The sequence below is a fragment of the Leuciscus leuciscus genome (genome assembly GCF_965113295.1).
Source record: "Leuciscus leuciscus genome assembly, chromosome: 1".
Lineage (NCBI taxonomy): Eukaryota > Metazoa > Chordata > Actinopteri > Cypriniformes > Leuciscidae > Leuciscus > Leuciscus leuciscus.
This window is the reverse complement of record NC_138725.1, coordinates 29729945-29874123: the sequence shown is the minus strand read 5'-3', so window position 1 is coordinate 29874123 and position 144179 is coordinate 29729945. Positions and strand designations below refer to the sequence as shown.

General features: G+C 36.7%; 5 protein-coding genes and 3 long non-coding RNA genes across 10 annotated transcripts in view; 6 read left to right on the top strand and 2 right to left on the bottom strand.

The window, feature by feature from the left end:
* Positions 1-14486, top strand: part of LOC309474569 (uncharacterized protein) — a gene marked incomplete at its 3' end in the record, with an annotated part of 17790 nt that extends 3304 nt beyond the window's left edge. Inside the window, exons 4-8 of the mRNA XM_082137087.1 lie at positions 249-284; positions 2476-2511; positions 6215-6901; positions 11967-13748; positions 14425-14486. Coding sequence (XP_081993213.1) covers positions 249-284; positions 2476-2511; positions 6215-6901; positions 11967-13748; positions 14425-14486 — 2603 coding nt within the window. The remainder of the gene's footprint in view (positions 1-248; positions 285-2475; positions 2512-6214; positions 6902-11966; positions 13749-14424) is intronic.
* A 1011-nt stretch (positions 14487-15497) lies between these two features.
* Positions 15498-19568, bottom strand: LOC309502027 (endonuclease G, mitochondrial-like). The gene has a single exon (XM_082174351.1). The coding sequence runs from the start codon at positions 19355-19357 to the stop codon at positions 18428-18430; it is 930 nt and encodes a 309-aa protein (XP_082030477.1). The 5' UTR covers positions 19358-19568; the 3' UTR covers positions 15498-18427.
* A 29401-nt stretch (positions 19569-48969) lies between these two features.
* On the bottom strand, positions 48970-54628 carry LOC309502211 (uncharacterized protein). 2 transcript variants are annotated; one of them, XM_082174477.1, is made up of 5 exons: positions 54102-54628; positions 53387-53589; positions 52866-52976; positions 52345-52539; positions 48970-51230 (listed from the first exon to the last, which is right to left on the bottom strand). In XM_082174477.1, the coding sequence occupies exons 2-5, from the start codon at positions 53580-53582 to the stop codon at positions 50917-50919; spliced, it is 816 nt and encodes a 271-aa protein (XP_082030603.1). In that variant the 5' UTR covers positions 53583-53589; positions 54102-54628; the 3' UTR covers positions 48970-50916. The 2 variants fall into 2 exon arrangements, with proteins under 2 accessions (XP_082030603.1, XP_082030604.1); XM_082174478.1 differs by lacking the exon at positions 54102-54628 and having other exon boundaries at positions 53387-53597.
* A 1171-nt stretch (positions 54629-55799) lies between these two features.
* Positions 55800-57356, top strand: LOC309503795. The gene is made up of 3 exons (XR_014207864.1): positions 55800-56168; positions 56619-56732; positions 56869-57356. It is a non-coding gene; the product is annotated as an uncharacterized lncRNA (long non-coding RNA).
* Positions 57357-65784: 8428 nt separating this feature from the next.
* On the top strand, positions 65785-66311 carry LOC309503527. Its single transcript, XR_014207693.1, has 3 exons — positions 65785-65871; positions 65977-66136; positions 66240-66311. It is a non-coding gene; the product is annotated as an uncharacterized lncRNA (long non-coding RNA).
* Positions 66312-70193: 3882 nt separating this feature from the next.
* On the top strand, positions 70194-70993 carry LOC309503339. The gene is made up of 3 exons (XR_014207617.1): positions 70194-70327; positions 70435-70528; positions 70687-70993. It is a non-coding gene; the product is annotated as an uncharacterized lncRNA (long non-coding RNA).
* A 12102-nt stretch (positions 70994-83095) lies between these two features.
* LOC309501995 (GTPase IMAP family member 9-like) lies at positions 83096-88979 on the top strand. Of its 2 annotated transcripts, XM_082174308.1 has the most exons (3): positions 83096-83144; positions 84984-85016; positions 85151-88979. In XM_082174308.1, exons 1-3 carry the CDS (start codon positions 83111-83113, stop codon positions 86014-86016), a joined length of 933 nt encoding a protein of 310 aa, XP_082030434.1. In that variant the 5' UTR covers positions 83096-83110; the 3' UTR covers positions 86017-88979. The 2 variants fall into 2 exon arrangements, with proteins under 2 accessions (XP_082030434.1, XP_082030435.1); XM_082174309.1 differs by lacking the exon at positions 84984-85016 and having other exon boundaries at positions 83098-83144.
* Positions 88980-95465: 6486 nt separating this feature from the next.
* On the top strand, positions 95466-143260 carry LOC309498386 (uncharacterized protein). The gene is made up of 5 exons (XM_082169092.1): positions 95466-95481; positions 104752-104800; positions 104855-105409; positions 134277-134405; positions 136516-143260. Exons 2-5 carry the CDS (start codon positions 104782-104784, stop codon positions 138447-138449), a joined length of 2637 nt encoding a protein of 878 aa, XP_082025218.1. The 5' UTR covers positions 95466-95481; positions 104752-104781; the 3' UTR covers positions 138450-143260.
* Positions 143261-144179: the final 919 nt, after the last annotated feature.

The window sequence follows — 144179 nt, the reverse complement described above, 5'->3', positions numbered from 1 at the left end:
CTGTTTATCATCAATAACACTTCTATATTGTTGTGTCGTGTATTTTCCCAGAAGAAATCCTTTTCTCCCTGCTCCTCCCCCAACTATCCCTTGATTCAAAGTCTTTTCCATGCACTAAAATGTTGTCCAAAGTTCCCACTATCAGAGATACTTTCATTAAATTAAATCAAATCAGACATATTGATGTCAATTAGGACATTTGATACAATAACAATACCTGTGTTTTTTTTGTTTTGTTTTTTTCTCAGAGAAAGAGCGAAGTACAAGTGCTGAACGTCCTAACAGTAAGTTTTTTTTTTTTTTTTTTTTTTTCAGATATAATTGTTTTTATACAGTTTCTGGTGAAAGGTTTTTGATGATGTTTTCTCATTACTATTATATATAATGATTTAATATGAAATCAAATTGTGAATTAATTAAATTACATATGAATCACAAATCAAGTCTTTTCTCAGTTAATATTAGGGATGCAGTGATCATGATTTTTAAGTTTCAATTTTTTATTTTTTTTTACAAGCAAACCGGAAGATTTTGATACCAGTTGCTGATACATTTTCTTTAAGCAATTAAGCATTTTTGTTTTGTTTATTGAGTGGCTTTGAACAAAAAAACATCTGTAGCCATTTGAAATTAGAGGCAACCACTGCAGATGGGCTGAATGAAAATAGTAATTCACTCTCTGACAGTAGGTGGTGCTTATGTAACGACCCGGGCTAGCCACAGGGAGCTGTACCGTAGAATAATACACACATGGGGTCGCTGTAGGGATCACATCATCTGGGACCCAGCCTAGTGCAGGTTCCATCAATTTATATGAGTGCTAGGCCTGGCGGGGGGGGTGGAGGAATTGGACAGGGTTCGGAACTCATCTGGCGCAGAACGGCGCATGTATCCGGTCCATGGGGGGGGGAATGGTGCAGCAAGCCGACACTTTGAGCAGGGCCTACAGTGTTGACTGGCTTCTATGAGAAGAGAGCACATGGGAGGACACTGGCTCGACATCGAGGCTATAAAACCTAGCGAACGTGTTTGGTGTCGCCCAGCCCGTAGCTCTACAAATATCTTTATTGCCCAAGAAGCAACACTCCGAGTGGAGTGGGCTCACAACCCGGGGGGGCATGGTGCGTCTTGGGACTGGTACGCCAGGACGATGGCATCGATAATCCAATGGGCCAACCTCTGCTTGGAGACAGCCTTTCCCTTCTGCTGGCCTTCTGACTCCATAGAAGGAGATGGCTGGGTGAGTTGTGACATGATGGTTGATGTATGTGTTGTCTGTACAGACCCGTAATTGCTTGCCTAGTAGCGGCTTTTTGAGGCGGCCCAGCGCAAAAGCGTACTGCTAACAACTCGAGGCAGTTGATGTGCCTTTGCAGTTGGGGGCCCATCCAGATCCCTACAACAGCATTCCAGTTGTATGTGGTGCCCCAACTGGTGGTGGAGGCATCCATGGTAACCACAGCATGCCTGGACACTTGTTGTAGGGGCACTCCTGTCCAGAGAAATGAAGGGTCTGACCACGGTCTGTGGGTTTGGTGGCAGGTTGGAGTGATTGTCACACAGAGTGTGCCTCTCTGCCACACCCATCTCGGGACTCTGTCATGAAGCCAGTGCTGAAGGGGCCTCATGTGAAGCAACCTGAGCAGCGTTACTGCGGCTGCTGATGCCATATGCTCTAGGAGCCTCTGAAAGTGTTTCAGGGGGACCACTGTACTGCTCTTAAATGTATTCAAGCAGTTCAATAATGACCAAACACGTTCCCCTGTGAGGCGTGCCATCTGGTTGACGAATCTAACCAAGAAAAGAGATCTTCTGCAGAGGTGACTAAGCACCAGGTCCCTGTGTTTGCACAACTGATCCCGAGACTGAGCTAGTATCAGCCAGTTGTCGAGATGGTTAAGAATGCGAACACCACACTCTCTCATGGGAGCATGGGACCTTCATAAAGACGCGAGGGGACAGGGACAGCCCGAAGAGTAGGACTTTGTACTGATATGCTCCACCCTCAAAGGCAAAGCACAGAAACGGCCTGTGTCGCGGGAGGATCGAGACATGAAAGTATGCGTCCTTCAGGTCGATCTCTGCAAACCAATCTTGGGGACGGATGCATCGGAAGATGCATTTCTGTGTCAACATCTTGAACGGAAGTCTGTACAAGGCGCGGTTCAAGACTCACAGGGTCAAGATCGGCCTTATGATGTATGATAAATAATAATGATAAAGTGTATTCATTATTTAATTATAATAATTAAATTGAATGTATACTGTAAAGTTATTTTACATTAAATTATTCAATTTCTGTACCTGAATACATTTACATTTACCTAAAAAACATAAAGCACCTCTTAATTATTTGTATTTTTGTTCTATTTTATTTATCTGTGCTTGTAATTTGTTTATTTCTTATGCAGATGCTCTAAATTCTAAAATGTTAATCTGGACATTTGATAAAATTTGTGTTTTTTTCCCCCCCAGAGAGACAGCGCAGTACAAGTCCTGAACGTCCTAACAGTAAGTTAATTCTACCAATTTAGCAGGTGTTACATAATTGTTTTTATACAATATCTGGTAAAAGTTTTTCTCTCACATGCTTCTCTCACATGCTGGGGAGCGATCATGGATGGTCGCTCAGTGTCTCACTCTAGAACTCCCAGCACAAGGAAACTGGTGGGACTCATCACTTAGACTACATAACTGCCCGGTTGGTACATTGCTGGAACTTCTGCAGGATCAGTTCTCTGTAGGGCTATCCCCCACCACTCTAAAGGTTAAGGTGGTAGCGTAGCTGCTTACCATACATCTTTGGGTGGAGTCTTTGGGGAGAAACCGTTGGTGTATCCTCAGTGGTGCGTAGATCAGGTGGAGTATGGCGGCTTTGTTAGCCTTATAACAGGGGTATCCCTACAGACTGGTCCCTTCTGCACACATTTGTCAGGTTTACAACCTAGATTTGGGCTTTACCCCTGGGTCCCAGGTGATTTCTGTTGTTGTTGTGCTCGCCTTATTTCATACAAGACAGGCACTGGTCACTAGGCAGCATTGGTATAAACATTCCCATTGTGTCAATCTCGACGCAGTACGGGAAAGTTACGACTGTAACCTCGGTTCCCTGAAGAGGGAATGAGACGCTGCATCGCCCTGCCATACTTCCAGTTTGCCTGTGATGGACTTGCTTTGGCCTATCAGAAGCTGACAATGTTTGGTCTGGGTGTGCTTTTTAGCTTACTGTCATGACATCATCTGCCTATACGACATTGAATTGATTTCAAAAGTGCTTCAATCACACAGAGTGTTCCCATAGCGCCAATCTCGACGCAGTCATAACCGAAGCGTTTTGTGTCCTTAAAGAGTGTGATGGATTATATGGCGATAGAAGATTAGTTAAATTTAACACCGCTCTGTGTTTATATGGGAACCACCAACAGGGTGCTAAAAGTAACACTGAAGCAGTGTTAGAGTTAATGAGATAATTAAGAGATTAATTGAGTGATGATTGAGCATTGAAGACACCTAATGATAACAAGCAGAATCACTGAAGAAAAGAGAAACACAAGAACTACAACTGACTTCCGGAGATGAAATCAACTGAAGATAAAAGACAACATTAAATCTCTGAAGATCTCAGCAGAGGAGGATTTAACAACTCCACAAACAGCATTACCAGCTTCACTTATTGTCAACTAGTTATAGAGAATGAACAGAGTTTTAGATGTTTATGTTTTATTGGAAATAATAGGTTTTATGAAGTAACCATAATGGTGATCAGTGTTTCATATAGTTGGGCAGTTTGACTCTTGGCTTTTTAATCAAGTTTGTGGTCTTTGTAACAGTGTTTACCAAAACACATCATTTGTTACAAAGGAAGCCAGAATGAAAGATGATCAAGTGATGTAGGCTAATTTTAACCATCATGAAGTAGAATGATTCACTAATCTCATCACTGAGCAAAAATTGTTATTTGTTATTAATAGATTAGTTTTCACCAATGATAATTTCTTGCCACAGGTCAGACATTCTGAATCGTGATTTTTAAAATACCTTGTGGATCAAATTATTTTAGACACAAAAAGACATAGAGAATTAGCATATGAATCTCAACAATGGTGACATGCTTCATGCAGCAATCCATGCTGGGAGCCACCATATTATAAAACTAATGGCTCCCAGCATGCATTGCAGCATGAAGCATGTCACCATTGTTGTGATTCATAAGCTGATTCTTGATGTTAGTGTGTGTATATCTCTACGGTTTATTTTCTCGCAATGTATTTAGAAAATTAAAATTCAGAATGTTTGATCTTTGGCAAAAAAGTGTTGATAAAAATACTATAGGTAAAAAATCTGTTAATAACAAGTAACCTCTTTTGGTCAGTGATGACATTTGTCAAACATTTTTATTTATGATGATAAAATATGTATCACCCGATCATCTTTGTTTATTGTATCCTTTGCAACAAATTATGTGTTTTGGTAAACACTGTTACAAAGACAACTAATATATAAATAAATAAAGTGTCAAACCACCCAACTAAAGGAAACACTAATCACCATAATGGTAACCAAACATTTTTAATAAAACATCAACATCTAAAACTCTGTTCATTCTCAAAAATAACTTCTGTAGATGAATGACAGAAACAGGGCTCTCAAGTGTCGCGCATTGAGCATGACAGTCACTCATTTCGGTCTTTTGTCACGCACTCCCACCATACATTGTATTTATCACGCGGAAAAACTATTTATAATATATTCAATATGCCGCAGTGCCCCAAATTCTCTGGCCACGTCGCTCTCACTCACTATGGAACCGGCAGGAATCAAGCACGTCTCCCCTGGAATTCTTAGTCGAGCCTGCCACTTATCAGCCAATAAAAAAAAAAAAAAAAGAAAGGGGGTACACAATAGCCAATCAGAAAATAGCACTATTGTATCTGGGTAAAATTTAACGCAACAACCAATGGAAAAAAGCATATTCTGGAATTGTTCACGTTATTCTCAAAGTGCGTCAAACGTCAAAGTTTCGTTCACCCACAGAGGAAACCACTGGAGCTCCGAGCATCACTTTGAGCACAAGTCATGATCTCCTGTTTTAATGTTACAAAAAATTCGCAACTTGTTTGACACAAACAGTGACAACTTGACTGGTGTTTGAGAATGTTTCCCAGATAATTAGCATCAGTTTTTCATGAGTGTCTGTAACTTAGCCAACAGTTTTACAGCCTGTTCACTGACAACACCTGCTCAGAACAAGTAGTCTAGGCCTAGTCATATTTTCAATATCACACGATGACTGACATATTGTCACAGTATAACATATTGCCACTCTTGCCTGTCTTCAAAACTTGAGAGCCCTGCAGAAATAAGGTCAAGCTGGTTTGTAATAAGAGAGATTTCATACATTTTCAGTTGATTTCATCTAAGGCTGTGTCTGGAAGTCAGTTTTAGTTATTTAGTTTCTCTTTTCTTCAGTGATTCTGCTGGTTATCATCAGCTGTCTTCAATAATCGAACAATCATCACTCAATTAATCACTTAATTATCTAATTAACTCTAACACTGCATCAGTGTTACTGTAACACCCTGCTTGTGGTTCCCATATAAACACAGAGCGGTGTTAATTTAACATTGGGAAATTTACTGTGTAGCAACTGCATTTTGGACTAATTGTATCTTGTTTATTGAGGATGCAGGTCAACAAGCTAGTAATGCATTACAGTAATCTAGTCTAGAGGTCATGAATGCATGAACTAACCTTTCTGCATCAGAAACAAATAGCATGTTCCGGAGCTTAGCAATGTTTCTGAGGTGGAAGAAGACTGTTTTTGTAACATATGCAATAAATGCAATATGATTTTCAAAAGACAAGTTGTTGTCTAATATATCTCCCATGTCTTTAACTGTAGAGGATGAAGTTACAGTACATCCTTCCAAATGCAAATTGTGTTCTAAGAGATTTTGTGTTCAGGTTTTTTGGTTTTTGGTACATTTACAGGTTTTTGGTACAACCATTTTTGGTTTAATGTAATTTTCACATTTTACTTAAATTGGGACAGCTGTAATCGATTAAGTTTAATTGCACATTTAATTGCCATTTTTTGCCCCTTTAACTTGGGGGCATTTTCATTTATATTGGTGGCATGTTTGCCCCAAAATCCCATTCATTTCCTACCCTGGTGTACAATACTAAAGTATGAGTTTTTTAATATGTTTTTCAGTGTCGGTGATTTTCTCTGGAAAAAAGAAGCTGAATCTGGTGCTGTGTGGAAAAGATACAACACTTAAGGTCTCTTTGTCAAAACTTTTACGAGGGAAACTGATAAAACCTTCATATCAGAGAGAGAGCAGTGAAGAGTGTGTGAAGAGAGAGGAGACAATACATGGACGTGTGATCAGTCTGGTGGAGCTTCCAGCTGTCAATCACCTCTCAGAAGAGGAAGTGATGCGTCAGACTCTCCGCTGTGTGTCTCTCTGTGATCCTGGAGTTCATGTTTTCCTCCTCATTGTTCCTGCTGGCCCTATGACTGATGAAGACAAAGCAGAAATAGAGAAGATCCAGAGCATATTCAGCTCCAGAGAACACTTCATACTGCTATTCACCTCAGATCTCCCCGTTGAAGAACCAGTGACAGATTTGTTCAAATCCAACCCAGAATTTCAGAGGTTAATCAGTCTCTGTGGAGGTCAGTACAGAGTGATGGGGTTAAATGGACCTGAACACCCAAGCCAGATCCCAGAACTACTGGATTATATAGAGAACATGAAGATTGAACCCTATTCACTTCAGATGTATGTGAAAGCTCAAAAAAACAGAGTCAGACGTGAAACAGAGCAGAAATATATAGAAGAACTGAAGAGAATGGAGAATGAAAATAAAGAGTTAAAGCAGAATACTCAGTTAGAAGGTTAGTGTTTTTTTTATTTTTTTTATTTTTATTTTTTATGTAGGCCTATCTTTATAAGAATGTAGCCTACACACTTTTCCTTTACAATATTCCAGCAATCATGTTGTTAGCCCTGTAATACTGTTGTTAATGTAGAATCAGAACTAGATTCACTTCATGATTCATGAATGAATCACTCTTTTGAGTCATTTCCAGGAATTGGTCAAATCTGTAAGCAAAACACATGTAAAGTTATAGGATACTTTAACTTTATTGAAAAAAATATATATATTTGCCTAGAATTAATTACAATAAACCTGAAGAAGCATCCCATTGATCGCCAATGATAAAGAAAGTCTTTGAGTTCATGCTTTTTAAGTTTAAGTTCCAAAACCTGTGAATCTTGTGACTGCAGACAAATACATTTTTCATTTTCTCTGAAAATAATTCTCTCATGTAGGTTATAATTGGAACATTAAAAATGGAGCAGACCATCGTTCTATCGATGCAAACAAAGTATTTGAATAGATATATAATATCTGAATAGACTGAACAGAATTCTGCTATTCAACCATGAAATAAATTTTAATCATGTTTGGAGGTTCTTATGTTACATCACTGCTGAGGAAACTCCAGAACATGTGATGCAATTTATTGATTAATTTTGTTATTATTCATGCTTGACTATTATAAATATGACAGGTCATAAAACCAAGTTTGGACTTGTTCACAATGTCAACTGCATCTGAACCAAATTTTGTGTTGATATCTCAAAGAAATCAAAAGTAACAGCACTTGCCCAGCTAACAGATTTTTGTTATAAGAACATTCTCCAAATATTCAGTGTTGGTTCTGGGAACGTAAAAAATGTCCAGTTTTCTTGACGTTAGAGGAACATGTTTTAAAAGATATAATGTTCCTCAAACGTTCTTTCAACTTAATTTTTATTTAAAATTCAACATTCTTGGTACGTTGATTTGTAACATTCCAAGAACATAAAAATGTCCAGGTTCCTGAATGTTACTATAAATGTTATTTAATGGTTAGTGTGATGTTCCTGAAAAATTCTTTCAATCATCTTTCGAAAGAGTAATAAGAACACAAACTACAACTTTATTCAGACACAGCCTTAGATGAACTGAAGATAAAAGACATTAACTCTCTCAAGATCTGATTAAACAACTGATTAAAAATTACCAATGCAGAAATGTTCTCCAAAAAACCTGAAATTGCTGATAAAGCCCCAACTGAATGAAAGTCAAAGGTCAAGAGCCCAACTAAAGCAAACACTGATCTCCATGATGGTGACCTCAAACAAAACATTTTCAATAAGACATCAACATCTAAACCTCTGTTCTTTCTCAATAAGAACTTCTGTAGATGTATGACAGAAATAAAGTCAGTCTGGTTAGTAATAAGTGAAGCTGGTAATGCTGTTTGTGGAGTTGTTTGATCAGATCTTGAGAGAGTTAATGTCTTTTATGTTCAGTTCATCTAAGGCTGTGTCTGAATAAAGTTGTAGTTTGTGTTCTTATTTCTCTTTCTTTCAGTGCTTGTTCACAGCAGGTGTTTGAATGATTGAAAGAATGTTTCAGGAACATCACACTAACCTATCAATAACATTCTATTAATATTCAGGAATATGGACATTTTCATGCTAATGTGACGACCTGTGCTTTGAACGGCGTCGAGAGCACCTTGGGCACATAGCCGTGTCTCGGTCTGAGGGTGACTCTGGAATCACCGACCCCAAACTCCATGCAGGAAGGGCTCATGGAGAGCACCTGCAAATCACCCACTCGCTTAACTGATGCCAATGCCAGCAGAAGAGCAGTCTTTAGCGATAGTGGCTTTAGTTCAGCAGACTGAAGCGGCTAAAATGGTGGGCCTTTCAGGGCTCCGAGAACCGTGGAAAGGTCCCATGCCGGTATAGAAGGAGGCCGAGGAGGGTTCATCCTCCTGGCCCCTATAAGAAAACGAAAAAGTCGTTTCTGCCTAGTGATTGATCAGCCACAGGAGTGTGGTAGGCTGCAATGGCTGCCACATGTACATTGAGCGTGGAGGGCGTGCGTCCCACGTCCAAAAGCTCTTGAAGAAACGAAAGAACCACTGACACCTCACATGAAAAGGCACCAGCTGGCGAAGACCACCCTCTTAAGAGTATATAATTGTCTAGTAGACGGTGCTTTAGCTTCAGTGATAGTGTTTAGGACTCTCTCTGTGAGGTCCCCGGATACCCGTTGAGGGGCCACACATGAAGGGCCCACAAGTCTGGGCAGGGGTGTCAAACCGTCCCGTTCGCCTGTGTGAGGAGGTCTTTCCTCAGAGATTTCGGCCAGGGGGCCTCTGCGCCAGCTCTGGGAACCATACCTGGGTCTTCCAGAGGGGAGCTATTAGAAGGACATTGCTCCTGCTGTTCCTGATCCGCTCGATGACCTGAGGGATCATCGAGACAGGAGGGAATGCATAGAGGGGGCAACTGGGACAGGCATGGGTCAGCGCGTCCTTGTTCTTCGAAAAGAATGCTGAGTAAGGGACGTGCCATGACTTCATGAGCTCTTTGTGTACCTCAGGGAAGAAAGGCGCTGGTTTGTGACGGGGGGGCCTGCTGGCGCCCGGCGAGACCATCCATCCAATCGGCTCTTCACAGGCTCTTACGCAATACGAAGTGACCGTTCTCGAAAGGGAACTGGACATTTTTATGTTCTTGGAATGTTAGAAATCAACGTTCCTAGAATGTTGAATTTTAAATCAAAATTAAGTTGAAAGAAAATTTGAGGAACATTATATCTTTTAAAACATGTTCCTCTAAGGTCAAGAAAACTGGACATTTTTTACGTTCCCAGAACCAACACTGGAGAATGTTCTTATACACTGTCAGAAATAGGGGTACAGCAGGAGTCCATTTCTGTCCCCCAAGGTACATATATGTACCTTTGTGAGGGTCAAAAAGGTACATATATGTCCCCAAGCATTAAAAGGTACAAATATATACCGTTTCTTTTAAAGGTTACGGTACAATATCAAAAGACAGCCTCTGCTAAGTTTTTTTTTTTTTTTTTTTTTTAAGGTTTTAATGATACCTTAATCATTTAAGGTATATTTTAACTTATCACACTATATGTGAGTAGCCTTGAAATAAAGGAAATAAAAATTTTGTAAGTCAATTTACTGATATTAAATACTGATAAATATTAAACACAGCAAAAACTCCAGTGTTAAATGAACTCTCCTGGGAGTTTATTTGGCTCCAGACTCAAGAGTGTTAAAGTGTTAAAATATGAATGTTAAATTAACAATCAAGATTGTTAAAGTTAATGATCTAATTAAGTGATTAATTGAGTGATGATTGACCATTATTGAAGACATCTGATGTTAACAAGCAGAATCACTGAAGGAGAAAATATCATTTTTTAAGACACCGTTATGGTGATCAGTGTTTGCTTGAGTTGGGCTCTTGACCCGTAAACTGTTAACAATAGATTTTGCTTGGTTGTTGTATCTGAGTTATAACTCTCAGATGAACAAAGAGAAAAGTTGATCAGGTGGTGTTGGTTATGTTTTGACATAATCATAAATTGTCTGAATCACTGAACTCATTTAAAGTCTAATCTCTGACTTAAATGTTTATTGTTGATCACAGCATCACTGTGATACTATAGCATAAGATCCAGAAGTTTTGAAATAATCTAAAGGATTTCTTAAAAGTTGTTCTGATAAAACAAATCTTTCTTTTAGGCACACACAGACATCAAGATTCAGTCTATGAATCTCAACAATGGTGACAAAAAGAATATTCAATTAGGGAAAGGAAATAACATAGACAATTTAGATCATAATTTATTCATACCGCAATGCATGATGGGAGCCATGAATGAGTTGTGATTGGTGGCAGCCACTGCAACATGCTTTATTATTGTCACCATTGTTGAGATTCACAGGCTGATTATTGATGTCAGTGTGTCTACATAAAGGACTTTTCAAAGTCTTTTGATCAGATCAACTTTTACAAATATTTAGATTAAATTGAAAATGATGAAAATCTTTTGCTGTAGAATCACAGTGATGCCGTAATCAACAATAAACATTTAAGTCTGAGATTAGACTTTAAATGAGTTCAGTGATTCAGGTCAATTTATGATTATGTCAAAACAACCAGCACCACCTGATCAACTTTTCTCTTTGTTCATCTAGCCGTTATAACTCAGATACAACAGCCAAACAAAATCTAAAGTTAATGATTTAAGGGCCAAGAGCACAACTAAAGCAAACAATGATCACCATAACGGTGTCTTAAAAATATATATTTTCTCCTTCAGTGATTCTGGAGTCATATAAACTCCCAGGAGAGTTCAATTAACACTGGAGTGTTTGCTGTTGGACCTCAAGGTATGTATCTCCTTGATCATATGTAACTTTTTGAGGATCAAAAAGCATTAAAAGTTACATATATGTACCGTTTCCTTTAAAGGTTAAGGTACAATATTGTACCCTTGAGGGTACAGCCCCAGTGACAAGCCATTGTACCCCTAAAGGTACAATTAATAATAATAATAATTATAGATAATAATTTATATGTCACAGCTAGACATTAAGTTTAAAATGAAATGTTGGAAAATGTGAAAATGAAAAGTATTTAATACATTTTTATTTTACTTCTGCGTGTGTGTAATATATATCTCATTATAGTCAACGATTGTACCCTGTCAAAGCCAATTTTGTACCATTTTTGAAGGGTCCATTTTTGTACTGTTAAATAAAGGTACGCTATTGTCACCACAGGTACAAGACTGGTCTCTTAAGGTACAAATCACAAGGGTACAAATATGTACCCTATGCCAAGGGTACAATATTGTACCCTTGAGGGTACAGCCCCAGTGACAAGCCATTGTACCCCTAAAGGTACAATTATGTACTTTATTTTCTGAGAGTGTAACAAAAGTCTGTTAGCTGGGGAGATCTCAAATATTCTCCCAGGAGAGTTAATTTAACACTATGACACATATTTTGTGTTGGTTAAACAAGAATGAATGTGTGAATTAATGATAACTTTTAATGATATTAATACACACATACATTATTTCAGGTGCTGAATGTTTGGATTATCTGAAGTTTTTGAGGATTGTGCTGATCGGGAGGACAGGAAATGGAAAGAGTGCAACTGGAAACACTATTCTGAGAAGAAATGAGTTTGTAAGTCAACCAAGCATGGATTCAGTGACGACCGTTTGTACGAAGGGAGTTGGTGAAGTTGATGGTCGATCAGTGGCTGTTGTTGATACTCCAGGACTCTTTGACACTGAACTTTCAAATGATCAAGCGGTGGAAGAAATAATGAAATGTGTTTCACTGTCGTCACCTGGACCTCATGTGTTTGTCATTGTGTTGAGTTTGGGGAGATTCACCAAGGAGGAAAATGATACTATGCAACTGATAAAGAATATCTTTGGTTCAAAAGCTGCTCAGTTCAGCATCGTTCTGTTCACTAGAGGAGACGAACTTGAGAATGTGTCCATAGAAGATTATGTGGAAAGAGGAAACAATACAGAACTGAAGAAACTGATCAGAGATTGTGGAAACAGATTCCTGGTTTTCAATAACAGAGAAAAACAAGACAAAACTCAAGTGATTCAACTGTTAAACATGATAGAAGAAGTGAAAAATAGTAATGAGGGACGATACTTCACTAACAGCATGTTTGAGGAGGCAGAGATGTCCATTAAAAAGAAAATGGAGGAAATACTGAAAGAAAGAGAAAGAGAAATTCAGAGTCAACATGAGACATTAAAAGCCAAATATGAGATGGAAATGGAAAATATGATAAAGAGACTTGAGGAAGAAAAAAAAAGAGCAGACGAAGAGAGAATGGAAATGCAGAATCAGCTGAGAGAAAAAGAGGAAAATCTCAGAAAAGAGTTTGAGAAAGAAAAAGAAGAACAGGAGAAACGAGAGACTGAAAATCAGAAACGATTAGAAGATGAAGTACAACTAAGAGCTGAATATCATCAAAAAATAGAAGAAATGAAAAAAGAGACTGAACATCAGAGATTACAGTATGAAAAACAGCAAAAGGACAGAGAAGATGAAGATAGAAAGAGAGAAGAAAAATACAGACAAGATCAAGAAAAGATGAAAAATAAACAAGAACGTATTATAGAAGAATTACGAATAAAACAGGAAAAAGAAATAAAAAAGAAAGATTTGGAGGAAGGAAAGAGGATCAAACAAGAAGAAAAAGAAAGACAAAAATGGGAAAAACAAATAAAGGCAGCTGAAAATGACAGAAAAGAGATTCAAGAGGAAATTAAACAACAACAGAAAGAATGGGAGAATGAAAAGAAACAACAGATGAGAGAACGAAAGGAAGAAGAAAGAAAGAGAAAAGAGAAACACAAGGATCAACTGAGAGAAAAACAAGAAGAACTGGAGAAAATGGAAAAGAGATTTGAAAAAGAGAGAGAAGAAAAAAGACAGAAGATAGAGGAGGAGAGAGAGAAACAGAGAAGAGAAAGAGAAGAAAATGAGAGAGAATATGAAGAAAAGAAAACTGAAATGGGAAGATATTATGAAAGACTGGAGCGAGAGAGAAAAGAGGAGTGGGAGAGAAGAAAACAAGCAGATGATGAGAGACGAGAAGCAGAGAAAAAGAAATGGAAGAAAATAACAGAAGATCTGAAACGAGAGCGAGAAAAGGAGATCAAGAGAAGAGAAACAGAAGAGATGAAGAGAAAAGAAAGAGAAGAGAAAGAGAGAAATGAAATGAAAAAGGAATATGAAGAGAAAATAAAAGTCATAAACAAGGCCGCCTTAATGCACGGGCTTACCTGGGCTGAAGCCCAGGGGCCTCCCAAGTTCAGGGGCCTCCCATGTTCAGGTTCATGATGAGCTGAAAAGGTCATATTGTTTTAACTTGTCAGATTTTGTCGCTGTATGTCGCTAGTCGCTTGTGGGTGTTGGTAGTGCTGTCGCTCTAATGTTATTGTTATGGTGCGTTCACACCAAACGCGAATAGAGCGTATGGCGCGAGTGATTTCAGTGTTGTAAAGACGCGTTTACGCGCGTCTAGAGGTCCCGCGGCGCGAATGAGGCGAGACTGCTCGTCTGGCCTCATCTATACAAAACACCACCACAAGTGATATTATACAACTATATCATTTTAATTTGACTAGGAATTAGGCTCAAAAGAAACAGTATGCTGTTGGGAGAGTGTTTTTATATCTACCACACAGCAGTGTTCAGGGATTAAATCATTTACTAGATTAACGATCGATCAATCTACAAATTAAACTCACTCATACTGTCATCAATTACTAAAACGTCATCCGAATTTGACAAATAGGCTAATACATTTTCTTGTCCCTAATAGTCAACATAATGCACTGTAAAATGAACTGCAGCAGTGCTAAACTTGCATCATAAAACTACAACACTCGAACTATAAATGTATGAATTAAACTCACTGAGACTGTCGACAGTTTCTTTTCCATGCATCATTTTATTATATCCATGTTTGTGGTTAGTTACAGTCAAATCATATAAAACAGTGAAATCGCCCTTGAACTCTTCGGTCTTGCCGATTCACATGCAATTTCACTCGAGACGGTGACGGGAGCTGAGCTTCTTATACTGTCTATGGAGCTGAGCTCCACTGAAAGGCTTCTTTCCTATTGGTCATCGCTCGCGAAAATCGCTTCTCATTTGCATAAAGTTGAAATTTAGTTGCTGTGTGTGGTTGTTAAATAAAGTGTCTTGTGTTTATGTGCTCAGTGATATGTTAATAACAATATTAAAATGAAAAACAATATTTAAAAAAATCACTGTTGTAGGTCTCGAAAGAAACTAATGCATTTTGTGATGTAGATTACCTATAGATAGGCTATTACACTTTTTTTAAATGAGACTCTTTAAATTGAGGGGATGGGGGGCCTACAAAACCTCTCAGCCCCGGGGCCTAACATTAGGTTAAGGCGGCTCTGGTCATAAAGAAGAAACATGAAGATGAAGCCAGAAAAAAAGCAGAAGAAATGAATGATTTCAGGCAGAGAAATGAGCAGCACGTTCAGGAGCTCAAACTGATGCTGGAAGAACGTCAGAAACAACATGAACTACTGGAAAAACTCTATCAACACCTGCAGGTCCAGAAAGGAGAGGAAATAAAAGAGCTACTACAAGAAGTTGAAAAACTGAAAAATAAACCAGACAGATGTGTCATGATGTAATAATTCTGAGAGAAAAAAACAAAAACAAAAAACATGAATGCTTCTTTTTATTATTATAGTTACTTATGGAAGAAAAATAATGGCAAATGTCTTTAAAAAAAAAAAAAAAAACACGTAAAAAAATATACGCATTGCATTACCCGGGATTGCATTTTAATGAATTGTATTTTAAGGGTTTGCATTTTTTTGGGCTGAAATTCAACATGGTTGTATATTTGTGAATATTTGGTAATGCTGTAGATAACAGCCCGCAATACTGCGTAATTAAAAGGAATTTACAGCAAACTTTTGGTAATTATAGTGTACCTATAAAGTACTTATGTGTAAGTATAAGGGAACCATATGTAAAGTTTGCGAGAACATACTGTGCACTGTTAACCCTTGCTGTAAAAAAAGGCCAAATTCTGACAGTATCATACCATTTTCATTAAAACAGTAATATACCGTAGAAAACAATGCATTCTGGGTTATATTTGTTGTTTTCGAGAAAATAGCCTACAGGAATATTCTGTGAATTATCAGCGCTCAAAGTCGACACTCAGAGGCTGTGTTCAAAATCACACCCTATACCCTCATTCACTGTTTAGTTTACATTAGAACATTAGTTCACTAATATAGTCGACTCGAATGAAAAGAAGTGAGTGAATTGAGAAACTGATGAACACCTGATAAGCAGAATCAATGAAGGACAGAGAAACAAGAACAGAAAAAAGAGAATCACCAGAACTGACTTCCAGCCACACTGAGTGTGATTCTCTTACGTAATTTTCCTCACACCCAAAAAGGGACAAATTTGACAAGCTATAATAAATTATTTGAGGGTATTTTTAGTTGAAATTTCACAGACACAACTTGGGGACACCATAGATTTATATTACAACTTGTGATAAGGGGCATAATATGTCACCTTTAGGATACATTTTGAGGATGTGTTTTTTAATCTTGCAGAAGATTCTTTTTAATTTCTTGTGTTTCTCTTTTTTCTGTTCTTCTTGTTTCTCTTTCCTTCAATGATTCTGCTTATTAACATTAGGTGTCACCACTAATCATCACTTAATTAATCAATTATCTCATTATCTTCAACACTGCTTCAGTGTTAATTTTAACACCCTGTAGTTGGGCCTATATGTACACCGAGGAGTGTTAATTTAACACTGGGGACAAAATATTGTATATAAATAACTTTTTGTTAAAATAGTCCACGTGACTACAGTGGTTCAACCTTATTGCTATGATGCGACGATTTTTTTTTTTTTTGCACTATTACATATTTTTGCATCGCTTCATAACATTAGGTTGAACCACTGTAGTCACATGGACTATTTTACTTTCCGGGCCTTGAAACTGGTAATAAAATTGCTGTCCATGGAGGAGTCAGAAAATATCTTAATTTGTGTTCCAAAGATGAAAGAAGGGCAGACGTGTTTGGAATAAGGGTGGGGTTTTGGGTAAACTATCCCTTTAATCTCTTCTACGAGTTTATACAGACTGCAAAATGTGTAAAATTCATTGTTCTTATGTGTATTTTAATTAAACATGCCTTTTCAATGTTATTGATGGGTTAGAATAAAAACGTCAAATGTACAGTACTTTACAATAGTTTTAAGTGTAACTTTACATCACAAATTTACTGGCTATTTAATTGCATTACTATGTAATTTTTGCTTAACCTCAATCATGTTACTTTCAGTCCTATTACTCATGGACAGCAGAAGTGTGTTGATAACGTTTACACACTAATGTGTTATAGTTACACAACTTGTGTCAGATATGTGTCACATGTGACTGTAGTCGGTGTGTATTTGCCAGTGTTACTTCCTGTGTTTTTACAACTGAGTGTTTGGATGAAAACTGAAACGTGTTGTTTACTTGTGTTTATGTAGTCCAGTGACGTTTAATAAAGAGTTTGTTTGAACATTTTATTACCTGGATGTTTTAGACATCATGAATCTACATAGACGAGCTCAAATTGAGAATTAACTGAGGTTTGATGTTTCATTGAATGTTTTATTTGAAGTCACCAGAATCGTGATTAATGGCTCCTTTATTACAATACAAAACCAGTGCAAACACCTCAAAGGAAGAGTACAGAAATAATTATATAATTATGAGTGAATATCTAACTGCTTATTAAAACACATAAATGTGTTATTTCACTCAGATACACATTTAAAAAACACTCATTATGTTTTGATAATAAAATAGAATAATAGAAAAAGGACATCCAAACTATAAAAACAATATGAACAATGGGAATTGTGTATTACATAAAGAATGTCAAATAAATCTTCTTCAAAGAAAACACCCTTAATTTGCAGAACTGCACATTTCACAATATTTAGTTTTGTAAATAAATAAATAAATAAGCATAATCATATGTTTGTCTACAATAAAAATAATAATTCAAGCAATTAAGCTCAATCTCTCAGATCAAAAGGTGCACTGTAAACAATTGCCAGAAATGTACATGTTTAAAGAGTATTATTTTACAATAACGCTGCTGAGAATCGACTTTGAAAGATGTGACATCATCAAGAAACTCTACAGCATAATCTATTCATGCCGCACTGCATGCTGGGTAATACAAATGCACTGTAGAAACACAGTATGATATTTTAAGCGTGCAGTTAGATACAAGAGAAGTCCTACTGTGGAATTACTGAGAAAGTCATGCAATTTGTTAACCTGGAATATATACTGTAATTTCACACAAAAAATTATACCAGTGTGTTTAAGATCATGAGAAACATTTTTGAATGGTGTGCATCTATATACAGTATAGGATTATTACCTAGTAAAAAGCTAACTGCTAAACTTTCCTTCAGATGGTCAGTTCATCCAAACACACTAATAAGGGAATTTACTAATTTACTGCACACGTCACTTATAAGCGGATTTCCCAATTCAGAGGCTGCATCCTTCCAAGTCCACAAAGTTTGAATCGAGCGTTGTTGAATGGGGCAGTCTGGCCTACGGAGGAAAGCTGTTGTCGCCTAGCTACTGTGACAGCTGCCGTTGATGAGCGGCAGTAACGTTTGTACTGGACTTTATTGAAAGTTATACTCAACTGAAAACAAAACAGGTTTCACAAACTAAATATGTTCTAAACATGTTCACTGGTCCATTTATGTACAAAATAAATAAAAATCTATAAGATCGCTTCTTGATAAGATATAAGTAACATTTAAACAGCTTAAATTTGTTTTTTAAACATTCGCATTGTTAAATATTTGAGTAAGTTGAAACCCAATAGTTACATTTAAAATACTAATTCAGCATTTTCTCTTAAGTCTGGTTGCATTCCGGGATCCTCGCTCCTGTGACACAATCACGCCTGAAACAGGCATTTGACATCTATTGTAGCGCTGCACAACTCTCCATTTTTGTGTTCTCCTGACAATGTAATCGTCTGTAATGTTATAGATTTCACCAGATCCACATTGGGACAGTGTTTTTTGAATTTCAGCCCAGACTGATCCTCAATATCGTCAATGTGCTTCCAATAGTGGGATAGTAAATCAATTATTTTTTCTTTGTTGTCTTTTATGTCTGCCATATCGATTTTATACATTTTTGAGGTTGTCTCATATTCTGAATTCGTATTGGGCATCCGATAGCATTCTGGCTCTTTTACTGTCCCATCCATGTTTTCAACAATTACCACCTTAAAGAAGTGAGTTGGCTTTACTTTTCCTCCCAAACGCTCCATTTCACTTGGGTCAGACAGATGTAAATTCTCAGACCCAGATTCAGTATCAGTTTCTTCTGTTGACTCACTCAGGTAAAGTGGTCCAGTGTACACATGCACATTACGGACGTTGTCTTCCAGAACTAGGCCTCGACAATAATTCTCAAGGGTTATCCAGAGTCTCTTGTTTAAGTCCCTAAGCTGTGGTGCCATGTTGCTCATCAAGTAAGTGTCATGATATGCTTCCATACACCACGTGTGATTGGCAGCCGCAGCAAGATGACCTTGATGATAGTGTTCGTCATTAAATGTGTTCGGTCCAAAGCTCATTTGCTTCGGACACTTTGGATCCCTTTCAGCTATCATATTTTCAGGTAAAGTACTCTTGTTCAGTATCTCATACACCCATTCAGCATTCTTGGTTCTATTGTCGAATGACATGACATAAGATTTTCGTATCCTTATGTCAGTGTCTGAAGGAACTCCGTCAATTAATTTATAGGTTCTGCTGCCATTTTGTTTATCTTCACTAGATGTACATTTATCAATGATTTGTTCATTATTAAGCATGCCTGAGAATGGGATCCGTATGAAGAAAATCTCTGAAGCCTGATTTGAATGTTTGGATTCCGATTGATCTTTTGCTGAACATCTGCGTTTAGAACCTCCGTACTGAAAAAAAAAAAAAAAAATGCGTGTTGGATTTACATGATTTGATCATGTCCATCGGTTCCACATGAATCAATTAAGTTAATGTTCATATAATTTCAACATATTCTAAAGTCTTTTTGTAAACAACCCAATTAAGTTAATTGAACTGAATTTCTTTTATTTTTTGTCACGTCTAAATAATAAGATTGCATTAGCTAGCTATCAAACTATTAGTTCTAATTAGTATTGTCGAGTTCACGCGCGTGATCATAGGTATAACTAACTGTGTGAACTCAACAATCGATAACAATCATTTAATATCTAACGTTACAGATACACGTGGACACAAAAGTATGTTCAGGCCACTTCACAGAAGAGTCTGAAGTGTATTTACATCCTGTTTTCGGTCTAAGTCCACAGTAGTCGATTGTCGAGTTCACGCGCGTGATCATAGGTAACTAAGCAACAGTGGAGAACTCGACAATCGACTACTGTGGACTTCGATCGAAAACAGGATGTAAAGACAGGTATGTGCGCTGGCTGAAATAACATCACTTTTATTCATATCTTTCACATCTACTGCAGTCAGATTCACTCGTGTTCACTCTGAAGGAATCACTCACATGGCTGTGCACTTGTAATGACACATCAAGGATGTTAAGAGGCTTAAAGCAGGTTTAAAACTTGCCCCATTTAAGTCAACAGGGTGCACATTTTAAAAAGAGGATAACACGGTGTAGGCAACACCGATTTTTGTCGTTGTTCTCTGTACTGACAGCACTCCAAATTTAAAAAAAAAAAAAAAATGAGCTCAATGTTAAAATTGATCGGAGTTCTCCTTTAAGTGATTAATTGAGTGATGATTATTTGATTATTGAAAACACCTGATGATAACAAGCAGAATCACTGAAGAAAAGAGAAACACAAGAACTACATCTGACTTCCAGACACAGCCTTACTGCTGTTTCACACCACAAGATTCATCGACGCATATTTTTATTCCGGCGTGCATGTTAATCAATGAGTGCATTCACACTGGGAGCAGGAGCAGCGGGTGAGCAGCAGTGAAGCGGGGGTTTCGGAGCTGAGTCTATTTTTTGCTGCTCATAGTGATGTAGGAGACCGGTCTCGAGACTGATTTCTGCTTTCTCTGACTCATCTCGGACTTGTTCCTTCAAAGACTCGGTCTCGACTCGGTCTCGACCCTGCAAAGACTCGGTCTTGACTCGGACTTGGCATAGGCGGTCTCGTCCCCATCACTAGAATACATACAACTAGAAAACTTTAATTTGCTCTGCATGTCCTAACTATGATTAAAAAAGTCAGGGTGGGCTTAACATGTTGATGACAGAGCAGCACTGTTGAAGCAGTTCAGAAAAATAGGCAGAAGATGATGCATGTGGTAGGGATTTTTTTAATGATAGTAAAAGCATAGTCCATATTAAGACGTTAAGACTGCTCCTCTAAACAATTCCCAATATAGCTTAGTCTGTAGGCCTAACTGTTGATTTTTAACTGGGGTGATATTAAATCATGAATATGAAAACTGACATGTTTTTATAGTCTTGGTCTCGACTCCTAAAGACTCGGTCTCGACTCAGACTTGCTTCCTCAAAGACTCGGTCTTGACTCGGACTCGACTGTAGCTATTTGAAAACCAACGGACTCGGTCTCGACCCTTCAAAGACTCGGTCTTGACTCGGACTCGGCATAGGCGGTCTCGTCCCCATCACTAGCTGCACGTGCTCAATTAAAGTGAAAGCACACTTTGATGGACAAAATAAATATGATTTCACACAAAAAGTGCTCAAAATGCACAGAATTTGCATGTTTTAACAAGAACTGGAGTTTGTCAGAAAAGAAAATGGAGACTCAAAAATATTTATAGAAAATGTACCAATTTTAACTTTTAAAAATTTTCAGTTTGGGTGAAAGTATGGTTTATATATAAATAAAAAAATAAAAAACTATAAACTAGCCAGAAAATATGATAATTTAAATTAATTTTCCCCACAATGTATTTTAATAATCACAATTTAGAATGTCTGTTCTGTGGCAAGAAATAATCGTTGGTGAAAAGTATATTTTTTAATAACAAGTAACCATTTATGGTAAGTGATGAGATTAGTGAATCATTCTAATTCATGATGGTTAAAACTACATCACCTGATCATATTTGTTTCTGGCCTCCTTTGTAACAATTACGTGTTTTGGTAAACACTGTTACAAAGACCACAAACTTGCATAAGAAAGCCAAGAGTCAGACTGCCCAACATCAACATCTACACCTCTAATAATTCTCAAAAACTAGTTAGTAATAAGTGAAGCTGGTAATGCTGTTTGTGGAGTTGTTTAATCCTCCTCTGCTGAGATCTTCACAGATTTAATGTCTTCTTTTCTCTTCAGTTGATTTGATCTAAGGCTGTGTCTGAAGTCAGTTGTAGTTCTTGTGTTTCTGCTCGTCTCTTTTTCTGTTCTCTTCTTTCCTTCAGTGATTCTGCTTGTTAACAGGCTTATTAAGGCTGAGATGACTCCATATTTAATATACACAGACTTTGTGGCTCAGATAAGGTCCAGTTCTGGTTTATTTATTTGCTCTTGGCTGACATGTGGCATTGCTATGGCCTGCTTATGGCCCAGATCTGGCAAACAGGAGCGGTCCCCATACACAAAAGAAATATATTTGAAATATATTTTCAAAATATATTTTTGGAATATATGCAAATATTTGAAATTGGCCCAAGAAATATATTTTAGTTAAATATATGTAAGTATATTTTCATATATGTTTACATATACCTGTATGTTCATATATGTTTTAACTTTTGCAAATTGTTTCATTTGAAATATATTTTGAAATTTAAAAAGTTAACATTTTCACAAACAAACAACACATTTTCAGTTTATTTTTTTAGATAGACCACTTCAGCTGTGGATGTGGGCATGGGAGAGCAGTGCTGTACCACTTCCCCCACCCACATTTTTCCTTACTGGTCGGAGATTGAACCGGCGATGACAGATGACCCTTCAGTTACAAGCCCGAAGCCCTAACCAGTAGGCCACAGCTGCCCCTTTACTGACTTTATTGGCAGAATGCAGAGTTTTTTCCCCTATTTTTACAGAATTGAATACAGTTATTTAATAATGTGTGTAAGCAGTGATAGACACTGAGTTCTATCTATTGTTTAAGTGCACTTCACTGTTAGAGTGTCACTTTTATACTTGCATCATAAATATTGTGCATATTTTCAATATTTAAATGACTTCAGGAAAGATGTCAATAAAACAACAATAAATCTAATAATTGCACTTAGTGTTAGGTACGTGCCACCTAAATGGCCTAATAGTCCTCGGAAAGACAACTATCTGTCATTTTACATTGCAGTCATTTAAATGTAAGTATAGTATTTATTATAGCTGTGTGTCATAATACAGTAGTGAAATATGGTAGCCTACTGTTGTGTATAGGGAAAAAGGTAGAGGAATTACTATGATCAAAATACATTTTCGACCCTTCTTTAGCAAACTAAACATTTTATGACCATATGTGACCCTGGACCACAAAGTCTTGTGTGTATTTTTTTTTAAACTAAGATTTAAATATCATCTGAAAGCTGAATACATCATCTTTCCATTGATGTATGGTTTGTTAGGATAGGACAATATTTGGTCGAGGGTCAGGGGATCTCTGGATAATCCGTAATTCGTTTGTAATTATTACGAAAATACCGTTTTTCTGTTTTTTGTTTCAAAACGAAAAACCAAATAACCGTTTTTGGTGTCAGAATCAAAAAACGAAAAACCAATTAAAAACGGCCCGTTTTTCGTTTTTGGCGATAATTTTATCGTTATTCCTTTTTGAACAAAGAATGAAGAGAGTCTTTGAACTTCAGTCAATTCGGTTTTCGTTTATAAACCAAAAACGGAAGTCACCCCTTTATTCGTTTTTACGTTTTTTCAAAAAAACGAAAAAACGAGATTTCGACTTGATTTTTCGTTTTTTAGTTCACAGGCAAAAAACGAATAAATGACTTTAAAATTCGTTTTCCACATGTGGGCGGCCTGACACGCCCCTTCCGCCGATTGGTCAAGCAAGTCTGATCATGTGACGTCATCAGTTGTCGCTCAGGTCTGTTCAACAAAATAATAGTCCTCTACTAGCTACAGATTCTTAAACTGTACAGGGCAGGTCCTATTGGGCTTTCTTCTGTGCAACTTTACACGTTTCACAGAAATATTTATATCAGAAATATTAATTATTAGTCTGCCACCAGCCTGTTTTATTTAGCTGTGTGTGGTGAAGCTGCGGTGGGAGAGGCTCACTGACCAATGTTCAGTCAGCAGTCAGAACTTTTCTTTTAGACGCTCCGTTTTGACACGGGATGGTGATTGCAAATACTGTAATGCCAATCGGCTGAGGGTGGGTACCGATGATGGTGAAATACATTTTTACAGAAACTGTAATCATATCCGCGACCCGCGAGAATGAGATGATTGACAGGACGATAGCGGAGGCAATTAAAGGCTCAAGATAACTTCTGTTAACAAAACATAAATAAAAAAGTGTTTAATGTAAGTGACTTTGTCTTTGTTTTATTGTTTTTGTTGTTTTTAATCAAATAATTGTGAACCACAAACTGAGCCTTCCAAATATATTTTATTTATTTGTTATGGGTATTTTATAATACAGCATAAATAAAAACAAACACACGTAATATGTATGCCTATAGGCAAAACACCACAGTTTCTTGGTTTTGTTTGTGTGAACTTTTATCCCCAACCATATTTCTTCATGGGCTCCACGCCAGGGGTCACGCTCAGCACCCCTACTTCCCACTAACTGTAATTAACTGAGTGTATTTATGTCTAACTGTGTAATTATGCTGACCCAGTTTATATGTAAAATCTTTGGTATATGTAATCTATATGTAATATCTAAAAACACTTTACAGTGTGATGGAAATAAACTTTTCTTAAAGCATGTTGTATATCACCACAGATTTATTGACATCCTTCTATCTGTGTTGTATACTGTAATAGACAATTGTCCTGCAGAATGATGAGGTTTTTTGTAAGAAAAACATTGCGAGCAAATGTCGAATTGTTGTTTAAAATATAAATCAACAACGTAAGAGGCTTTAGGCTGTCTGATGAACTCTGTATGAACAAACACCCAGCTTTGCAGTATAGGTGGCACAGAAGCAGCATCTGACCCTGCATTTAGATGTACATTACACACTGTCTAATGCAGCTCAAAGGAGGCACTGTGAATTTGCATAGCAATTTCATTCTGAGAGGCTATTAAATGTGAAGTGACAACATGAAACACTACTTTCAATATATAAAAAAGGCAGGATCTTGAAATTGACAGCACGTTCAAAAAGAGATGAAATGTCAGGACACTGCATAGAAAACTGCCTCTCCACAGCATCCTGCACTGTTAGCCCTTGCTGTAAAAAAAGTCCAAATTCTGACAATATCATACCATTTTCCATTAAAACAGTAATATACCGTAGAAAACAAAACTAGCCTACAGGAATATACTGTGAATTAACAGTGCTCAAAGTCGACACTCAGAGGCTGTTTTCCCAATCACACCCTATACCCTCATTCACTATTCCCTACATTAGTTCACTAATATAGTCCACTTGAATGAAAAGAAGTGAGTGAATTGAGACACTGATGAACACCTGATAAGCAGAATCACTAAACGACAGAGAATCAAGAACAGAAAAAAGGGAAACACAGAAACTACAACTGACTTCCAGCTACACTGAGTGTGAAACCAGTTTACAAACCAGTTTACGATTATTTCTTTCATACATGTATAAAAGTTCTTGTTGAGAATTAACAGAGATTGAGTTAATAATAAAGTTTGTTGTCACCATGATGGAGATCAGTATTTGCTTTAGTTGGTCTCTTGTCCCTGGACTTCTTACCATTCATCTCTCTCTGACTGCTTTAACTGTGTGTTTATAAAGCACATTTGTTATAGCAAGAAAAAGTCAAGAGGAAGATGATAGTTGTTTTTGGCTTTTGTGATGATTTAACATTCATCCTGGACATGTCTGATTTTCAGATCTTTCCTGTATATATTCTTTGAATTTATGGGTATTTCATATTTATCTGTGAATCTATAACATGAAATCAATATCTCTGTAATCATGTCTTCTGACCAATATTGTAATCATATAGAGCATTAAAACATTTTTAACTACTACACAGACACCAACAATCAGCATATGAATCTCAACAATGGTGACAATCAAAAGTTTCATGTCGCAATGCATGCTGGGTTCCAGGATAATATAAAACTCCCAGCATGCACTGCTGCATGAATAATAAAAAAATATTGCCACCATTGTTGAGATTAATGTGCTAAATTGTGATATCTCTGTGTTTCTAACAGTATAGCTCTGTTTTTTTTTTTTGGTTTATGCATGATGTGTTAAAAAAAAAAAAGTCATTGTAATTTATTGCTGTGGTTTCACAGTGGTGCTAATGTAACACTTTTGATTGAGGATTAAACTCTGAATGAGTAGGAATGAATTCCTTAGTGAATGAACAGGCTATATGATGATTTTATCACCATAATCAACATAACCACAATCATTCATAAACTGTGTGTGTGCACAAGTGTGGCTTACAAAAACACAGCTCAAGCAGTAAAAGAAACACTAATGTTTTTGCATCAGCATCCCAACTAAAGCAAACACTGATCTCTATAATGGTAACTTCAAACCAAACATTTTCAATTAAACATCTCAACAACAACTTCTGTAGATGTATGACAGAAATAAAGTCATAATAATAAGTGTAATAATGTGTAATGGCTGGAAGTCAGTTGAAGTTCTTGTGTTTCTCTATTTTCTGTTCTAACAGCAGGTGTTCATCACTAATGCTCAACAATCACTTACATGTGCAATGAGCAGAAACTGCTCTTTGTAAATAATTGGAATCTGTTTTGGGAGCGTCCTAGGCTTTTCCGTGCTGATGGCTTACACCCAAGCAGATTCGGAGCGGATCTTCTGTCAGATAACATCTCCAAAATGTTAAATACCCTTTGACTAGTAACCAAAAGTCCAAATCATAGTCTCTGCTGCACCAATTCAACTGATATAAATACTAGTGTAGAACATTGCATAGAAACCGTGTCTATTCCTCGTTTAGTGAGATCAAATAATAAATCTAATGCAGGATCTAGGAAAAATCTAATTGTTATTAAAACAGAAAATGTTGCTATTAGTAAACAAAAACTATTTCTAAAGCTAGGTCTTCTAAACATTAGATCACTCACACCTAAGGCAGTTATTGTAAATGAAATAGTCACAGATAATAGCTTCGATGTACTTTGCCTTACTGAAACCTGGCTTAAACCAAATGATTATTTCGGTATTAATGAGTCTACTCCTCCTGGATACTGTTATAAGCATGAGCCCCGTCTGATTGGCCGTGGCGGAGGTGTTGCAACCATTTATAAAGATATTCTAAATGTTACTCAGAAAACGGGTTATAAGTTTATTTCATTTGAAGTACTTGCACTAAATGTTACGCTCTTAGATGTTAGAAAAACATCCCTATTATCTCTAGCCTTGGCTACCGTATATAGACCGCCAGGGCCTTACGCTGATTTCCTAAAAGAGTTTGCAGATTTTCTCTCAGACCTATTAGTCAATGTCGATAAAGCATTAATTGTTGGAGATTTTAACATACACGTAGATAATCCAAATGATGCGTTAGGAGCTGCGTTTACAGATTTATTAAATTCATTTGGGGTCAAGCAAAACGTCACCGGACCAACTCATCGTCTTAATCATACACTCGATTTAATTATATCACACGGAACCGATCCAACCGATATAGATATCATTCCACAAAGTGATGAAGTCACTGATCACTACATGGTAACTTGCATATTACGTACTGCTGTAATATGTCATGCGGCGTCGCGTTATCAACCAGGCAGAACAATCCTCCCATCCACCATAGATAATTTCTCAAATTGCTTATCTAATCTGTCTCAGCTGCTGCCTGAACCCAAACAAACAGATGAACTAGAAGAACTAACTAGCACTATGAGCACCATTCTCTCTAGAACATTGGATGTGGTTGCACCTATTAAATTAAAAAAGGTCAGAGAGAAAAATAAAGCACCATGGTATAACAATACTACGCATGTTTTAAAGAGAGAAACCCGTATTTTAGAGCGTAAATGGAAACAAACTAATTTAGAGGTCTTTAGAATCGCGTGGAAAGACAGTATGTCACGTTATAAAAAGGCCCTAAAAGCTGCCAGGGCTGAGCACCTCCGCAAACTAATAGAAAACAACCAAAACAATCCAAGGTTTCTATTTAACACCGTGGCTAGACTAACAAATAAACAGACGTCACCCGAACAAAATATCCCGTTACAGTTCAGTAGTAATGATTTCATGAACTTCTTCACTGAGAAAATAGAAAGCATCAGAACCACAATTATAAACGTTCAATCTTCAATCGCGCCTTACAATTCAGCTTCAATTATCACCCCGAAAGAACAATTACAGTGCTTTACAACTATAGAACAAAAAGAGTTAAATAAACTTATCACTTCATCTAAAACAACAACATGTTTATTAGATCCTATACCAACTAAACTACTGAAAGAAGTGTTATCTGTAGTGGAAGAGCCTCTCCTCAATATTATTAACTCGTCTTTATCTTTAGGTCATGTTCCAAGAACATTTAAACTGGCAGTTATAAAACCTCTCATTAAGAAACCACAATTAGATCATAATAATCTAGCAAATTATAGACCCATTTCAAATCTTCCATTTATGTCTAAAATATTAGAAAAAGTGGTGTCCGCTCAACTGGGCTCTTTCTTGCAACAAAATGATATCTATGAAAAGTTTCAGTCTGGATTCAGACCGCATCATAGCACTGAAACTGCGCTCGTTAAAATCACAAATGATTTACTTTTAGCTTCTGACCAAGGCTGTATCTCAATACTAGTTTTACTTGATCTTAGTGCTGCGTTCGATACTATAGATCACACAATACTCTTAGATCGACTACAAAATTATACTGGTGTTCAAGGACAAGCACTAAGCTGGTTCAAATCATACCTATCTGACCGCTACCATTTTGTCTATTTAAATGGAGAAAAATCGATCATAACTCCAGTAAACTATGGAGTGCCGCAGGGATCTGTATTAGGCCCTCTGTTATTTTCAATATATATGATGCCACTTGGAAATATTATAAGGAAACATGGAATTAGTTTCCATTGTTATGCTGATGACACTCAAATATATATTTCATCACGGCCGGATGAAAACGCTACATTTTCCAAATTGACAGAGTGTGTTAAAGATATAAAAGATTGGATGACGCGTAATTTTCTTTTATTAAATCCAGACAAGACAGAGGTAATACTTATCGGTTCAAAAAACCGCCCACAAAACCTCGCACAATACAACTTTAACATCATAGGATGTCCTGTTACTTTATCCTCTACAGTAAAAGACCTGGGTGTTATACTCGATTGCAACCTGTCTTTTGAAAATCATATTTCTTATGTTACAAAAACAGCCTTTTTCCACCTTAGAAACATTGCTAAGCTACGTAATATGCTATCAGTTTCTGATGCAGAAAAGTTAGTTCATGCATTCATGACCTCGAGACTGGATTACTGTAATGCTTTATTAGCTGGTTGTCCTGCATCCTCAATAAACAAGCTACAGTTAGTCCAAAATGCCGCCGCTAGAGTTCTTACGAGATCAAGAAAATATGATCATATAACACCGATTTTATCATCACTGCATTGGTTACCTATAAAGTTCCGTATTAATTACAAGGTATTGCTACTGACTTATAAAGCCCTAAACGGCTTAGCTCCAGTCTATTTAACGGATCTTCTATCGCCCTATAATCCATCGCGCTCTTTGAGATCACTAAATTCAAGGCTTTTGGTCATACCTAGGATATCCAGAACCACCAAAGGAGGGAGAGCATTTTCACATTTGGCTCCAAAACTCTGGAATAGTCTTCCTGATACTGTTCGTTGCTCAGACTCGCTCTCCCAGTTTAAAACTAGATTAAAGTCGCATCTCTTCAGCCAGGCATTCATATAATCCTACAGTTCAAACTACAATCCGGCCTCTATCCAATGCCAGAGGAGAACTGGCCCCCGACTGAGCCTGGGTTCTCCCAAGGTTTTTTTTCTCCATTAAGGCACCTGATGGAGTTTTAGGACACCATTAGGTCACTTGATGGAGTTTTTCGGTTCCTTGCCACTGTTGCCTTTGGCTTGCTCAGTTGGGGATATTTTGGGGATATTTTGGGGATATTTAATTTAATTTTATCAATCAATAAATTCCTCTTGAAACAAACTTTGTTGTATTATTTTAATTTAATACTGTGAAGCTGCTTTGATGCAATCTGTATTGTGAAAAGCGCTATACAAATAAACTTGACTTGACTTGACTTGACATGTTCCCTTAATTATCTCACTGCAACACTGCGTCAATGTAACTTTTACTCTTTGTAGTGTGGATTTCCCTGTGGGGTTTAAAGGGTTAACAGTGTAAGATAAAAAGACACACCCACAACATGTATTTTAACAGTAATAAACTGTAAGTTATAAAACAGGTATATACTGGCAACACTGTTGCCAGTAGTTTACTGTAAAATCTTATTTTTTGGGTCACCATTGTGCAGAAGAGTAGAGCCTGAGCTTCAGTCCAGGAGAAGATCTAAAGACATCGATGACACGCTGCATGTTGCTTTATTTAAAAGGCAGTGATTGTGTATTTGCTGGTCCAGTGGAAATCTCTTTATTTACCCAATTTTTTTTGTGGTTTCAAATGAAATAAGTTCACAATAATCCTTTGCTCACTTTATTAATGCATTATACATTTTAGTTAATACTTTTAAATGACAGTTGGTTAATTTAAGACAGTCGGTTTCTGCAAGTGAAATTAGTTAACTCGAGTTTTAGTGCATTTTTACAGTAACATACTGTAGATTACAGTAAAGAACTGCACAATTAACAGTAAATTACTGGCAACAGTGTTGCCAGCATTTTATTGTAAAAAACCCCGGTAAGGTCTAACAGTGTGGTCCTCTGGTGACTGAAATGGAATCTCCCCAAAAGTTGAAACTCATTGAAACACTGAATTGAAAATTAAACAATATTTTTAGTTGCGTCCAGATAGGGCACTGGAGAGACCCGCAGCCTCAGTGATGTTGTACTCTTCGGTGTGGCATTTAGGACACTGTGTAGATGTTGCCTCCCATTGGTTGACATGATGCATTATCTCTTTTTGAACGTGCTGTCAATTTCCACCAAGAAGAGTTCCAAAATGCTTTGAAAATCTTAATTGATCTTGTTCGAGTTCATGCTTAATAGTTTGCTTTACTGTCCTCTGAATTAACACAAAGTAGTTATTAGTAAAAATGGGGGAAATTGGATCAAGTTCCTGTGGAATCAATAAATGTTATTGATGGCATGCATTGTTTCTCATTTTTATTGTTTGATTATACAGCCAGGACTGGACTTCTGTTTGGGTTCCACCAGTAAGTGATCCTGCCTTTATATATATATATATATATATATATATATATATATAGGCTATATATATATATATATATATTTTTTTTTTTTTTTTTTTTTTTTTTTATGGTATAATTATATAATCTGCTTATTGTGAGCCTAAATGAGTAAATTGGTATTCAATCATTATCAGGCTGACTTGCCACCAACTACTGGTGCTATAGTAAAGTTTATTTCCATCACACTGTAAAGTGTTTTTAGATATTACATATAGATTACATATACCAAAGATTTTACATATAAACTGGGTCAGCATACTGTTAATTACAGTTAGTACCATGGGAAGTAGGGGTGCTGAGCGTGATCCCTGGCGTGGAGCCCATGAAGAAATATGGTTGGGGATAAAAGTTCACACAAACAAAACCAAGAAACTGTGGTGTTTTGCCTATAGGCATACATATTACGTGTGTTTGTTTTTATTTATGCTGTATTATAAAATACCCATAACAAATAAATAAAATATATTTGGAAGGCTCAGTTTGTGGTTCACAATTATTTGATTAAAAACAACAAAAACAATAAAACAAAGACAAAATCACTTATATTAAACACTTTTTTATTTATGTTTTGTTAACAGAAGTTATCTTGCGCCTTTAATTGCCTCCGCTATCGTCCTGTCAATCATCTGTCTCATTCTCGCGGGTCGCGGATATGATTACAGTTTCAGTAAAAATGTATTTCACCATCATCGGTACCCACCCTCAGCTGATTGGCATTACAGTATTTGCAATCACCATCCCGTGTCAAAACGGAGCGTCTAAAAGAAAAGTTCTGACTGCTGACTGAACATTGGTCAGTGAGCCTCTCCCACCGCAGCTTCACCACACACAGCTAAATAAAACAGGCTGGTGGCAGACTAATATTAATATTTCTGATGTAAATATTTCTGTGAAACGTGTAAAGTTGCACAGAAGAAAGTCCAATAGGACATGCCCTGTACAGTTTAAAGTCCGCGTGAACCGGAAGTTGCAAACGACTTTTCTCCAGTGCTGTGACGTATTTCCCAGTGAAAAGGAATATTGAACAGAGGGCAGGGTTTTACTCTAGCGCTCCTCCTCTCCATCTCTCGCTCATTACAGACTACGATTTGAGGGGAGTGGTTAAGCGTTTCTCAACCCAAGCCGTCAAGCATACGTCATCAGGGAAGGTCCTCCAATGCAGAGAGGAGGGGCATTTTCAGATTTTGATTAAAGATTACGAAGCCAAAACATTTTTTCCCGTGTTTTAACTTGCACAGATTAATTGTTCACCACAAGACTAGTAATATGCGCTAACAAAGTAAATAGGGTCCATTTTGATTTCAGTTGGACTTTAAGAATCTGTAGCTAGTAGAGGACTCCCTTACAAAAATAACCTACAGGAATCCTGCAGGATTTTAATTTTTTCTGCAGGTATCCTGCAGGAATTATAAAATCCTGCAGGATTTTTCACTTGTACTGCACATCAGTCCTGCAGGAATTATAAAATCCTGCAGGAATTACAAAATCCTGCAGGATTTTTCACTTGTACTGCACAGCAGTCCTGCAGGAATTATAAAATCCTGCAGGAATTATAAAGTCCTGCAGGATTTTTCACTTGTACACAGTAAAAAACCCAGTGTTAAATCAACACTGCTCAGAGTACATATGGTCCCACTCTACAGAGTGTTAAAATTAACACTGAAGCAGTGTTGAAGTTAATGAGATAATTAAGTTAACACTGAAGCAGTGTTGAAGTTAATGAGATAATTAAGAGATTAATTAAGTGATGATTGGCCATTAGTGGTGACACCTGATGATAACAAGCAGACTCACAGAAGGAAAGAGAAACAAGAACAGAAAAAAGAGAAATACAAGAACTACTGACTTCGAGCCATTATTGCACTTATTATTTTACCAGTTTGACTTTATTTCTGTCATACATCTACACACGGTCTTATTCAGATTTAACAGAAGTTTAGATGGTAATGTTTTATGGAATGTTTTGTTTCATGTCACCATTATGGTGGTCAGTGGTTGCTTTAGTTGGGCTGCTCTTGACCCTTTACTTTTAAACATTAATATTTCTCTGGCTGCTCCAACTCTGTGTTTATAAAGCATATGTGTTGTGGCAAGAGAAACTGTGACTTTGGCTGTGTTTCCTGAAAGCATCGCAAGCCTAATTTGATTGTACAGACCATTTGTTGCAGTTGGTCTGCAATTAAGTAAGGCTTAAGATGCTTTTGGAAATGCAGCCCTGGTTATGGTTTGATGATGAAATTACTAGTGACCTGATTCAATGATGGCACCCATCATTATAATCTAATTATCCACATGTTTTATTAATTTTTCACTACAGTAGTTATTTCCAGCAATATTTTAATGATCTGAAAGTTTTAAAATCACACACAGACATCAAGAATCTACAGATGAATCTCAACAATGATGACAATCAAACAAATGCTTAATGTTGCAGTGCATGATGGGAGCCACCAATCAGAACGCATCCATGGCTCCCATCATGCATTGCAGCATGAATAAATTATGCAGCTGAATTGTCCTGTAATTTTCATTGTTTTTTTCTGTTTGCTTTTATTTTGCTATTGTTTTGTTCTGACTTTAGTAGCTTGTTTTGTGATGTTCAGAGTTTATCTGTTCGTCACTAGTTTGTTTATTGTCACCATTGTTGAGATTCATATGCTGATTCTTGATGTCTGTGTGTTTAAACACAATAAGTTCTTTGCGCAAAGTATTTTCAAAATTTTTCATATTGCTGTTGGATCTCAAACTGTAGAATCTCAGAGCTACAATCACCAATACTAAAATGAGGCATCAAGCATATAGTCAAAGATTTAGACTCTGAATGACATCAGTGAATCAGGACACTACATGATGATAATGTCATTATCATCAAAACATATTGTGAGCAGGTCATGTCTTCTCTTGCAGAAACAAATATGCTTTATAAACACAATGATGGAACAGTCAGAGGAAAAACTAATATTAACAAAATGAAAAGAGTCAAGAGCCCAACTAAAGCAAACACTGACCACCATAATGGTAACTTGAAAAGAAAACTTCCATAAAACATTACCGTCTAAACTTCTGTTGAATCTCAAGAACTTTTGTCGATGTATGACAGAAATAAAGTCAAACTAGTAATAATAAGTGCAACAATGTGTAATGACTCGAAGTCAGTTGTAGTTCTTGTGTTTCTCTTTTTTCTGTTATTGTTTTTTCTCTTTCCGTCAATGATTCTGCTTATTGACATCAGGTGTCACCACTAATGGCCAATCACTTAATTAATCACTTAATTATCTCATTAACTTCAACACTGCTTCAGTGTTAACTTAATTATCTCATTGACTTCAACACTGCTTCAGTGTTCATTTTAACACTCTGTAGAGTGGGACCATATGTACTCTGAGCAGTGTTGATTTAACACTGGGTTTTTTGCTGTGTACTGCACAGCAGTCCTGCAGGAATTATAAAATCCTGCAGGAATTATAAAGTCCTGCAGGATTTTTCACTTGTACTGCACAGCAGTCCTGCAGGAATTATACAGTCCTACAAAATGTTTGCTTACAGGAGTTTTCCCTGTAAATGAAAAATAAATAAGTCAAAAAATATATATAAAAAAAACCTACAGGTTTTGGATTCAGGATAGGCTATGTCTAGACTAGAGAATAAAACTCGATAGTTGCTGTAGTTTTATTCATACAATTTTTATTTAATTAGATTCAAGTACATTTCATGGAACTATTTTTGATATATTATGCTCTGGCTGCTGGCAGCAATGAGACAAAACAATGAGTTTTTAATAAAAAAAAACTAAATAAAAAAATTAAGAGTAAGAATAAATAGGCAATTATAAAAAAATAAAAAAAAACGAAATCATTTAAAAATTATACATTTATGCAAACATCCACTACATGTCAACATTCAAGAGATATGAGTCTGTATACTGTACATTTTTACCTTTTATAACATGAAGATGCAGCTATTTTGTTTTTAATCCAACTCCCATCTATTTGGTTGGATGCAAAAAAATTATTTGCAAGACCTGGTAGGTCCTTGAGTAGACACAGGTTGAATGTATGTCTGTGCATTTGATAAGTTCAACTGAGTCAATCCCTCTTTCTTTTAAAATGCTTGTTGCTGTTATCCCTGATTCTCTGTCTTTGCTGATGTCATTACTTGTTGTTTTCATAACATCAATGAAGGCATGACCCTCTCCTTGCGCATTGCCTATGTCTATAAATGATCGTACTAATGCTATAGACCCATGTTTGGTTTGAACTGCATGGTTGATTCTTTTAGATAAAGATTTTGCTCCTTTTGAATGAATTCGCTTGCCATTAACCACAGCCCTAGAATAAAAACTGAAAGCTTTATTTGCACTAAAACCTGACTCTTGAAGGATATGAGACTCTCTTGGGGTTGGCTGTCGTACATGTGGGCATCCAAGAAACATCACGCTAGAACTACCAATACACTTTGTCACAATATTGGTGCCTCCCAAAATTTTTTCAACAAAGCTTTTGCTTTGCTGTGTTTGTTCATCATTGAATACAGCAGCAATGAGTCGTGGAACATGTTGGTAAAGGTTAAACATGTTAACAATTTGTTCTGCTACAGCTTGTGTGCCATGAAAGAGTTTCTGAAGGTGTCCATTCTGGGACTCATATAAGAATGCACTGTGACTCCATAAAGGACCCCAATTTTTCACAGATGCTGCTGCATGTACAAGAATGTGGACATTATAAGACACATGACACTTTCCATACTGAGACTCAAAACGGCCCACAAATGCTTTTAAAAGGCCATCAGCTTTGTCAATGTCGTGGGGGGAAATTGAATCTTGAAGGAGAATGTATGTAGCCTGTACTAGAAGTAGTAAATGGTCAAGATATTGTCTGGGTAAAATGCCGAACAAACAGGGAAGGCTGTAAAATAAGAGAAAGTGTCTGTATTCCGAAGCTTTCCAATATTTACGCAAAGAAATTGAACGGGGTGTGTGAGGTACCGAGTGTCACCCCCAAGTATTGGGATGTGTAGGCTCACTGGCTTGCGATGGTGGAGGTGGAAAAGACAGCTACCAGATCTCAATTGTTCCAAAAATAAAATAAAGTTTATTTATATTTTAACTCAGAAGTCAAGAAAACAAAATAATCAAAAATAAATCGAAATAGCACAATGCTTTTAGCTTCCAACAATAGTATAGCAAACACTTTGTACATAGCCTCACAGCAAGCTAGTACTCACCCTCACTCCCTAATGCAGAATGAGGCCCTCTTAAATAGGCCAAAGCATTAAGCCAAATTGGCCCATTCAGGGCCAATTGGACCATACCAACATTCAGGGTATTATCTTTAGCCTAAGGCCATAAATAAGCTATAAGCTAAGTAGAAAATAAACATTACATGAAAACAAAATATTATCATCATATCACTACCATTTTATACAACATTTACACCACCTATTCACACCACACATATACATACAAAACATTATTACAAACAAACACCCCTGTAAACCAAGCTCTGCACCCTCTGCCCTGTGACAGAGATAAATACCGCCCCTACAGCGGCGCGCGCATCCGCATAGGAGCAGTTGAACCGGACCGGGATGCAGGAAATGCGTGAGTCGTAATATGTATGAATTAACTAGGATTTTAGACAGAAACAGGGAGTAAATGGGACATGAACTAGTGGGTACCGCACTACATGTCATGGAGGTGGTAAAGTAGGAAGTTATAAGCAGTGACAAATGAGTTTTGAGTGTTGTGAATGAAATCGCGGACTAACCGCGCTACAAACAAATCAACGCGAATGCGTTAATGGCGCATAGCCCCGCGCCAGCCTTCTCTTTAAACACAACCCCCCCCTGTGTTCATTAGCCATCCATACACCTTCACAAAATAACACCATTAACCTAAGCAAGGAATCATTTTTATAAAGGAGCGTGCGGGTGTATGTGTGTGCGTGTGTGTGCAACTGTCCAGAGTCTCTCCCGCTCTCGCGTATAACGTCATTCACAGTCAATGCGGGAGTGTGTAACAGTGAGAAGTGAGGTTCACTTTCTCACATTTCCCTCCCCCTTTGGAGTCTCGCCAACAGGGTGGCGAGACAGAAAGTCTGCAACAGTATTCTGCTTGCCCGCTCTGTACTGCACTGTGAACCTGTAGGGCTGCAGTGCTAAAAACCAGCGGGTGACTCTAGCATTGGAGTCCTTCATGCGCCCAAGCCACTGCAAGGCGCGGTGGTCAGTCTCTAGGGTGAAGTCTCGACCAAGCAGGTAATATTTCAAAGTGTCCAGCGCCCACTTCACGGCCAGGCACTCAAGTTCTATGGCCGCATATCTGGTCTCTCTCGGGAACAGTTTCCGGCTAATATAAGCCACAGGTTTCTTGTCGTCACCCTCTCCTTGGAGCAGCACCGCCCCAAGACCAACACCAGATGCGTCCGTCTGGACAGTGAAGTGCTTTTCAAAGTCAGGGCTCTGGAGAACTGGATCTTTGCAGAGGGTCTCTTTTAAATCCAAAAAGGCTTTGTCTTGCTCCTCCCCCCATTGAAGCTGGGTGGAGCTTGACTTCCGAGTCAAATCCGACAAGGGAGCTGCTCGTCGGGCAAAGTCCGGCACAAATCGGCGATACCAGCCCACCAGCCCCAGAAATGACCTAACCTCCTTCTTTGTCTGGGGCCTTGGACAGTCCTGCACTGCCTCGACTTTGTCCTTTTGCGGCCGGATCACACCACGACCCAGAACATGGCCAAGGTATTTGACCTCCTCTTGAGCTATGGTACACTTTTTTGGGTGGATGGTCAGGCCCGCTCGATGAATGCGCTGCAATATCTCACCTAGATGACGCTGATGCTCCCCCCAGGTGGCGCTGTACACCACTATGTCATCCAGGTATGCAGCAGCAAAAGAGTCTGTACCTGCCAACACGATATCCATAAGTCTTTGAAAAGTGGCTGGCGCCCCCTGCAGGCCAAATGGCATTACCACAAACTGGAACAGACCCTGCGGGGTCCGGAATGCAGTGTACGGCCTGTCTGTCCTGGCCAAAGGCACCTGCCAGTATCCCTTGCATAAATCCAAGGTAGTGATGAAGGATGCTTTGCCGAGGCGCTCGATCAAGTCCTCGAGCCTAGGCATGGGGTAAGCGTCAAAGTGGGACTGGGCATTCACCCGCCGAAAGTCAATACAAAAGCGCATAGTGCCATCTTTTTTGGGCACTAGCACCACAGGATTACTCCACTCGCTGGAAGAGCGCTCAATCACCCCCAAGGCCAGCATCTCCTCCACCTCGGCTTTGAGAGACGGCAGAAGACGCTCAGGAACCCGGTACATTCTTTGGCGTATTGGGGTAGTGTCTTTGAGTGGAATGGAGTGTTCCACCACAGAAGTAAATCCCGGCTTTTCCTGAAATAGGTCAGGAGGGATGATTCCTTCTAGCTCCCTCTGCTGATGGGAGGTCAAGTGGGATACCTCTAGGGTAGATGCTGGCTGACTGGTGGGGAAGAATTGCTCAGGACTCTCCTCTTCCTCCATCACCGCCTGCACCCGGAGTTGTATTCCTGGCTGTACGGCCCTCTCATGCCATTCTTTCAGGAGGTTGACATGAAAGGTCTGTCTGGGTTTTCTTCTCCCAGGAAGGTCAATTTCATAGGTGGCCGGACCCATTTTCCGCACCACCTCGTACGGACCCTGCCACCTAGCAAGCAGTTTGTTTTCCGAGGTGGGCAGAAGGAGCAAAACTTTCTGCCCTGGGTTGAGGTGCCTCTGCCTGGCAGCCTTGTCATACCAGACCTTCTGGTGCGTTTGGGCCTGCTCCAGGTTAGCCCGCACCAGCTCGGTCATTTCCTCCATCTTGTCCCTCATTTTGAGGATATGCATGACGACGCTGTGGGACTTGGGGGTCTGAGGTCCCTCCCAGGCCTCTCTCAGGACATCCAAAGGCCCCCTCACCTGTCTCCCATACAGAAGTTCAAACGGCGAGAAGCCGGTGGAGGCCTGGGGGACCTCCCGGTAGGCAAAGAGCAAGTAAGGCAACCAGCGGTCCCAGTCTTTACCATTGGCAGCTACAAACTTCCTCAACATGCCCTTTAAAGTCTGGTTATAGCGTTCAACCAGCCCGTCTGTCTGAGGGTGGTATGGGGTGGTCCGGATGCCTTTGATGCCTAGCAAGCTATACACCTGTTTTAATGTCTTTGACAGGAAGGCGGTGCCCTGATCGGTTAGAACTTCCTGGGGAATGCCTACCCTAGAAAATAGCTGCAACAGGGCCTGCGCAATTGGACCAGCCGTAACCTTGCGCAAAGGAAACGCCTCAGGGTAGCGGGTGGCGTAGTCACAAATGACCAAAATGTATTTGAACCCTGTTTGGGTTCTTTCCAGGGGCCCTACAATGTCCATGGCTATGCGAGAGAAGGGAACTTCTATGATCGGCAGTGGCTGAAGGGGGTAAGGGCTAGTTTTCCTCTTGCTGGTGAACTGGCACTCAGGACAGGATTTACAGTATTGCTGCACCTCACTATAAAGCCCTGGCCAATATAACCTGGCTGCAATACGCTCATAGCTTTTGGTGTTGCTCAAGTGACCTGCCCAAGGGATGGTATGCCCCATGGCTAAAACCCTTTCCCTCAGCTGCCTAGGAACCACCAGCTGCTCTGCCCTGCCCTCTCCTGGCTCATGGTAAAGCAATCCTTCCTTCACTACGTAGCCTTCTCCAGACAGTGAAGTAGGCATCTCAGTGGACATACCATCTACTTGTGTGACCCTGTCATACGCTTTCTGCAAAGTGGGGTCCTCTCTCTGCAGCTGCTCAAAATTATCTGTGACCTCACCCCAATCATCCACTGGCTGGGTAAGTTGTAGCTCTTCATTTCTCTCCATGGCGCCCACTAGCCTAGCCTGCCTCCGCTGTCTTCTGGTCTTTCGGCACCTTGTTTTGGCTGGAGGGGTATTCTCCTCCTCTGAAAAAGGCAACTCTGACAGGCTATTTGGCTCAGTCGACTCATCTGTCTCCTCTTTCTCAGGGTCCTGCGCTTGGCTCTGGGATCGAGTAATGACCATATTCACTGGCCTGCTGGACTGCACTAATTCTGGTAGCACAATAATGTCCTGGCCTATTACAACAGGATGGCTCAGCCTCTCCACCACACCAACCATCATCTGGTATGTCTGGCCTCTAATATATAGGTATACTTCGGCTGTCGGATACTCATGTTCATCCCCATTGACACACAGAACCTTCAGCTTCCTACCCTGCACAAAGTCCCTCTTCTCCACTAGGTGGGGCTGCACAAGTGTTTGGGTACTTCCTGTGTCTAGCAGGGCAGTAGCATCTTTCCCATTAACTAGGACCGGCATTGTCTGTAGCCTTCCCTTAAAACCTATATCGCCCTCTTCTGGACGCGGAATACAGCTATGGCTGGAGTGCTTGGGCTTCCTGTTCGGGCATTCAGGCTTTATATGTCCTTCCTGACCACAAAAATAGCATACCACCGGACCTCCGGTTCTTGGCTCTAGGCTATCTCTGGGCTTGGTTGGGACAAAATAGTTACGGGCAGGCATTCTACTGGGCTCACTAGCCTTTGCACCACTCCCCTGACCAAAGCCCTCAGACCTACCCCGGGCTGCTGGTCTTGGCTGTGACTCCAAACGGAAATGTTTGTGGCCCCGTCGGGCCGCCATGAAGTTCTCCACCAGCTCCGCCGCCCTCTGACCATTCTGGGGATTGTGCTCCTTCACCCAGACTCGAATGTCCGGTGCCAGAGTGCGGAGGTACTGTTCCATTATGAGCATCTCGGCGATCTCTTCAACCGACTTATTTGCCGGCCTAATCCACTTCTGAAATAAATCCCGGAGGCGGGTGTACAGCTCACGGGGGGTCTCTCCTGGCCTGACATCCGGTTCACGGAACCTCCTCCGGTACACCTCCTCGTTAATTTCATACTTGTGCAGTATTGCCTCCTTCACACTGTCGTACTCCATCGACCGGTCCATACCCATGGCCACATAGGCGCTGCGGGCCTTCCCAGTGAGGTATGGCACCAGAAACACTGCCCAGTCCTCTCTTGGCCAGCGGTAAGCTGTGGCCAGCCGCTCGAACGTGGTGAGGTACTGTTCGATGTCGTCCCCTTCCTCGAACCTTGGAATGGCCGATCTGGCCCAGGCCGCAGGAGCTGCAGGTACTGCTGGTGCCACCGGCGCCACTGGAGCTTGAATCGGAGCCGGAACTGGAGCTGCTGGTGCCGGTGCTGGTGCCACCGGCGCCGCTGGTGCTTGTGCTGCCGGCTGAACTGGCCCTTCTGGTTGAGGCCCTGGTGGAGCTGTAGGCGGATGCCTCCTCTCTGCCTCCACATCATCCCTTAACTGGTTCAGCTGTATCTGCACACTCCTCCAGCGCTGCTCCTGCTTATACGCCTCCCTCTCATGTGTCTGCAGAGTCTTCTCAAGGAGATGACGCAGGGTTGCTAGATCAGTCCCCTCTGTCTGGTCTCCGCCCAATGCTTGGGCCCCAGCATCGCCATCTGGGAGTTCATCTGTCTCCTTCTCAACCTCCTTCGGGTCACCTTTGGCTAGCCGCCGATATGCCATTCTCCCCCGGGACTGGCGCCGTTTTCCTCCTCTATTAGCCAGTGTCGGTCAGCGTACCATCCCACCGCTGCCACCAAATGTGAGGTACCGAGTGTCACCCCCAAGTATTGGGATGTGTAGGCTCACTGGCTTGCGATGGTGGAGGTGGAAAAGACAGCTACCAGATCTCAATTGTTCCAAAAATAAAATAAAGTTTATTTATATTTTAACTCAGAAGTCAAGAAAACAAAATAATCAAAAATAAATCGAAATAGCACAATGCTTTTAGCTTCCAACAATAGTATAGCAAACACTTTGTACATAGCCTCACAGCAAGCTAGTACTCACCCTCACTCCCTAATGCAGAATGAGGCCCTCTTAAATAGGCCAAAGCATTAAGCCAAATTGGCCCATTCAGGGCCAATTGGACCATACCAACATTCAGGGTATTATCTTTAGCCTAAGGCCATAAATAAGCTATAAGCTAAGTAGAAAATAAACATTACATGAAAACAAAATATTATCATCATATCACTACCATTTTATACAACATTTACACCACCTATTCACACCACACATATACATACAAAACATTATTACAAACAAACACCCCTGTAAACCAAGCTCTGCACCCTCTGCCCTGTGACAGAGATAAATACCGCCCCTACAGCGGCGCGCGCATCCGCATAGGAGCAGTTGAACCGGACCGGGATGCAGGAAATGCGTGAGTCGTAATATGTATGAATTAACTAGGATTTTAGACAGAAACAGGGAGTAAATGGGACATGAACTAGTGGGTACCGCACTACATGTCATGGAGGTGGTAAAGTAGGAAGTTATAAGCAGTGACAAATGAGTTTTGAGTGTTGTGAATGAAATCGCGGACTAACCGCGCTACAAACAAATCAACGCGAATGCGTTAATGGCGCATAGCCCCGCGCCAGCCTTCTCTTTAAACACAACCCCCCCCTGTGTTCATTAGCCATCCATACACCTTCACAAAATAACACCATTAACCTAAGCAAGGAATCATTTTTATAAAGGAGCGTGCGGGTGTATGTGTGTGCGTGTGTGTGCAACTGTCCAGAGTCTCTCCCGCTCTCGCGTATAACGTCATTCACAGTCAATGCGGGAGTGTGTAACAGTGAGAAGTGAGGTTCACTTTCTCACAGGGTGGTCTTGTTATACTTGTAGGTGGTTTAATGGCAAGTAACCTTTTTTCAATTTGCTCGATTTCTCTTCCAATGTACCAAGGCTCTGTATGGTATTTGGAGTCAAACCATAGGGTAGTCAGCTGGCGACAAACACCAAGTAATATGCCATGCATGTAATCATATGCAAATCCAGAAACCATATTAAAAAACATCAGCAGCATTAGAGGAGATGGACCTTTTACACCATTTATGCATGTTCCAGAATCAACAGCTTGCTGAGCATCTTTAGTGTGTTTTTTGTGCGATCTCAGCTCTGGCTCTGGTGACTGCAAAGGATACACCCTTGTAAACCCATTACCCTTTTCTACAACTTCACCCTTTTGATAACACCAGTTACAACCATGCTCTCCATTAAATTGCTTGACATTCTGTACTGCACAACGAGCCACTGAATCACAAATGCAAAGCAAACTGTATACATGGACTACTGATTTTTCACCTTTCCACTGACAAGGTAACCCTTGGTTTTCAAGACTTCACAATTCATTAACAAATGATTGCAGAAACGAGTTCATTTCTGGCTTTTTTGGCCCAAACCACAAACCACCAAGAATGACATGCTTTGCCCTCAGATTAGGGGGGAGCTCGTTGATTGTGACTTGAAGAGGCCCAGGGCTCGCAAAATTTCAAAATCGCTGGTAGCCCTTCGGGCAGGCACTCTTCAGATTTTGGTAGCCCGAAATGAATTTCACTAGCCCAAATTAAAAGAGAATTTTTATTGTAGAAAATTGGTCAATTGAGTCCAAACATCAATCAAAAACTTTTTCAAAACACAAATATCAACAATCAGATATAAAATAATCAAATTAGAATCATCAATACAAATGTCTGGTTCTAACTGAACTGAAATTTATGAGAACAGTATGGAACATGATTCAGTCTGTGTCAGATTCTGAATCGGAGATCTCCACTGAAGTAACAGAGAAAATGCCACTCGATGTTGAGGGCATAGCGTCTTCATCAGCTTTCTCCTCCTGTGCATCAATCTCCACTTCTCTGCTCTTTTTTGCTGGGGTTTTATGTTTCAGGTGTCTTGAACCAATTCCAGAAACCATCCAGGAACTAACTGCCTTGTCGGGGCAAAAAGATTCAACCTCTTTCCCGTTTATGGAGAGTTGCATGAGATCATTCAGTGTTTCAGACTGTAGAGAAGTACGATATGATGTTTTCACTCGGTTCATGCAGGAAAATCCTCTCTCACAGATGGCTGTCGATGGACTTAGTGTCAGCATTAATTTCACCAACAACAAGATATGAGAGAGGTGTTCTGGATTCTCAGTGAGGAGATCTTTGTACAAGCAATCTTGCTTGATACCCCGGTGCTCTGAAAGCCACATTTTTAGATCCATCCATTCCTGTGGAATTTTCTCCTTCTCTTCCTCATTTAGCAAACTGGCAAAATGTTTGACTAGATAATCCACCTTTTCGTCCCCATAATTTGCCAGCTCTTCTCTGGAGTGGGGGAGAGTAGAAGGGTCAAAAACTTTGAAACAAGACAGAGGTTCTTCAGACAGATTTTTAAATCTGCTGTCCATGTACTTTACTGTGTTGTCAATAATCCTCTGAAACTCAGCACCAATGGTTTGTCTGAGCCCTCACCTCTTCTAGCAGGTCGCTGGCTTTTTGTGAGGTCAGTTCCACAGTAGCACATGCTACCATCATCTTTCACTGTGATCTTTGTGTCCAAGGCTTTCTGGTATTCTCCTGGTTTTGTTTTCAGGCTGAGTAAACGTGATGTGGTGCTCTCAACCAACTGACTGGTTCGGGTGATGTATAAGTTGTCATGTTGGAAACCAGTACTGCACATGGATAATATGTTGCTGTAGTCCAACATGAAATGTAGGAAACGAACAAATTTCTCAGTCTTCATCTCCTGCACCACCCCCTTTGCTTTGGCAGCATCCTCTGACTTAATATCACTTCCTCCTGCCATATTCTCCATATGTACAACAGTGGGAGTGTAATTTTTTTCAACAGCCTTCAGACATCTTAGCCTGCTTGGGAGCCACCTTGTGCTTTTCAGCCCACTGAAATGTGCCACTTTCTCATTAAGCAGTTCACTTATTTCAGCCAGGTCTCTTCGCTTCTTTGGGGAATAGTAGTACATCTTAAAGATGGTTTTCAGTGTATCCTCAAACTTTACCAGGTACTCACAGCCTTTCACACTATCCAGCACGGCTAGCTCTAATTTGTGTGCCACACAGTGGATTGTTATGATGTGGGGTATCCTCTGTTTCAGTCTCCCAGCTACACCTGTTTTCGCACCCATCATCACTGCAGCTCCATCAAAGTTTGCACACACTACTTTCTCCTTCCATGTGTTTTCCCTGATACCCATGGTGTTCACTGCCTCATCAATAGCTTCTAAAACACCTGCAGCATTTGATCTCTTGACTGGCTGACATTTAATCATGTATGTGGATATGTCACCATTGTCTTTCACATACCTGACTTGAACCAACTCCTGTTCTATGATACCAGTGTCTGTACTGCCATCTGCAAGAATTGTTAAGAACTTGCTATCTTGAATTTCCTTTTCAATCTGGTCTCTTGAGGTTTGTGCTATTGCTCCAATAAACTCTCTGCAAGCATGGTCATTGTGGTAAGTGGAACCAAGGTCTAGGCCATTTGCCGTTTGAAGTTTGCAAAGAGTGCTAAATTTGGCCAACGGTAGTTTTTTCAGGACTTCTTGTTGTGCTTGGCTCATTTTTAGTATGTTTTTTGCAATTGGCGTTCTTTCTGGGAAAGACACTGCAGACTGGGCACCAATGCACTTTTTGTGATGCAGGGATTTGTCATGGGTTCTGATGGGGTCTTTCCTAAAATGACTGGTTCCAGTGACAAACACACTCGTTGAGTCAGAAATAGTGGGGAATTGACGACAAACTCGACAGAACATTGTCTCGTTTACCTTGTCATGTTCAAGCCACAGAAATTCTTTTGTCCATGACATCAAAAAGCTGCGCTTTCTTTTGGTCTCATAGTCAGATTTTTCTGAACTCTTCCGCTTTGTCGCTGTCTGTTTTTCTTTGTATGTCTCTTCATCCTGGACTTTTTTTGGGGGCCGAGTAGAACTGAAATACTGCCGTAAATCCATGCTCCTCTTAACATCGTCACGCGCGCACACGCGATGTTCGAAATGTTCGCACGCACGCAATCGCTTAGCAACAATAAATTGACAACAATAAAGGGGTGGAAGCACCAGTTGTCTTTCCCAAACGCTCAGAACTTGCAGTTGGATGCCGGATGGGATGGAGAAATAATTACTCTTTGAAGCTTTGATATGTTTCTCTGACTGTTTCGGTACAAGATTCTAAGCATCGGGAGTTTTGAAAACAGTGTCACCTTGTGGCAGGTAAAATGTAAAGCAGCCATAAACCAGAGCGCGAAGCTCTGTTTTAAATCCTGACAGCGCTTAAAGTGTTAATTTTCTGAATAATTCACATATTGAAGTGTAGCAATACATACATAATAATAATACCAGACTTTTTTGAGGCAAGAAAATGGTGCTCTAATTATTTTATGCTGTTTATAGCTATAGCAGAATGGTCTGAATGATGGTCCAGTCACATTTATTCACGCAGCGCTTTTTACAATACAGATTGTTTTGTTTCAAAGCAGCTTTACAGTGACACGCAAACTAAAGCATTCGTGTGAAAGTGGAGCTTTCATTTTTATTGATCATCCGTTTCTCTTAAAACAGGCATGGAGATTCTTGAGAAATTGCGCTGCGAGTAAATCAGCATGATCGAAATCTTGCGTGGTCATATTTTGCTTCATACAGGCAAGTGTTAAACAGCATTTAAAACTGTTAAATGTCTTCTTTTATTTGTGTATACTCATAATAAAAACAAAATGTTGTGTTTTTCGTAAAATAAAGAAAATAAACATGATGCGCGTTCTGCCGTCTCACTTTAGTTCATTCTGAAACGCACTGTTAGACCTTACCGTTTTTTTTTACAGTAAAATACTGGCAACACTGTTGCCAGTAATTTACTGTTAATTGTGCAGTTCTTTACTGTAATCTACAGTATGTTTCTGTAAAATGCACTAAAACTCGAGTTAACTAATTTCACTTGCAGAAACCTTAAATTGACCAACTGTCATTTAAATGTATTAAACTAAAATGTATAATGCATTAATAACATGAGCAAAGTATTACTGTGAACTTATTTCATTTGAAACCACAACAAAACTTTTGTAAATAAAGAGATTTCCACTGGACCAGCAACTACACAGTCACTGCCTGTTAAATAAAGCAACATGCAGCATATCATCAATGTTTGTAGATCTTCTCCTGGACTGAAGCACAGGCTCTACTCTTCTGCACAATGGTGACACAAAAAATAAGATTTTACAGTAAACTACTGGCAACAGTGTTGCCAGTATGTACCTGTTTTATAACTTACAGTTTATTACTGTTAAAATACATTTTGTGGGTGTGTCTTTTTATCTTACACTGTTAACCCTTTCAACCCCACAGGGAAATCCACACTACAAAGAGTAAAAAGTAACATTGAGACAGTGTTGCAGTGAGATAATTAAGTGAATATAAGTGATTGTTGAGCATTAGTGATGAACACCTGCTGTTAATAAGCAGAATCACTGAAGAAAAGAGAAACACAAGAACAGAAAATAGAGAAACACAATAACTACGGCTGACTTCCAGCCATTACACATTATTACACTTATTATTAACCAGTATGACTTTATTTCTGTCAAACAGAAGTTTTTAATTGAAAATGTTTGTTTGAAGTTACCATTATAGAGATCAGTGCTTGCTTTAGTTGGGTTGCTGATGCTAAAACATACGTCTTTCTTTTGCTGCTTGAGCTGTGTTTTTGCAAGTCACACTTGTGCGCACACAGTTTATGAATGATTGTGGTTGTAATGCTTATGATGACAAAATCATCATATTGCCTGTTCATTCACTGAGGAATTAATTCTTATTCATTCAGAGTTTTATCCTCGATCAAAAGTGTTACATTAGCATAACTGTGAAACTACAGCAATAAATTACTATGACTCATTTTTTTTAACACATCATGCATAAACCAAAAAAAACAGAGCTATGTTTTAGAAACACAGAGATATCACAATTTAGCACATTAATCTCAACAATGGTGGCAATATTTCATTTTTTATTATTATTATTCATGCAGCAGTGCATGCTGGGAGTTTTATATTATCCTGGAACCCAGCATGCATTGCGACATTCTTTTCACCATTGTTGAGATTCATATGCTGATTGTTGATGTCTGTGTGTGTCTGAACCAAGCAGGAGTAAAATAAAATTGAATGCACTATGATTGTTATTTTTCAGAAGACCTGATTACAGAAATAATGATTTCATTTTGTAGATACACAGATTTATGCTAAATATGAAATACCCATAATTTCAATGAATATATACAGGAAAAATCTGAAAATCAGACATGTCCAAGATGATTGTGACATCATCACAAAAGAATAAAAACACCTGATCATCTTCCTCTTGACTTTTTCTTGCCATATCAAATGTGTTTTATAAACTCACTGTTACAGCAGTCAGAGAGAGATGAATGGTAAGAAGTCAAGGGACAAGAGACCAACTAAAGCAAATACTGATCTCCATCATGGTGACAACAAACTTTATTATTAACTAAATCTCTGTTAATTCTCAACAAGAACTTTTGTACATGTATGAAAGAAATAATCGTAAACTGGTTTCACACTCAGTGTTGCTGGAAGTCAGTTGTAGTTCTTGTGTTTCTGTTCTTGTTTCTCTGTCCTTCAGTGATTCTGCTTATCAGTGTTCATCAGTGTCTCAATTCACTCTCTTCTTTTCATTCACTCTGTCAAGGGGACTATATTAGTGAACTAATGTAGGGAATAGTGAATGAGGGTATAGGGTGTGATTGGGAAAACAGCCTCTGAGTGTCGACTTTGAGCACTGTTAATTCACAGTATATTCCTGTAGGCTAGTTTTGTTTTCTACTGTATATTACTGTTTTAATGGAAAAGGGTATGATACTGTCTGAATTACGGCTTTTTTTACAGCAAGGGTTAACAGTGCGCGACAGAAAATGATCTTTCACAGGTCTCAACTCTACACAGCTAGTCTACCCTAACTCAGCGGATGCTTGCCACACTGGCATGAGACATGTCTTAATTTTTGGTAACACTTTATTTTACGGTGTCCTTGATACAGAGTAATTACTTAGTTAATTACTTAGTAATAAACATTGTAATTACATGTACCAAAATGTAATTAACATGTAACTAAGTTATGGTACAGCCTGTACTTACAGATTGTAATTACACACATGTAATAGGCAGCTACTGTTACACATATGTAACAAGCCGAGTCTGTTACATACATGTTACAAACTTGGTACACTGTAATTATGTAAGAAAGTACTTAGTACCACACATGTACCTTAGTTTGAATTAACTCACTTTCACAGCTTAAATGCATGCATTAGCTTCCTAATTACATTGCAATTACATAATATTACACAGGTATAAGCTACGTAAAATAAAGTGTATCAAGACTGTACTTAAGTGTACTTCATTTGTATTTACATACCTTATCCATATGTACCTTAGTTTGAATTAACTCACTAGTTCACAGCTTAAATACATGCATTAACTTCCTAATTACATTGCAATTACATTATTTTACGTAGTGTAATATTAAGTGTATCAAGACTGTTCTTAAGTGGACTTCATGTGTATCTACATACCTTATCCATATGTACCTTAGTTTGAATTAACTCACTAGTTCACAGCTTAAATACATGCATTAGCTTCCTAATTACATTGCAATTACATAATATTACACACGTATAAGCTATGTAAAATAAATTGTATCAAGACTGTACTTAAGTGGACTTCATTTGTATTTACATACCTTATCCATATGTACCTTAGTTTTAATTTACTCACTAGTTCACAGCTTAAATACATGCATTAGCTTCCTAATTACATTGCAATTACATAATATTACACAGGTATAAGCTACGTAAAATAAAGTGTATCAAGACTGTACTTAAGTGTACTTCATTTCTATCTTACCTTATTCATATGTACCTTAGTTTGAATTAACTCACTAGTTCACAGTTTAAATACATGCATTAACTTCCTAATTACATTGCAATTACATAACATTATACAGGTATAAGCTACGTAAAATAAAGTGTATCAAGACTGTACTTAAGTGTACTTCATGTGTATCAAAATACCTTATCCATATGTACCTTAGTTTGAATTAACTCACTAGTTCACAGCTTAAATACATGCATCAACTTCCTAATTACATTGCAATTACATAATATTACACAGGTATAAGCTACGTAAAATAAAGTGTATCAAGACTGTACTTAAGTGTACTTCATTTCTATCTTACCTTATTCATATGTACCTTAGTTTGAATTAACTCACTAGTTCACAGCTTAAATACATGCATTAACTTCCTAATTACATTGTAATTACAGAATATTACACAGGTATAAGCTACGTAAAATAAAGTGTATCAAGACTGTACTTAAGTGTACTTCATTTCTATCTTACCCTATTCATATGTACCTTAGTTTAAATTAACTCACTCGTTCACAGCTTAAATACATGCATCAACTTCCTAATTACATTGCAATTACATAATATTACACAGGTATAAACTACGTAAAATAAAGTGTATCAAGATTGTACTTAAGTGTGCTTCATTTCTATTTTACCTTATCCATCTGTGCCTTAGATTGGATTAACTAGTTCAGAGCATAAATACATGATTTTTGTCATCAGCACAGTCCGCTGATATCTGCATACACTATTTGAGTGTAGCCTGTTCATAGACGAGTGATTTTTGAGTGCTAAAAAAACAAAGCATAAGGCTACAAATTAAATATACCCAAACTTTAAGTGTACCTACCCTTTGTAGCCACCTGCCTGTCAATACAAATAATGGAAATTAATGAGATGTGAGCAGATTTTTACAATTCAAAACTTTATTCTGAAGTTTTAAAAGATTGCAACACAAAAATAAAATGGCTTTTTAAACATTGTTAAGCAAAACATATTACCGGGACTGATTCAGAAACAAATAATACAATAGCCCCAATATAAAACAACTGAAAAATAAGGGTCTTATCTATATTTATACTTGATTGGCAGAAGCTTGCCTTTCGCTTTTAGCTCTTCAATTTTAGCACGGACCTCTGGAGTCATTGATTCTGCACAACGCTTTGAATAATCTAAAAGCTTCTCTTTTTTGAGATTAAATGGTGGGAGGCTCTTTAAAAACTTTGGAGCTGCGATTGTAATTTCAGCCAGGGGAGCAGACAGAGCCAGTGTGTTACGATCCACACCTACAAATTTGAAGGCCTTATTCATGCTCCCCTGACTCTTGTAGGCCTTCGCAACTTTGTGGTACCGACGTACCACATCGTCAATTGTGCGAGCTGCAAAGAAAACAAGAAAAACAGAATTATAAGCCATTTACTTTAAACTGACTAGAATAGGACTGAAATTATATATTAAATAGCATTGCTTACTCCCACCCAATTGTCATAGGCAGCATTGTAAATGATCACAGTACAGACAAGAATCAAGTCTGTGTCATATAAACTGCCAGCCAAACAACTTTCTAATCTACATGCATTGAAAAAATATATTTATTCAATGTTGTTTAATATACGTAAACCTATTTATTAATTGTTATCCACATGAGAGTTTCTCCTCATGAAAGACTGTGGATCTGTGGAATGTGGAACTGTGATAAGATGATTGACAGGGCAGTTTAAACGGTGACAGGATGCACATAACTAAGCAACAGAGCTGTCTGTTAAAGATGATGAAGTATTATGTCCCAAAGCTGGATACTATGCCTCTCATACATACTCAAATGTATGTACTTTTTCCTCACAAAAGGAGTATACTTTTAGGGTGTAGTATATGAAGGCGAATTGAGATGTAGTATTGAATTGGGTGTGTTCAATGGGGACATGTGAAATGTACAGTGTTGGGGGCTACAAAAACAGGGTTTGGGAACCACTGCAGGTAAGAACAGCAGGATTCTATCAATAGTAAAAAAAAGAAAAAAAAAATTATTAGGGATGGAGCTAAACTCTACAGGCCCACCAAAGTCAGATTTGAAGAACACTGTTATCCAGTATGTGCACTCTACTGTGAACTGCCCTGTCTGCTGGCTAATCTATTGCAGGCTATCCCATTATTTCTGAAGAAAAACAAGAAACATGTGAGGTAAGCCCAACAACATTCTAGCAAATTGCATAGTTATAAAACATTCTTAGAATAACAATCATGACTCTTTTACACATTTGTATTTAATCATTGTATCTTGTTATTGATGTATGATGTAAATTTGATGTTAATTGAAATAGTCTTATGTATTCATTTACTAAATATAATAAGACGTTGGCAAGCCTAGGAAGGTGTGCCAAGGGATAAACATTTCAAATGATAAGTGTCCCTAATAGTAGTTATTCCTGTTAGAAAAAAAAAAGGTAACACTATGGCCCTTAATTGCAAAATGGTTGCCAAACACAACAGTACCTCTCGCCATTGCCAGAGGATGACAGTGCTCCTTTTTACTCTTCTTGCGGGATTTCTTCATTTTGGAGAACGAAGAGGATGAAAGTGAGGAGCTTGAGGTGGATTTGAAGGTGGAGCTGGAGGTGGAGCTTGAGCTGGAGCTGGAGGTGGAGCTGGAATCATCTGAATCACGGGATTTGTACTTTTTTGACTTCCCTGCCCCCCCACCCAAAAAAAAAAAAAACATCACATTATAAAAATGTACTTTTTGTGTGAACTGGTTTTCATTTGTATTCAAGTGCCTTCAGTTCACACTATAAATAAGCCTCAACTGCCAGTAATTTTTTTTTTTTTTTACTGTGGATGTATTTTAAGCTTTGGCATCTGCTATCTCCTGACAAAGAACTAAAGCTTGAAAAGAAATGGGTAATCTTTGCAAAAATGACTTATTTTAAAATCAGCCCCATCCTGTTGTCGCAAAGCAGTTCTACATTTCATTCCGCTAACATCTTAACAGACCTCACCCAGCCATAGTCACCAACCTGTTCTTGCCCTCAATTTTTTCTTCAAAATGTCAATTTCCTCATGCATTTTCTTAATTTTTTTCCGCAGTCTTTTATTTTTCTTCAGCAACTTCAGGTAGCTGGTTTTATCTGCAATCAACAAAATATTTAATGTAGAGTTAAGGCATATTTATGAAGCACTTAGATTTCCACTTTAACCAAAGCGCTAAATAAGATTTCAATAAGAGATAAAACAAAATGTAACAAATAAATAAACAAATGTTATTTGACAATACCATTTTAACATAAGATAAAAAAGCATGATGTTAAAAATAATCTACTAAATTAAAATCAGTGACATTGTCTGATAATAAAAATGAACTTGAAACATCAATGTTAATAAAATAAGCAATGTATGCTTATTAAGTATGCTTAATAAGTGTGGTCCCGTTTCTGTGTACCAGTTAAAAATCTAAGGCAAATATCTATATTTCAAAATTTCAATTGAGGAATGCTTACATTCTCAGAATCAAGACCGAATACAATGATTAAACTCTTACCACTGGCCAGAACCATCTCATCACACTGTACACTCTCCTCGCTGGACACATTATCTTCATCTAGCATGATCTGGTCTTCTCCATGCTTCTCTACTTCTTCAGCAACTTGTAGATCTTCTGTCACATTTTTGGGGCTCTCTACAGTCTCTTCATCCATACTTTTTTTCATTTTCTTTTTCCCTCTTTTGCTGGCCATGGTGGACCTGGGTCAGAATAAATAGTGATAAACCACATCATTAAAACTTTTTTGGCTATGATATTTAATATTAAAATCTGTGAATGTACTTTATTTTTATTAAAAGTAAGTATATGTATATCTATCAAGATAGAGAGAAAGAGATAGATATACATAGATAGAGATACATAGACAATATATATATATATATATAGGCTATAGAGAGAGAGAGAGAGAGAGAGAGAGAGAGAGAGAGAGAGAGAGAGAGAGAGAGAGATATAAAGAGAGGGATACATAGATAAGAGAGAGAGAGAGAGAGAGAGAGAGAGAGAGAGAGAGAGAGAGAGAGAGAGAGAGAGAGAGAGAGAGAGAGAGTCTGACCATAGACTGTAGTGGTTATCTGACATTGCCTATTGTAAAGTTTATAGTAAAGCAGTCAAATGAGACGGTGCAATCAACAATCCTATACATAATTTAATACATCTCACATCAATATATTATCTAAATATGTATATAGCAACAAAAACACTTATACCATACCTACAGTATCTTCTCGACTCGTACTCGTTTTGCAGGCGTCTCCAGACGATTCCTTTTTTTAAACAATAGAGAACGTTATTGGGTCACGTGGTAATGCGGTTGACGTACAGAAACCGCGCACGCGCAGGTTGGCGGCTAGGCGCGGCAGCGCGGGATTTCAAATATGGTGTCTGTACCATTGCCACAGCACAAACAAAATGACAAGATAAAGCTTATTAAATGGATGCAGCGAAATAAATTATTGGCCAAAAAAATGAGATGTGGACACTGCAGAAGAAAAATGAAGTTCGTGAAAGACAACAGAAAAGATGGATATACCTGGTGAGTGGTTTGGAAAAAAGGAGTCATTTATTTATTTTTAATTTACTGATCACTTTACTACCATTCATCTTTTTCTTTCTTTTTAAAAAAAAAAAACAGGGTGTGCTATCGCAAACAGAACCACACCCAAAGGAAGAAAAAATCAATCCGGACTGGATCAATTTTTTCAGGATCTCATAAAGACCTTCATCAATGGTTTATGTTTATTTACAGGTAATTCACACAATTTTATATATATATATATATATATATATATATATATCATTAAACTCCACAACATGCTTTCTTAGAAGTTAAGTAGCCATCAGACATGTTATAGGATTTCCGTGGCTCTGTTTGACCAGATTTAAGGCCATATAAAGAGGGTAAAATAGCTTAATTATTATAGCAAAATTCTTAATTATAATATTAAGTGTTATTAATTTTTCCTGCCGATGGAAAAACAGAGAAATGTCGATACATGTGATTTCAAAGTCAAAATGCTGCGATGTTGCACATTGTACTGGCTTGTGGAATTGTGTTTTTAATATTATTGTAATATGTTATATGGTTGTAAAAGGGCATATTTTATGTCCCTCGATCATGGTCATAAAAAAAATTTGGTAAAAAAGAGAAAAAAAAAAAAAACAAGAATAAAAATAAGTAAAACTGTAGCAACAGTAGTAAAGCATAAACATGTCAAAATAAGAGTCCCAGTGAATTTATGGCTTGTTTATGATTATGCTTGCAGGGTTTTTTTTTTTTGTTGTTGTTGTTGTTTTTTACTGGATATTCTTTTGGTTATACAACAAGCTGTTTCTGTGGCTTCTCCCTGAGCCACCCCATTACAGGAAGGAAAGACAAATAGCATTATCTAACAAATTCAATTATATACAGTAGGTATACTAGTATCAACAAAATAATCTATTTGTTGTGTTTCTTTAAACACAATTTTATACTAGGAAACTAACATATCATAAACCTCTAATTAGTATGTATTGATGTGTTAGTACACAAACCAAGTTTATTCTGTAAAAATAGAATAAAACATGTCTTGAGTTACTTGCATTAACCCTGTTCTGCAGTTGAATGTGTGCCCCAACCATAGGCCCCAATCTGAAAGAATCTGATATATATTATTTATTTCCTTATATACATTAATATACATTTATTAACTTATATAAGTTTGTTCTGTATGAACATTTAGTATTTATTTGTGCAGGCTTAAAAACACTGATTTTCTTGCTCAAATTCATGTTGGAACATTTAAAAAAAAATCTAATAGTTTTTTTTTTTTTTTTTTTTTTGCAAGCATGACAAATATCTATAAATATATAACATGCCTCATAATTTAGGTTATTTAAAGGTACCATTGGCCTTTTTCATTCATTTTATTATTGTTAATTTAAATATAAAATAAAAATAAAAATGTTTAACTGCTGTGTAAATGCATGTATGCCACATCTGGGCAGCATTAAACAATTTGCCACTACAGATGCAATTTTAAGTAATTTTTTTTATATAAAAGATGGGACAGATACATTATATAATGTAAGTAAAAACAAATCCCCCTAATGATCATTTTCATTGGGAAAATGTCACAAACTTTAATTTCTGACATTGGTAAGGTTTTACGTTTTGTAAATACTAACTTTGTTGTTTTATAGGTTTGCTCAAGGATTGAGATTACGCCAGATTGACATGATGGAAGATGGAGTGGCATCCAGTTCAACAACACTCTCAAAAATGAACAAAAAGCTCAGAAAGGTAAGCTTAAGTGTTAGTTTTGATTTGATTAGTTTTGGATTCTGTTCTGTTATAATGTAAATTCCCATTTTGTTAAATACAACTCTGGTGTGCATCCTGGGATTGTTGAAAAAATTGTAAACAAATCAAGTTTAGAGTACATATGAAGAGTTCAGATGCAAAAACCTGTTAATGCCATCTGAAATTTTCATCTAGAATGATAATTTTTATCAAGCTTGTATATTTAGTTTCAATAATTTCACTTAAATGGCAATTAATAGGTAATTTTCATTGCCATTTAAGTGAAATTACTGAACTTAAATATACAAGCTTCATAAAAATGATCATTCTAGGAGGAAATTTCAGATGGCATTTAGAGGCTTTTGCATCTGAACTCTTCATATGCTTGAAACTAAATCTGGTGTAATAGTTTGCTTTTTATGCTTTCTAACAATGGTTTTTAATTAAAAGGTGTGCACAAATGCATTGAGAAGGATGAAAAGAAAGCACCAATTCAAAATTGGAGGGCGATCGAGACATCGTTTCGTTGTAATTGATGAGTCAAAATTCACTCATAAAAGAAAGGTAAAAAAAGTTAGTAATTAGTAATTACTAGTAATTTAGCATAGCAGAACTGCATTTGGTTAAGATTTTATGTGCAAACTTTTAAGATGTATTGTGTATTTGTGTATACATAACTGAAATTATGTATTTCTTATAGTATAACCGTGGACGGTATGGTGGTACTTGGGCAAGACATGGATGGGTGTTTGGTCTGTTAGAAGTACACCACAGTAGCCGAAGACCTGTTCTTAAGCTGGTCCCTTCACGAGCACGCACAACTCTGATCCCAATCATTAAACGGCATGTTAGAAGCGGTTCAACAATCTACAGTGATTCCTGGCGGGCATATGTACAGTCCCTCACTAAAGAAGGATATCATCACTATCCGGTAAACCACAAGAATAACTTTGTGGATCCACAGACTGGCAGCCACACTCAACACATTGAGAGATACTGGCAAACAATTAAAGGACAAGTGTGGAGATTAAGGGGGAACCGTACTGAGAAAATGCTAAAGAGCCACTTGAAGTTTATTGAATGGACATATTGGCTAGGAAAGAAAACCAAGAAAGGCATCTTTGGAAGGCTCATTCACGACATAAGTCAAAAATACAGAGTGTGAGTCCATTAGTTTTGACTTTTGTCCACTGACCTCAGTGGACTTTCAAGAATACACTTTAGAGTGTAAATTTCATTTATAAAATATGTATTCTCATTAATGTTTGTGAAACATTGTACATTTTAGCAGTTATAATTATATGTTGTATTTGAAGGGGGAAAATAAATTTACAATTTGACTTGTCATTTTGATAATGTCACCTTTTGTGTGCAGGCAGGTGGATGGAAAGGGTAACACCACATCAATTCAACTCTACACTATTGAGTTAAAATACAGTATTCAGTCATTGTAATGTAGTTGGGAAGCTACTGCTTGTATTTATGCTGTGAACTAGTGAGTTTACCCAAACTAAGGTACATATGGACAAGGTAAGATAGAAATTAAGTACTCTTAAGTACAGTCTTGATACACTTTATTTTACGTAGCTTATACCTGTGTAATATTATGTAGTTGCAATGTAATAAAGAAGCTAATGCATGTATTTAAGCTGTGAACTAGTGAGTTAATTCAAACTAAGGTACATATGGATAAGGTAAAATAGAAATGAAGCACACTTAAGTACAGTCTTGATACACTTTATTTTACGTAGCTTATACCTGTGTAATATTATGTAGTTGCAATGTAATTATGAAGCTAATGCATGTATTTAAGCTTTGAACTAGTGAGTTAATTCAAACTAAGGTACATATGGATAATGTATGTAGATACACATGAAGTCCACTTAAGTACAGTCTTGATACACTTTATTTTACGTAGCTTATACCTGTGTAATATTATGTAATTGCAATGTATTTAGGAAGCTAATGCATGTATTTAAGCTTTGAACTAGTGAGTTAATTCAAACTAAGGTACATATGGATAAGGTATGTAAATACAAATGAAGTACACTTAAGTACAGTCTTGATACACTTTATTTTACGTAGCTTATACCTGTGTAATATTATGTAATTGCAATGTAATTAAGAAGCTAATGCATGTATTTAAGCCCTGAACTAGTGAGTTAATTCAAACTAAGGTACATATGGATCAGGTATGTAAATACAAATTAAGTACACTTAAGTACAGTCTTGATACACTTTATTTTACGTAGCTTATACCTTTGTAATTTTATGTAATTGCAATGTAATTAGGAAGCTAATGCATGTATTTAAGCTGTGAACTAGTGAGTTAATTCTAACTAAGGTACATATGAATAAGGTATGTAGATACACATGAAGTCCACTTAAGTACAGTCTTGATACACTTTATTTTATGTAGCTTATACCTGTGTAATATTATGTAATTGCAATGTAATTAGGAAGCTAATGCATGTGTTTAAGCTGTGAACTAGTGAGTTAATCCAAACTAAGGTACATATGGATAATGTATGTAGATACACATGAAGTCCACTTAAGTACAGTCTTGATACACTTTATTTTACGTTGCTTATACCTGTGTAATATTATGTAATTGCAATGTAATTAGGAAGCTAATGCATGTGTTTAAGCTGTGAACTAGTGAGTTAAATCAAACTAAGGTACATATGGATAAGGTATGTAGATACACATGAAGTCCACTTAAGTACAGTCTTGATACACTTTATTTTACGTAGCTTATACCTGTGTAATTTCCTGTAATTGCAATGTAATTAGGAAGCTAATGCATGTATTTAAGCTGTGAACGGGTGAGTTAATTCAAACTAAGGTACATGTGTGGTACTAAGTACTTTCTTACATAATTACAATGTACCAAGTTTGTAACATGTATGTAACAGACTCGGCTTGTTACATATGTGTAACAGTAGCTGCCTATTACATGTGTGTAATTACAATCTGTAAGTACAGGCTGTACCATAACTTAGTTACATGTTAATTACATTTTGGTACATGTAATTACAATGTTTATTACTAAGTAATTAACTAAGTAATTACTCTGTATCAAGGACACCGTAAAATAAAGTGTTACCTAATTTTTAAATGATGTTAATTATATAAAAAACAAATATTCTATGTTTAAGTAATCCGAATGAAAGCAACGAGAGGTAACGTTAGTTTCAGTTTCTCAAGCGCGTCCACATAATGTCCCCACACCCACGCGCGCACGAGCTGTTCAAAAGCAAAATATCATAGTGAAGAAACCTTGTGGTTTTTATCGAGTTTGGAAGAAATTAACTAGTCAATAATGTGAATAAAAGGAGGAATTTGATTTCACTATTTCAGATAGCCCGTCGGGCCGGCCGGTTATGCATTTTGGTAGCCCGACTGGAAAACACAATAGCCCCGGGACGTCGGGCGGGCGATTTTGCGAGCCCTGAGGCCAGATATGAAAAGGAGAAGATTTGAAAATTGGAACACCATCAACATTCCAGGACACTGAAATATTCGCCAATTTTGGGTCATTTAGTGCATCAATCGATTTGTACATAGTGCCATCAAATATGTCTTCAACATTTTGTGAGTTGCGCTTTGTCCTTGACCATTTGTAATTCAAAGACTGACAAAAATCAGTATCTTGAAATTTACCTCTTAATTGATCTGAAATAGATAACTTGATAAAGACAGAGCCAGATTTGATTAGGTTTTCCATGTCCCCTGGGGTACCATTGCATGAAGCACAGTGGGTGGGGATTTCATTACCAAAGAAATATTGGCAGGATGGGCAAATATACTGGGCTTCAAAAGTGTCACAGTGAAAGGATTTCATGAACTTGTATAAGCTATCTGGAACTCCATTGGTTGAATCAGGACAGTGGAGATTGATAAGATCTAACAAGTCACTCAAAGCCACTTTGGATGTTGTATGCCTGAGGCTGTAGGCAAGTATACACAGCAGAGATTCTTCATTAGTGATTTTGGCATTTGGATATATTTTTTCCTCGCTGGCACACTCCTCTCTTTCTTCTGTGCTTCCCTCACAAACTGCACTGTGGTTTCTGACAATCTAGAAAGTAAATATTGCACTAATTACAAGCTGACACATAAAGAAGTGTGTGCTTTAAAAAAATAACAATGAGGCTATAGACTAGATACATATTCTAAACTTTATTCTCACATGAGTCTGTGGAAAGTTCTCATCAGCTGTGCTAAAAACATCACCCTCGTCATCAGCAGAAAAGCCTTCCTGTTAGAAATTGTGCATTTATTGCACATTAAAACAAAATCCATATGAATACTGATATTTACAAATGTATGCAAAAAGCATTGGATTAAAAAAAATATCAGAAATTCATTCTCACATCAGCATCTGAAAAGTTTCCATCAGCATCGCTGACGACCTCATTCTCATCAGTAGAAAAGTTTCCCTGTGAGACATGTACAGGTACTTGGACCACTAGTTTTATGCATGTACTTAAATTTTGTAAATGTTCTGGCTGATAAAGGATCAAAGAATTGCCAACCTTATGACAACAAGGAAGCACAATTCTAAAGAAGATTAACTTTGAAAAATAAAAAAAATAAAAAAGCTTATTCTCACATGAGCATCAGGGCAGTTCTTGTCAGATTTGCTGATATTGTCACCACTGTCATCATTGGAAATGTTTTCCTATAAGTAGGAAATTATAAACATACAGGAGCATGTTAGACATGGTTTCTTGACTACAACAAATGGCCATGAATTTATCACTGAAAATGTTTTTTAGGCCAACATTAAAACCTGAATTACTTCAACTATATCGGGAATAAGCCATGTCTTGTATGATCTTCTCTTTTTTGCTCCTGAAGAAGAAAAAAGAGCAGATTTCTTGCTTATTTGATTAATGTAAGTCAATATGTAATTGTACAATAAGAAACAAATTGCCTAAAATACAGTTATTTGCATTCAGCAACCTATTATATTCTGTGTCCATCGCCTTTTAGTAGCTGCGGGAACAGGTGCCTCTTCATTTAAGTACACTTTATACTCCATATCCTTCAAAAAGAAACACGAAAGAGTTATTTCTTTGTAAATATAATAAAGAATATATTTTTTTGCATTAGGCTACCCGAATAGCTTAATCCAAATGAGAACATTTCCTAAAAATGCCTACAATAATGAATCTGGGTATTTGACAAAATTTACTTACTTAATTGGAAGACATATTTTATTTTATAAGGCCATTTTTTTAAAGAAAAGAAAAGTTTGGTCGTAAAAGTCTTAGTGTTGTCTTTCACCCTGAAAAAGACGCTCGTGTAATTTACATAAACAACCGGTAATTAATCTTTTATTTTAAAAAGAAAAGTTTGGTCGTGAAAGACTCCGTGTTTTAATAAGAGATCTTTCACCCTGAAAAAGAAGCTCGTGTAATTTACATAAAGAACCGGTAAATTAATCTTTTCACTGAGGTGACGTGTTTCATTGACGCCCACTTGTTTCGCGTAGCCGATTCACGTGACACCATTGCAAGTCATTCATCAACTGTCACTTTGTATCGTGAAGGTAAGTCCGCCTTTTTATTATATAATTATATCGTTATAATGCTTTAAACTACTGTTTTGTTATACATTTCTAAATTAATGTGTATTTGTAACACTAAAACATATGAAGATGTTTTTCTTTTCTTTCTTTTTTTTTTGCTGTCGATGATACATTATAGGCCAATGTATTATATTATAGCCTATAATTACCATATACCGCCTATATCAAAACTTTTTTTAATAAATGACTATAAAAAGTAAGCTTTATCTATTGCTAACAAAAACCATTACTTTTTTTGCTAATAATTGATATCATTGTACCTTTTTGTTACCTTAGATTAGAAATAAATTATCTGCACCGGACGAGACCGTGAGTCGCTGGCTGGTTGCGTTAAAGGTAACACTGTTGTCATGGATACAATCAGCTGAAGGCAACAGATAAATGTGAATGATGAGACTTTAGAGTTTTGTACACCTTTGGATTAATATATATATATATATATATATATATAATTATTAGTATTATTATTATTAATGAATAAATGTATTCATGTTTGTTCAATTGTATGTATGTAAATATGTATGCATGTATTTATTTATTTATTTAGAAAATGAGCAAAACATGGGTTCTGGTGGAATGGGGGGAGGAGCCTCCCACCTATGATATTGTCCCTAAAAAGGACATACTAAAAAAAAAGTTTGAACCTGGAGATTTTGTGGATGTGGCTTATGAAGAGGAAAGTTCCCCAGCCACAGTTATCCTCCTGGGACCCAAGAATAGACTTTTGTCCACTGTAGTGGACATTATATTTTAGTGAATTTCTCTGACATCATACATGTCACATGACACAACCTGGGTGTCCTGTAAAGAGCACATTCAGGGCTTTTCAGAGATACCAAATGTTTGGAGGTTTCACCATGAAAACAACTTCTCCTTGGTCTTTAAAAATGTCTGACATTAATTTAGTGATCAAATGTAGCATTCTTATGGAAATATGATAATATATTGTAATTATAATTTAAATTGGACTACTTTTCAAATTGTATTTCATAAAACAACATCTCAGGAAAATGTTAAGGGGTTTCAAATAAAAAAATTACTTTCTGTTACAGAACAGGGCATTGATTTCAAACGTGTCCACTGTAAAGGACATCAGGACTTAAATCGTCTTTATCAGGCATTTTAGGAGACACAGCAAGTGAATATGGAAATAAATTATACATCAATATTCCTATGAAATATTAGATATTATTATTAAAATGTTGCCAATTATTACTCCAATTATTACACTTCTTTTTTCATTAAATGTTGCTCCAAGGACACTTTAATGTGCAAATTAGATACAGTGTATAGATACATTGCATTGAATGGGAATATTAATTTACGGCCATTTTACCCACATATTGCATAAAGTAAAATGGTGTATCAATTCATTCCGTTATTTCTTTCATAACATAGTTGAGAATAATCTTTATACAAATTTTGGTTGAAAAAATCCTGAAACCCCAAAATGTATTGGTGATTGAAAAAAAAATCCCATTGGTTTTGCCTATACATATAATTTCTTGTCATTTTATTTTTTAAACAACTTAGTCCTGGCGTCCACTACAGAGGACATAGCATAACGTATGAATAAAATATTATTTTGCACATTTTTTTTTTACCATTTGTTTATTGTGCTCTAAACAGTGTGATGACATGGTAAAAAACTAAATTCAAAAAACTTTTTTTTTCTGGGTCTCAGGAGGTTATAGATTTTGATGGTAAAAGTTCAGCAAACAAGACTTAATAATGATATAGAAGATATGTATTTCCTACTTTATTTTTGTCCCTTCAGAGAACAAAGATACCCTCCCCTCAGGAGGAGGATGTTTAGGCTAGAGGGGAAAAGAAAAAATCAGCCATGTTTGCAAAATGATGCAAAAAGAGTACACTGTTAGACCTTACCGGTTTTTTTTACAGTAAAATACTGGCAACACTGTTGCCAGTAATTTACTGTTAATTGTGCAGTTCTTTACTGTAATCTACACTACAGTATGTTACTGTAAAATGCACTAAAACTCGAGTTAACTAATTTCATTTGCAGAAACCTTAAATTGACCAACTGTCATTTACATGTATTAAACTAAAATGTATAATGCATTAATAACGTGAGCAAAGTATTACTGTGAACTTATTTCATTTGAAACCACAACAAAACTTTTGTAAATAAAGAGATTTCCACTGGACCAGCAACTACACAGTCACCGCCTGTTAAATAAAGCAACATGCAGCATTTCATCAATATTTGTAGATCTTCTCCTGGACTGAAGCACAGGCTCTACTCTTCTGCACAATGGTGACCCAAAAAATGAAATTTTACAGTAAACTACTGGCAACAGTGTTGCCAGTATAAACCTGTTTTATAACTTACAGTTTATTACTGTTAAAATACATGTTGTGGGTGTGTCTTTTTATCTTACACTGTTAACCCTTTCAACCCCACAGGGAAATCCACACAACAAAGAGTAAAAAGTAACACTGACGCAGTGTTGCTGTGAGATAATTAAGGGAACATGTAAGTGATTGTGAGCATTAGTGATGAACACCTGCTATTAATAAGCAGAATCACTGAAGAAAAGAGAAACACAAGAACAGAAAATAGAGAAACACAATAACTACGACTGACTTCCAGCCATTACACATTATTACACTTATTATTAACCAGTATGACTTTGTTTCTGTCATACAGAAATTGTTATTGAAAATGTTTGTTTGAAGTTACCATTACAGAGATCAGTGCTTGCTTTAGTTGGGATGCTGATGCTAATACATTCATTTTTCTTTTGCTGCTTGAGCTGTGTTTTTGCAAGTCACATTTGTGCGCACACAGTTTATGAATGATTGCGGTTGTAATGCTTATGATGACAAAATCATCATAATGCCTGTTCATTCACTAAGGAATTAATTCTTATTCATTCAGAGTTTTATCCTCGATCAAAAGTGTTACATTACCACTACTGTGAAACTACAGCAATAAATTACTATGACTAATTTTTTTTAACACATCATGCATAAACCAAAATAAAAACAGAGCTACACTATATTTTAGAAACACAGAGATAGCACAATTTAGCACATTAATCTCAACAATGGTGGCAATATTTCTTTCTATTTCATGCAGCAGTGCATGCTGGGAGTTTTATATTATCCTGGAACCCAGCATGCATTGCGACATGAAACTTTTCACCATTGTTGAGATTCATATGCTGATTGTTGATATCTGTGTGTGTCTGAACCAAGTAGGAGTAAAATAAAATTGAATGCACTATATAATTGTTATTTTTCAGAAGACATGATTATAGAAATATTGATTTCATTTTGTAGATACACAGATATATTCTAAATATGAAATACCCATAAATTCAATTAATATATACAGGAAAAATCTGAAAATCAGGTAGTCCAAAATGATTGTGACATCATCACAAAAGGACAAAAACACCTGATCATCTTCCTTTTGACTTTTTCTTGCCATATCAAATGTGTTTTATAAACTCACTGTTACAGCAGCCAGAGAGAAATGAAAGGTAAGAAGTCAAGGGACAAGAGACCAACTAAAGCAAATACTGATCTCCATCATGGTGACAACAAATTTTATTATTAACTAAATCTCTGTTAATTCTCAACAATAACTTTTGTACATGTATGAAAGAAATAATCATAAACTGGTTTGTAAACTGGTTTCACAATCAGTGTTACTGGAAGTCAGTTGTAGTTCTTGTGTTTCTCTTTTTTCTGTTCTTGTTTCTCTGTCCTTCAGTGATTCTGCTTATCAGTGTTCATCAGTTTCTCAATTCACTCTCTTCTTTTCATTCAAGTGGACTATATTAGTGAACTAATGTAGGGAATAGTGAATGAGGGTATAGGGTGTGATTGGGAAAACAGCCTCTGAGTGTCGATTTGGAGCACTGTTCATTTACAGTATATTCCTGTAGGCTAGTTTTGTTTTCTAGGGTATATTACTGTTTTAATGGAAAATGGTATGATACTGTCTGAATTACGGCTTTTTTTACAGCAAGGGTTAACAGTGTAGCAAAGAAAAAAAAAACGTACACTCCAACTCAGTCCCCATCTCACTCCAAAACGTCCTCATCATCTGATCAAGAGCCTCCAGTCAAACATCAAGTAATACCTACATATTTTAAATGGCTACTCTTATTTTTCATTATGCTTATTTAAATCACAAATATTAATGACACCGAGATACTAATATTGTGTGTCCATCTTTAGGTCATCCACCGAAAGGACAGTATGTTAATGCAAGAGATTAACAGCATGGAGAGTCAAGCTGGAGAGCATTCAAGCCGAGAAACTCAACTTGAGAGAGAAATTCTTAAATTAAAAAAAGAAAATGAGAATCTAAGAGCACTTAATATAGCTCTGCAACAAGGTATTCTTTTTTTCCTTCATGTATTTCTGTCTATCCATCTATATATTAATTTATCAGTCAGTGTGGTTGTCTGTTAGTAATCATTTATTTTGTATTTTTTAAGAAATTCTTCCAATGATCAAGTGCAGCATGAACCAGGACACTCGTGTTGCTCAACTACCACAAGTTGCTCAACAACCACAAGATTCAAGTCAGAAGAATCCCCCTGAAAAGGTGAATACAAATATATTAGTTTGTTTATATAGCCTATATTCACGTAAAGTGTTGTGCAGAAGTCGTAGAAGGCATGTTAACTTCATGTTTCATTTTACTTTTGTAACAAAATACACATTTGGTATGTGTGATGAGGTTCAGTTCAGAAATAATAAGGAAGGAAGAAGACAGGGGTCGGCTTGAGCGGGGACGCTCGCTTTATTCACGTTTCTCACAAACAAAACAAAAGGTGCGCACAAAGCTCGTTCACCGTGCATAAGCACAGCCACAAAACACAATAACTCAGAATATTCTCTCGATGACTCTTTCAGGTTCTCAGCAGCACACACGAGATCCCAGCTCATCTCTCGCTCTCTCACTCTCTCCCACTCCGGTTTATATCCGGTCTCTCCACGCCAATTACTGAAATCAGACACAGTTGTTCATCATCTGCACTTGATCTACTTGCGCTCCGCTCTGTTCCGTCCTCTCTCTCCCACTACAGACTCCGCAAAACCACGCCCCCTGATCACCCCCTTGACTATAAAACAGCTGGCACACTAAACCAAAATATATCACTTTTTTGTTGAAGAATCTAACAAGCCTAACACTTTTGCACAGTATGTAGTCAAAGTTATATGCTTTTAGATATAGTTTCCCTAACTTTTTTTCTTGACAGAAACAGGGGCTAGGAATTAGTTCAGCTGTCCTGACAAGTTGTGGATGGGGGGGCACATCATGTTCTGCCATGCACTGTTAGACTTTTCTGTAATTTCTACAGTTATTTACTTTAAATCCCCCAGTATTATACTGCTATTTCTCTTTACAGTAAATAACTGTGATTCCCATTGCATCATGGGAATTTCCTGTGACGTCTAACACCACATACAGTGACTTACTGTATTTTTAAAATTTGCTGTATACTACTGTATTTGTCTAACACCACATACAGAGACTTACTGTATTTTTTTTAAAATTTGCTGTATACTAGGCCTACTGTATTTGACGTAACGGTCTCTCTGGCTGGCACCATTCCATCGTGCTTTTTATTTCCTAATTTTTGCCTTACACTGCGTGTCTACAACGCTATAACAGGCAGAGGCTGTCTATATTGGACACATTGAAGCGACCGGACCGGACCATTAATGCAAAATGCGAACCTGTTTGTCCCTTGTCAGAAATAGCGCGAGCGCTTGGACTCGGAGTACTGTACGTCAGAAATATAACGGCACATCATTTGTCTTGTCGTGTCGTGTCGTGCCGGTCCGCCGGAGCATCCAGTGTAATATCACTGGGTTCTGACTGTCTTTTGTTGGACCGCGCCGTTCGAGTCTGGCCAGGGGAAGAGACGGAATTCACTTCACCGAGAGAGAGACCAGCAAGCAAGGTAAAAAACATTCTGTGTGTGTTGACAGGAATGTGCCCAGTTTAACCTGTTATAGCCTACTACATGGCGGTAACGAACTTTACCACGGTAAACTGCGCTAACGTTTCATTTGACAGACTTTGTTGTCGAGTTAAAATACGCCAACGAGCAACACTTAACGTTAGTTTACATTAACAATAAATTAACTAATGTGAAATTCTGTTTTGGTTGTAGATAATGTTGGCCTACTGATGAGAAAATAACATTGTATGTACGTTTTATTTGGATAGCTGCCACCTTTCTAGGTTTAGTATTAGTTTGCAAACTATAACATAGGCTATTATAGTTTTTTTTTTTTATGGAATTTAATATTTACTTCCATTTTTGTATGTGTTTAAAGGCAACTGCAACAAAGCGCCAATTCGTAAATTAACGTAAGGCCATTTGTGATATATTTTGAAATAAGTTTGCTGAAATGATTAGCAATATGTGATAAGTGCTTTGGAGCCACTGGTGCAGACTAGGTAGCATAAAATGTCTTATAAAATCTCTATAAAATTGGCTAACTTTATATCAAATAAGTGATATTTGCATCATGTCTAACTTTATATTTATTACACAGCAAATTAACCAATCAGAAGATGGACCATTGTCTTTGTTCAGTCTCACCAGATTAAATGTATCCAGGTAAGCACTGCAGTAAAACTCTCACTAATTCATCCATACCAAATCTAGAATTCTAAACAACTTAAGTTTATATTTTTTGCATTATTTTGATATTTTATTAGGCAGAAGGCTCTCTACCATTGCAGTCCCACCTGACCAGGAAGGTCCTAATATCAGTGCACAGGTGGGTTAACTGTAGGAAGGAGAACGATCATCACACAGTGAGTTCTTGCATGTGTCTTACTGTGTATTTGTCTCAAACAGGAACTCCTTCACTGCAGACGAGCTGAAATGGGCTAAAACATCGATTTCAGTCACAGTCATAGAGAGCTATGGATCTCAGCATTTTTGGACAGAATTTAGGATTTGTAAGTATTAAAATTTAATCTGGAATAATTTAATTTAGTTCAGTTGAAATGTTTGAATATGCTATTTACATATGCTAAAAAGCTGTTTACAAATATATATTCTTTAGTTATTGTAAAAATAATAATAAAAATGTAAAAAAGGAGGTTAAACATATTTTGACACTAATATTCTCTCTCTCTCTCTCTCTCTCTCTCTCTCTCTCTCTCTCTCTCTCTCTCTCTCTCTCTCTCTCTCTCTCTCTCTCTCTCTCTCTCTCTCTCTCTCTCTCTCTCTCTCTCTCTTTCTCTCTCTCTCTCTCTTTCTCTCTCTCTTATATAGTGTTGGAACCGGGCTCTCCTCTGAAGGACTGAGTACATTAGTGTTTGTGGACATCCATGCAGACCAGGGAACATTCTGATGTTGTCAGTCAAGTTCTGAACAGGAACCAATCTTTGGAGAAGTTCATTTATTTCGCAAAGGTGGACAAAAACATTGTGTTGACTTTTTAAAGATTATTCTGATGATGATCTTTACTCGTAGAAGTAGAAGTAGACTGAGGGGTAGACAGTCAGACATTGATAATAATAAGAAATGTTTTTGAGCATCAAAGTGACTCCTTTCAAAAACATTAAGACACTTAAATACTTCTTTTGGCCACCAGTGTACATGAATCCAGTGGACATGAATCCAACACATTTTTGTAAATAAGTGAAATTATTTTTAAGGTGGGGTTATGTGTCATGTATTGTGAAAAGAACTGTGTTTTGTCCTGTGTTGGATATTTCCTTTTTGACTGCTTAGAAATGTATTTATATTCTGCAGTTTTATGAACGTAATGGTTGATATTTAATTATAATACTTGTATAAACTAAACAACCAATGACTCTACATTCATTTAGTCAAATGCTAACGTTTTGTTTATGATTTTATGTATGATTTAAACAATGTGTGCAGTTAAGGACAGCACATATTGTGTTAATTTAACACATTTACAGTTTACACATCTTTGTGCTAACCTTTCTGACATATTTACTTTGTTAAAATCATTAACACAATGAATTTAAATGTTAAATGTTAAAATTAACACAAAAACGTTGTCCCTAAACTCACCCATTAATGTGTAAACGTTTCACACATATTTCCAGCATTGGCAGACTGTTTATTTTGTGATATATATGAAATGTTTTAAATAAAAAAATTTGTATTTTGTAATAACTTTGTCTAATTGGTTTGTATGTTAGTAGTATTTATGTAGGATAAAAATTAAATGAATTATATATCAAAATTATGAAATCTAATTTAGTACAAAGAAAAAAATAATTACAATAGTGTACTGATTAGCTTCGTTTTTACAGTAATGCACTGTATTACTCAATTACAGTACCATACGGTAATGTACTGTAAATCCTAATTACAGTAACTTACTGGCAACAGTGTTGCCAGTAAGTTACTGTAAAAAACCCTTAAAAAGTCTAACAGTGTGGTGAAAGATCTGGCAGTGGCAGTGTTTGGGAGAGAGACACTTGCCACACATGGGCTGTCTGGAAGGGCTGGCAATGCTAACAAAGACGTTATGGCAAAGCCAGCTCTTGACCAGGACAAAGTTGTGCTGATCCTAGGTGAGACAAATGTCCTGCTTTTTTTCTTCACGCAAACATGATGTTGCAGTTATAGTGCAAAATTGTAATAATGTTATCACATATGATAAGTGGAATTGCATTTACAGACACAGTACAAAAAAAGTTCCCTGATGTTCCAAAAAAGTTCATCAGGGCAGCACTAAGAGAAAAGTTAAATGATGAGCACAAGTTACAAGTAAGGTAATAATTTGTCATACAACACACACGCTCACACTCACACTCACACTCACACACTCTCTCTCTCTCTCTCTCTCTCTCTCTCTCTCTCTCTCTCTCTCTCTCTCTCTCTCTCACACACACACTTTTTAAAAAATTTCTCTTTTTTTCTTGTTTTTCAGGAAAACAGTGTAGAGGCTTCATTTAAAGGATCAGAGCAACATTTGGCTGTGAATTGGACTCAGCTTCGCTCTGCTCTTACAGTTTCAATTAATACAATAAATAATTTGTGAAAATACATTGTTTGTTGTGAAGTTATTCCCCCTGCATGAATCCTACAGAAGACATAAGAAGACCTGTATAATTGCATATCCACAACAGTCCTGCAGGAACTTTGAATATTATATTTTAACACCCTGCAGGGATGTAATTCCTTCATGTTTTCCTTCACAAAATTCCTGCATGTTTTCCTTCACAAAATTCCTGCAGGTATTCTATGGAGCTTATAATATGACAAAATGATTTGAATTTGAATTGTGTAAATTTGAATTATTTGCAAGTGTAATCTAACAAAATTGAATTTTAGGTGGTAGTTTAAATAGTTCTGAATTTGATTTTTTTTAAACGAATATTGAACGTTTGAAATTTAACAAATTGAAATGTTTTTATGGCTGAATTTTATAGACATGTATTTTCAAACAGCTAGTTTTTTTGTTCTGAATTCGTATAGTGCAAATATTCAGTTTAAAAAAATACAGATTCAAGTTTTCAAGATGAAGAAATTCGGAACTTCAAATTCAGTTTTCTAAAATTCAAGTTCAAAAATTCAGATCTTACAGAAAGTAGGTCACAGGTCATCCACAGGGAAGAGTAAAGGATCTCAGATAAGTCGAACAGAGCATTTTGGCTGCACTGCAGTAGTTTTCTGCCGCAAACGCGGTGGTGGTTCAAGAGAATCCGTGTATCTTTCGTTCAGTCGTTTTTTTATATTATTAAGAGTAGAAAAATGAGAAAACAGCTTGAGTATTAGATTTCTTCTAATATTCTAGTAATAATAGTCCGCTGCAGCAGTTGCACGGAGCTTACAAAACGCGTGTATTGCAACTATAGGCTACATTTAATTTTCTCATCAAACAACTAGACTAACGAATGGCTCGACACAACAGAAGAGCTTAGACAGGGCTTTCTCTCTGTGTAGACCAGCAGTTGGTCTGAATTTGCTATAACCTATAGCCTATTTTCTCGACTATATAGGCTAAGTCACGTTTTATCATGAAACACGCTGAGATTTATTCCAAAGTGACTCAGGCATATATAATGCATTTAACGTTAAATAATCTAAATGTTGACTTTCAAAAGTAGGCGCGCCAAGAAGGCTATTCTCTGTATTTTGGTTAATTTTTGGTGAGCGCCATAAAGATCTAAAGAGACCGAGACGCGCTAAAGCAGCGCATCATGTTGTTTTATTTATTTTTCAATGGCATGATATTTTGTAGTCATTTTGAATGTACACAAATAAAAATATACATTTTACTGTTTCGGATAATGTCATATTATCTGTATGACTAAATAACAGAGTATTAAGTTATTTCCCTGCAGTGGAACAAATCCAAGTGATGGCGCAGGCGCATCGCGCTCTCACACAACATAGTATGATATCAGTTCTGGCGTTGCTTCATATCGCAGACTGTTCATTATCAAAATGAAACACAGTCAACCAAACATATAAAAAGTTATTCTGCATAATTTAATTGGTCTGTTGTACAATATAAAGGGCAAGCTGTGCCACACACAGTCCTACTCCAAACATTTCCCTTGCTGTGAAGACGCTGATTTAGCCTATAGGCCTACGTGTATTTTGGGACTCGACTGAAGTATGAAGCCTTCTTTATATTAATAGTTAGCATCCACATGTTACATTGCAATGAAAACTTTTGACTGAATGAGAGATGCGCGACCGTTTCGATTTAAATAAATTTGTTTAGGCTTGGCGTTTATAAAGGGCACAATATTCATGGATTTCATCAGGTCCCTTTCCACAGGTGTATTAATCAAGCACAATGCAGTCTGCATTCATAATCTAGGTGCTTGATTTTATACACCTGTGGAAAGGGACCTGATGAAACCCATGAATAGGCTATTTTTATAGTCTGTAGCCTATATATTATTTTATTATAGCCTAGCCTACATACTTATTTTTCATTCTTGTTGTTTTCTGCATTCATTTGTCATAAGGGAAAGTAAAATAGGCAACACATAGCCTACATGTTAATAGTGTTTATCATGTAAATGTTGTATTTTATTTACAGGTCTTTTACACTATTGCTGAATAGGCTAATATAAAAAAAAATAAAAAAAATTATGACGCCTTTCTCTCTCAACATGATCCGGTGTGACTTGCACTCATGTGCATGCGACTTATTTTCTGGCAAATACGGTCAGTTAAAAAATGTTGCTGTATTATTACAAAATGCATAGAGTGGAGACCATTTGGGCAAAAAAACAACAAAAAAAAAACAAACAAAAAAACATATTGTGTTCATTACCCCCACCCACATTTGGGCTTAATCACTGTTATTATTAGGAAATGTATTTAGGTGTAGACAAAATCAGTTATGTTTATTTATAAATATGAACGTACCTCGCATCTCCCGGACACTAGCCGTTAGTCTACTTCTTTGGCCTATTTTTTTTAGCTGGCCAGTTCTCAAAATCTGTGTGGAAAAGCTGCGGAGCGAGGAGAGAACGCACAATGGCTTTGCTTTGGACGTTTTTTTTTTTTTGTTTTTTTTTTGGGAAGTTTAGTTGCCAGAGAAAATAACACACCGTTTTGTTTAACATCAATTGATACTCAATATTAATTAATTAAATAAATACACTCAAAAAAAAAAATTTGTCTAAAAATAAGATTTATGTATTTGAATTGCATAACAAATTTCCATGCATTTGGATTACATAGTTTTAACATAAACCAATCAATAATCTGAATGTGATTCATATTTTTAAGTCATATCTAAATGAAACAGATAAGATTTATGTAATTGTATTAATAAACTGAATGTGATTTATATTTGTCAGTCGTATGTAAATGAAACAGGTAAGATTTATGTAATAGTACACAGAAAAACGCCCATGTTAAATTAACACTGCTCAGTGTTCATATGTGTGCACACTACAGAGTTAAAGCGGTGTTGAAGTTAATGAGATAATTAACTGATGATTGAGCATTAATTATGAACACCTGCTGTTAACAAGCAGAATCACTGAAGGAAAGAGAAACACAAGAACTACAACTGACTTCAGACACAGCCTTAGATGAAATCAACTGAAGAGAAAAGAAGACATTAAATCTGTGAAGATCTCAGCAGAGGAGGATTAAACAACTCCACAAACAGCATTACCAGCTTCACTTATTACTAACCAGACTGACTTTATTTCATTTCCGTTTGAATGAAAACAATATGTGTATTTTTAAGTCACCATGATGGTGGTTAGCGTTTGCTTTAGTTGGACTCTTGACCCTTGACCCTTTAATATAAAAATTCTCTGGCTGCTATAATTATGAGTTTATAAAACATGTTTGTTGCAGCAAAAAAGCCAAGAGAAAAAGAGATCAGGTGATGTTGGCTGTTTATTATCATCATGCAATTGTCTGATTCGCTGATCTTGTTCAGTGTCTAATGCTTTGATTATATAGGACTTGTGTTTTTTTATTTTGTTTTATCCATAACAGAAGTCATTTGATTTTACAGCATGACATCTATCAAACAATATACTTTTTTTTATATATAGTTAGTGCACAAAAACCTTTCATCAATGGCAATACTTAAACTCACACAGACATCAAGAAACAGCATATGAATCTCAACAATGGTGACAAAAGCTACAAAAATCCTGATGCATAATTTATTAATGCCGCAATGCATGCTGGGAGATATGGGTGAGTTTTGATTGGTTGTACCCAGCATGCACTGCAGCATGAAGCATTTCATTGATTGTCACCATTGTTGAGAGTCATACACTGATTCTTGATGTCCAAGTAATAATGTAGAAAGTTTAATGCTCTAAATGTTTTTAAAATTCTTTATATTATTTGATTAACTGTTGGATCTAATGCTGTCAGGTCACACAGCTACTATAACAATTAAAACAAAATCACATAACCCCAATAATCAAAGCATTAGACACTGAAAAAGATTCAGGCCACAATATGATGATTACACCTTCATCAATAAACAGCCAACATCAACTGATCTCATGTTCTCTTGGCTTTTTCGCTGCAACAAATGTGTTTTATAGACACATAATTATAGCAACCAGGAAAAACTTACATTACAGAGTCAAGGGTCAAGAGTCAAACTAAAGCAAACGCTAACCACCATCATGGTGACTTTAAAATATAACTATTGATTTCATTCAAACGGAAATGAAATAAAGTCAGTCTGGTTAGTAATAAGTGAAGCTGGTAATGCTGTTTGTGGAGTTGTTTAATCCTCCTCTGCTGAGATCTTCACAGATTTAATGTCTTCCTTTAGCTGTGTCTGAAGTCAGTTGTAGTTCTTGTGTTTCTCTTTCCTTCAGTGATTCTGCTTGTTAACAGCAGGTGTTCATAATTAATGCTCAATCATCAGTTAATTATCTCATTAACTTCAACACCGCTTTAACTCTGTAGTGTGCACACATATGAACACTGAGCAGTGTTAATTTAACATGGGCGTTTTTCTGTGTACTATTACATAAATCTTATCTGTTTCATTTAGATATGACTTAAAAATATGAATCACATTCAGATTATTGATTGGTTTATGTTAAAACTATGTAATCCAAATGCATGGAAATTTGTTATGCAATTCAAATACATAAATCTTATTTTTAGACAAAAAATTTTTTTTGAGTGTATAATGTCAGAGAATGCACAAAGCGCATCCTTTTGAGATGTAATTAAATTATAATACATTTTAATAAAACACACAAGGCCTACATCATAAAACTCAGAAGATTATGTATTTTAATATATTATATTATAATACAAATAAAAAGGGGTCATACTTCAGTCGAGTCCCAAAATACACGTATAGGCTAAATCAGCGTCTTCACAGCAAGGGAAATGTTTGGAGTAGGACTGTGTGCGGCACAGCTTGGCTTGCCCTTCATATTGTGCAACAGACCAATTAAATTATGCAGAATAACTTTTTATATGTTTGGTTGACTGTTTCATTTTGATAATGAGCAGTCTGCGATATGAAGCAACGCCAGAACTGATATCATACTATGTTGTGTGAGAGCGCGATGCGCGAGCGCCATCACTTGGATTTGTTCCACTGCTGGGAAATAACTTAATACTCTGTTATTTAGTCATACAGATAATATGACATTATCCGAAACAGTAAAATGTATATTTTTATTTGTGTACATTCAAAATGACTGCAAAATATCATGCCATTGAAAAATAAATAAAACAACATGATGCGCTGCTTTAGCGCGTCTCGGTCTCTTTAGATCTTTCTGGCACACACCAAAAATGAACCAAAATACAGAGAATAGCCTTCTTGGCGCGCCTACTTTTGAAAGTCAACATTTAGATTATTTAACGTTAAATGCATTATATATGCCTGAGTCACTTTGGAATAAATCACAGCATGTTTCATGATAAAACGTGACCTAGCCTATACAGTCGAGAAAATAGGCTATAGGTTATAGCAAATTCAGACCATCTGCTGGTCTACACAGAGAGAAAGCCCTGTCTAAGCTCTTCTGTTGTGTCGAGCCATTCGTTAGTCTAGTTGTTTGATGAGAAAATTAAATGTAGCCTATAGTTGCAATACACGCGTTTTGTAAGCTCCGTGCAACTGCTGCAGCGGACTATTATTACTAGAATATTAGAAGAAATCTAATACTCAAGCTGTTTTCTCATTTTTCTACTCTTAATATTATATAAAAAAACGACTGAACGAAAGATACACGGATTCTCTTGAACCACCACCGCGTTTGCGGCAGAAAACTACTGCAGTCAGGGCCGGCGCGTCCATATAGGCGAACTAGGCAATTGCCTAGAGCGGCACTTTTGTAAGGGCGGCAAAATGTGTGCCAATCGGGAATGAACAATTCACAAAATAGGCTATATGATTTGCTGAGCTGCCGCTGCGCCGCCCCGCGCCGCCCCGCCCCGCCCCGCCCCGCCCCGCCCCCTGCTCTCACGAGTCATGACTCATGACTGAGTGATGGGAAGTTCGGATAATTTTACTGACTCTCTTGTTCGATCTCGTTCATAAAAATGAACGAATCTTTATTTGAGTCATTTCGTTCATTTAAGTGGCTTTAAATTTTACACAGCCAAAATCCCCGATCACATCCACCTACGCATATAGTAATGTATATATTTGCTTCCTCTTGGCCTAAAGTGTTCCTGCAACGGGAGTGTTCTCTGGCTAGAGCGCAGAACAGCGGAGTTTGTATGGACAGAAGTGCATGCCTGAGCTTGTGTTTTGGGTTAAGCTGCGTTGCTTTGACATTGTGGAAAATATAACAATAGAAACAAAATATAGGCAATTAGCATTTTTACCCATTATTATCAATCTAAATTAATCTCGATTTTAATTTAACTTAATTTCGTTTTTCTTTATGTAAATTTCGTTTTTCTTTATTTAAATTTCGTTTTACTTTATTTAAATTTCGTTTTTTCTTTATTTAAATTTTAAATTTTGTTTTTCTTTATTTAAATGTTTTTTTTCTTTATTTAAATTTCGTTTTTTCTTTATTGAAATTTTACATTTAGTTTTTTTCTTTATTGAAATTTTGTTTTTCTTTATTGAAATTTTGTTTTTCTTAATTTAAATCTACCCTTTACTGTGTCAGTAATTTGTTAGTCAGAAAAATATAGACTACCTTAAAGTATTGCTTAATTTAACAGACATGTGTGTGTGCGTTTTATATTGCTAGTGCAGCGTGGATAGGGGCGTCACCACTTTTGAATAAGAAACAATATCAAGACTATAAAACTCCTCAAAAAACGCGCACACTCTCAAACCTGACTGCACATCACATTTTTGACTTTATTGATTCTGCTTTTATTTCGGAGTCCCTTTTATTTTATTGCTCCGGAGTCGCATATCAGTCACAAAATGCGCAACGAGGAAGAAAAAAACATATATAGCCTAAGTCGCACTGGACTAAGTCGCTTTTTTTTTTTAAATGTATTTCTCTAAAGCGGCACTAAAAGAATGTTTTAAAACTTTCACAGAGACCTCAAACTGAAAGCACAAAGCCTGTCTTTAAATTTAATTTCGTTTTGTATTAATTGTATCTTAATTTTAATCGATGTTTCATCAACCAATTGTCTGGATTCAATAAATAAGAAGAATACAAGCTATTAGAAAATAGATAATCAGGACACGGAGGCGCTGGCGAACCTGGAGCTCGTCTCATAAATGAACCGAAACTCACCGTGGGCCTATAAGGTAGCCTATTGCCTCACAGACCTGAGACGTAGATAGCTTGAAATGTCTACTTTTAAGCAGAACAATTCAAAACGAAAGAAAACAGACTGCGCTGCTTATGTAATTCGTATGAAATGTGCAATTCTCTCTAGCGCTGCGAAGATCGCGAGTCGTCAACTTCATCTGTCTAGCCGACACTGCCCACTAAGCAAAATGATGTCCGAAAGACGTCTTTTCAACGTCTTTGTTACAAAAATCGGACGTTGAAATGACGTCCACTGAGGAGCCAGAATGAAAGTTTATATGACGTCTTTTTTTGACGTGTTCTGCACGTCCGATATCTAGACGTTCATCGAACCTTCGTACAAGGTTAAAACTAGTTCAGATGTGGCCATTGTGGACATATTTCAACATCATTTATGGTCTCATTTAGACATAATTACTTTGACTATTGCTGTCAGATGATCTTAGTGAGAATTAACAGAGGTTTAGATGTTGATATTTGTTTAATTTGAAGTGTCACCATTGTGGTGATCAGTGTTTGCTTTAGTTGGGCTCTTGGTCCCCGTTCCTTTTACTTTAACTTATCTTTGGCTGCTGTAACAGTGTGTTTGTGTAACACAATTGTCGTGGCAGATAAAGTTTAGAAAAAGTTTGAGGTGGTATCACCTCAATGTTGATGATAACATAATCATCACAAAATGGGCCTTTATATTGTGTTTAAAGTTTTGTGTTTATATTTGGCATTCATAACCACCAACCTTGTGGAACTGCATTTATTGGTGCCAAAAGCATTAAAATGATCACTTATTTGAAGGTGTATAAAAAGCATGTGCACATGATGTTTTGAGCAAGTGTATCACGTAGTCACACACAGACATCAAGATTTTGGATATGAATCACAACAACGGTGACAATCAAAACAAAAAAGCTTGGGAATTAAGGATGAGTTTTGTACTATGAAAGCTACCCATCATGCATTGCAGCATGAAGCTTTTTATTTTTTAATTGTCACCATTGTTGTGAATCATATGCACAATCTTGATGTCTGTGTGTGACTATATGATACATTTGCTCAAACATCATGTGCACATGCTTTTTATACACCTTCAAATAAGTGATAATTATAATGCTTTTGGCACCAATAAATGCAGTTCCACAAGGTTGGTGGTTATTAATGCCAAATATAAACACAAATCTTTAAACACAATATTAGATGCCCATTTTGTGATGATTATGCCATCATCAACATTGAGGTGATAACACCTCAAACCTTTTCTACACTTTCTCTGCCACAACATTACAGCAGCCAAATAAAAGTTAAAGTATAAAGAAAGGGGACCAAGAGCCCAACTAAAGCAAACACTGGTCACCACAATGGTGACACTTCGAATTAAACAAATATCAACATCTAAACCTCTGTTAATTCTCACTAAGATCATCTGACAGCAATAGTCAAAGTAATTATGTCTAAATGAGACCATAAATGATGTTGAAATATGTCCACAATGGCCACATTTGAACTAGTTTTAACCTTGTACGAAGGTTCGATGAACGTCTATATCGGACGTGCAGAACACGTCAAAAAAAGACGTCATATAAACTTTCATTCTGGCTCCTCAGTGGACGTCATTTCAACGTCCGATTTTTGTAACAAAGATGTTGAAAAGACGTCTTTCGGACATCATTTTGCTTAGTGGGTGACATAAAAAATAACTGTTTTATTAGTAAACAATTAAAATGTCTCCTGCTATATTTTACATATTTGCCTGTTCCTTACAAAACACTGACAGTGGGGTTTTTGACGGGGTTTTTTTTTTTTTTTTTTTTAGCAGCTGCGGACAAATTCTTTCGACACACACACACACACAATATTACGTAACACTCTGCGCTTATGTTTTAAAAAGATAATTTAACATTTAAAAAAAAAAAATTAAATAGCCCACTTAAAGTGTTTATTACAAATAAATGACTAAATGCTAAAAATTAATACATTTTACAGTTTTTGCCCGTTGCTTGAACACTATAGACCCATGCTTAAACTAAAGTAACACAACTTGAAGCTTTTGTTACCATACCTCAAACACATGTAGGCCTACCCATACCTTAAACAAAAGCGCTGCTTTGCACTCTAGTTGCAATTCTGCAACACACTTACTCCTTTATGCAACACACTTGGTCCTGCATACTACACTCTATTTCATACATAAGACACTTCGTTCAAAAATGAAATCTCAGGGTGCCATTTGGAAAACACATGTATCCAAAATACAAAACACATCGGGTATTTGCAACCACTCAAATACACACCTGAAGGCACTTACTTGCAAAACTGAACACCAATCAGCCAGCTACAAAAAGTTATTTTTTTTGTTACAGAGAATCTTGGCCATGGATGGAGCTGCACAGCCTCATGAATTCATTTTCATTGATGAAGCTGGATTCGACCTGAGCAAAACAAGACGACGGGGTCGTAATGTAATTGGCCAAAGGGCAATTGTGCATGTCCCGGGGCAGCGCGGGGGAAATATCACATTGTGTGCCGCCATAAGCCTTCGAGGGCTTCTGCATCATCATGCAAAACTAGCCAACATATACTCGCATTTCTAGATGCTCTCCATAATATAGTTGTACAGAACAGACCAGATCAGCCCAGGTTTGTAGTGGTATGGGATAATGTCAGTTTCCATCGGGCTGCTCTGGTCCAGGCCTGGTTCACCAACCACAATCAATTTGAAGTGGTATACTTGCCCCCTTACTCACCATTTTAAAACCCTATAGAGGAATTATTTTCGGCTTGGAGATGGCACGTATATGACCGCCAACCACATGCCCACATGCCTCTTCTGCAGGCAATGGAACAGGCCTGCGGCGACATTCAGGTGACAGCAATCCATGGATGGTTTCGACATGCAAGGGGATATTTTCCCCGGTGCCTAGCGGGAGAATACATTGCTTGCGATGTCGATGAGGTCCTGTGGCCAGACCCCAGCAGACGGCGGGAGGTCCTGTGGCCAGACCCCAACAGACGGGGGGATCCATGAGCCCACATATGCACAATTGCCATGATTTTCTGTGTTTACAGTATTGTGTTTTTTCTATTATTATTTTTAATTGTTTTGCTTTATCTGAATTCATGTTACTGCAATCTACAGTGCTGCAATGTACAATATTGAGTAGGCCTATTTGCTTTTTTGGTTGTTTGAAAATGTGCCTCCTGAAAATATGCCTTCTGAATAAACAGTGAAAATCAAAGACTGCAGTGTTTTATATAAAGTAGACTAGTGTGTTCCCCCTGATCTGAAAGTGTATGCATATGATGCAAGTATGTGTCATTTTGTCATCAGAGTTACATTTTGACAAAGGAATGTTAGGTTTTGATAGCAGAGTTTAGCTTTTGATAGTAGAGTTTCAATTTGACACAGATGTGAATGGTATATTTCCCAGTGTTGTGTCATGTTTACTTGTGTGTAGAGTTTTGGCACAATGAGCGAAGTTTTGCAAAATGTGTTCAAGCAACAGGCAAAAACTGTAATGAACAAACATATGCGTTGCATTTACAATTCTGTGAAAACAGGGGGTGCTGCAGCACCCCCAGCACCCCCACTTCCCGCGGCCCTGTTCGGACCAGCCCTAGGGGCGGCACAAATGTTTTTCGCCTAGAGCGGCAGAAGTGCACGCGCCGGCCCTGACTGCAGTGCAGCCAAAATGCTCTGTTCGACTTATCTGAGATCCTTTACTCTTCCCTGTGGATGACCTGTGACCTACTTTCTGTAAGATCTGAATTTTTGAACTTGAATTTTTGAACTTGAATTTTAGAAAACTGAATTTGAAGTTCCGAATTTCTTCATCTTGAAAACTTGAATCTGTATTTTTTTAAACTGAATATTTGCACTATACGAATTCAGAACAAAAAAACTAGCTGTTTGAAAATACATGTCTATAAAATTCAGCCATAAAAACATTTCAATTTGTTAAATTTCAAACGTTCAATATTCGTTAAAAAAAAAATCAAATTCAGAACTATTTAAACTACCACCTAAAATTCAATTTTGTTAGATTACACTTGCAAATAATTCAAATTTACACAATTCAAATTCAAATCATTTTGTCATATTATAAGCTCCATAGACCCTGAGCGTAAAAATTAGGCTTGAAAGAAAAAAAGATTCGCTTGAAGAAGAGTTCAGAAGTGGGCGGGTCAATCGAAAGTGAAAGTACAGAACCGCCATTTTGATGAAGCCAGTGTCTGAGAACCATTTTCCAGCATTTCTCTCAGTGCTGTGAATGTGATTACAGAAACCTGTGCAAGATTATCTGCAGATATTGACCTATTTCAACCAACAACCGAGACAGAACAACTAACGGTAAGGCGACTCTACTGGGTCATAAACATAACTCGTAAATTATGTGATCAGAATTTTTTTTTTTATGCCTCCGATACGCGATAACACGACGAGCCGATGCGGAACGTGCGCCTGTTTCACACACTCTCAGTTTGCAGTGTGCACGCTTTTGTGCGTTCTCATAAAAAAAAAAATACAGAAATAGAAAAGATCAAGTATTAGGTTGTGATGTTCGCACCGCTGACATCTTTGTTTTCCCCAATCACAGCCTGAATGGAATGCGGTACAGTCCTTGGTGTGTGTATGTAGCCTACTGTATGATGTGTCTGTTTATATATATATATATATATATATATATATATATATATATATATATATATAAACTTCTATAAACTGTTGTGACAATGAAGTGATTTGTTTCGATTTGTATTTGCTTTGTTTATCTATAGCTATTTGTAAAAAAGTGCTATAGAAATAAACCTGACTTAACTTAATTTAGGTGGTAAAAATTAATTTACATTAGTCATTATAATTCCCTCACTCATACGACCAGCTGTTTACAAGAAGACTGTATCACGTGACTTTCTGCTCTTCTCCGGTGATCGCATTCGTATTATTAGTAATATTATTATTTTCTATTTTTCCTTAGGTATATTTTTTATATTTTTTATTTTAATTAAGGATGTAGTTTTCTTCAACGGCAATGCTCCTCACTCCATCCCAGTAGGCGGCGGAAAAGGCACCAAAGTTGGTTTGTCAAAAACGTCAAAGAAGAAGAAAAAGAAGTCGCTCGCAAAATTACAACTGCGCAGTTTTTGTCCATCATGGCGTCCTCAAGCGACACAACAGAGATAAAAGGTAACGTCCTGTCTTTGTTTAAAGGTTAGGGTATGTTTTATCATAATAATTATACTGAGAAGTGAGAATAATCTGTGCTTATCTGTTTAGGGCACACAAGTGTCTTTCTTTACAGCCTTCGTAGGCTAACGTACTGTTTTACTTTCGATTTGCACCGCACGCGATGTAGTGTTTACATCTGATTAATTACAGGCTACATTAATTATTACGTTGTGCATGCAAACAAATATATTCATTAACTTTATGTAAGACATCACTGATGATCGCAACACTTTAACGCACTTAAAACAAAAGAACGAAACATGAAAAATGTGTTTGAATGGCAAAATGCACGCTGTGGAAATAGGCCTACTCTAAAAAAGAAAATTCAAGTTGACCAGCTTTAAATCTGGTCTTTTCCCTCATGATTAACTTTAAACCAGAGTTAGTGTGGCGCCTAGTAGTGACCAAGTAGGTAGGCTAGTATTGTGCAGGGAGAATTCTACTCTCATTGACTTGGCTAAACCACATTTCACGCAGCGTTTTGCTTTCACATTATTAACCTGTTATGCAGTTCCTTAATCCATCTAGCAACACTAAACTTGGTGAAATATTTTAACATTTAGCTTAAATGCAACACAAGTCTCTTTGGATAAAAGTGTCTGTCAATGAATAAATAATAATGTAATGTGATCAGTGAATCAAACAGAAATATACTATAGGCCTAGTTGTTGTATTTAACACACATTGCTATTTATAATGGAAGGAATATGGAATGGATTACTTAATGGGACATAATTTTCAAATCTTGTTGAATAAATTATTTAAGAAGCTGATTATAATATATTTTCTGCTTTTTGGTATAATATAATATCCAAGGGAACAACAGCCTTTAAAAGGACTTAAAATACAAATATAACACTTTACAATAAGGCTCATTAGTTAACAACCTTAGTTAACATACTAAGAAAGAACAATACTTTTACAGCATGTATTAATTAATCTTAGTTAATATTAATTTTATTAATAATATTAATACATTATTAAAATCAAAGGTTGTATTTGTTAACATTAATGTACTGTGAACTAACATGAACAAACAATAAACCGCTGGATTTGTATTAACTGACATTAACAAAGATTAATAGCCTAAATACAGATGTATTTCTCATTGTTAGTTCTTGTTGGTTAACTCATGATGCAGAGACTGAGTATGTGTGGAGCAGCGTTTACTGTGAACGGAGCTGAGGTCATTGTAACATGTAATCTGCACGCATGTAAATAAAAGCGTTGTGCTTCTCTGTGAAAACAAAAAAAACAGTGCATATATTTATTTAACTGAATCACAGCCGGTGTGATTTCACAATAGCACTATGCTATATTATGATTTAAAATGATTTTACATATATTGTGTAGCCTTAGAAAATGGTAATAATGCGGTTCATGGATTCTCGTCGTGCAATGCCGTGCAATTTCTCGTCGTCCGTGTTACTTGACACGGGTAAATTGCAATCGAGGATTTTTTTTTTTTTTTTTATCGAGTACTAGGCTACTCGACTTTAATCAAGGAATAGTTACAGCCCTAAATATAATTAACTACTATGTATTGCACCTCTATTCTTTAATATTTACATAAAATTAGTTGTCTTTATTCCTTATGTATTTTATATCTTCAAAATAATAAAAAAAAATACATCAAATAGAATATTTTAATCAAACATTCTAAATAAAATTTTCCACATCCATCCAAAAAAATGTGTACATTTCCCAAGACATGTTTGATATAAAAACTAAAACAAGGTTGAAGTTTGACGATAAACTGAAATCTAGTATTAACTGAATGTCTACTCATTTTTGTAGGATGGGGAAGCCTTGATTTTTTTCCTCCAGATTGTAAGTATAAACTTATACAGATGTTCGCAATATATGCATTTGTTTGCTTTATGACTTTGACATAATATACTTTACTGTCAGTTAATCTGTTTGTTATCAGCAATCTGTTAACTTTGTAATGACATCTTGTTCAGTTTCCTTGAGAAGGATGGTGTTGGTGGGAATGACTGGAGCAGGCAAAAGCTCTTCTGGAAACACAATCCTGGGCAGAGAAGCCTTCAGAGCTGCCAGTAGTGGTTCATCCGTTACTAAAGAGTGTGGGAAACAGACTGAAGAAGTGTCTGGAAGAGAAATCGCAGTGGTAGATACTCCCGGTATGTTTGACACAGATATTTCAGAGGAGAATCTTCTGAAACATGAGATCAGTAAGTGTATAAACATGACGGCACCTGGACCTCACGCCATCATCCTGGTCATTAAACTGGATTCGTTCTCTGAGGAGGAGAAAATGTCAGTGGAGAAGATCAGAGTCATATTTGGAGAAGAAGCGGATAAACACACAATCATCCTCTTCACACATGGTGATCAACTGACAGACACTATTGAAGAATTCATTGAAGCCAGTGAGGATCTCAGAGAAATCGTGAGTCGCTGTGGAGAAAGATATCATGTGTTCAATAATAAAGACATGGAGGATCGTAGTCAGGTTGTGGAGCTGCTGGAGAAAGTGGAGGACATGGTCAGTGCTAATGGAGGAGGATTTTACACCAATGACTCTTACCAGGACGTAGAGCACACGTTGAAAACTAAAGAAAAGGAACTGAAGAAGCTGTACGAGAAGAAACTACAAGAGAAAGAGAAGGATCTGGAGTCTAGATTTGCTGAAGAGAAGCAGAAACTGGAAGCTAGATTGAATGAGTACAAACGTTATTATGAAGCAAAGCTTAGAGAGGTCAGACTGGAGGCAGAACCGACTTCTACTCATGACAATAAACTGAAAAAGATCCTTACCAAGTTAAAAAGCATTGTGTCTGGAAACTTTAAGAAAGATTCTAATTGACAGATCACACTGTGAAACTCAGCTCAAACAACCTGGCAGCAAACATGGAGTGATAGCAGCTAAATTGCACTATTATCAAGACTGTGTGCAAGTTCTCCGCAATACAACAGAGCAATATATCCATATTCCTGGACTTTCCTCCATCGTCCTTTATCCAGCCAATCTCCGAATAACTCATGACAGGATTGAGAAAGCGTTCAAAGAACCTACCTTGGGGCGATGGCCTATGTCAAGTCAAACCTCACTGCTAGTATGGACGTTTAACAGAGGTAATAGGGCCTGATCGTTCTCCTGATAAAGTTTAAATGTATGTTTTTTACATTATTATATTAGTAGTAGTCGTAGTAATAAATTTACCAAAGCCCTCGGACCATTGAGAGCGACACGCTCAGACTGCGGATGCCTCCTGTTGACAGACACACCATTACTCTTTTTGAAGGTAGTATGATTATTAGTAGTCAGTTATTTTCAGAGGTGGGTAATCCAGGGGCCAAAGAGTAAAAGTCCTGCCATATGTTTATTCCACCCATAAACTCAGTCAGCTGATTTCACTAATTAGTTCTCTCTCCTGTCTGAATTAGCAAATGCAGGTGATTGGAACAAAATACTGAGGAGGACTTTTACTTTCTGAACCTGGACTTTACAACTCTGCATAGCAATGCCACATGTCAGCCAAGAGCAAAGAAATAAACCAGAACTGGACCTTATCGTAGCCAAAATAATCTGTGTATATTAAATATGGAGTAATTTCAGCCACAGCCTCAGATGAAATCAACTGAAGAGAAAAGAAGACATTAAATCTGTGAAGATCTCAGCAGAGGAGGATTAAACAACTCCACAAACATCATTACCAGCTTCACTTATTACTAACCAGACTGACTTTATTTCTGTCAGACGTCTACAGAAGTTTTATTGAGAATTAACAGAGGTTTAACTCTAATGTGTTTCATTTGAAATCACCATAAGAGTGAATAGTGTTTCCATTAGTTGGGCTCTTAACTCTTATTATACTTTTAGTTTTTTTTGGCTGCTGTGACAGTGTGTTTGTCAAACACATTTGCAGCTGCAAAGAAAGCTAAAGTGAAATGACATCAGGTGATGATGTTCACCTGTTGATGGTTTTATAATCATCATGAAATAAACTGATTCCCTGAGGTTTTTATAATCTAACGAATATGTTGTTCCATTAATATTTTCATGTCACAATCCCTGTGTTACTGCAGCATGAGATCCAGAAATATAATAATCGGTTTAAATCTTTTAACAAACATGAAATTTAAAAATTAACTTTTTGCTGACACACACAGATATCAACAATCAGCGTATGAATCTCAACAATGGTGACAATCACAAATATTTAGATAAACAGATAAATTCAGAACATCACTGAAAAGCTACTTATTCACAACAAAACCAACAGCAAAAAATAAAAGCAAATATTTAGAATCAAACAAAATTATAGGTCAATTCAGCTGCATAATTGATTTATGTTGCAATGCATGCTGGGAGTTTTTTTTACTATGCTGGTACCCAGCATGCATTGCAGCAAAGTACTTTTGATTGTCACCATTATTGAGATTCATACGCTGATTGTTGATGTCTGTGTGTGTTATGTTAAACTGACTTTTTTGTGCTCATGTCGTTTAGTGTCTTCTAACTTACTGTTATAATATTGTTGGATTTAATGCTGCAGTAACACAAAAATATTAATGTGATAACAAAATTGTTAGATGCAAAAGACATCAGTGAATCAGTCTATTTCATGATGATTATAAAACCATCAACAGGAAACCATCATCACCTGATCTCATTTCACTTTAGCTTTCTTTGCTGCTGCAAACGTGTTTGACACACACACTGTCACAGCGGCCAAAAAGGACAAAAGGTATAATACGAGTTAAGAGTCCAACTAATGGAAACACTAATCACTCTTATGGTGATTTCAAATGAAACACATTAGAGTTAAACCTCTGTTAATTCTCAATAAAACTTCTGTAGACGTCTGACAGGAATAAAGTCAGTCTGGTTAGTAATAAGTGAAGCTGGTAATGATGTTTGTGGAGTTGTTTAATCCTCCTCTGCTGAGATCTTCACAGATTTAATGTCTTCTTTTCTCTTCAGTTGATTTCATCTGAGGCTGTGGCTGAAAGTACTCCATATTTAATATACACAGATTATTTGGGCTACGATAAGGTCCAGTTCTGGTTTATTTCTTTGCTCTTGGCTCATAGCATTGCTATGTAGAGGTGTGAAGTCCAGGTTCAGAAAGTAAAAGTCCTCCTCAGTATTTTGTTCCAATCACCTGGATTTGCTAATTCAGACAGGAGAGAGAACTAATTAGTGAAATCAGCTGACTGAGTTTATGGGTGGAATAAACATATGGCAAGGACTTTTACTCTTTGGCCCTGGATTACCCACCTCTGGTTATTTTATCCCTTAAATCTCATCTTTGATCACCAAAATGACATATTGAAAGTTTTCCCTTTAAAAAAATGTCTTAGTGCCTTAAAATATCTTGAATGTAACTCGACACCCTCGCCTCATTTAGCATACGTGGTTCTATGAATATGCAAATGAGCCCCGCCTCCACTCACTCACAGCAGCTCAGAGATCCACTCGTTGACGATCACACGTTGATCTGATTGGTTACAAGGTAGTTTGTGACGTCAGAAACACCAGCGATTTCAAACCGTGTTTTTGAGACTGTCATTGGTTCACTGCAGTTTTAAGGAGAAAATACTCAGCAATGGTGTCGACTTATGAATTTACACATGGTTTGTCTTAAAGCACATTAAAAACAACACATAGAAATATAAACAACAGATTTCCAGAACAGGGGGACTTTAATTTTCTCTTTTTGTATATTATCCGGGTATTATAATCCGTTATTGTTAATTCTTTGTAAATGATGTTTGGAATACTATATTTTGTACTACACTTAAAAATGTACATGCATTAATAAACTAACATTTATTTGCAATGTTTATTTACCAGAAACTTTGTCAGAGCTTTATATTGGGCTACGTGTTATTTATATCAAGACTCATTATTATCACGTGTTACTATTATTTCCTATTCTGTAATTGGGCTAATGGCTAATGATTGAAGCTGTCAAGTAACATTTGTAAGGTGGAACGTGAAATCTTTAAATCACCCAGTTAAATGCAAAAAAAAAAAAAAAGAAGTGCTATCCCATTTAAATCATCTGAAAATTGTTTAATTGTTTATTCCTCTGCTGAGACCTTCAGATATTTAATGTCTTATTTTACCTTCAGTTGATTTCATCAGTTGACTGTCTGAAGAAAGTTGTAGTTCTTGTATTTCTCTTTCCTTTTCCTCTTTAATTTAGTGATGATTGAGCATTATTGAAGACACCTGATGTTAACAAGCAGAATCACTGAAGAAGAAAATCACAAATTGTAAGTTACCATTAAGGTGATGGGTGTTTGCTTTAGTTGGGCTCTAGACCATTATATGTTTACTTTTATATTTACTGTTGTTTGTCTGCTGTTATTGATTTATAACAGTTAAATTAACAAAGTAAAATGTTATGTTAGTGTTGGTTATGTTTTGACATAACTTTTAAGAATTCCTTTATATTATATAAAAAATTCTGGGCATTTATGCAGATTCATTAACCAACAACATAAATTGAAGTCAGAAAGAAGTATTTTAATGAGTTCAGTGATCAAGTTCAAATGATGATTGTCATAATATAACCAACACCGTCAGATCACTTTTTTCTTTGTTCAACAGGTAATTATAATTCAGAAACAACAGACAAATAAAATCTAAAGTTAATAATATATGGGTCAAGAGTCCAACTACAGCAACCATTGATCGTCATAACGGTAACTTACAATTTGAGATTTTCTCCTTCAGTGATTCTGCTTGTTAACATCGGTTGTCTTCAATAATGTTCAATCATCACTAAATTAATCACTTAATTATCATTAACTTAAACACTCTTGAGTGTGGACTCATACACTCCCAGGAGTGTTAATTTAACACTGGAGTTTTTGCTGTGTACAAAGAGCCGTAGTTAACTGACAAGCTGAGCCATATCGCATTAATTATCGCTGGCGATACGTCCGTGATATTGATGCGATATGGCTCAGCTTGTCAGTAAACTACGGCTCTTTGTAGTAAATGCCGCTCCATCTGAAAGCAGGTGATGGCGATTTACTACTAATCAAGGAACCGGCTTTACTGACGAGATGCGCATAACAATCTCACGATATATATCGCCCAGCCCTATCTCAAGGTAATATTCATAGATTATTAGCTACATCATTTGTTGTCATAGATTTGCCGTATCAGACATTAGAGACTGGGCTATATCTTACCGTTTTATCAAGAAAAAAGCCAACTGAGGATCCCGTTTGAGCCCTAAAGCAGACCAAAGATTCCAACGAACAGTATTTATATAGTTTTTACCTTTTGTACACAGCCACGTCCAAGTGATCTGAGGGCGCGGGCGCTTCCTAGTAGGGCTGGGCGATTTAAATCGCGATATTGTTATGCGCATCTCGTCAGTAAAGCCGGTTCCTTGATTAGTAGTAAATCGCCATCACCTGCTTTCAGATGGAGCGACATTTACTACAAAGAACCGTAGTTAACTGACAAGCTGAGCCATATCGCATTAATATCGCGGACGTATGGCCAGCGATAATTAATGCGATATGGCTCAGCTTGTCAGTTAACTACGGCTCTTTGTACACAGCAAAAACTCCAGTGTTAAATTAACACTCCTGTGAGTGTATGAGTCCACACTCAAGAGTGTTTAAGTTAATGAGATAATTAAGTGATTAATTTAGTGATGATTGAACATTATTGAAGACACCTGATGTTAACAAGCAGAATCACTGAAGGAGAAAATCACAAATTGTAAGTTACCGTTATGACGATCAATGGTTGCTTTAGTTGGACTCTTGACCCTTATATTGTTAACTTTAGATTTTGTTTGTCTGTTGTTTCTGAATTGTAATCACCAGTTGAACAAAGAAAAAAAGTGATCTGATGGTGTTGGTTATGTTATGACAATCATCATTTGAACTTGATCACTGAACTCATTAAAATCCTTCTTTCTGACTTCGATTTATGTTGTTGGTTACAGCATAACTGTGAATCTGCATAAATGCCCAGAATTGTTGATGTAATATAAAGGATTTCTTAAAAGTTGATTAAAAAAAAAAATCATTCTTTTAGGCACACACAGATGTCAAGATTCAGTCTATGCATCTCAACAATGGTGAGGAGCAGAATAGTCAATTAGGAAAAATAAATTACATAGACAATTCAGATCATAATTTATTCATGCCGCAATGCATGATGGGAGCCATTAATGAGTTGTGATTGGTGGCAGCCACTGCAACATGCTTTATTATTGTCACCATTGTTGAGATTCACAGGCTGATTATTGATGTCTGTGTTTCTAAAAAAAACAATTTAAAAGTATTTTTGATCAGGACAAAGTTTATTAAATATTGTGGGTTATAAGAAATATACTGAAAATCACGTGTTGTAGAATCACAAAGCTGCTGTTAACAAGCTAAACCAAACTATCTCAATAAGTTTCCTTTTTCAGATCACAGCATGATTATGTCAAAACATAACTAACACTATTAAGATAACATTTTACTTTGTTCATTTAACTGTTATAATTTAATAACAGCAGACAAACAACAGTAAATATTAAAGTAAACATATAATGGTCTAGAGCCCAACTAAAGCAAACACCCATCACCTTAATGGTAACTTACAATTTGTGATTTTCTTCTTCAGTGATTCTGCTTGTTAACATCAGGTGTCTTCAATAATGCTCAATCATCACTAAATTAATCACTTAATTATCTCCTCAGCCCTAAATGCCGCTCCATCTGAAAGCAGGTGATGGTGATTTACTACTAATCAAGGAACCGGCTTTACTGACGAGATGCGCATAACAATATCGCGATTTAAATCGCCCAGCCCTACTTCCTAGTGTGTGCAGACCGGAGATCTCTCCATTTGTTGAAAGCCTTCCCGATGTTGACTCTCGTCTTATTCCGACGCCTGTGGCACTAGACAAAAATTTTATTTTCTTTGTCTTACGTGGAGTTTGCGTTGGGGTTTGGAATGAACTACAAGCCGGTCTCTTTGAATCCATCTTCTACTTTTGTCGAAAGTTGACTAAAGTTTTGTTGCTCGAGTTGTCTTCGCTGATACGGAGCATAACATTACATAACAGTGGAAATCACAAATCAATTTTATGTTTGATTACATTTACATTTACATTTAGTCATTTAGCAGACGCTTTTGTCCAAAGCGACTTACAAATTGGGACTAAATTAAGCAAGTCACCGTGAAGAGGCAAAAAAACAGAAGTGCTCAAAATACGAAGTTCAGGCATTATTCAGAGTAGCATAAGCCCGATAAGCGAGAATTTACAGAAAAAAAAAATATATATATATACACTTTTAAAAAAAAAATGTTTTATGAGGTTAAGTGCTCACGGAAGAGAAGAGTTTTCAGCTCTTTTTTGAATGTTGTCATGGATTCTGCATTCCGGATGCCGGTGGGGAGATCATTCCACCAGCATGGAGCTGTGAATGAGAATGTTCTGGAAAGTGATTTTTTGGCTCTCTGTGATGGGACCACGAGACGTCGCTCGTTGACCGATCGAAGGCTTCTGGTAGGGATGTAGACTTGTAGGAGTGAGTGAAAGTAGGAGGGAGCTGAGCCTGTGACAGATCTGTAAGCAAGCGTCAGTGCCTTGAACTTGATGCGAGCAGCTAGAGGTAGCCAGTGCAGAGAGATGAACAGAGGAGTGACGTGGGCCCTCTTGGGCTCGTTGAAGACAAGACGAGCTGCAGCGATTATTTCAATATGATTATTTCATATTATACCAGATAATATTACTCTGAACCATATATTACAGTTGCCATTTACATTATACCCCACTAAGCAAAATGATGTCCGAAAGACGTCTTTTCAATGTCTTTGTTACAAAAATCGGACGTTGAAATGACGTCCACTGAGGAGCCAGAATGAAAGTTTATATGACGTCTTTTTTTGACGTGTTCTGCACGTCCGATATAGACGTTCATCGAACCTTCGTACAAGGTTAAAACTAGTTCAAATGTGGCCATTGTGGACATATTTCAACATCATTTATGGTCTCATTTAGACATAATTACTTTGACTATTGCTGTCAGATGATCTTAGTGAGAATTAACAGAGGTTTAGATGTTGATATTTGTTTAATTTGAAGTGTCACCATTGTGGTGACCAGTGTTTGCTTTAGTTGGGCTCTTGGTCCCCGTTCCTTGTACTTTAACTTTTCTTTGGCTTCTATAACAGTGTGTTTGTGTAACATAATTGTTGTGGCAGAGAAAGTCTAGAAAAGATTTGAGGTGGTATCAGCTCTATGTTGATGAAGACATAATCATCACAAAATGGGCCTTTAATATTGTGTTTAAAGTTTTGTGTTTATATTTGGCATTCATAATCACCAACCTTGTGGAACTGCATTTATTGGTGCTAAAAGTATTAAAATGATCACTTATTTGAAGGTGTATAAAAAGCATGTGCACAGGATGTTTTGAGCAAGTGTATCAAGTAGTCACACACAGACATCAATATTTTGGATATGAATCACAACAACGGTGACAATCAAAACAGAAAAGCTTGGGAATTAAGGATGAGTTTTGTCCTATGAAAGCTACCCATCATGCATTGCAGCATGAAGCTTTTTTTTATTTTTTTATTGTCACCATTGTTGTGAATCATATGCACAATCTTGATGTCTGTGTGTGACTATATGATATACATTTGCTCAAAACAACATGTGCACATGCTTTTTATACACCTTCAAATAAGTGATCATTTTAATGCTTTTGGCACCAATAATGCAGTTCCACAAGGTTGGTAGTTATTAATGCCAAATATAAACACAAATCTTTAAACACAATATTAGACGCCCATTTTGTGATGATTATGTCATCATCAACATTGAGCTGATAACACCTCAAATCTTTTCTAGACTTTCTCTGCCACAACATTACAGCAGCCAAAGAAAAGTTAAAGTAAAAAGAAAGGGGACCAAGAGCCCAACTAAAGCAAACACTGGTCACCACAATGGTGACACTTCAAATTAAACAAATATCAACATCTAAACCTCTGTTAATTCTCACTAAGATCATCTGACAGCAATAGTCAAAGTAATTATGTCTAAATGAGACCATAAATGATGTTGAAATATGTCCACAATGGCCACATCTGAACTAGTTTTAACCTTGTACGAAGGTTCGATGAACGTCTATATCGGACGTGCAGAACACGTCAAAAAAAGACGTCATATAAACTTTCATTCTGGCTCCTCAGTGGACGTCATTTCAACGTCCGATTTTTGTAACAAAGACATTGAAAAGACGTCTTTCGGACATCATTTTGCTTAGTGGGACATGCAGCATCTTTATCTCTGGAGCGACAACAAATATCACTGTTAAGTTTGAAATAAAACTGGATCCGTTCTTCTTTTCCTGAAAGACTTGATAACCAATCTTTAACTGTGAGGTTACTTCTAAATTTTGGTTTGATATACGTAGCTGGTTGTCAGTGTATTAAATTCCTCATAACCCATTCATTTAGAATACTTGTCTATTTGTCTTCACATTTGGTCCTTTTTTTCCCCTTAATTTCAAACTCTTTTGTTGTCCCAAATGAAGTGTCTTACATTGTTGCTTGTTCGCCTTATGTTCTGCAAAAATAAAAAAAATATATAAAAAATAATACTCTTATTTAGTTTTCACCATAAATATTTGTTCAAAAGTCTCGTTTCAGGAAATGCTACTGTACACACACGAATAAGGTAAAACTCACTGAGATCTAATTGATTTTGACTCATATGGACATTGTAGGTAAAGAGAGAGTGGACAAATTAGCAAAAAAAAATAAAATACAAAGACATTTATTGTACTTAATTGTATACATTTATTTATTTATATACAATTCAAATTAAAGTTGGTGCTGTGAGGAATAGGGGAGGGAATAGAAAAGATAAGATAATAGTTATGACAGAACAGGACAGTTACTTTTTTACTTTTGTTTATTGGTGATTATTTATTTTCAGGTTTTAGAAACTATACAACATGCTTATTATTTACAAACAATAAAGAAGGAGAGAGGAAAACCTTGATTGAGTAACTATCAAAAGTGGGACAGGGACAGGAATACTGAATTTGCGTGTGAATGATCAAAGGCAAGAGACATGCATTTTTTTTAAACAAGAACACGAGTGAAAAGTAATCCGGAAGATGGCAGTAGTGCAACCCAGGCTTTGAATAGAAGCTGCCCTGAAATAACAGAGAAGAAGAAGAAGAAGAAGAAACTTCACTTCGCCATTATTCTGAAAATGAAATGTTGGTTATAATTCGTCGCTCACTTCAGAACTGAAACTAATCTCGAAGCAACTTTTTATGTCAGGTAAGTTTAAAAATGATTTGAACCTAACTCGGATGTTAACTTGTGTACATTACTGTGAAGTCAGCACTTTGCTGTAGTTTTAAACGCGTGGTTATTTTCTAAAGGTGCGGTAACTTTAAGCTTCAAGACTGAATCACTCATTCCTTTTTCTTCTCGTTCTCCTACTAATATCGATCTGTGTAGTCACATTAGCGTCCTCTTTTTCTCTCTCTGCGTGGATAATGTCTCAAGACATTCTTATAATTCTGCTAACGTAATGTTTTCGAGGAAGACTTTTAGACGCTTATTTTATTTTGAATAGGTCATTATTCCTGTCTGATCATCGTGCAAATAAACTTTTGGGACACAGCATGCTAGATCGCTGAGAAAATCGGACAAAACTGGTCAGAGAGAAACGGCTATATAATCGAAAGCACAAGGCGGATTGAGACATAGGCCTAATTTCACACTCATCCAGGCCATGCCATACACCCACAAAACATTTTGAAACCACGGACAACCCTATTTTTATATGGCCATCACATAAAAAAGGTTTAAATCCTTAGGCTGGGACATGGTCATGGACAATAATTAAATGCTCTCTCCTGAACTGCACCTTTACTTCCATTTTACCTTTCTTTCTCTTTCTTTTCTCTGATATAAAACAACCAGCTCACTATAATTTGTTTGCACATAAAATACATTTAGATTTAGTTAAATTTAAAGTATGCATTATGACCATGTGTTATGGTAAATCTTAAAAAATGAAATGAATACTCGAGATTTAACAAATATGTTTTCTAAATGGCCTAAATGTCAAAATTAGAGCGATAATAACTCAATCATAAAGATATCTTTATAGGAAAATCCTAATACTGAACATGTTCTGGCATTATCATGCGTTATTTTTTTAAATATGCAACTTGTTCATCGCAATTTTAAAAGTTTTAGAATGCATTGATAAAATATTTATAATTGTTCTCTATCTCTACATAGGCCTAGAAGGTATGTAGCTTAGGTAAGGGTAAAAACAACGGTTTTACATTGTCCTTTTACCACCCTAGGATTTGTCCCTTGAATGAAATGGGCTGTTATTACCTTGTTTGGAAGGGTCATGAATAATAATGTTGAGCTCTGCTCTGATTGGTTGTTTCACAGATTTGTACACAGGAGCTGTGATGTACTCTGAAATACAAACATGCAAAATAATCATACTTCAGTTCTCAAACAAAAAAATATTTGAACAAAGCAACTAGATTCATTGTCAAATGACAATCGTTTCAACTTAAGTGGTGGAGAAGGTCATGTTATATTAGCTAGAAGGAGTGAGTGAGCTAAGCAACCAAACTAACCTAGTTAGCTCATGAGTTAGGCTATGTGTTGCTGATGAAAAATAGGCTAAATTATAATTCTAGTCTACCCAACAACAGGGATTGACATGGATGTATCTGGGTCAATGACGTGAAGGGTCATTTTTTTTGTCCAAAGGCCTTAATAATAATACAAAAAACAAATATATAACATCCAAAGTATGTAAGGTAGTGCAACTTGATCTCTGTTACTGAATCCAAAAGGTTTTAATTATATTTTACTAAATATAAAGGTATTTTAAAGATTTTGAAGTGTCAAAAGGTCATTCGGTTTAACCGTCCGAAGGCCAATACAGCAATTTCATTTGTGATTAAAATATCTTAAAATGTAATAAATTTATATATTTTTTTATTCTGGCATGATTTTATAACATTAAATATCAACCTAGTGCAAAATGGTATTAAAATTATGTGTAGAAGTCATTGCTTTGTTGTGAGAAAGAATGTCCGGAAAAATGATTTTCACTGATGTCATTCAGAGTAACCAATATAAAGGGCTCCATTTTGGATTCATGTGGTCAATATTATGTGACAGGATGTGACATCATTCAGACACCTGCAAAGGACCGCATGGTTGTGAAGCAAAGAAAGTAACTCTCTCTTAACTATTAGAAAAATTGATGTTTTCAATTGCTCATACACATGTCCCCAAATATCAGGTCATTCGGTACAACCGCTATAAACCATGGATAATGTTGTAATATTTTAAAAACTTTTACTAAATATAAAATGTTTGATTGTCCTTTTGGTAGCTAGCTAGCTAACTAACAAACTAGGCAGCTAGATATCAGCCTGTTAGCATTGAGTGAAGATTTTGTCATTCGTTATAACCAAAAGAGTCATTCGGTTAAACCGAAGTTTTGGTTAGAACGAATGACTTACTGGTTGTATCGAATGACAGCAATGTATGTTGGTCATATTTGTACATATCTGGAATAAATAAATACAATATTTTATTAATAGAAAATGTGCAGAGTACATTATTATATAATTTTGACAGAATTTTACCAAATTTCAATGTTTTAATTAATATAATTTGCGATACGAGTTATATGTTCATTCCAATATCAAAATGTTTTAATTTTTGAAGTACTTTTTACATTAATACCCTATTATATTAACAATAAAATGTGCTTTTGAAGCTATTTGTGTCTGTTTATTGTCTTAAATATTCATAATGTCAAGGGCAGCAGACATGGTCATTCAGTATAACCGGCCTTGGTCATTCGGTAAAACCAATATAGTAAATATTTAAATGGAATAATATTGTTTTTAATAACTAAAGGAACTACAATAATACAAATATAAAGCAGATAAGGCTTTTTTTTTTTTTTTTTTTTACATTTCCCCTTTTCTCTTTTCCCTGTGCAATGTTTTACTTGAATAAGTTGGAGTGTTTAGAGTAGTCCAATAAAATGATTACATTTATGAGATCAGTGATAATTTTATTTAATATTTCTTCTTTGGTACACACTATATACTATCTCAAGATCAATCTAAAATAATTTTTTTTCATGAATAATTATCTACAAATTAATTATTTTAGATATAGCCTATTCATTGTTAAACTGAATGACTTTTTTGGTGACAAATTTTGTCCATCTTGTAAAAAATGACAAAAACAGTGTTAATTGATTGTACAAACCACAAAATCTTATTGTTAACACCCAGGTCAACTAAAAAATGGTTTCAAATTAAAGTTGGTGCTGTGAGGAATAGGGGAGGGAATAGAAAAGATATTGTGTCTGTTTATTGTCTTAAATATTCATAATGTCAAGGGCAGCAGACATGGTCATTCGGTATAACCGGCCTTGGTCAACTAAAAAATATATCTCCATTCTATTTTTTTACACTTTTAAAAACCTTATTCGTCAATGACCCATCTACAGCTGTAGTTTGTAGATTTATATGACAACACAGACAGGAAATAGGTCGTCATACTATTTAGTTATCGATGCTAACGTTAGTTACAACACTGGGTAAATCATCGTTAATGTTGCAGGGCTCAACGCTAAGAATTTTTTATACTGGCCCCGACACATAAAATAAATAAAATGCAATAGGCCTAGTTATTGTTTTAGTTGTTTTTAATCCATGTAACCTTAATGAATAAGGTTATGACACCAAAAACTACTAACCCAACTCGTACATTTTAAATATGGTTAAAGTAGCTATTGCAAAATGTAGCTATATTATGTGCATAAATGGGTTAAAATCACATTACATTCTAATATTACAATCTAAAAACAAAAATAATGATTTTATTTTTAAATTCACTAAACTAAAACTAAAAACATATGCAAACAAAAGCACAGACTAATTAACCTACATCTGATTAGGTCTATCCATTACAATAGTCACTTTACAGTTACTGCTATCAAAATCATTGTGCTCCTATTCTAGTCTAGTCTGTTTTTCCACAGAAATCTGTTAAGTTTAGCAGAGAGTCACTCCTGACCACAAAATGGAAATATTTCCACAAATTTCTAACATTTACAGATGAAGAATATAACTGTGAAATGAAATGTGACATACGCACGATCTGGAACATAACATTTATATCCATGATCTGCCATTTTTGCTATTGTCCTTGCTTGCTTCTTCACAACACCTGCAGAACTTCTGATGATTCGGCTGTGCAGGTCCACAATAATATGCCTGGCCTAGACCATGGGCTGGTATATGCAAATATTAATGATCCCAACTAGGGCTGGGCGATATATCGCACGATATTGTTAGGCGCATCTCATCAGTAAAGCTGGTTCCTTTGATTAGTAATAAATCGCCATCACCTGCTTTCAGATGGAGCGGCATTTACAACACAGCAAAAACTCCAGTGTTTATTAACACTCAAGAGTGTTAAAGGTAATGAGATAATTAAGTGATTAATTTAGCGATGATTTAGCATTATTGAAGACACCTGATGTTAACAAGCAGAATCACTGAAGGAGAAAATCACAAATTGTAAGTTACCATTATGGCGATCAGTGTTTGCTTTAGTTGGGCTCTTGACCCTTGCATGTTTACTTTAATTTTTACTGTTGTTTGTCTGCTGTTATTGATTTATAACAGTTAAATGAACAAAGTAAAATGTGATTTGATAGTGTTGGTTATGTTTTGACATAATCATGCTGTGATCTGAACAAAATTAAACTTATTGAGATAGTTTGGTTTCACTTGTTAGCAGCAGTTTTTTGATTCTTCAGACTAGGGCTGAACGATTAATTGCATTTGCGATAATATCGCGATGTGATGAAATGCGATTTTTTAAACCGCAAAGCTGCGATTATAGTCTGGTCACGTGACACGCGAGAGTAAACCTGTCTGTATTGCAGATGAAGCATCAACGTGGCACGCGACACATATAGACCTGGCTACAGGAAATAACAGTTTATGTTTAATTTATGTGATATTGTGTTATAGATTCTCTCCAACGATTCTGTATTGTATATGTCTGAGCTTAGTTTTAAACACAGACGTGTACGACGCGCGTGCTTTATAAACAACCATATTCTGCTTGCTTCTAATTCCTCTGTCTCTCTCTCTCTCACACACACACACACGACACCATTTGAACCTTACGAGAAATAATCTTTAATAAAGTTCGGAAAAGTTGAAGCGAGTTACAAGGACATTCGCGGGCTTCATTGCGCAATATATGAGATACGCGCGGTCTGCGTGATGTTACTTCAGTAGTGCGCGCTCGCCCGCCGGTATTTTACTTACAAATGTTCTACGAAGGCATCATATGTCTTGGAGTGCAGTTGGCTTATTAAAAATATGAAAATCACCGACAGAAGGTGCTTTCAATTTCAAATACTCACGTGCGCTTTGCGAAGAGCGTTTGAGCATGCGGCTGTGAGCGAGTCTACGTGGTTAAATGTAGGCTACGTTTGCATCTCAAAATGCTTTTATGACACGAATTTACCAGTAATGTGACACAGTCAGTTATTAAACAAACAGGACAAACCACATCTTATAATTTCAAAAGAGATGAACACGTTCAGACAGCCTACTTAAATACTGAAAGCACTCTTTGTTTATTGCTTGTAATATTTTTTTCCCTCTTTGTTATTTGTTTTGAAGCTATATTTGTTAAAATTATTAACATGTAATTGTATTAATTTAGTTTTTTAATGTGTAATTATTATAAGTAGGCCTACTTATAATTATGTAATTAAATATTTTAAGTTTTATTAATAAGATCAATTAAAAAAAAAAAAAATGTATCGGCTCATGAGGTGCCTAAGATTCCCTTCTCTATTTTACAATGATTTATTGCTTGTTTTTGTTGAATAATAGAAAAGATAAAGAACTTAAAAAAAATCGCATATTAAATCGCAATCGCAATATTGGTAAAAAAAAATCGCAATTAGATTATTTTCCAAAATCGTCCAGCCCTACTTCAGACTATGATTATCAGTACTTATAATATTTAATAAACATTGCTCTGATCAAAAGACTTTCAAATAAATTCATTTAAAACATAGACATCAATAATCAGCCTGTGAATCTCAACAATGGTGATAATAATAAAGCATGTTGCAGTGGCTGCCACCAATCACAACTCATTAATGGCTCCCATCATGCATTGCGGTATAAATAAATTATGATCTGAATTGTCTATGTAATTTACTTTTCCTAATTGAATATTCTGCTCCTCACCATTGTTGAGATGCATAGACTGAATATTGACATCTGTGTGTGCCTAAAAGAATGTTTTGTTTTTTTTAAGAAACAACTTTTAAGAAATATATTATATAAAAAATTCTGGGCATTTATGCAGATTCACAGTTATGCTGTAACCAACAACATAAATCGAAGTCAGAAAGAAGGATCTTAATGAGTTCAGTGATCAAGTTCAAATGATCAATGTCATAATGTAACCAACACCATCAGATCACTTTTTTTCTTTGTTCATCTGGCAGTTATAACTCAGATACAGCAGCCAAACAAAATCTAAAGTAAATAAATTGGGTCAAGAGCCCAACTAAAGCAACCATTGATCGTCATAACGGTGGCTTACAATTTGAGATTTTCTCCTTCAGTGATTCTGCTTGTTAACATCAGGTGTCTTCAATAATGTTCAATCATCACTAAATTAATCACTTAATTATCTCATTAACTTCAACACTCTTGAGTGTTCATATACACTCCCAGGAGTGTTAATTTAACACTGGAGTTTTTGCTGTGTACAAAGAGCCGTAGTTAACTGACAAGCTGAGCCATATCGCATTAATTATCGCTGGCGATACGTCCGTGATATTAATGCGATATGGCTCAGCTTGTCAGTTAACTATGGCTCTTTGTAGTAAATGCCGCTCCATCTGAAAGCAGGTGATGGTGATTTACTACTAATCAAGAAACCGGCTTTATTGATGAGCTGCGCACAACAATATCATGCGATATATCGCCCAGCCCTAAACCCAACTGTTACGTCACAGTCGGTGTTATGTTGGGATTCACCCGTTTTTCACCTTTAAAGGGATACGCCACTTTAAAATGAAAATTCTGTTGGGAATTTTCACCCTCATGTTGTTTCAAACCTGTATGAATTTCTTTCTTCTGCTGAACAGAAAGGAAGATATTTAGAAGAATGTCAGTAACCAGACAGTTTCTGGTCTCATTGACTTCCATAGTAGGAAAAAAATATACTATGGAAGTCAATGAGACCAGAAACTGTCTGGTTACTGACATTCTTCTAAATATCTTCCTTTCTGTTCAGCAGAAGATAGAAATTCATACAGGTTTGAAACAACATGAGGGTGAGTATATTGGCGCTTTTCCATTACCAGCTCAACTCGACTCACTTTTCGCTCCGTTTTCCATTGCAGATAGTACCTCCACAATAGTACCTGGTCGTCATAGCGACGCCGCAGGAAACTGCATTGACTTCATCTTTTACGCGAGACGCGCGACACACACACACACACACACACACACACACACACACACACACACACACACACACACACACACACACACACACACACACACACACACACACACACAGGACAATGGAGGAAATCGAGTGTATGCTGTTTTTGGATGTTTTTGTTTTTGTTTTTGCTGTTTTTTATTCAGGATACTCCGTCTGGCGCGTGCAATGATGACGCAGTTAATAGTGATGATTCTCTCTGACCAATCAGCAGTCTGCCGTGTTTTCACGTCACATTTTAGTATCGCCTCAGCTCGCCTCAGCTCGCTTAGAACCTCGCCGGAGGTGGTATGAAAAAAAGTACCTGGAAGCAGGTACAGGTACAACTTTTACACAGTGGAAAACCAAACAGAGCCGAGGCGAGCTGGTATTGTGTAGTGGAAAAGCGCCATATGATGACAGAATTTTCATTTTAAAGTGGAGTATCCCTTTAAGGGTAAAAACAACAATCAGCAGGCCAATGGTGCCCTCTGCAGGCAAATTGACCTTTCGCAAAGTTTAGTTTAGTTACCCCCTTTAGTTACTGTTGCTATGTCCGACTCTCACACCACATCGTCACACAGTGAAATATACATCGAGGAGCAATGAGGACACTGACAGACAGGACAGAGCAGGTTACTTTTGATATGAAACAAAGTTTCAACTTTCAAATTTTGATAATTTTTAAAGGAAATTTGAACAATTTTGGGTCTCTTTAAAGTCCCTGTAAAGGCAATTCTAAAAAAAAATTCTAAACACATTATAAATGTTAGAAATGTATTGCTAAAACATATTACAAAGACTGTGAACTGTGAAGTGCTGAATTGTGGAGTTAGACCGTTAAACAGTTTTTCACCATTGCTGTGTTCCGGATTTTTTGGGCGGGGCTAAAACGGGGGCTCGATGACGCACCGGAGCCCCTGAGATCCTGGACACGCCCCTACTTGATGACGCACTGGAGCCCCTGACGCTGGCCCCTCCCCTAAATAGAGCACAATCACATCAGTTTACCGATCGCGAGTTACTGTCAGTACTATTAGTTACTACAGCCTACAGTTTGCTAGCTAGCTATGCATTCGTCACGGAAATGCGTACTACCTGGATGCGATCACGTACAAAACAGATCGGTGTCCTTATTAAAATTTCCAAAAAACGATCATATCAAGAAGAGGTGGATTAATTTAGTGAAGAGCCGCCTTGATGGAGAGCTGAGGATCACCGCCAAAACCTGCCTCTGTAGTGATCATTTTACACGGGATAGTTTTATAAACTTTCGTCGGAGACAACTGGGATTCACTGATAGTCCGCTGTTACTGGTGAATGGGGCCGAGCCGACTATCTCTCGCCTCGGTGTTCATCCTCCCGTCGCGCCGACAACTGGTGCAACTGGGCGTGGTTTCAGCGCAGCCAGCGGACACGCCCCCAGCGTTTGAGAGCAGAGACTACTGCTCATTTTTTCAAGATTTTGATAGCTTATTTTATGTACTTGCCGGCTTTTTTATCATTCAAATTTGGCTGGGTGGCTAATAACACATTTTTCTGTGGTGTGACAAACTCAGAACACATACTTAATTTTGACTTTACAGGGACTTTAATGTGTCTGACAGATCACTTTAGAGCCTCAGTTAAAGCTGCTCGTGAACCGATCATCTCTTCCTTCTAGTTCATTTATAGCATAAAAAAAACATGAATTAATATCAGAAGAAATGTTGTTTCAACCACGGGAACACACTAGTACACCGTTTTTCTAGTTCAAATCCTCCAACGTTAATCTATTAACTCTCCTGATGGCTTTGTCGGACAAAATGTTGGATTAAGGGTCAATTGTGGGAATTGTGAGAACTTTTTTGATAATAATGATGGAATCATATAGTGAAGCATCGAGACAGATCAACGATTTGAAACAGTCTCCGGGCCAGTAGGTCATCCTCACAGAAGCATTCTCATGTATTAAAGGAAATGTCTGAGATTTTTGATAAATGTCTGTTCATTTTTGTTTTGCAGCACTTTTTAGCTTAACGCCACATCTTGAAAATGGCAGAAAGGACTGGAGGTCTGAATTGGCTAGAAAGGATTAGAGGTCTGAGTTTGCAAGATATGATGGCAGGACTGAATTTGGTGTTACTGGGAAAAATAGGAGCTGGGAAAAGTGCATCAGGAAACACAATACTGGGACGAGAAGCTTTTCAATCAAAGAAAAGCTCCACTTCAGTCACACAAGATGTTGCTGTTGAATCTGGGACTGTTGCTGGACGATGGGTCACTGTTTATGACACACCAGGATTATTCAACACAAAGCTCAGTGAAGAAGAGATTCAGCAGATGATAAATGAAAAGGTTCTTCAGAGATGTGAATCAGGTCCCTGTGTGTTTCTGCTGGTCATCAAAGCTGACAGATTCACTGGAATAGAGAGAGAAACTGTGGAGAAGATTGAGAAGCTGTTAGGAGAAGAGCGCTTGAAGAAAACCTGGATTCTCTTCACCAGAGGAGATCAACTGGAGGAGGAAAAGAAGTCAATAGATGAATTCATCAATGAGACTGAACCACTGAAGAGACTCGTTCAGAAATATGATCAGAGATACCATGTGTTCAACAACAAGCCAAAGGGACAAGTTCAAGAGCTGCTTACCAAAATATATTCATCATACCCTGACACAATAGGTAAGTGAGTGAGTCATTATTATACAAAATATTATAAATATTTAAGACAAATTGTGAAAGTCTGCTCTCACTGACTGTCTTTAGAGATTCAAATGCAGCGTCACAGGAATAAAGAGTTACAGAGGGAGATCTCTGTATTATAATGTTTTACTCATTACAGATTGGTTTATCATGGTTTATTTTTTTCTCCTGCATGACATGGTAAATGCTCTGCACACTTTTTTCCCCAAAAGCTAGTGTTTAAGCTATTTACAGATGTGACTAGAATTAAACATTTATTGTTAATGTATGTAATGTGTCTAGAAAAAGTTGAAATGTTTATTTCACTAAGTAGGACTGTAACAGTGAGTAAAGTGAGTGTTGAAAATGCTATTCAATTTGTTCTCATTCTCTTCACTCATGGAGATCTGAAAAAAAGTTTAATATTTGAATTCCTAATACACAGATCTCACTGACACATAGTGATAGTCAGCACTTGCCGGGTTTAATAATATCATCCGTAGGGATGTGACTCATTCTACGGAGCATCTGAAGAGACATGGTGGTGGAAAAAATAAGAGATGGGAGGAAAAAAATATATATATTTTGCATTCTCTTGCAATTATATAGTTAGGTAATTATACTGTATATTTTTTGCAGGCATCCGAGAACCACTATCAATATGCGCAGTATTAAAGTCGCTTTTGAGTTTGCTTTTCACTTTTGAATTCGTGATCACACATACTACCGCAGCAAGCCTGACAAAGTCCCTTCTGTACAATGTGTTCATTTTTATGACTTGATTTTAGTCTATTGTAATGCAACTAGTTTGATCTCTGCATTTCACCATTGTGTTCTTGAATAAGGAATAGATGAACTTAGGGCTGCATGATATATCATCTTAGCATCAATATCGTGATGTGTGCATCCGTGATAGTCTCATCGCAGCATTTGTGATGTCAAGTATAGGGATTGTAGATCAGGTTCGGAACGCGTGTGATTCGCGCGGATCATTTGCACATGTTTTTAAGTCCTATCAGTTTAAACATTCAAGCCAGCTTAAAGCATTCAAGCGAAAAGATGTGAAAGAGAACTGGATCTCGCCCCCCGTTTTCTGTACAGATCCTCGCTGACAGAACATGAATAAATTCAGTTCTCGACTATTTGTGCTTGAACGGACACATACATAAAAAAAAATTCAAAATTCCAGTCTCGGAAAGTATCCTCTTGATAAAAAATAAAATAAAAGCACATATCACATTTTCAGGCTGTTAACAGCAAAAAAGAATAGACAAATGTTTAACTACAGTGTGTACATACATACCTTCTTCAGTGGTTTCAGCCTGGAACACTGGCATCAATTCAGGGTCGTTGTCATCATCATCATCATCATCAGAAGTTTTGTCAGCAGATTGCATTGCATTCTCAACCTGTGACACTGTGTCATTCTGTAGATTATAACACAGACAAACATTCTCACACACATAGCAAATGGAGAGGCAGTGCATTTTAATGAATTTATAAAACATTGCTGAAACTAAAAAATTATATTCTTACTTTCTGGATCATCAATTCTGCAGCCTCATGGATGAGAAACTGGAAGGTTGCATCTCTTTCCTCTTCACTTCATTTTTTTTGCTTCATCAGATGGGGGTGAAACTTGGTGACTTTTGTTGTATTACCTATATGAACACACAAAAAAATCAAGGAGATGATTCTGATATGTTAAAGGGTCGTAAAAAAAAAAGTCACACTTAGCTTCCTCCCGCCCGAAAACGGGCGACATAGGAAATGAATGGGAAATACGAAAAAATAGGAAAACTCAGAGAAACTTTTGGTGGTACAAGCTACAGATCAGCAACTGTGCTGAAAAAAAGTGTACAGCAATGAAGGGGTGACACTCTAAAACATCAAGAGTGCAAATAAGACACCCTCCCCCCCCCCCACACACACACACCCACACACACAAACACACACACACACAGAGAGAAATGAACTGGTAAGACTGAAACAGCAAATTTTGCCCCAAACTATATAAAAATTATATAATCATAATAACTCCAAAACTATAGCAAGGAGAATCAAAAGTTAGGTATCGTTTGAAAGAACTCTTTTTAAATTTTTTGAAAATATAAATTACATTACATTTAGACATTGTCCTGCCAAGAAACGGCGGATAAAAGACAATATATATATATATAATTTTTATTATGATTTTGCATATCTTTCTTATTTGTCAAGGAATAACTCCGGAAGGAAATAAGGTAGGAGGAAAATTATTTTTTAGTGAAGTCCCCCTACATGTTAGCTTCATTTGGATAAAAAAAAAAAAAAATTGGATAAAGGAATCAAAAGTTACAGCATTTGGAAAAGAGACAGCCTTTTTGTACAGTCTTTGACACCCCCTCATGGGCAATTTTTTCTCCATGAAGAATATCTTGTCATAAAAGCAATAGATTATGTTAATTTTGGCCTCATTTTAATTGTAATAATATGCTGTAAAAAATGAAAGTGCCATTTTCAATTATCTGTGAATGTTTCATGAGCTGTATGATGTTTTTGACACATTGCAGTACATTATTTTATAGATTATGAAAAAAAAGAAATTCTATTTATCAGCAAATAACTCAGCAGTACTTAAGAGTTTTTCAAAGTGGATACATTCACTGTAAAGTTCAGACTCTAAGCTTTCAAATGACATCAACTTTGTGTTAATCAAGGCAAGATTTTAGAAAAATATGGTAATGAATATTTTCGCAGCTAGGTGGCGCCTGCTGGCGGTACACTCGGTTTTAGAGGGATTACTCAGCACTCGTTAGGAGTTAATACAAGTAATTAGATGCATTAAAAAGCTGAGATCCTAAGCTTTAAAATGATATATAATTTGTGTTGTTCCATTCAGTGGTTGCTTAGTAATTAATTTTTTTCTTTCCGAATGGGAATAAATCAAATAAATCAATAAAAAAGCTATAGGCCGCCTATATGACACATATTTATACATTTTAAAGCCACTAGATGGCGCTCTTCTCACTTGAACATTTTTTTTTTTAGGCCTGCACTCTATTTTGATGTGAAATGTTGCATTTATTGAAAAATAAAATAAATAAAATAAAAATATATATATTAATTCTAATGGAAAAAATAGCTCATAAAAATTATATAATTAATGCAAAGTATCATAAAAAATTCAAAAAATTCTAAATAATAATCAGAAAACATTATAGAACAAAAATATATTTGATTGGTTATCCTGGGAAAAAGTAAAGTAAAATTTTAAGGCTTCGTCCGTTTTCGGGCGGGAGGAAGCTAAGTGCAACCCATTTACGAAGAAGCCCAGAGGGTTAAAAAAGGCAGCTTTTTATATCTGGGATCCAAGGCAGATGCTCTATATAGAACTTGTCTCACATCCATATATCGACGTTCTAGATCCTCTGCCATTGCCTGCTTCATCTCTGTAATCACACTGGAGTCTTCAGTCATGACAGTGAAATGTTTCAACAATTTAGCTTGAAGAGGTGCAATGACAGATACAGTTGGCTCAGGGTGTCCGCGCGGTAGTAAAAAGAATCTACCAAAATTAAGGCCCTTGAAAGTTAGTAAAAGGTAACAAACGCAATTTGACTTGGTAGTAAATTTTTCATCACCACCTCAATATATGAGTTTCCATTTTTTTGCTTAATATTTGTGTCTCCATATTTTAACTTCATCTAGCATAATTAAAAAATATATACGGTGCTAACAGGACCTGACGGGCTCGACATTAACGCTTGTCCGGGACAAGTGAATTTTTTGAAGGGACAAGTAAAAGAGAATTTTACTTGCCCGACCGGACAAGTAGCCTGATTAAACGTCAATAACAAAAAATAAATAAATAACTAGGGAATCACTAAAATGAGAGAATGATTCTGTTTGTATTATATTTATTGTAAGTTGTGATCGATAGTGGATGTATTACTGACGGTAACAAGGTTGTGCTGTTGAGGCTCGCGCAGCCTCTCGAGGAGAAATCCAAACAAATGTAAACTCAGTTTAAACTCCGTTAACAACATAACGTTACTGCCAGTGCCAAAATTCAAAATGTGTTTTAATATTTTTAATATGACACAGTTTAGCAACCTCACACGACGAGTGCTGTTTTCTTGACCCAGTGGGCATTTGATGTCAATTTTACATCAATGTGACATCAAACATTGATGTCAAAATTACATCACGAAATAGGTCAAAAATGAAAGTCATATTGACGTCAAAGTGTCGATGTCAATTTGATGTCAAGATTTTGACCTCTGCTGATGTCATTTTGATGTTATTTTGATTGACATGCTTTGTTTGTTGGTATTTGATGTCAATTCAACATTTATTTGACGTCAAGACGTCATGATGTTGTAAACTGATTTAACTGATTCTATCTTAAATTGATCAATTGCCATTTCATATTTGTACTGTGATCTTATTTCATTTGAGTCCACTAAAAAAATATATTTTTCTAAAAAATATAATTAATTTAAATGAGTTCACAAAACATCGATTTAATTCAATCCTTTTGCAGATAAGTGTTAGATAACAACAGCACACATCAATGCATTAACAAATTCACAATCACTGCCTGTTAAGTAAAGCAACATGCAACATAAATAATATCAGTGTTTTTATGCTCATCCAGAACTGAAGCTCAGGCTCTACTCTTCAGCACAATGGTGACCCACAAAACTCAACAGAAACTCTTTAAAGGTCCCATTGAATGGATTATTTTATTATTTTAGAATGTTTCCTGGGGTGCCCTTATAATGTTAGTATGTTTTTTTTGTTTGTTTTTTTTTATCAAAAGTTGTTATAATTTAGAAATAAAAGGCATTTTTCCTAGCCTGATTTTAGCCTCTGAACGCTCTGTTTGAAGGGGCGTGTCTGTGTGAGACTTCAGTGTAAACACCCTCTGCTGTGATTGGCTGCTGTGAGACTTCAGTGTAAACGCCCACTGCTGTGATTGGCTGCTGTGAGACTTCAGTGTAAACGCCCACTGCTGTGATTGGCTGACATGCATGCATATGAAATATTTAGCATTACTTGTGAAACTCTCTCGAAAACATTTACTATTATACGTTTTTACTATTACAGCTATCGAGATTAACGAATCGTGAGAAGTTTTTTAAGTATTTAGATCTATTCCCATCACATAAAACGTTGCAGTGATCCCAGTGGGCATTTGGTGTCAATTTAACATCAATGTGACATCAAACATTGATGTCAAAATTACGTCAAGAAATAGGTCAAAAATGAAAGTCAAATTGACGTCAAAGTGTCGATGTCAATTTGATGTCAAGATTTTGACCTCTGCTGATGTCATTTTGATGTTATTTTGTTGTCATGTTTTGTTGGTATTTGATGTCAATTCAACATTTATTTGATGTCAAGATGTCATGATGTTGATCCCAGCAGGCACAGGATAGAGACTATAACATCGGTCAGACGTTGGATTTTGGTTGAAAATTTAAGTCGGTTTGATGTCTAAATCCAATGTTTGTTTGACATCAAGCTCCAACGTTGGGCAGTCGTTGAATTTTGGTTGGAATAAACCAAACAAAAAGGTGAAATGCATGGCCGTACACTTATTACCAGCTTCACTTAAAACTAACCAGATTTACTTTATTTAATTGCCGGTTTAATCAATAGTTGTATTTTAAAGTCACCATGATGGTGGTTAGCGTTTGCTTTAGTTGGACTCTTGACTCTTGACTTTCTAGTTTAACAGTTTCTCTGGCTGCTAAAATTGTGTATTTGTAAAGTACATTTGTTGTAGCAAAATAAGCCATGAGATCAGGTGAAATTAGCTGATTATTGATGATGATGATATCATCATGTAAATGCCTGAATCTCTGATCTTATTCAGTGTCTAATGTTTTGATTATATAGGACCTGTGTCTGTAATATTGTTTCATAATAGAAGACAACTGATGTTACAGCATGAGAGCAATGTTGTTTGTTAAATAATATAAAGGATTTTCAAAACATTTAGTGCAGTAAACTTCTTCCTCTACATTATTACTTAGCCATCAAGAATCAGCGTATGACTCTCAACAATGGTGACAATAAATGAAATGCTTCATGCTGCAGTGCATGCTGGGTACCACCAATCAAAACTCACCCTTATCTCCCAGCATGCATTGCGGCTTTATTAAATTATGCAGCTGGAGTTGATCTGATATCTGGATATTTTATTTGATTGTCACCATTGTTGAGATTCATATGCTGTTTCTTGATGTCTGTGTGTGTCTAATTGCTGCCATAGATTAAAGGTTTTTGTGCACTAAATAGTTTTTAAAAATAAAGTATATTTTTTGATAACACGGATATGCTGTAGAATCAAATGACTTATATTTTGAATAAACCAATGTTAAAACCACAAATCCTATACAATCAAAGCATTAGACAATAAGTAAGATCAAGGATTCTGGCAATAACATGATGATATCATCTTCATCTTCATCATCATCATCAATAAACAGCCAATATAACAATTGTGCTTTATAAACACATTTATAGCAGTCAGAGAAAAGTTTAATTTAAAGAGTCAAGGGTCAAGAGCACAACTAAAGCAAACGCTAACCACCATCATGGTGACTTTAAAATACAAAATATTATTTCTTTAAACCGGAAATTAAATAAAGTACATCTGGTTAGTTTTAAGTGAAGCTGGTAATAAGTGTACGGCCATGCATTTCACCTTTTTGTTTGGTTTATTCCAACCAAAATTCAACGACTGGCCAACGTTGGAGCCTGACGTCAAACAAACATTGGATTTAGACATCAAACCGACTTAAATTTTCAACCAAAATCCAACGTCTGACCGATGTTATAGTCTATATCCTGTGCCTGCTGGGCATCTATTTGACATCAGGATGCCATGATGTTGATGTCATTTTAATGCTATTTTGATATCATTCAATATCAAGCTCCAAAATCTGATTAAATTTACCTTTTATAGTATATGCAATTATAGTGTCTGCTGCTGTCATTTTAAATGTGAACTAAATGTAAATATGCTAGGATTTAAATAAATAAAAACACACATGCAAAATACATAGACCTAGGTCTATAACTTTAAAGATCATTCAGGCTAGGTCTTTTAGATGTTGAAAATGAGTCACATTGATTTACAATGAGTAATAAATATACTTTTTTCAGACATTATAGACATTGTTTTGACATAAATTTCACATCAATTTGACGTCGTTTCCTGACATCAAATCAACATCGATTTAATGTCAATGATATTGACCTGAGATGTAGGGACCAGAAAAAACATGTCAGATTGATACCTTTGTTAGGCATCTTTACAACCACAAGGAAATAATTACAAAATATAATGAAAATATGCATATTCATGCATGTCATACATGGTGGTCAAAATCTTGACTATTTGTTGATGTCAAATTGACGTCAAGGTGCCCGCTGGGTATAATAAAAAATTTTTACAAAGAAAGAGTACACTTGAAATATTGTTGAAATTGTAATTATTGTTGTAATTGTAACCTTTTTAATAAAATAGCAAAACATATTTACAAGATAGATGTAAGCAAAATCTTAAATGGTCAATATAAGTCTTCTTCTAAATATATATTTTGTCCTTGCATTGTGGCTCAGTCAGTGTCACACCTGAATGAATGGCTCATTATGCAGAGTGGGTGGGACATTGTATTCTCAGGTGTAAACTACTCCTCCTTCACGCCCCCCTCGCATATTGGCTTTCCAAGCAAAACCTTTTTTACACAATTTAAATCAATGTATTGTTTTATGTAAACAATAAAGAAAGACTATTTTCACATAATTTTGAAGCCAGAACTTGAAGCGACAACATCCATTAGTCAAAAGTCTTTTGGACACATATTTAGTATGAGTTTTGTGGTCTTATTTCAGCAACTTTCATTTTTATTTTTTCCAATAACCACGCATAAACATTATTCTCTTAAAAATACAAACATCTACATACATGTTGCTCACATATTATGGTAGCCCTGTTTGTGCTATATAGAGTGAATTTACACCTTTGCCATTATCATGCTTATAAATAACTGAAAAAAAGCACAAATGTCAGGGCTAGGGCTGTGCGATATATATCGTGAGATTGTTATGCGCATCTCGTCAGTAAAGCCGGTTCCTTGATTAGTAGTAAATCACCATCACCTGCTTTCAGATGGAGCGACATTTACTACAAAGAGCCGTAGTTAACTGACAAGATGAGCCATATCGCATTAATATCGCGGACGTATCGCCAGCGATAATTAATGCGATATGGCTCAGCTTGTCAGTTAACTACGGCTCTTTGTACACAGCAAAAACTCCAGTGTTAAATTAACACTCCTGGGAGTGTATGAGTCCACACTCAAGAGTGTTTAAGGTAATGATATAATTAAGTGATTAATTTAGTGATGATTGAACATTATTGAAGACACCTGATGTTCACAAGCAGAATCACTGAAGGAGAAAATCTCAAATTGTAAGTTACCGTTATGACGATCAATGGTTGCTTTAGTTGGACTCTTGACACATATATTATTAACTTTAGATTTTGTTTGTCTGTTGTTTCTGAATTATAATCACCAGTTGAACAAAGAAAAAAGTGATCTGATGGTGTTGGTTATATTATGACAATCATCATTTGAACTTGATCACTGAGCTCATTAAAATCCTTCTTTCTGACTTTGATTTATGTTGTTGGTTAATGAATCTGCATAAATGCCCAGAAGTTTTGATATAATATAAAGGATTTCTTAAAAGTTATTTAAAAAAAAAAAAATCATTCTTTTAGGCACACACAGATGTCAAGATTCAGTCTATGCATCTCAACAATGGTGAGGAGCAGAATATACAATTAGGAAAAGTAAATTACATAGACAATTCAGATCATAATTTATTCATACCGCAATGCATGATGGGAGCCATTAATGAGTTGTGATTGGTGGCAGCCACTGCAACATGCTTTATTATTGTCACCATTGTTGAGATTCACAGGCTGATTATTGATGTTTGTGTTTTAAATGAATCTGTGCTACATTTATTTAAAATACTTATAATCATAGGCTGAAGAATCACTAAACTGCTGCTAACAAGTTAAACCAACCTATCTCAAAAAGTTTCCTTTTTCAGATCACAGCATGATTATGTCAAAACATAACCATCACTATAAGATAATACTTTACTTTGTTCATTTAACTGTTATAAATCACTAACAGCAGACAAACAACAGTAAATATTAAAGTAAACATATAATGGTCAAGAGCCCAACTAAAGCAAACACCCATCACTTTAATGGTAACTTACAATTTGTGATTTTCTTCTTCAGTGATTCTGCTTGTTAACATCAGGTGTCTTCAATAATGCTCAATCATCACTAAATTAATCACTTAATTATCTCATCAGCCCTAAATGCCGCTCCATCTGAAAGCAGGTGATGGTGATTTACTACTAATCAAGGAACCGGCTTTACTGATGAGATGCGCATAACAATCTCACGATATATATCGCACAGCCCTAGTCAGGGCATGTCAAAACATCCCAAGGGCCCCAAAAACACATTAGACCCCAGAGGGTTAAAGCAGTAATATACCGTAGAAAACAAAACTAGCCTACAGGAATATACTGTGAATTAACAGTGCTCAAAGTCGACAATCAGAGACTGTTTTCACAATCACACCCTATACCCTAATTCACTATTCCCTACACTGTTAGACCTTACCGGGTTTTTTTTACAGTAAAATACTGGCAACACTGTTGCCAGTAAAATACTGTTAATTGTACAGTTCTTTACTGTAATCTAGTTTGTTTATGTAAAAATGCACTAAATTCTAATTCAAATGAACTAATTACACTTGCAGAAACCGACTGCCTTAAATTGACCAACTGTCATTTAACATGTATTAACTAAAATTTATAATGCATTAATAATGTGAGCAAAGTAAAACTGTGAACTTCTTTCATTTGAGACCACTAAAAAACTATTGTACATAAAAAGATTTCCACTGGACCAGCAACTACACAGTCACCGCCTGTTAAATAAAGCAACATGCAGCATTTCATCAATATTTGTAGATCTTCTCCTGGACTGAAGCACAGGCTCTACTCTTCTGCACAATGGTGACCCAAAAAATTAATTTTACAGTAAACTACTGGCAACAGTGTTGCCAGTATAAACCTGTTTTATAACTTACAGTTTATTACTGTTAAAATACATTTTGTGGGTCTTTTTATCTTACACTGTTAACCCTTTCAACCCCACAGGAAAATCCACACTACAAAGAGTAAAAAGTAACATTGAGACAGTGTTGCTGTGAGATAATTAAGGGAACATGTAAGTGATTGTTGAGCATTAGTGATGAACACCTGCTGTTAATAAGCAGAATCACTGAAGAAAAGAGAAACACAAGAACAGAAAATAGAGAAACACAATAACTACGACTGACTTCCAGCCATTACACATTATTACACTTATTATTAACCAGTATGACTTTATTTCTGTCATACAGAAGTTGTTATTGAAAATGTTTGGTTTGAAGTTACCATTATAGAGATCAGTGCTTGCTTTAGTTGGGATGCTGATGCTAAAACATTAGTTTTTCTTTTGCTGCTTGAGCTGTGTTTTTGCAAGTCACACTTGTGCGCACACAGTTTATGAATGATTGTGGTTGTAATGCTTATGATGACAAAATCATCATATTGCCTGTTCATTCACTAAGGAATTAATTCTTATTCATTCAGAGTTTTATCCTCGATCAAAAGTGTTACATTACCACTACTGTGAAACTACAGCAATAAATTACTACGACTCTTTTTTTTAACACATCATGCATAAACCAAAAAAAAACAGAGCTACACTATATTTTAGAAACACAGAGATATCACAATTTAGCACATTAATCTCAACAATGGTGGCAATATTTCATTTTTTTTTTTTTTCATGCAGCAGTGCATGCTGGGAGTTTTATATTATCCTGGAACCCAGCATGCATTGCGACATGACACTTTTCACCATTGTTGAGATTCATATGCTGATTGTTGATATCTGTGTGTGTCTGAGTCAAGCAGGAGTAAAAAAAAATTGAATGCACTATATGATTGTTATTTTTCAGAAGACCTGATTACAGAAATATTGATTTCATTTTGTAGATACACAGATTTATGCTAAATATGACATACCCATGATTTCAATGAATATATACAGGAATAATCTGAAAATCAGACATGTCCAGGATGATTGTGACATCATCACAAAAGAATAAAAACACCTTATAAACTTCCTCTTGACTTTTTTATTGCCATAACAAATGTGTTTTATAAACTCACTGTTACAGCAGTCAGAGAGAGATGAATGGTAAGAAGTCAAGGGACAAGAGACCAACTAAAGCAAATACTGATCTTCATCATGGTGACAACAAATTTTATTATTAACAAAATCTTTGTTAATTCTCAACAAGAACTTTTGTACATGTATGAAATAAATAATCATAAACTGGTTTGTAAACTGGTTTCACACTCAGTATTGCTGGAAGTCAGCTGTAGTTTTTGTGTTTCTCTTTTTTCTGTTCTTGTTTGTCTCTCTCCTTCAGTGATTCTGCTTATCAGTGTTCATCAGTTTCTCAATTCACTCACTTCTTTTCATTCACTCTGTCAAGTGGACTATATTAGTGAACTAATGTAGGGAATAGTGAATGAGGGTATAGGGTGTGATTGGGAAAACAGCCTCTGAGTGTCGATTTTAAGCACTGTTCATTTACAGTATATTCCTGTAGGCTATTTTTGTTTTCTACGGTATATTACTGTTTTAATGGAAAATGGTATGAAACTGTCTGAATTACGCTTTTTTTTACAGCAAGGGTTAACAGTGTACAATAGTTCACTAATATACACTGTTAACCCTTGCTGTAAAAAAAGCCGTAATTCAGACAGTTTCATACCATTTTCCATTAAAACAGTAATATACCGTAGAAAACAAAAATAGCCTACAGGAATATACTGTGAATTAACAGTGCTCAAAGTCGACACTCAGAGGCTGTTTTCCCAATCACACCCTATACCCTCATTCACTATTCCCTACATTAGTTCACTAATATAGTCCCCTTGACAGAGTGAATGAAAAGAAGAGAGTGAATTGAGACACTGATGAACACTGATAAGCAGAATCACTGAAGGACAGAGAAACAAGAACAGAAACACAAGAACTACAACTGACTTCCAGCAACACTGAGTGTGAAACCAGTTTACGATTATTTCTTTCATACATGTACAAAAGTTCTTGTTGAGAATTAACAGAGATTTAGTTAATAATAAAGTTTGTTGTCACCATGATGGAGATCAGTATTTGCTTTAGTTGGTCTCTTGTCCCTTGACTTCTTACCTTTCATCTCTCTCTGACTGCTGTAACAGTGAGTTTATAAAACTCATTTGATATGGCAAGAAAAAGTCAAGAGGAAGATGATCAGGTGTTTTTATTCTTTTGTGATGATGTCACAATCATCTTGGACATGTCTGATTTTCAGATTTTTCCTGTATATATTCATTGAAATTATGGGTATTTCATATTTAGCATAAATCTGTGTATCTACAAAATGAAATCATTATTTCTGTAATCAGGTCTTCTGAAAAATAACAATCATAGTGCATTCAATTTTATTTTACTCCTGCTTGGTTCAGACACACACAGACATCAACAATCAGCATATGAATCTCAACAATGGTGAAAAGAATGTCGCAATGCATGCTGGGTTCCAGGATAATATAAAACTCCCAGCATGCACTGCTGCATGAATAATAATAATAAAAAATGAAATATTGCCACCATTGTTGAGATTAATGTGCTAAATTGTGATATCTCTGTGTTTCTAAAACATAGCTCTGTTTTTTTTGGTTTATGCATGATGTGTTAAAAAAAAATGAGTCATAGTAATTTATTGCTGTAGTTTCACAGTTATGCTAATGTAACACTTTTGATCGAGGATAAAACTCTGAATGAATAAGAATTAATTCCTTAGTGAATGAACAGGCAATATGATGATTTTGTCATCATAAGCATTACAACCACAATCATTCATAAACTGTGTGCGCACAAGTATGACTTGCAAAAACACAGCTCAAGCAGCAAAAGAAAGACGTATGTTTTAGCATCAGCATCCCAACTAAAGCAAGCACTGATCTCTGTAATGGTAACTTCAAACAAACATTTTCAATTAAAAACTTCTGTTTGACAGAAATAAAGTCATACTGGTTAATAATAAGTGTAATAATGTGTAATGGCTGGAAGTCAGCCGTAGTTATTGTGTTTCTCTATTTTCTGTTCTTGTGTTTCTCTTTTCTTCAGTGATTCTGCATGTTAACAGCAGGTGTTCATCACTAATGCTCAACAATCACTTATATTCACTTAATTATCTCACTGCAACACTGTCTCAATGTTACTTTTTACTCTTTGTAGTGTGGATTTCCCTGTGGGGTTGAAAGGGTTAACAGTGTAAGATAAAAAGACACACCCACAAAATGTATTTTAACAGTAATAAACTGTAAGTTATAAAACAGGTACATACTGGCAACACTGTTGCCAGTAGTTTACTGTAAAATCTTATTTTTTGTGTCACCATTGTGCAGAAGAGTAGAGCCTGTGCTTCAGTCCAGGAGAAGATCTACAAACATTGATGATATGCTGCATGTTGCTTTATTTAACAGGCAGTGACTGTGTAGTTGCTGGTCCAGTGGAAATCTCTTTATTTACAAAAGTTTTGTTGTGGTTTCAAATGAAATAAGTTCACAGTAATACTTTGCTCATGTTATTAATGCATTATACATTTTAGTTTAATACATTTAAATGACAGTTGGTCAATTTAAGGTTTCTGCAAGTGAAATTAGTTAACTCGAGTTTTAGTGCATTTTACAGAAACATACTGTAGATTACAGTAAAGAACTGCACAATTAACAGTAAATTACTGGCAACAGTGTTGCCAGTATTTTACTGTAAAAAAAAACGGTAAGGTCTAACAGTGTAGTCAAATATAATATAGTTATTGAAAATAATAAAGTTTGTTGTCACCATGATGGAGATCAGTATTTGCTTTAGTTGGACTCTTGACCCTTAACTTTTTAGTAGGAAAATTTTCTCTGGCTGTTATAACTGTGTGTTTATAAAGCACATTTGTTGTAGCAAAAAAATCTAGAGAAAGTTAGATCAGGTGATGTTCGCTGTTTATTGATGATGAACTCATCATCATGTAATTGCCTGAATCCTTGATCTTATTCAGTGTCTAATGCTTTGATTATATATGACTTGCATTATTAAAGCTGTGTTATAATAGAAGCTGTCTAATTTTACAGCATGAGAGCAATGTTGGTTATCAAATAATATAAAGGATTTTAAAAACATTTAGTGCTTTAAACTTTTTCCTCTACATTATTACTTAGCCATCAAGAATCAGTTTATGACTCTCAACAATGGTGACAATCAATGAAATGCTTCATGCTGCAGTGCATGCTGGGTACCACCAGGGCCGTATTAACCCTCTGAGGTCTGAGGGGTTTTTGGGGTCCTTGAGATGTTCTGACATGCCCTGACATTTGTGCTTTTTTCAGTTGCTTATAAACATATTAATGACAAAAAAAAATTACACACTATTTAGCACAAACAGGGCTACCATAATATGTGAGCAACAAGAATGTACATGTCTGCATTTTTGAGAGAATAATGTTTATGCGTGGTTATTGAAAAAACTAAAAACTAAAGTTTCTGAAATAAGGCCATAAAACACATACTAAATATGTGCCAATAAGACTTTTGTCTAATAGATGTCATTGCCTAGTGTTTTTTCTTCAAAATGATGTGAAAATCATCCTGCCCTTATCATTCACATAACACAATACATTGATTTGAATTTTGCAAAGCACTTTCTGTTTGGAAAGGCAATATGCGGAGTGGGCGTCAACGATCATGCATATTTAGTGGTTCACACCTTAGGAGACAATGGGGCCCGCATACTTAATGACCCTTTCATTCAGGTGAGTCACTGAGCCACAAGAATGCAAGAGCAACAGTTGGAAGCATCTCAATTATTTTTTATTTTTCCACATATTGTGCTTGCAATTTGGCCTATAATATCCAAGGAAAACATGTCTAGTAATTGTGCAGTTAATTCTCATACTGTATTTTCAGTTTTGGAATATTTATCCTCTCCCCAAATTTGTCACTAATAAAACACAATAAAAATTATTTAAAGAAAAGGCTTATTACCTTATTACCTTTTAATAGTTTGTTTACATCTACCTTGTAAATATATTTTTTTATTAAAAAGGTTACAATTACAACAACAATTCAAGTGTAATCTTTCTTTGTAAAAACTAAAGTATACATTTTATCATACATATTTCAAAGTTAAGGATTTGATTGATTATTTGATTACTTTATTTTTGACAAAACATACTATATTTAACATGAGCAAATATTGGCAAACAAATATTGGCTTATTTGAGTTGGCAGATATTTTACAGTAAAAATGTATAATCTATCCAAAACTAATCAACGAAATGTTGCCTTTCATATGTCTGTAACATAGGTCTTTCGTTTTTATTATAAGAAATATAAATGTTAATTTGCAGTTTAATACGTTGCTTATACAAATACATTTTATTTCAACATTTCAGTCTATTTTTACTCAGTATAGCAATACAGTTTGCTAAAACCGAAACATTCATTCACAAACAGAAACGCCTGACTGTAACGTTGTTTCAGAATGTGACGCGTTTCAGAATGGTCTTCACTGACAGAGAGAAGGCAGAACTCGCATCACGTTTATTTTTCTTTATTTGGCAAAAAGCACAACACTTTGTTTTTATTGTGAGTATACACAAAAATAATACACATTTAACAGAATCGATTGATGTATGAAACTTGCTTGTAATATCAAAGTCAACAGAGCAAAATTAATTTCTTTTGAACTGAACTGAAAAAAATCCAGCAAAACGCGTGGGCGCGTTTGTCGACCTCAGAGGGTTAAGACAGTGTGGTGCCCCTGGGCACTATACCTCAAAAGCCCCTACCCACTAAGCAAAATGATGTCCGAAAGACGTCTTTTCAATGTCTTTGTTACAAAAATCGGACGTTGAAATGACGTCCACTGAGGAGCCAGAATGAAAGTTTATATGACGTCTTTTTTTGACGTGTTCTGCACGTCCGATATAGACGTTCATCGAACCTTCGTACAAGTTTAAACACTAGTTCAAATGTGGCCATTGTGGACATATTTCAACATCATTTATGGTCTCATTTAGACATAATTACTTTGACTACTGCTGTCAGATGATCTTAGTGAGAATTAACACAGGTTTAGATGTTGATATTTGTTTAATTTGAAGTGTCACCATTGTGGTGACCAGTGTTTGCTTTAGTTGGGCTCTTGGTCCCCGTTCCTTGTACTTTAACTTTTCTTTGGCTTCTATAACAGTGTGTTTGTGTAACATAATTGTTGTGGCAGAGAAAGTCTAGAAAAGATTTGAGGTGGTGTCACCTCAATGTTGATGATGACATAATCATCACAAAATGGGCCTTTAAATATTGTGTTTAAAGTTTATATTTGGCGTTCATAATCACCAACCTTGTGGAACTGCATTATTGGTGCCAAAAGCATTAAAATGATCACTTATTTGAAGGTGTATAAAAAGCATGTGCACAGGATGTTTTGAGCAAGTGTATCAAGTAGTCACACACAGACATCAATATTTTGGATATGAATCACAACAACGGTGACAATCAAAACAGAAAAGCTTAGGAATTAAGGATGAGTTTTGTCCTATGAAAGCTACCCATCATGCATTGCAGCATGAAGCTTTTTTTTATTTTTTTATTGTCACCATTGTTGTGAATCATATGCACAATCTTGATGTCTGTGTGTGACTATATGATACATTTGCTCAAAATATCCTGTGCACATGCTTTTTATACACCTTCAAATAAGTGATCATTATAATGCTTTTGGCACCAATAATGCAGTTCCACAAGGTTGTTGGTTATTAATGCCAAATATAAACACAAATCTTTAAACACAATATTAGATGCCCATTTTATGATGATTATGTCATCATCAACATTGAGATGATAACACCTCAAATCTTTTCTAGACTTTCTCTGCCACAACATTACAGCAGCCAAAGAAAAGTTAAAGTAAAAGGAAGGGGACCAAGAGCCCAACTAAAGCAAACACTGGTCACCACAATGGTGACACTTCAAATTAAACAAATATCAACATCTAAACCTCTGTTAATTCTCACTAAGATCATCTGACAGCAATAGTCAAAGTAATTATGTGTAAAATTTGAGACCATAAATTATGTTTAAATATGTCCACAATGGCCACATTTGAACTAGTTTTAAACTTGTACGAAGGTTCGATGAACGTCTATATCGGACGTGCAGAACACGTCAAAAAAAGACGTCATATAAACTTTCATTCTGGCTCCTCAGTGGACGTCATTTCAACGTCCGATTTTTGTAACAAAGACATTGAAAAGACGTCTTTCGGACATCATTTTGCTTAGTGGGGAAACTTATTGAGATTGTTTGGTTTAACTTGTTAGCAGCAGTTTAGTGATTATTCAGCCTATGATTATCAGTATTTTACTTATAATTCAAAATATTTAATAAATATTGTTCTGATCAAAACACATTCAGATAAATTCATTTAAAACAAAGGCATCAATAATCAGCCTGTGAATCTCAACAATGGTGACAATAATAAAGCATGTTGCAGTGGCTGCCACCAATCACAACTCATGAATGGCTCCCATCATGCATTGCGGTATGAATAAATTATGATCTGAATTGTCTATGTCATTTACTTTTCCTAATTGAATATTCTGCTCCTCACCATTGTTGAGATGCATTGACTGAATCTTGACATCTGTGTGTGCCTAAAATAATGATTTTCTTTTTTTTTTTAACAACTTTTAAGAAATCCTTTATATTATATCAAAAATTCTGGGCATTTATGCAGATTCACTAACCAACAACATAAATCGAAGTCAGAAAGAAGGTTTTTAATGAGTTCAGTGATCAAGTTCAAATGATGATTGTCATAATATAACCAACACCATCAGATCACTTTTTTCTTTGTTCAACTGGTGATTATAATTCAGAAACAACAGACAAACAAAATCTAAAGTTAATAATATATGGGTCAAGAGTCCAACTAAAGCAAACATTGATCGTCATAACGGTAACTTACAATTTGTGATTTTCTCCTTCAGTGATTCTGCTTGTTAACATCAGGTGTCTTCAATAATGTTCAATCATCACTAAATGAATCACTTAATTATCTCATTAACTTCAACACTCTTGAGTGTGGACTCATACACTCCCAGGAGTGTTAATTTAACACTGGAGTTTTTGCTGTGTACAAAGAGCCGTAGTTAACTGACAAGCTGAGCCATATCGCATTAATTATCGCTGGCGATACGTCCGCGATATTAATGCGATATGGCTCAGCTTGTCCTTTAACTACGGCTCTTTGTAGTAAATGCCGCTCCATCTGAAAGCAGGTGATGGCGATTTACTACTAATCAAGGAACCGGCTTTACTGACGAGATGCGCATAACAATATCGCGATTTAAATCGCCCAGCCCTACTCCTGCATGTATTAACTAGCGATTTACTTTTACTTACTCTATGCCACATATACTACTGTTATGAGCTAATCTGTTTTTAAAGATAAAACTCCACAGCAAAAACTCCAGTGTTAAATTAACACTCCTGGGAGTGTATATGAGTCCACACTCAAAAGTGTAAAGTGTTAAAATATGAGTGTTAAATTAACACTCAAGAGTGTTAAAGTTAATGAGATAATTAAGTGATTAGTTTAGTGATGATTGAGCATTATTGAAGACACCTGATGTTAACAAGCAGAATCACTGAAGGAGGAAATCACTAATTGTAAGTTACCATTCAGGTGATGGGTGTTTGCTTTAGTTGGACTCTTGACTCTTATATGTTTACTTTAAATTTTGGTTGTCTGCTGTTATTGATTTATAACAGTCAGATGAACAAAGAGACAATGTGATCTGATGGTGTTGGTTATGTTTTGACATAATCATGTTGTGATCTGTAAAACAAAACTTATTGAGATGGCTTACCTTGTTAATTACAGCAGCTCTGTGATTCTACAGCACATGATTTTCAGTATTTTTCATATAATCCAAAAAAATTTCATAATCATTGTTCTGATCAAAAGACTTTCAAATGAATTTATTTAGAAACACAGACATCAATAATCAGCCTGTGAATCTCAACAATGGTGATAATAATAAAGCATGTTGCAGTGTCTGCCACCAATCACAACTCATTAATGGCTCCCATCATGCATTGCGGTATGAATAAATTATGATCTGAATTGTCTATGTAATTTACTTTTCCTAATTGAATATTCTGCTCGTCACCATTGTTGAGATGCATAGACTGAATCTTGACGTCTGTGTGTGCCTAAAAGAATGATTTTTTTTTTTTCAAAACAACTTTTAAGAATTCCTTTGTACTATATCTAAAATTCTGGATATTTATGCAGATTCACAGTTATGCTGTAATCAACAACATAAATCTAAGTCAGAAATAAGGATCTTAATGAGTTCAGTGATCATTTTCAAATGATGATTGTCATAATATAACCAACACCATCAGATCACTTTTTTTCTTTGTTCAACTGGCAGTTATAAGATACAACAGCCAAACAAAATTTAAAGTAAATGTATAATGGTCAAGAGCCCGACTAAAGCAAACACTGATCACCATAATGGTAACTTACAATTTGTGATTTTCTCCTTCAGTGATTCTGCTTGTTAACATCAGGTGTCTTCAATAATGATCAATCATCACTAAACTAATGACTTAATTAGCTCATTAACTTTAACACTCTTGAGTGTTAATTTAACACTCATATTTTAACACTTTACACTCTTGAGTGTGGACTCATATACACTCCCAGGAGTGTTAATTTAACACTGGAGTTTTTGCTGTGTCTATACATTCGATTTTCATGAAAACGCATCGCAGGGAACGATCGACTCGGTAACCATGTGTTAATTACCCCTAGGTTCATTTTTCACTGGAATTGTCCTTTAAATTAGGGGCCGCCAAGACAACACCATTCTCTCTACACAGACTTTAAACGCGAACCTGTGAGAAACGCTGATGGTGTTCACATGCGCATTAAGAATTGGTTCTAATAATTATGTGCGTTTGAATATATGTGCGCAGGTTTGGAATTCCCTACAAACCAAGCCTAAACAAAGTACTGGTCCAAATTGTGATACAGAATTTTATTTTATTTATCACTTCGGGGTAGGTACGCAAATTTAATTTTCCCAACGACGCTTTATCTGTAGAGTGAGAAAGGGATCCTCCATAGGGAGAGACTATTTGGCACTTCAGCACTGTGTTGTCATTGGGTCCAGGTGAAGGTCCTTCGTCAGCTCTGGATACGGCCTGGATCCGGCAGGCTGCAGGAAAACATCGGGATAAACAAAGACATTAAAATTAGCGTAGATGCCATTCTTCTTATGATGTAACGAGTACATCAGGATATTATGGGAAGTGTTCCCGGTTCCAGCTGACCTAATCTATGCAGCCTAACATTGAATGATATAAGTCTATAATGTATATGTGAATGCTATGTCAAAGAGATGTGTCTTTAATCTAGCTTTGAACTGACAGAGTGTGTCTGCTTCCTGGACAATGGTAGGAAGACTGTTCCAAAGTTTTGGTGCTAAATTGGAGATGGATCTACCGCCAGCAGTCGATTTTGATATTCTAGGTATTATTAACTGGAATTGAGATCGCAGTAGATGTGAAGGACTATAATGCGTTAAGAGCTCGCTCAAGTACTGCGGAGCTAAACCATTTAGTGCTTTGTAAGTAATTAGCAATATTTTAAAATGTATATGATGTTTAATAGGCAGCCAGTGCAGTTTTGACAGAACTGAGCTAATATGGTCATACTTCCTGGTTCTAGTAAGAACTCGAGCTGCTGCGTTTTGAACTAGCTGTAATTTGTTTATTAAGCATGCAGGGCAACCACCCAGTAGAGCATTACAATAATCTAGCCTTGATGTCATGAACGCATGAACTAATTGTTCCGCATTTGTCAATGAGAGCATATTGCGTAATTTAGATATATTTTTAAGATGGAAAAATGCGGTTTTAGAGATTCTAGACACGTGACTTTCAAATGAAAGATTGGTATCAAAGAGCACACCCAAGTTCCTAACCGACGACGAAGACTTAACAGAGCAGCCATCAAGTGTTAGATAGTATTCTAGGTTTTTTTGTTTTTTTGTTTTTTTGTCCAATAATTAGAATCTATGTTTTTTCAGAATTTAGTAGTAGGAAATTACGAGTCATCCAATTTGTTATATCAGCTATGCATTCTGTTAATTTAGTGAATTGGTAAGTTTTGTCAGGTTTTGAAGAAATATACAGCTGAGTATCGTCGGCATAACAGTGAAAGCTAATTCCATGTTTCCTAATGATATCTCCTAATGGTAGCATGTACAGAGTGAACAGCAGCGGTCCTAGTACTGAGCCTTGTGGTACGCCATACTGAACTTGTGATCGATAAGACATCTCTTCATTTACTGCTACAAATTGATAACGGTCAAATAAGTATGATTTAAACCATGCTAGTGCAATTCCACTAATTCCAACATAATTTTCTAGTCTATTTAAAATAATGTTGTGGTCAATAGTGTCAGATGCAGCACTAAGATCGAGTAACACTAATAGAGAGATACAACCACGATCGGATGATAAGAGCAAATAATTTGTGACTCTAACGAGAGCAGTCTCAGCTATGGTACGGTCTAAATCCGGACTGGAAATCCTCACAGATATAATTTCTTTCAAGAAAGGAACACAGTTGTGAGGATACTGCTTTTTCTAATATCTTTGACAGAAAAGGTAGATTCGAGATCGGCCTGTAATTGACTAATTCTGTAGGATCAAGTTGCATTTTTTAACAAGCGGTTTAATCATAGCCAGCTTAAAGTTTTTTGGTATGTATCCTAGAGACAAAGATGAATTAATGATATTAAGAAGAGGATCTATGACCTCTGGAAGCGTCTCTTTCAGTAGCTTAGTCGGAATAGGGTCTAACATACATGTTGTAGATTTAGATGAATTAACGAGTTTGCAAAATTCTTCCTCTCCTATAGCAATAAATGAATAAAAAAATTTCCTCAGGGGGACTAAAATGCACTGCCTGATGCGGTACTGTAGTAGACGGTTGCATAGTTATAATTTTGTCTCTGATATTGTCAATCTTATAAGTGAAGAAGTTCATAAAGTCATTACTGCTGTGTTGCTTGGAAACTTCGGTGCTTGAAGCTTTCTTTTTCGTTAGTTTAGCCACCGTTTCAAATAAATACCTAGGATTATGTTTATTTTCTTCTAATAGGGTTGAAAAATAAGCAGATCTAGCAGCTTTTAAAGCCTCTCTGTAAGTAATCGAGCTCTCCTTCCATGAGAGGCGAAATGCCTCTAGTTTTTTTTTTCTTCCAGTTGCGCTCCATTTTTCTGACTGCTCTCTTAAGGACCTGAGTGTGCTCATTGTACCACGGCGTTGGATTATTTTCTTTAATCTTCTTTAAGCGCAAAGGAGCAACTGTGTCTAAAGTGCTGGAAAACAGAGAGTTAAAATTTTATTTAGCTATCTGGGATGCTGAGATGATGAAACTGATCAGGAAGATTATTAATAAAGCAATCTTTAGTAGCAGAAGTGATAGGTCTAACATATTTATAACACGGAGTCTGCTTTGCAGCCTTGGCTAAATGTAATTTACACGAGACTAGATAATGATCTGAGATGTCATCGCTCTGCTGCAGAATTTCAACGGCATCAACATATATTCCATGTGATAATATTAGATCTAGAGTATGATTACGACAATGAGTAGGTCCTGACACGTGTTGTCTAAGTCCAATTGAGTTTACAATGTCTTTAAAGGCCAAACCCAATGCATAGCATTTTCACCCCTTGTCCCGCACGTCGCATATTGAGAAAATGTCCCGCATTTTCATCCGTCTTTCTGTTTTTAATTATCATATTGAGAAAATGTGCATGCTTTCTTTTGCCTTTTTAAGAAAGCATTTTTATTTATTATTTTTGCGGCATAGTTTTTCACCTATATTTAACAGCGCTTCGTCAGAAGTACAAATACAACAGCCTTTTTCAAAATCCAATCCAATGGTTGAAAGGAAAGGAGTAAACACGGTCACTAGTAGGTTGTGGCGACTGTCAATCAAAATGTGGAGCGGTGATTCGTTCCATGTGTCCCCTGTCAGAAAACAAATGGATAATTCGGTCAATTAACATTTAAAATTTAACAGAATTTATCAACTTGTTGCCTGCTGTGGTTGTTTTGATTCACATCCTTTCTAAAAATATGAAAGTTTTTGGTTTAATATATTCTTAATACTTCCGGGGGCGCGGCCTGCTGCTGACCCTGTGCTCACCGTTCGTTTGTTTGTTTGTGAGAAGTTTTTATTGTGATTAGTTTTTATTTGCTAAAATAGCATTTTAAATAATCTCTTAAAATAGCAATTCGCTATGGATATTTTCGTTATGAAAATCGCCTTACTATGGATACTACTTTGTCTATTGGCATTTGGAATCGGGGATTGTGTACCAGGCCGTCAAGACTACCTCACCTACACTCGTGAGCACTTGCTTTCCTTACGAGCAACTGGCGTAGCCCCACCAACTCTTCCTGCCGACTTCATGGAAATTCGACGGCCTGCTGAATGGCCAGAGAAGAGGAAGAAAGCAAAGAATAAGCGAGGCTCAAGGGGAGGTGTAAGGCACCGACTTTGGAGACGCGGTAATAGATTCCCTTTGCCTGTCATTACCCTGACCAACGTTCGATCGGTAAGCAACAAACTTGATGAACTGGCGTTGAGAACAGAACATGATTGACAGAGCAATCTTGTGTGTTTGACGGAATCATGGCTTAAGGACTATCATGATACTCCAACTTTGTCTGGATACACTACTATTAGAGCAGACCGAAATGAGCGAAGCTCACGTAAATCAATCGGAGGAGGGCTGTGTTTATTTGTTGACAATCGCTGGGCTACACAGTATTGTGTTCGGGAACAGGTGTGCACACCGGACTATGAATTATTGACTGTATCTTTCCGACCATTCTATCTCCCACGGGAGTTCGGTCAAATTACTATTATTCTTGTGTATGTGCCCGGACCGAATGACGCGGTAGCGGGGGAAAAAATAACGGAGAGCTACAATGATGCACTCGGCCGCTCTGCGGATCAGCCTGTCTTTATCCTCGGAGATTTTAATTCATGTAATTTGTCTACGCATCTGCCCACTGTCTCACAATATGTTGACTGTCCTACACGGCTCAATCGGACCCTTGACCGTTGCTATGGGAATGTCCCTGAGGCATATAAAGCATTGTGCAGACCACCCTTAGGGAAATCCGATCACAATGTAATCCATCTTTTGCCGAAATATAAAGCTTTGCTTAAAAGGACAAAACCAGTTGTCAAGCAAATACAGACGTGGTCTGAAACAAATAGAGATCAACTAAGGGACTGTTTTGATAATACAAACTGGGACACTTTCTTTGAATCCTGCCAGGATGGGAATGAACTTACGGACACTTTAACATCATACATTAAGTTCTGTGAGGACTGTGTGTCTGAAACAAAGACTATTAGAATATTCCCAAATAATAAACCCTGGGTTTCTAAAAAATTTAAAATCTGCCTTAATGAAAGAAAGATAGCCTTTTGTTCAGGCAACTTGGAATTAGAACAGGAAAAAAGGAAACAATTAAAGGGGGGATATTCTCAAGGCAAAAATTGAATATAAAAACACAATAGAGAGTACATTTTTCAGTGGGAATATAAAACACGCTTGGGAGGGCTTGAATATTTTAATGGGAAAAAGTTGCAATAAAAGCAATAGTCCTGCAGTTTGCAGTCTTAGTTTGGTAGACGAAATGAACACGTTCTTCTGCAGGTTTGACACTGTGGATGATGAGGATGAGTGTGATGACATCTGTAAAAATCTTCCCATAGGTTCATCAATAATTATCATCGAAGAAGCTGTTGCCAAAAGCCTCACCAAATTAAAGTCGAATAAGGCCACTGGACCAGATGGCTTGAAAGCCCGCTTACTTAAAGACTGTGCCTTACAATTAAAAGGTGTTTTCTCAAGGCTTTTTAACTTTCTTTTAGCTGCAGGTGTACCCACGTCCTGGAAATTCTCCTTAATAAGGCCTATACCTAAGAAGCCTGGAGCAAGTAAGCCTGAAGATTTTCGACCCATAGCCATTACCTCCACATTGTGCAAAACAATGGAGAGAGTTCTAGTAGATCTCCTGACCTCTCAAGTAAGTGGCGTGCTAGATCCGCTGCAGTTCGCGTATAGAAGTGACAGAGGGACTGATGATGCTGTGCTGATCCTCTTAGATTCTATTTCAAAACAACTTGCACTTTCTAAAGGCCTTGCTAGAGTTTTATTCATAGATTTTAGTGCAGCATTTAATTCTATGAAGTTACACATTCTCCTGCAAAAACTAGCTAATATTAATATAGATAGAGGCTTGATTGTATGGATCAGAGACTTTCTCTCCTGTCGCACTCAGAGGGTATGTGTAAATGACTTTTTGTCAGGAGTGCGTACTATTAGCACAGGTTGTCCTCAAGGCAGTGTTCTTCCCCTATGCTTTTTTCATTATTTACGAATGATTTCTCCATAAACAATAGCACTTTTAAATTAATAAAATATGCAGACGATATGGCCTTAGTAGGCCTTCTACAAAAAACGAATCCCTTTGATGAAGCCCATTATTTAGCCCTTGAATTATGGTGCAAAGACAGCCAGCTAGAAATTAATGTGGCGAAGACAAATGAGCTAATTTTCTGTAAAAAACAAGACATAATAACAGAGCCAGTGTCACTTAATGGTCAAGTAGTTGAAACAGTGGGAACTTTTAAGTATTTAGGTACGGTTCTTGATAATCACCTGAGTTTTATAGAAAATACAGATTTTATTTACAAGAAATGCACACAACATCTAAGTCTGCTCAGAAAATTGAACTGTTTGGGTGTTAGTACTAAGATTATTGAGCTTGTGTATATCACACACATTGAAAGTGTTTTAACTTTTCATCTTTCTGCTTGGTTTGGCCATTTAAACTGTAAGCTTAAGAAAAAGCTTAACAGGATAGTGTTAATGGCTAGTAAGATAGTAGGAAAACCACAAAAACAATTGACTCAAATATATATTGACAGAATGAGTAAAAAAGCAAGAAAGATCACAATAGATAGTACCCACCCCCTCGCTAGTGAGTTTGAACTTTTGAAGTCCGGGAGGCGATTCAGAGTGCCTTTGGCTAAAGGTACTTTTAAAAAATCCTTTATTCCGAATGCCATTAGTATCCTTAATCAAATTAAGTGACAACAACAAGGAGTTAACTTGATGTATTTAAGTATATTTTTCTTTAGCATGATTTTTTTTAATTGTATCATTTATTTTTTAGAAATATTCTCTCTTGTACGAGCTGTTGTTTGTATGTCTATTGTATTTGTCTTTAAGTCTGGTGAGCCAAAGAAAAATTTCCACTTCGGTGGACAATAAAGATTTATTCTATTCTATTCTATTCTAATATATAAGACTGTCAATTATCTAATTCCATGTTGTTTTATATTTTATTTGTTCATTATTTATTTTATTAAATATTTTTGTTGGATTTTAATTGGACTTGGTCAGAACAGTATCAAAAATAGTTATCTGCATGATGCCTGCAGCCATTGGGCTCAGTGATGTTGAATTTAAATGACATGTCAAATTAAGAGATGTTATGTTACATTGTGATGTAATGGTGTTTTCTGGAAGGGACTAAAGAACGAAGTATTTTTTATCAGCTGAAAGGCAGAATACAAATATTTTTTTATTAGGTTAGATAAACATTATATAACAGTTTCAGGTTATGTTTTAGTGTTGGTAGCATGTCCCACATTGTCCCACACAAACTTATAATCGTCCCACATTTGGTTTGTTTGATGGTGGTCACCCTACCTGTATACAGTAGCCAGCACAAATCTCAAGCGTGAATTGTTGTTTATATTTTTACATTAATCACCAACACTTCAAAAGAAGTAAGATTTCTTAGTGGTTTTGAAAATATTTCTAGAAATTACAGCAACACCTCCCCCTTTGCGCTTCAGACAAGGCTCATGTTTATAACAGTAATCTTGCGGGGTGGACTCATTTAAAGCAATGCAATGTAATGAGGCCGCTAGCAGACAGTCAGTTTAGCCAGTTTGTCTGCTTCCTGACCTGGTGCCCAATTTGTCATGTTTGAGCTCTAAGACTATGAGCCATATTACTAGATAGAAGAGCAGCACCCTCCCAGGAGGGATGAATGCCATCTCTTTTCAACAGGTCAGGTTTGCCCCAAAAACTTTTCCAATTGTCTATGAATTCTATATTATTAAGCGGACACCATCTCGACAGCCAACCGTTGAGTGAACACAATCTACTAAATATCTCATCACTCCTGCGAACAGGAAGGGGGCCAGAGCAAATTACAGTGCTTGACATCGTACTTGCAAGTTCACACACCTCTTTAATGTTAATTTTGGTGATCTCCGACTGGCAGAGTCGAACATCATTAGTGCCGACGTCAATAATGATCTTAGAGAATTTATGTTTAGCATTAGCCAGCACTTTTAAATTTGCTTTGATGTCAGGCGCTCTGGCTCCCGGCAAACTTGTGACTATGGGGGCTGGTGTCTCTATTTTCATGTTCCGTGTGATCGAATCACCAATTACTAGGGCACAATCAACAGAATTCTCAGTGGGTGTTTCACTGAGCGGGGCTAAATCGATTTGTTATGGTAATCGGAACGGAAGAGTGGTTTTTTGATCCGCAACTAGAGCGATCCCTCACTGCCACCCATTTGCCTTGCTGCTCAGGCACTAATTCAGCTGGAATCGAGTCATGTAAAGAGTTCACTATGCTAGGCGCATCCAAGCAGTATCTAAAGCTCTAGCACTCTTACTATCCTCAATTAAAGTTTGGATGCATGTCTCTAGTTCTGAAATCTTCTCCGTCAGCCTAACTGTCTCCTTGCATCACATTTAAATCCTATATTGCAGACAGAGAAGGCTATGCTAAACATGTGACATGAAGTGCAGGTGACAATAACAGGACAAGACATTACTCACCGTGTTTGTTGACTGATTCTTACTCGCCTGAGCTTTTTATGAACTCAAATGTGCGGGCACGCGAGAGAAAATAAATAATAAATAGCTGAGCGCACGGGTGGCGCGTTAACAGGCTAGCGAATTACTTGCGTGTTGTGCTAGTAGTAACGGAAGCTAGCGATGTCAGGTTAGTGTTGGGTAAGCTGTATTTAGTAGTATATACAACTAGAAATTGTAGTAAATGATGGTTCAAAACAAAGAAATATGAGGCTAAGACGGAGCTTACGGCACCGAAGCAAACAAACTCACAGCAAGCAGTGAGGCAGACAGGAGCAAGCGATCAGCGATCCAAAACAGTTTCACGCGATTTCACTGGAATAAAGAGTTACAGAGAGAGATATCTGTATTATAATGTTTTACTCATTACAGTTTGGTTTCTTATAATTTTTTTCTCCTGCATGACATGATAAATGTTCTGCACATTTTTTTTTTACAGATGTGACTAGAATAAAACATTTATTGTTATTGTATGTAATTTATCTGGAAAAAGCTGAAATTTACGACTGTAACAGCTGAATCTCTGTCCAAACACTGTTAGTAAAGTGAGGGTTGAAAAATGCTATTCAACTTTTTTTTGTAATCTTACACAGATAAAGGAGCAAAACCGAAGCGTCCTCTAGTGGAGAGACAACAATGCATTCCTGTCCCCAGAATCCCTGCGAATTCTGTCTTCAGATCCCCTGTGAAGCGTGTGAAGGGATGGAATATAATGAAGACAGGTAGTGTTAAAATACTCCATCATTCTCTTCAATCGTGGAGATCTGATAGAAAGTTTAATTTGAACTTACACATATCTGATACTTTATACATAGAGCTCACTGACACAATGTAGTCAGTTTCATTTATAGTCATGACTCATTCTGCAGAGCGTCTGAAAGGACATGATGGTGGAAATAAAAAAAATATATATTTCAATACTTTTGCATTCTTTTGCAAATAATTATATTTTTGAAATCACTTTTTGACTTTGCGATCACGCATACTACCACAGCAAGCCTAACAAAGTCCCTTCTGGGGCTCCGTAGAGTGCGTTATTCATTTTCCATATCTGGTTATTGTAATTCAGCTTGTTTGATCTCTGCATTTCACCATTGTGTTCTTGAATAAGGAATAGGTGAACTTAGGGCTGCACGATATATCTTTTTAGAATCAATATTGTGATGTGTGTATCCGTGATAGTCTCACTGCAGCATTTGTGATGTCAAGTATAGGCATCGTAGATCAGGTTCGGAATGCGTGTGATTCACGGATTAATTGCAAAGTTTAACCATAATAGAGTGGAAGTTTGTCATTTGCATGTGTTTTTAAGTCTTATCAGTTTAAACATTCAAGCCAGCTTAAAGCATTCAAGTGCAAGAAGACTCTAAAGAGAACTGAATCTCGCACCCCGCTTTCTGTGGAGAGAGCCTCGCAGACAGAACGTGAATAAATCCAGTTCTCTTTCTTGTCTTTTTGTGCGTGAAAAGACACAGACATGCAAAATTGTTAAAATTCCAGTCTCAGCATGTATACTCGTAAAAACAGTCAGGTATGTTTTAAGTGAACATAACATTTAAAGTCCCCCTGTAGTCAATAATTTGATCCCTTAAAACTCATCTTTGATCACCAAAATGACATTTAAATGTAAACATTTGAGATTATTACAACAGTAAGTCCCGCCCCTCGACTGCCAAAAATAAAAGTGTTCGAGCGGGCAAAAGCAGCAGGCGAGAGGAGATCAAGCGCAAGAGCGTGGGGAATGAACATGTGCACGAGGGCTTGTATTGCGTGCAGAGGAGATGGCATGCGCACACGCAGTGTTCGAATGAGCTCGCGAGTTCCCGCTTCCTCGCATGTAGATCTGGTATCCTCTCGCGAAAGTCATTTACTGCGCATGCCAGCATCAGTTGTGCGCTCTGTGAATATTGTCATTGATTTTTCGCCATAGACTTAAAGAATAAAAACGGATGTGTATTAGTGCCGACTTTATATGTGACCCTGGATCACAAAACCAGTCTTATGTTGCACGGGTATATTTGTGGCAATAGTCAACAAAACATTGTATGGGTCAAAATTATAGATTTTTCTTTTATGCCAAAAATCATTAGGATATTAAGTAAAGATCATGTTCCATGAAGATATTTTGTAAATTTCCCACCTTAAATATATAAAACATTTATTTTTGTGAATGGATGCAGCACTATCGCCAATAGAAATGGACAACTTTAAAGGCGATTTTCTCAATATTTAGATTTTTCTGTACCCTCAGATTCCAGATTTTCAAATAGTTGTATCTCGGCCAAATATTGTCCTATCCTAACAAACCATACATCAATGGAAATATTATGTATTCAGCTTACAGATTATGTATACATCTCAATTTTTAAAAAATTACCCATAAGACTGGTTTTGTGGTCCAGGGTCACATATTGAATCTATGCAGCTCTTAAAGTGACAGCAGCCTAATTTACCCACTGCTATTTGTGTCATTAATGTTAATCAAATAAAAGACAACAATAATTACTTTTGCTGTTGATTATTCAATTTCTATACCTGAATAGTGTTATACTTGCCTGAAGCACTGTTTATATCATTTATATATTTGTTCTACTGTACATCTATGCTTTTGTTTATTATTTTTTCAGATTTACTCCCCTACAAAATCATCCCAGTCATCCTAGAATTATTCATTATTTCCAAATAAAGCTAATCAAGTCATCTGGTGAAATTGTTTTCATATAACAATATATATATCACAGAAAAACAGTATCACAATGTCAGTTTTTTTCCAATATCGTGCAGCCCTAGGTTAACAGATCACTGCTTACATCTGATTTCTCTATTGTACAGATGTAGAGAGGTCGAACATACTGTCTCCTGTCAGACTTAAAGGTCCTCTTGGTGAACCAGACACGTCCAGATGGATTGTTCTTCTGGGTAAAACTGGTGTTGGGAAGAGTGCATCTGGAAACACAATACTGGGCCAGAGAGAGTTTATATCTGAGAGGAGTATGAGATCAGTAACCTGTGAATGCTCAGAGGGCCACGCCACTGTTTCAGGCAGATCTGTGTCTGTAGTTGATTCTCCTGGATTCTATCACACGCAGATGAACTCCGAAGAGTTAATGACAGAGATAGCGTGGAGTGTTTATTTATTCAGTCCTGGACCGCACGCTTTTCTCATTGTGTTTAATCTGAATATGATATTCACTGAACAGGAGCAACAGATTGCAGAACAGATTAAAACACTGTTTGGTGAAGAAGTGTTAAAATACTCCATCGTTCTCTTCACTCATGGAGATCTGCTAGATGGAGAGACAGTAGAAACACACATTAAGCAGAACAGAGCTTTAAGAGATCTAGTTGATCAGTGTGGAGGCAGATTTCACGTCTTCAACAATAGAGATGTGAATAACAGAGATCAGGTGGATGATCTACTGAAGAAGATTGACACAATGATAGAGCAGAATGGAGGAGGACACTACAGTAATCAGATGTTTCAAGATCCTCTGAGATTCAGACGAGAAGAAGAAGAGAGGAGACTGAGAGAGGAAGAGGAGAGAAAACAACAAGAGGAGAAACTTAGACAAGAGGAGATTGAGAGAGTGAGAAAGGAGACAGAGAGGAGAGTCAGAGCAGAGTTTGAAGGTTCACCAAGAATTTTACAAGAAAGAATTACATTAATGAGACTGAGAGATGAAGACAGGAAACAACAAGAGGAGATTAAGAGAGAAAGGAGACAGAACAGAGGATTACTGTCGTTACTAGTCCGCAATCAAACGGAAATGATGAGAAAACAAGCGGAGGAACAAAGACAAGAGGAGATTGAGAGAGTGATAAAGGAGACAGAGAGGAGAATCAGAGAAGAGTTTAAAGGTCCACCTAGATTTTTTCTAGAAAGATTTAAATTAATGAGACTGAGAGAGGAAGCGGAGAAAACACAACAAGAAGAGATTGAGAGAGTGAGGAAGGAGACAGAGGAGAGAATCAGAGCAGAGATAAAAGGTCCACCAAGATTTTTACTAGAAAGATTTAAAGCAATGAGACTGAGCGAGGAAGAGGAGAAAACACAACGAGAGGAGAAACAAAGACAAGAGGAGATTGAAAGAGTGAGAAATGAGACGGAGGAGAGAATCAGAGCAGAGTTTGAAGGTCCACCAAGATTTTTACAAGAAAGACTTAAAGCATTGAGACTGAGGGTGGAAGAGAGGATACGACAAGAGGTGGAACATCTGGAGGAGTTTGATAGAGACTTAGACCACCTGCGTTCATCAGAGAGACCTTTGGAAATGAGACTTAAGGAAATGAGCGATATGGAAATGAGACTTATGGAAATGAACGATATCCAAATGAGCTTTATGCCAATGAGCTTTATGCAAATGAGCTTTATGCCAATGAGCTTTATGGAAATGAGCTTTATGGAAATGAGACATATGGAAATGATACGTATGACAATGAGACGTATGGAAATGAGACGTATGGAAATGAGACGTATGGAAAGGAGAGATATGGAAATGAGACGTATGGAAATGAGGCGTATGGAAATGAGACGTATGGAAATGAGCGGTATGGAAATGAGCGATATGGAAATGAGCGATATGGAAATGAGACGTATGGAAATGAGACGTATGGAGATGAGCTATATGGAAATGAGACGTATGGAAATGAGACGTATGGAAATGATACATAAGGAAATGCAGATTGAACTACAAGAGGAGATTGAGAGAGTGATAAAGGAAATGGAGAAGAAAATCAGAGCAGAGTTTGAAGGTCCACCAAGATGATGATGAGACGCACTTAAATCAATGAGTCAGAAATATCAAGAGGAAAAACAGACATGAGAAGACTGAAGGAGTGCGAAAGGAGACCGAAGAGTCACAGCAACATTTGAGGGGCCATCAATATTTTTACGAGAGAGAGAGAGAGAGAGAGAGAGACAGAGACAGAAGAGAGAATCAGAGCAGAATGAGAACTAGAAGCAAGATTGAGAAGTGATGAGAAAACAAAACAAGTAATGTGTCTGTAGTTGATACTCCTAAATTCTTTGACATACTGATGAAACAAGATGATGATGTAGATAGAGAGAAGTGTTTATTTATCCAGTGCTGGACCTCGTGCTTTTCTCAGTGTGAAATTAGAAAAAAATTTGCGGAGGCAGAAACGAGCAGTGGAGTTCAACCCATTTTTCCAGGGTTCTGCATCATATATCATTTAGTGGAACTAATAGTGGAACCAAGGGGAACATAAGATTGATAGTGTGATAAAGGCAGATGAGAGAAGAAGTGTATAATCAGTGAAGAATAAAAGAGGATTCAAAGATGGAACAAAGGATGGGCTAAAAGCTCTTGCTACATTCATGACAGCTGATAAAGTCACCCTAAGAAACTCTTAATCATCGTCATCATCTTCATCATCATCACTGGTGTGTTCCAGCTGGAGAACTCAACAACAGTACAGTATAAAACACTGAACAACTTAAGAAACATTTCCACATCGAGGCTGACGAGACGGCTCTGGATCAGAGACCAGAAGGTGGACCATATTAAATATAATTGCAGATTAGTGTTTATTATAAAATGAGATTTTGACATTTGATGTATACGGTCAGTTGTTCAGTCATCATTCATCATCATCTGTTTCCACAGAGCAGAACGGTTAATATCCGCACTATTCAACAGTTCAACTTTAATTGTTTCTGGCATGATGATGATGATGAGGCAGGCCCAGATTGGCTAATCGGGAGCACCGGGAGAATTCCCGGTGGGCCTGTCTGTTTTATTGGCCAGGAGGGCCGGTGTCCAGTCATAGCGCAGCCCCACTATTTTTTTATTATTATTTTCTCGCAGCCCAACAAAAAAAAATAAAGTCACTTTGTTAGAGATGTGCTAACAAAAAATAAGAGATACAAAACGAGGATAATAGCCTATAGGCGCAAAGGCGGCGCTGAAAAGGCCAGAATAATAAAACATCTCTAGAAACTGAAGCGGCCAAATAGCCTACGAGTCAGGGCCGTACCGACCATTGAGGTCTCCGAGGTCCGGACCTCGGTAATTTTTGCTGAGTGTATAATGAACGTTGTGAAATAATTGCCTAATATTACCTGCTGCAATGATTCGCATATCGTGACGATAACCGATCTCATCATCTGAGCTGCTTCAGCACTCAAACACCGCTCGTCGGCAATGGCTAAATGTTTGAGATGACCGATCAAAGCAAGCGGGATTTATGTTCACAGAAGCGCGAGCGAATCCCAACGTGACGCTTCACGAGATAAGGTGCAAGTGGTTAAACTAAACAGCTGTTTTACGATAGAAATTTTAAACGACCGACATAAATAATCACTTTGCAAAGACTGTATCAATCTAAGCTCAGCTTCAGGAAGGGGAGATTTACAGGTAAAGATAAAGAGACTGAGAGAAGAAGAACGAGAGAAGGAGATGGAGATGAGAGAGGAGAGCAGGTAGAGCAATAGCCTATTACATACTGTGCCCATAATGAGAATATCTTTATTACAATGGATTCCTATTTAACACAGATGTTCTTTGCCAATGACAGTGGAAAAATAATATGCCGCCGAACCCCCTAGCAAGATCACTTTTGGGACCTCTGTATTTATAAAACCCTGTTTACTGATATTGCACTGAATAGAAAATTATATTTTTGAAAAATACAATGAATTACAAGGCTGTACAGAACAGTGCATTATTGCAGACTAAAGTTCTCAATCCCAGTTCACCCCTTGTCCCTTGACCCTTGACCCTTGACCCCTCCGTTTTGCGCGTTCCCGTGAAGGGGTAGGGTTGTTTCGATTCTCTTTTGGTTGGAGGGGCAGCACTAGGGGTAGGGGGAAGGGCCAGATAGCCCTTGAAAGATTGGGCCTTATACTGAGGGTTTAATTACATTATTTTAGTCAGTCGGGAACTAAAGTGGGCATGAAAGGCATGAACTAAGGCATGAAACTCCAGGGCTGAAAATGAGTCCCAATCCGGCCCTGTGATGAGGTGAGCTCTCACACTACTTTACTATTCTTGTTTCTGTTCTGATATTATTAAGACATTACCAATGTCTCATTCATACTGTAATATCAAGCAGTCTTTTATCATTTTCAATGATTTCGGAAGCCTGTTTTATATTCTTCTCTTCTGTTTAAAATCAAGACATGACCAAGTTGTATTAACAAGGTGTGGGAAAGGCCATAGTTTTCAGCAAAAAGTAGAATAATGCACTTCTCTCATCACTGACCAAAATTGGTTATTTGATGTTAAAGGCACACTATGCAAGAAATGTGTTTTTGTCAAACAGCGACCCCTAGAGTCGCTGTGGAATACTTGCACTGTCGTAAATACCCACCCTCCACCCTGTAAACCTGTACCTGTTCGGTAGGATAGAAGCGTATGGCATGGAACAGGCACAGATAGACTCCGAAGATATTGACCACGTAATGTTTCACGATTTCATACAAATATTAGGCTACTGCATAGTCTACTGAACTACTGATGATGGTAATAGGATAATAATAAGTTTATGTCAAGTGTTAGACTACTTTATAATAATAAAGTAGCCTACCGCGTTTGCTGGCTTATAACGTGTTTTACATGATTGGACCTAAATCACAAGTAAATAGCCTATAGTCTAGGCCTACTGTATAATTTCATTTGTGTTTTTTTATTGTAATGTAAACATTACAAAATGCCAGATGACATCAATAAAGTTAAATGTACGTCGCATTATTTCATACATGGATTTCATAACATTGGCCGTTATGATGTCATTAGACATGATTATTGCAATTTATCATAATTTACATTTACATTACATTTAGTAATTTAGCAGACGATTTTGTCCAAAACGACTTACAAATTAGGACTAAATTAAGCGAGTCATCGGGAAGAGGCAAAAAACAACGCAAGAAGTGCTCAAAATACGAAGTTCAGGCATTGTTCAGAGTAGCATAAGCCCGATAAGCGAGGGTATAAAGGAAAATATTATTTAATTTTTTTAGGTTAAGTGCTCACGGAAGAGATGGGTTTTCAGCTGGGGGGTAGAGAGTTGTAGACTGAAAGAAAATGAAAAATAAGCAGAGAATCGAAGCTTACCTTGAGTCAAAATAGAACACTGAATAACAGCAGAACTGGAGTATTTAGAAAAACCACTTGCGCGCTCTCGCCGCGTCCACTAACTGACCGCTTGTCCTGGTTGTGATCGGAAATCTCCTCGGTATTTATATCTTTCTACAGTTGCTGTCTCAGCGAGCAATTAAGCAAATACAGCAAAAATGGCCCAAATCGAAACTAGCTGCTAGTAGGCAATACTAAAGTGCAATTAAACTGCAATAATAATTTTCACTCGCGGCTGTTATTTAAAGTTAGAACACGTCTAGATAAAATACAGATTTGTGAGAAGGTAAAAATGAAAAATAAGCTGATAATCGAAGATAGGCTTATCTTGAGTCAAATACAACAACTTGCGCACTCTCGCCGCATCCACTAACTGACCGCTTGTCCTGTTTGTAATAGTTTGTAAATTGTGCTTGTTTTTGTAAATTGTGCTCGTTTACACTATTTACAACCTCTAGGCTTATTTATGTCCTGATAATTGTGTGAGATATTGAGAACTGTTCTCATGATAATCGCAGGAATCAACGTCAACAACGTCGTTTACAAATAAGAGATTTACTTACTAGTCCATCAACAAGATCGGCAGGTCAGCATCGCTGTTGAATCCAGTGCTGCTTTTTAGCTCGCGTCAACGAGTGAAAGCCTGACTGATTGGGACTATGGGACTCTTGTCCGGTTCCTCACGCGGTCAGATTCTCTTTTCCTTTTCCTACACTCTTCTGACTGCGCTTTCTTTGTTTTTTCCATCGTCGAGTCTTCCAAGAATCACGTCTGAAATGCGCGCAAGTGTCTTTGTGCTTCATGTTGTTGTTGATGTGTGTGACGTCGTTGCCGTAAAGCAAGTCCTGTTCTCGCGAGATTTGTCGCGGGCGCCTCTCTCAAACTTGCATTGCTGGTTTTTCCAGCGGCGTCCCCCCCAAGCTTTACTACCAGGATTATTCGCCCTACTATGAGTTTGTTTACCACCGAAATTACTTTGAAGCGGTTATATTAAGGTACAATTCTTGCATAGTGTGCCTTTAAATTATATTCACTAACAATACTCACTTGGCACAGATCACACATTCTGAATTTTTTTAAATTTTAAATCTATTATGTGAAAAAAAATCTTAAGACACAGACATCAAGAATCAGCATAAGAATCATACTAGACTGACTTATGGGCATTTATTGAGGGGTGAAGAAGCACCAAAATGTCAATACTTAAGTATCAACTCTCTGTAAAGCATATTCTTTTGGATGTTTAATGTTATGAGACACTTTTTATCAGGACAAACTTTTATCAGGAATCTTTTATAGAATTGTACTCATTTTGTACATGTACTTTTTTTTTCTTTTTCTTTTTTTTTTGTCTAAGTTGAATTTTATAAAATGTTTGTTTTCATTATATTGTACTTATGATGTTAAATGTTTAATATGGATCTGCCATGTAATAACCGGTGATGCTGATATGGCAATAAACTCAAATATTATTACTACTCCTCTTCTGTTTATGTTACAGTAATTGCCTCTTTTAAGCAGATGCTGTCATTTGCTACTAATGTACATTATGCATGTATAATGTAAACAGGTTTTCTTTATGAATTATGCGTTGTACAGTGGGGAGAACAAGTATTTGATACACAGGCGATTTTTCAGGTTTTCCCACTTACAAAGCATGTAAAAGTCTGTAATTTTTATCAAAGGTAAACTTCAACTGTGAGTGACGGAATCTAAAATAAAATCCAGAAAATCACATTGTATGATTTTTAAGTAATTAATTTGCATTTTATTGCATGACTTAAGTATTTGGTACATCAGAAAAGCAGAACTTAATATTTGGTACAGAAACCTTTGTTTGCAATTACAGAGATCATACGTTTCCTGTAGTTCTTGACCAGGTTTGCACACACTGCAGCAGGGATTCTGGCCCACTCCTCCACACAGACCTTCTCCAGATCCTTCAGGTTTCGGGGCTGTCGCTCGGCAATACGGACTTTCAGCTATTTGTTCTATTGGGTTCACGTCTTGAGACTGGCTAGGCCACTCCAGAACCTTGAAATGCTTCTTACGGAGCCACTCTTTAGTTGCCCTGGCTGTGTGTTTCGGGTCGTTGTCATGCTGGAAGACCCAGCCACGGCCCATCTTCAATGCTCTTACTGAGGGAAGGAGGTTGTTGGCCAAGATCTCGCGATACACGGCCCCATCCATCCTCCCCTCAATACGGTGCAGTCGTCCTGTCCCCTTTGCAGAAAAGCATCCCCAAAGAATGATGTTTCCACCTCCATGCTTCACGGTTGGGATGGTGTTCTTGGGATGGTACTCATCCTTCTTCTTCCTCCAAACACGGCTAGTGGAGTTTAGACCAAACAACTCTATTTTTGTCTCATCAGACCACATGACCTTCTCCCATTCCTC

Bases quoted from the DNA above. Each gene is read 5' to 3' on its own strand.
- LOC309502027 (XM_082174351.1), bottom strand. From the start codon at position 19,357: ATGCTTAATAATGAACAAATCATTGATAAATGTACATCTAGTGAAGAT.
- LOC309502211 (XM_082174477.1), bottom strand. From the start codon at position 53,582: ATGGCCAGCAAAAGAGGGAAAAAGAAAATGAAAAAAAGTATGGATGAA. The intron at 52,977-53,386 runs GTAAGAGTTTAA...TGTTGATTGCAG, and splicing joins TGAGATGGTTCTGGCCAGTG to ATAAAACCAGCTACCTGAAG. The intron at 52,540-52,865 runs GTTGGTGACTAT...GTGGGGGGGCAG, and splicing joins AAAATTGAGGGCAAGAACAG to GGAAGTCAAAAAAGTACAAA.
- LOC309501995 (XM_082174308.1), top strand. From the start codon at position 83,111: ATGGCGTCCTCAAGCGACACAACAGAGATAAAAG. The intron at 83,145-84,983 runs GTAACGTCCTGT...TCATTTTTGTAG, and splicing joins CGACACAACAGAGATAAAAG to GATGGGGAAGCCTTGATTTT. The intron at 85,017-85,150 runs GTAAGTATAAAC...CATCTTGTTCAG, and splicing joins TGATTTTTTTCCTCCAGATT to TTTCCTTGAGAAGGATGGTG.
- LOC309498386 (XM_082169092.1), top strand. The intron at 105,410-134,276 runs GTAAGTGAGTGA...AATCTTACACAG, and splicing joins ATCATACCCTGACACAATAG to ATAAAGGAGCAAAACCGAAG. The intron at 134,406-136,515 runs GTAGTGTTAAAA...TCTATTGTACAG, and splicing joins ATGGAATATAATGAAGACAG to ATGTAGAGAGGTCGAACATA.